This window comes from Platichthys flesus, chromosome 15 (genome assembly GCF_949316205.1).
Source record: "Platichthys flesus chromosome 15, fPlaFle2.1, whole genome shotgun sequence".
In the NCBI taxonomy this organism is placed as follows: domain Eukaryota; kingdom Metazoa; phylum Chordata; class Actinopteri; order Pleuronectiformes; family Pleuronectidae; genus Platichthys; species Platichthys flesus.
Window position 1 is genome coordinate 5,032,045 of NC_084959.1, and position 144,179 is coordinate 5,176,223.

The 144,179-nt window shown below is 43.2% G+C and overlaps 4 protein-coding genes and 1 non-coding gene across 6 annotated transcripts; 1 reads left to right on the forward strand and 4 right to left on the reverse strand.

Moving 5' to 3' along the window:
• Positions 1 to 1,509: 1,509 nt before the first annotated feature.
• On the reverse strand, positions 1,510 to 1,581 carry trnaw-cca (transfer RNA tryptophan (anticodon CCA)). The gene has a single exon. It is a non-coding gene; the product is annotated as a tRNA-Trp (tRNA).
• A 3,079-nt stretch (positions 1,582 to 4,660) lies between these two features.
• trim3b (tripartite motif containing 3b) lies at positions 4,661 to 32,769 on the forward strand. Of its 2 annotated transcripts, XM_062405692.1 has the most exons (17): positions 4,661 to 4,803; positions 18,360 to 18,535; positions 22,016 to 22,145; positions 22,593 to 22,703; positions 22,815 to 22,966; positions 23,596 to 23,776; positions 23,905 to 24,006; positions 24,165 to 24,263; positions 25,373 to 25,525; positions 25,686 to 26,064; positions 26,763 to 26,866; positions 26,970 to 27,137; positions 27,256 to 27,424; positions 28,339 to 28,380; positions 29,497 to 29,567; positions 29,677 to 29,817; positions 30,158 to 32,769. In XM_062405692.1, the coding sequence occupies exons 2-17, from the start codon at positions 18,390 to 18,392 to the stop codon at positions 30,308 to 30,310; spliced, it is 2,301 nt and encodes a 766-aa protein (XP_062261676.1). In that variant the 5' UTR covers positions 4,661 to 4,803; positions 18,360 to 18,389; the 3' UTR covers positions 30,311 to 32,769. The 2 variants fall into 2 exon arrangements, with proteins under 2 accessions (XP_062261676.1, XP_062261677.1); XM_062405693.1 differs by lacking the exon at positions 28,339 to 28,380 and having other exon boundaries at positions 4,662 to 4,803.
• A 557-nt stretch (positions 32,770 to 33,326) lies between these two features.
• Positions 33,327 to 39,468, reverse strand: trim47 (tripartite motif containing 47). Its single transcript, XM_062405694.1, has 8 exons — positions 39,258 to 39,468; positions 38,387 to 38,598; positions 36,401 to 36,446; positions 36,191 to 36,286; positions 35,740 to 35,964; positions 35,371 to 35,393; positions 35,162 to 35,283; positions 33,327 to 35,044 (listed from the first exon to the last, which is right to left on the reverse strand). The coding sequence occupies exons 1-8, from the start codon at positions 39,435 to 39,437 to the stop codon at positions 34,515 to 34,517; spliced, it is 1,434 nt and encodes a 477-aa protein (XP_062261678.1). The 5' UTR covers positions 39,438 to 39,468; the 3' UTR covers positions 33,327 to 34,514.
• Positions 39,469 to 39,977: 509 nt separating this feature from the next.
• LOC133969173 (FRAS1-related extracellular matrix protein 2-like) lies at positions 39,978 to 96,253 on the reverse strand. Its single transcript, XM_062405464.1, has 24 exons — positions 91,261 to 96,253; positions 88,790 to 88,879; positions 76,499 to 76,645; positions 67,135 to 67,365; positions 62,493 to 62,618; positions 60,967 to 61,218; positions 54,399 to 54,548; positions 54,077 to 54,286; positions 53,235 to 53,432; positions 52,717 to 52,881; positions 52,447 to 52,629; positions 51,173 to 51,303; positions 50,588 to 50,746; positions 49,160 to 49,463; positions 48,133 to 48,264; positions 47,456 to 47,787; positions 44,268 to 44,460; positions 44,055 to 44,180; positions 43,824 to 43,951; positions 43,599 to 43,733; positions 43,362 to 43,488; positions 42,790 to 42,977; positions 42,550 to 42,696; positions 39,978 to 42,449 (listed from the first exon to the last, which is right to left on the reverse strand). The coding sequence occupies exons 1-24, from the start codon at positions 96,236 to 96,238 to the stop codon at positions 41,910 to 41,912; spliced, it is 9,372 nt and encodes a 3,123-aa protein (XP_062261448.1). The 5' UTR covers positions 96,239 to 96,253; the 3' UTR covers positions 39,978 to 41,909.
• A 13,314-nt stretch (positions 96,254 to 109,567) lies between these two features.
• Positions 109,568 to 118,869, reverse strand: ufm1 (ubiquitin-fold modifier 1). Its single transcript, XM_062406247.1, has 6 exons — positions 118,794 to 118,869; positions 118,637 to 118,693; positions 116,065 to 116,122; positions 113,788 to 113,827; positions 111,926 to 111,958; positions 109,568 to 110,041 (listed from the first exon to the last, which is right to left on the reverse strand). Coding segments are annotated over exons 1-6 (264 nt in total). The 5' UTR covers positions 118,796 to 118,869; the 3' UTR covers positions 109,568 to 109,967.
• Between the last annotated feature and the right edge of the window lie 25,310 nt (positions 118,870 to 144,179).

Consider the following 144,179-nt stretch of genomic DNA (forward strand, 5'->3'; position numbering starts at 1 on the left):
ATGCCGGCTCCTGTCCGTCTCGTCTCTTGTCCTCCCACATCCCTCCCTCCTTCCCTCCCTCCCACTGCTTTCTGCTCAATGGGGACATTTGCAGCCGCCTGGCATTTCGGATCAGAGGGCATAATGAGAAGAGAGAATCCAGGAAAATATACGGGCACCTTTTTAAGAACTTGTCTGTGTGACAAGGACAATTAAACATTTTCTCTTGGCTTTAAACATTGCAGGCTCTGCTCCATGGCTGCTCAGAGCGAGGCCTTGTCCACAGCCAGAGATAACAGTGTGCTGCTCTGACTGCGTCTGACCCGTGGGATGTAAAACGAGTGCTGTGGAGCACAATCGGGTCATTGTTGTGTTCTGTTCCATGCCGCTGAGGATCATCCCATGTGAGTCAGGTCCTGAGGAGTTGGAGGTGACCTGCTGTCCTCGCCAAGCTGCACTATCACCAGTGCCATCAACTGTGTGTCTGTGTGTGTGTCTGTCTGTGTGTGTGTGTGTGTCCCAGTGAAAGATGAGAAGCAGGCTAGAATAGAGGACAGAAAGGAGGTGGGAGAGAAACTTGGACCGAGTGAGAGAGGGAGGGAGACTTGCTAATTGTGTTGTGAGGGAGCAGAGAGGAGGAAACCAGTGTCTTCAAATTATACAGAGGAAACAAGGGAACATGGTGAAAACCTGCACAGTGACAACCATGGACATGTTTTAATGTGGGGAACTGGAAGCTGGACCAAAAAGGTAGATTTATATTGAGCGTGAGTGGGGATTGCATGCATGGATACAGATTAGCCACAAGTAGAAGCATTGCTTAGAGGAGTAATCAGCAGTATTTACATGTTTTAATCTGTGCTTTTAATTTCCAAGATTAAAAGCATGAACTGCAGCAAACTCAGTGCTGCTGAAGTGAGAAGATCACACTTTCTGGCAGCTGTGCCGGTTTGGTCTGTAACAGAAATCCACTGTAGCAGCGATGGGTAGGAGAATGTTTACAAGTGCTGTAATCAGATCGGAGCTTGGAGAGGAAAACCGTGAAGAATTCCGTCATAATCACTGAGCTGTTTCCAGAAATGCCTCTTGAATCAGATTTGAGGTTTTCAGCCAACATAACAACTTGAGTCATGTGTACACTTTTGTCATTAAAATAAGAAACCTCAAAATAACAATTCAGTATCTTAAAATAACTTGAATGATGTAATTACCTCAAAATAGTTGTGATTCAAAATCTCAAGAATAATTTATAACTGTTCAAAGTGATGCATTCAAATAATAATAATAACCATCATCATAGTGACTCACAGGATATTTTCTGTCAGTGTCTTTACATCTGTGTTGAAGGAAATTGATGCTCATGGAAAGAACTAATAAATATTATATTACATAAATGATTGCATGGGACAGTTTAAGGAGATCTGTTTTCTTTATTAATGTTTTATAGAAACAGTTCTATGCCTGAAATATTAACAAATCGTTGATAGTTGTTTCCTCATTGTTGATATTTAGTCCCCGTGACCAAAGAATTGACCTCGACGTGATTTGAACACGCAACCTTCTGATCTGGAGTCAGACGCGCTACCGTTGCGCCACGAGGTCCTGTAAATATTGGTAGAATGAGACAGTCCATTATTCAAATACAAAAAACTGTAATTTCCGTCACTCTGTGGTTTGTGTCATAATTGTCTGTCGTGTCCATCGTCAGTTTTGACGCACGACACTAACCCAGAGTGTTTCTCACGGCTGTTACCTAATTTTGGCTTTTACGCACGGCTCAACGTGCATGCGTAGAGCGTAGGACGCGTCTCTGAATCTCCAGATAAAAGAAGAGTAGAAGCTGAAACCACAGCGCCCGGGTTTTAAAGTCTATGTTCCTCCAGCCAAATGCAGCGGGTGTTCCATACCTCTTCACCCACTAGATGAAGCAGTTCCACAGAGACTCGTTGCCAAATTGCTGCTTTTTCACTCAGAGTAAATGAACCGAGAGAATCCTCAACAATAGAAGAGCTGATCCTCTAAAAGTTTTAAGCAATGAGTCATTCACTTTGCAATAAAACAAGGTAACTTTGGGGTGAATGCATGTTGCAGTGGATCTCTGAAATGATGTAAGAACAGATTGTAAATGAATCTGTGGTTATGTGAAACAAGGTCTGGAGTCTGTTTCCTGCTCATGCTATGAATGAACGTGTTGAATTAGTTTGTCATTCGGCTGATTTAACTTTGACGGATGTGTCTTGTTGTTTCCAGCTGTTTCTGTTTAGGAAAGAAGTGGAACATCTGGATAATCACATCTTCCATGAGGGACCAACCTGTTCGCAGCAACATGGATGGGTAGGTGCACACCACACAGTCTGTTGTTTCTTTCCTCTCATTTCGTTTTTTGATCTTGTATAAAACGGTGATGGCACGAAGATGAAACTGAATTCCTGATAAAACAGAAACAGTTTCTTCAAATTCCAATTCCCTCTTGACCTTGTGGTAGAAACGCAGAGTTTCTCCAGGTTCCTGATTTCCAAACGCAGCTTATTGTTTATTACTCTCACAATCACAGTCACTCTGTTGCCATCAATATAAAACGCAAACATTATAATCGTCAGTCACCCGGATATGAAGTTGTTTGCTCAGTGCTGATGATGTGGTCCCTCCTGCTCTGGCTGCAGCTGATCTGATTAGGATGCATGCTGTTCTCTGTCTGCACTGATGAGCTGGTTGCTGCACATTGATCGGTCTGATAGGTGAACATGATGGGAATGATATATGTATACATCCAGTTTTATAAATATATATATATATATATATATATTCTTCCTGATGTGTCACTGAGGATCACAGCAGGATTTCTGTCTCTCTTAGAAAGAAAGTCACAGATTTCAGGGGTCAGACTTCTTGTTGTTGTTTTCTTCTTTGTGATTGATTTGCTTAAGTCAGTGGTTTGAGATTGTAAAGGCTTGTGTGTCCGTCAGTGTGTGTTTGTTTAGTTACTGGACAACTTGAGAAAGACATCACAATAATAATAGAATGAGGACAACCTCCCCTACACACTCCAGTGTTGCAGCAGCCAAAGCTTCAACCCGGTGGGATTCTCAGACTGCTTCTCTCCCACAGCTAACACTCATCTGACCACAGTCACAAAGGTTAAGCCCAATTTTAACATCCAATTACAATCCACCATCATAAGTATGCAGCTAATAACATATTTTTACATATAGGGACATAACAGTTTATATATATTTTGTTCAGTTGTGGTATTTTTTAGGGTTCTATTAAAGAACAGAAGTAATGTTATGGTTTATGATCTTTAAGATCCCCCAGTATGAGCTGTGATTGGCCCAGGAGGAGAAACGGTATAGATAATGGAAGGCTGGATGGCAGTTCTCTGCAGATTGATATTTAAACCATTCTGGCATAAACTGAAAATGTGTCTGCCTGAATGTTCGGGGGCCAATTTGACAAAGAGCCGTGTGCTTCGTGAAAATGCTGCTCAGCAGGATCACCTGGAACCAGCCGTGTGTTTACACCACCTTTTCTTCTCCATCTGCTATGATCTATGGGCTGCAACCTCATTAGGTATGAAAGAAAATGTCTAATAGGGAAACATCCACTCAGTATATTGGATATATAGAGGCAGAATTAAACAGTTTGTCTGCAGAGTCAAACATCCTGTCTACACCTGCAGGCTCCTCTAGACCACCACGGAGACGAGCTGTTATGATTTGCAGGTCAGGGAACAGAAGCCAAATGGACTCAGAGAGAGAGAGAGAGCGAGAGGGGGGGGGGGGAGAGGGGGAGAGAGAGAGAGAGAGAGAGAGAGAGAGAGAGAGAGAGAGAGAGAGAGCAGCCATCTGCTTGTTCTGCTGCACTGGATGCAGTCTCCATGGCAACATGGTGCGCCCGCAGCTAAAGCCTGGGAGGACTGCCCCCCCCCCCCACACACACACACACGCGCATGGCCACAAGTGCTATGTAGCTGCTTGAGAGGAGGACACGCAACTCGGATGTCCTCGCTCGTACCGACACACACACACACACGCACACACACGCACAGAAACACAGAAACACACGCACACCCACATCCTATAAACTCCACAGCTCCACAGACAACATTTATCCTTGGGAAGAACTTGAACCCAGAATCCCTGAACACCCTCTTACTTTATCAAACCCATCCTCTGTCCCTTCACTTTTCACTTTCTTTCTTCACCTCTCCATCAACAACCCCCCCCCCCCCCCATTAAAAGCTGAGCTCCTAATCTTGTCACTCTCTCCATCCATCACTTCCCTGTGGTTGTGAGGAGGCAGATTCTCTGTTTACCACCTCCCTCTCTCTCTCTCTCTCTCTCTCGCTCTCTGTCTCTGTCAGATGAAGCATCATCAGTTTTCTGTTTTGACAGTTTGAGGGACAAGATAAGTAGGGGGCGAGTGAGGGTGTAGAAGAAATTCTGTGTGTCTTTGTTGCCATATCCCCCCCGCTCTGCTCATCTCTCACACTATTGGACCATCCAGCCCCCTCCCATATTCACAGCAGCCAGTCAGCTCGTACAATCTCTGTATCTCTCGCCTCCTAAGAGTCTCTCACTCTCTCTTTCTCTCTATCTCCCTCACTCACTCTTCCTCCTGCTTGCACACACATACATGAATTAAAGCCAGATCCACACACACACACACACACACACACACACACCGTGTCCCGCCTGCCTCCCCTGACTCCCTGCTGCATGAGGGGCTTCTTGCTGTGGCGATGTTGGGTTCTGTGGACTCATATCTCTCCCACTGGGGGAGAGCTTTCTGAAAACTTCTCCTCTCACCTGTCAGGAACCTGCTGTAAGTACATCTTCCTCGCTTTTTAACGCCATCCCCTCTACGGCACTCATTCCTTCATCCTTGTCCATCCCACACCTCTCTCCCCTTGACAGGGAGGGTTCAAACCTGTCCTCTCTTTCATGCCTCCTCTCTCCACTCACCTTCCTCTAACTGCTGCATACACCCTATGTTGCCTGTTTCCAAAACAACGCGGCAGGCCATTCGCTGGCCTGTGCCGTGCAGCATAACCTGTGCATATCCCCTGATTATGTGTTTGACAGCTTCTCTGGGGCTGAGCTCAGTGTCATCAGAGGTGAGTGGAGTGATGAGCTGCTGCTCTATGTGCTGGAGAGGTGGTGGAAATATTGAACTTCACTTGAAATACAAATGTGTGGCTTGGTGCAATTTTGTTTTCCCCAAATATGGGAGATTTAATAACTTAGCTTTGACATGAAAGAATTCCAAATAGAAAACAGACATGTCAGTGGGCATCCGTATCTACTAGAGTTTATAAAAATATCGATACAGCCATATATCATTTCCTGTCTCAAGATACAGGATTATAAATAAGCTGACGTCAAATATCAATATTGTAGTGTAATATATATTTTGGACTTTTGCCAGTTTATGTCTATTTTAGATTTGAATGATAGTACATCTGGACATTGACAAGTGGCAGTTTGCTTGTTAAAGACTAAACTGGGAATAAGATAAAAGTTAATGCTCTTTTTGGTAAATTTTTTCATCTCATTTTGTGTCCAACTCTGTGAAACTGACATCAGCGAATTAATACAAATCCTGCCCTGTATCTCTTTCGGGGGATTTAGTATATCGTGATGTGACGTTATATCATTGTCTTATAATATATCTACAATGAATGATCAGGCACCACTGGCCACGGTGGGGGAGGTGGGGGATTGGAATGTCCAGCTGGCATGGGAGGAATGTCACCAGAGCGGCCTTGGGGGGGGGGGGGGGGGGGGGTGTAAACTTAACGGTGAAAATATTCTGAGCGGCTGCCAACCACTGAAACTACTGGATCTTCTGCCCCACTTGTGTCCCGACTGTCAGAGACTGTCAGAGATTACCAGCTCACTTGATGCGGAGCCAATTTTCTATTTCTATTTATACATTATAGTCGTTAAAGTGTTTGCTGGTGCCTCTAATTGGCTTCTCTTGTTATAAGGTAGAGCCTGATTGATATTTCTGTGTTTATGTTTGCTGATATGAAGAGTTCCTGTATTTATATGTAATATTTGATGAAATATCTCATGGTTAACTGTAAAATATCCTGTGTCAATTACATTTTTATTTTATCATGGAAGCATTTGTCTTTTACTCTTTAATATCAGTATGAGCACTGGCCACAAAAATCCATATCCAGGCTCTAACAAGCAGATACTGTATTTGCACCTCTCTGTAAATGGCTGAGGAGAAACATTTGGTTCCTGGTACCTCAGGGTGGCATCTAGCACCGGGACAAAAGACTTTGATAAACACTGGAGGCACTGGCAGTTGTGTTTCAGGTGGGAGGGTCTTGATGGGAAATGTGTGTGTTACAAGTTATTAAACTCTGTCTTTGATGAGAACATTAATTAACTCTGTCTTTGATGAGAACATTTATTAACTCTGTCTTTGATGAGAACATTTATTAACTCTGTCTTTGATGAGAACATTTTTTAACTCTGTCTTTGACGAGAACATTTTTTAACTCTGTCTTTGATGAGAACATGTTTTAACTCTGTCTTTGATGAGAACATGTATTAACTCTGTCTTTGATGATAACATTTATTAACTCTGTCTTTGATGAGAACATTTATTAACTCTGTCTTTGATGAGAACATTTTTTAACTCTGTCTTTGACGAGAACATTTTTTAACTCTGTCTTTGATGAGAACATTTTTTAACTCTGTCTTTGACGAGAACATTTTTTAACTCTGTCTTTGATGAGAACATGTTTTAACTCTGTCTTTGATGAGAACATGTATTAACTCTGTCTTTGATGAGAACATTTATTAACTCTGTCATTGATGAGAACATTTATTAACTCTGTCTTTGATGAGAACATTTTTTAACTCTGTCTTTGACGAGAACATTTTTTAACTCTGTCTTTGATGAGAACATGTTTTAACTCTGTCTTTGATGAGAACATGTATTAACTCTGTCATTGATGATAACATTTATTAACTCTGTCTTTGATGAGAACATTTATTAACTCTGTCTTTGATGAGAAATTTTTTTAACTCTGTCTTTGATGAGAACATGTTTTAACTCTGTCTTTGATGAGAACATTTATTAACTCTGTCTTTGACGAGAACATTTTTTAACTCTGTCTTTGATGAGAACATGTTTTAACTCTGTCTTTGATGAGAACATGTATTAACTCTGTCATTGATGATAACATTTATTAACTCTGTCTTTGATGAGAACATGTTTTAACTCTGTCTTTGATGAGAACATGTTTTAACTCTGTCTTTGATGAGAACATTTATTAACTCTGTCTTTGATGAGAACATGTATTAACTCTGTCTTTGATGAGAACATCGTTTTAAAGATGCAGGTTTCTCCTCTGAGAGATGATGGGGATTCTCTAAATGTCTGGTCGGCCGAGTTGTTATCAACCTTTTACTTCTGCTGTAAAAGCCAAGTTGACTAATTTATCCTTACTTATTAATATATATTTTTCTTATTTTAGCTTTGATACATTTTTCCAAACAAAGATTGACTTTGGTTCTTTGTTGTGGTTTCAGTTGTTTTGTGCATTTGATATTTCGCTTTGAAGTACAAACAACTTTAATTTCTCCTCTGGTCCAAAAGATACGATGTTGAGGCTGAGAACATCATTGGCTGCATCATATTCGAGCTACAGGCTCTGCTGTCTGACGGAAAGGTCACATGGGATTTGAAAAGAAAACCAGTCTGCGTGTGAGTGTTTGCACTAAGATGTGAACACGTGTGTGGAAAAGGAGTGAGTGTGTGCTTGCAGAGCACATTCAGCCGTGTCCACGTTGTATTGTGTGGAGGGAGCCATGTGGTGAAAGCTCAGCAGCTGAGCTGAGAGATGCACTCATGTCATGCTGGGTATTTTTAGACACGTTGCTCAGGGGGGCTCAGTAATGGCACTGACCATATTATTCCATTTTGTTCTGCATTTCATATACATCAGATTATACAACCACAACAAAACACTGTTGTTTTATTTCAGTTTGGAAGAGATGTTGTTTTTTTCATTTATAAAGATAATGTATTTCTGCCAAATCATAAATATACGTCAGATTTCTCGTTCTTATTTTGACAATATCTTTGCTCGTCACACAACCTTTACTCAGGCAGATATCTGATATAGAGAGTGTTTTGATATCAGAAGTATTTTATTGAATTTTACAGTCGCTCCAGCTGAGACTAGAAGTATACAGAGACCATGACAATATCAATAAATAGAAATACAAAATATAGGAAGTGTATGAAATATATGCATTATATTAAGATATATATATATATATATATGTATATAAAAAAGAAGGCCAAATAGCATTATGTTAAAATTCCATACATCCAAAACTGCTTCAATTCATCATAAACTACAATCTAAGGGTGAAAAGAAGAAGAGATTCACTGTTGTATATAAATCCAACTGAAGAACGGATTAGTTAACGTTCAGTCGAGTGTTAAAACGCTGCACTGCTGACGTTCCTGTGGTCAGTGTCTTGATATTAATCCTCCAACCAGTCATGTGTTGGTTCAGTACTTTTTGAAGCGTGAACGCACTGGACACCACACAGGCCTGTTGAGATGTAACTGTGATGAAATAGTAAGAATAAGAACCATAAAACTGAATTATCATCGCTCACTCTTTCCTATAGAGATAGAAATCAGAGAAGATTAACACGATGGTGACTCTCTGTCGTCTGAATTCTCTTTTACCCATTTACTACATGCTTCTTTGGTGATGATGCGCTGCTGTAGTTGTGTGCACCTGTGTGTCTGTGTGTGTTCCGGTGTGCTGAGGAGAACATGTTGATTCAGACGGTTCCTCTCACACGTTCCTGTCCAGCTCAGCTCGGATCGGGCGAGCTGATCATTTCAGGCCCCTCCCTGCGTGCAGGACGATGAGGAGCGAGGAAGGTTAACCACCGACCGAGACTCGTCACCCGCTGCATCACACGCACACTCGCAGGCTTCCCTGTTCTCTTCCCCCCCGGCCGTCAGTTTACTGTGGGATTCCTTTAGATAGGATGAGCACTTGTGATGCTTTTATTCTTCAGTTTCAAGGCCTTGGATTGAATTATCTTTTATTTTGTTTTGTCCACCAGGCGTGCTGTTTAGGCCTCACCCCCCCCTCCTTCATGTGCAGAGGTTGACAGACATGCAGATCATAAATCTGTCGACCTATTGGCATGACGAACAAATGATGGAATTTCTAATCCCCTTAAGTAAATGAATTTCTGCCCTGTTGAACCCACTGAGTTGAGTTTTTTCATTATGTTTAAAATGAGCAGCAAGGGCGGAAAAAACAAAAAACAAACACAACAGAGCTTCACCCTGAGGCGCGGCTCCTCTGCTCCGTACAACCAGAGAGTGAGAAAAACACAACTCCAGGTCCCAGGAAAAATGTGTTTTATCTCCTCCTGCAGAACCCCCCCCCCCCTCTCTTTGAGTCTGTGTGTTCCTGTGATGTGACTGCCCACAGCAAGGAGATCTTCTCTCTTTTGATTGCAGAGGTTTATGGATGTTCGGCTCTTTTGTAAACAAAATTTTGACCTTTTTACGAGACAAAGACCTAAACTTCCCAAACAGATAAACTCTCCTGAAGACACAGGGTCTGGAGCTGTTGTGTCAATGAACTGTTCGTGTTAATGTATGTTTAGCTTGGAGGCTTCTATTCCCTCAGTTATTTAAAGAAACAAAATATTTCAGGATCAGCTCCTCTACCCTGTGGCACATGCCCCGCTCTCACTCAGACTATCAAAGCAGAGCGAGAGCGTCGAGGATGAAGAGTCTGTACCTTGTATAGGATGAATCTATTTGTTTGAACGTTATATTTTGATATTTTTCAAACACTTTTTATTTCTTATACTCCATCTGTTCATGTCTAAACTAGCGTTACAAGCTGTGTTTATGTAATATTAACCAGTTTTATTTATATATCAAGTTACTTGTATAGTTGGTAATGACATTAGTGAAAATGTACTGTATTAAAATAAGATTTCATATAAATGTAGAATCTTCACTTTAAAACTGATGCCAAAGTCAATTGAGTTGGTTTGATATTAATAATTCAATTCAAAGGTTTTCTTTTCTTCCAAATCTGATTTAAGTCGAGGTTTTGATCTGATAAGCACACTGACTCTGCAGCTATCAGCTCTCTCTCTCTCTCTCTCTCTCTCTCTGGAAACTATTTTAAAGACCCCCTGTGCTAAAGGACCCTCACCTCTGCTTGTCTCTGTGTGTCAGCGCTGTGATTGGCTGGCGACCTCTCCTGAGTGAATCCCCTCTCCCTGCTTCAGCTGCCGTGACCCTCTGAGGATAAACAGTGCAGATGATGAAATGGCCTATTTCTTAATCGCAGGTTTTCTAAAATATCACGTTGACCTTCAAACTCTTGTCAGGGCTGTCCTAACAAAACATGTGATTAATCTTTACTCGTGTACAAGGTGCAGGTGAGTCGAACAAAAGATAAGTTATAAACCGTTAGTGCACATTCAGCAGCAAACATGTCTGAGAGATTTTGAAACCTGCCTGAGTGCATTCTGCCTCCACTGCTCTGTTTAGAAAAACAAATTATATTTATGTGTAACATAATTTACGCTCCCACACCTGGTTTCCCCCGAGGCGGATGGCGTCGGGACGACAGCCGGGTGGCGTCTGCTGCTGCAGCGTTTGAAAGGGAAGCGTCAGTGTTTTCGTTCCAACCCGTCAATCAGTGGGTAATTTGTGTTTACTGGGAGCTGCCAAAAACACGTCTCCTGTCCACAATAGTTTGTGATGATTCCCTAATGATGTTAAGTGGCAGCATCAGACAAATGCTGACAAATTCCTCATTTAACACACAAACCTTCATAATAGTTACGTCAGAACTTTCTTATCTTTCATTCCTAACTCTGCACACATGATAAAAAACCAGTGAGGAAGTGTCAGTGCTGTGGTAACATGTAGATGGATGAGGGCGAGCGTGCACAAGTCAAACCCGGATGTGCGTCACATGAATTGCAGAGTTATGCAGCCAAGGACAGGTTTCTGTAAATGTTTGGCATCCTGGTCCTTCTCCAGTGGCTCTGAGTCATTACTATGCTGGTCATCCAAGGATCCCTCCTCTTCTCCACAATGCATGTGTGTCTGTGTGTGTGTGTGTGTGCCACTCGGAGCACGTGCCTGTGGTGTGAAGGGGATGAGAACTGATAGCTCTATATATAGAAGTATATGTATGTGGAGGCTTGGGGCCGGACTGTGCAGGAGAATGGAGGCTTGCAGAGCCTGCTAACGAGGGAACCTACAGGCCCATGCACGCCATCTATTAGGTTTATTTCTATATCTTTATGAGGACCAAATGTAGGTTTAAACACTGAGAGGGAAGTGTGTGTGTGTGTGTGTGTGTGTGTGTGTGTGTGTGTGTGTGTGTGTGTGTGTGTGTGTGTGTGTCTGTGTGTGTAAGGCGTCATTTGAGCAGCAGAGGAGCAGAGGGGGAGGTGGGTTATAGACTGACTCAGATTGAAACAGCTGACTGTAGGTGTGTGTATATATATTTGTGTGAGTGAGTGTGTGTGTGTCTGAGTGTGTGTTTCACATTACAGAGTGAGGACGTAGGGTTAGGGTACGTGGACATGAGCTTAGGATGTTGAATTCAAATTGAGGAAACAATTTAATGGGTTCATGCAAAGTGAATGGGATGGGTATAGGATAAGGTCTGGATATTAGATATAAGTATTCCTTAGGCTGCATAAATGCTTATTTTGTTTTGTTATGAACCTTTCTTGTCAATTTATTAAGTCTCTCGAATAATCAGAATACATCAGGAGAACTTTGTGGCTCAGTATTGTTCTTATTCTCACTGCTTGAAGTGGATGTGGATTTCCTGGTTGTTTTTCCCTGTTGTTGCTCCGCCTCTTTCTGAGCCTGAGGCAGAACCGTTTCTTCTGGTTGTTGTTGTCATCGCTCTCGGCTCAGACTCAACCGCTGAGGTCGGCTTGTTTTCTCTCTTATCTCAGAATAAAGTTCCTCTCACGGCCTCATACAGAACTTTATAACCCGATTTGAACTTTTCCCAAAAAAGGCAAATTCAGAAAAACAACTCACTTTTTATTTTCTGATCCTCTCTGGTCCTGCGTCATTTACTGATGTGCACTGCTTCAGGAGACTCACTGTGGATGACACCGGCGCTTCATCTTCCTCCTTTTTAATAACTGCAGGAGCTTTATATCCGCATAAAAATGTCGATTCAGCAGAAACCACAGCCATAAACCAGTAATGCTGTGGAGTGCTCACTGCAGCGATGGCACGAGGCGGCCTGCCCACGCTGCGTTCGGTACATTGGTCATGTCAGATACCCAACTCCCTGATTACGCACCGCAGAGCGTGAAAACAAGACACCATCAATCAGTTCTATGCAGCGTGTTTGTGGGAGCTGACTCAATTTGGAAGGAACTAGCATTTAGAGTCCGGTGAGCATTTGACTGGTTTGTTCAAATCAGTGCAAATTCACAAGAGGAGGAAGAAATGGCACAATAATCTGCGGGAGTCACTCGTAAAATTAACTGATGTCATTGGCCGAGTTGTGCTTCCATCCTCTTATCCTCCACTTCCTGGCTGGCCGAGCTGAGGCCGATTGGGATTTTGGAAAGGTGTGTGCCGGGGGGTGGAGGAGAGCGAGGGGCCGGAAGCGAGGGTTGAGAGACGACTGGACTCAATCCGGCCAGATTAACGCTAGATTGATGTGAGAAAAATCATCACCTCCCGCTCCAGATTAAACTCTGACCACATCACAAGGACACAGCGTTTTCGGGATATTTGACTTGATACCCCCCCCCCCCCCCCCCAAACATAAAAAAACCATAATCCCCTCTTTAGCAGTGAGGGTTTTTCTTAATCACTGCAGATGTGTAATTGTATGCCATGCTGCTTGACAGAGAGAGAGAGAGAGAGAGAGAGAGAGAGAGAGAGAGAGAGAGACATATGTTCCACATTCAGATTTTTTCTTTAAAGGTGACATCATGAATTACGTAACGCAGTGTTGTGTTTGGCTGACCTGTTTGTGTGTCTGTGTGTGTGTGTGTGTGTGTGTGTGTGTGTGTGTGTGTGTGTGTGTGTTGGCTGGTTAAGTAATGACACATTTTATGGTAACAGTAACTGAAAGCCAGATAATCGGAATGTTTAGATAAGAGTCGCTGCAAATGTTGTTTCTGAGTAAAGCTACGTTCAAGACTCATTCAGTTCAACAGCGTTACACAAGTTATATAGTTACACGGCATTTATGTCTTTCCAGCTTTAACAGTTGGACTCTTCCTCTCGCTCCTCTTCCTTTTGCTCCTCTTCCACTTGTCTGTTTCAGTCGCATGCGTCCATTCCGCTCCCATGATGCAAAACCTCACTCCATAGTTTAAGTTCCCCCGGCCAATCAGAGTGGTGCAGTAGGAGGGCACATCCAGTCGGCTCATGCTTGTAAACAGCCCTGACAGTAGGAGGGACTTTCAATTTACAGTCCCACCCTCTGTTGTCGTCCCTGTTCAGCCCCTTTTCAGTGTGTGTGTGTGTGTGTGTGTGTGTGTGTGATGTGAGGAAAAGGGAAAAGGGAAAAGGAAGAGTGGTCAGTGGAGCAGGAGGGCGCAGGCGAGAGGAAGTCAGGGTGTGTGTGCTGATTCTTCAGTGTTACACAAACCCAACACATAGCTGCCATGGAGCCTTCTACACTGATCTACTGCAGCCGACTGACAGCAGGTAGTCTGTGTGTATGTGTGTGTGTGTGTGTGTGTGTGTGTGTGTATACTTATACATGTAAACTGTGTGTTTGTACTTATACATGTCAACTGTATGTGTGTGTGTTATTCTACATGTCACATGTGTGTGTGTATGTGTTCTTATACATTTCACATGTGTGCGTGTATGTGTGTTCTTATACATGTCAACTGTGTGTGTGTGCGTGTGTATGTGTGTTCTTATACATGTCAACTGTGTGTATGTGTGTAATTATACAAGTCAACTGTGTGTGTCTGTGTGTGTGTGTGTGTGTGTACTTATACATGTAAACTGTCTGTGTGTGTACTCATACATGTAAACTGTGTGTGTGTGTTTGTTCTTATCCATGTCAAATGTATGTGTGTGAGTGTGTTGTGCGTGCTCTTATGTTCATGCAGTACACGTGTTGACTGAATATTTGTATGCAGTGATTTTCACATTCACTCTGCAGTTCAAACCACATTCATACAACTGCAATCCAAACCCGATGCACTACTTTGTTTACAAAACAAACACAATTCTATCACACACCTGCTCATGTGGAGGAGCCGGGGATTGAACCATCGCCCCTCTCTCTCCCTCCTGAGGCACAGCCGCCCCATCAGCTGTCACCAGAGTGAAGTGTGTCTGTGTGAAGCTGTCGGCACAGATTCACTGGTGCTGTTCAGGTACACGAGAGTCAACAGGCAGCAGATCGACCACGAGGCCAAAACTTAAATGATGACCAAATGTCAATATCGATAATTATCATGATTAATGACACATTTTTATTTATCAGACTTTTTAGATTTACTCCTGAGAGATGTTGAGGTTTAAAACTTTCAAATGAGCAGAGAATGAAACACTTGATAAACAACAAAGTAGTTTACAAATCTGAAGTTGATCCATATGAACTGAAGCTTTGTTGAATTACTTATGATGGAAATTTGATTTTATTTCCCAGCTCTTGTTCACACTCTTCCACTCAAACTGGCTCTGTCCTCCTGTTGAACTATGAAGAGCTGGTTAATTTCCACTTCCTCTCCACGTGTGTGTGCGTGTGTGTGTGTGTGTGTGTGTGTGTGTGTGTGTGTGTGTGTGTTATATATTTTATTCACACGTATATGAGCTGCGAGGATCCCGTTCCTTTAGTTCTGGATGAGACAAAGAGAAAGTGAGAGAAAGAATACTATTACTGTGTATCCTGTTAAGCCAGCACTGAATAGACGCATTGTGTTTTGACTCCACGAGTGTTCGCCTGTTGTCGCACACCGATCTGCTGCAACCGTGCGCTCACACGCAAACACGTACCTAGATTCCCATGCAAATACTGTAATCCTGAGAGTTCAGGGGAGGTGGGGGGGGGATTACTGGAGCCGAGGTCTGTTATTACTGCGTGTTTAATTGCCAGGGGAATTATGACACATTTCATTTTGATGGTGTTGAGTTGACAGCCCCCTGCAGGACGAGTCCTCTCGTACGTCATGTTTTAGAGGCTTCCTGCAGTTCCTGGCTTCATCACACTCTGCTGCTTCAACTGCAGAGACTAAAATCTGAGTCTGCACGTCGTCACCCACTCCTGGAGCTCGGGAGCCTGTCAGTGAACTGGTCACGGCTGCTTTAAAGCTTCAGAACCGAGCACGGCGGCCTACTTAGGCACATGAGTGGAGCTGGGAACGCCGTCTGCTTCCTGCATGTACATAAACACATGATACTGCACAGGAGAATCCACTCATGTGCATGTGTTGTTCTCAAGTGTGTGTGTTAGTGTGTGTGTGTGTGTTCTGCAGCGGCATGTATGCATTTTCCAATCAGCTGGAACAAAGCTTTGTAAAAGTCACATGCCCTTCATGCATGAGGTACACTGAAGGTTCAAAAGAAATGTTAAGTGACATTAAAGGTTTTATTTTTCCATTTACTCCGACTGACACTGAGCAGACGGCTTTGGCAGATTTAAAAAACAAATCCCTATTTAGGATTTATTCAACTTCAGGATCTTATTTTGCTGTGGCCACTGAAAGAAATTACTTTTTAAAGTAAACAAATGGAGCCACTGCTGTCCCAGGACCACGGGTGTTATTTTAGTTTCACTGTCATGGCCTCCCTGCCTCCCCGCTAATACACGTGTCTAAATTTAGACAGACGTCATCTCAGAATGATGCTGTTGTGGTATCAGTGAGTTGTGGTGGAGAAGGAGAAGAAGTGTACGCACTGAACATCCAGTGTTTGTTCTACGTTCTATCGAGCTTCTTTTCACCGGAGTCCAACAGAGACAACCGGATACTCTTGAAATGCCAGTTTTAATCGCAGGATTTAAACAGAACAATGCATATTTGGATTCAGAAAAAAATATAAGCCACTAAACCGCTGATCGTTTCCATCAGACAGGCTGCAAGGTCCTCACCAGAGAGGGCGTGTGACATCTTGTTCTTGAGCTTGGCTTAAGACGTGACCTTTACCCTCCCGGTCCGCAGACTGTGTGTCATTGGATCCTCTCGAAAGATACTGCCTGACCCACTGTAATTGTGTGTGTGTGTGTGTGTGTGTGTGTGTGTGTGTGTGTGTGTGTGTGTGTGTGTGTTTGAGGAGGGGATACAGGGGGCAACAATTTACAATAGGGCCACATGGGCGAGGGGATTGAGTGTCATATTAGATCCAGCAGTGACAGATGCACAGATACGGGGGGGGTCTGGTGGGGGATGATGATTATCAGTGTGTTTGTGCTTTTGTGCATTAGTTTGTGTGTGTCCTCGTCACAAGGGAACGTTCATAACTCCATCTTGAAGCCAGGCAGACGTGTGCTTGTTGAGACTCACACACGTTGCTCTTCACTCATCCCTGCGTCTGTAACATGAATAATACACGTGTTGACCCACTAAGGAAATGTGTCTGGACGACATCACCGGTGTCAGTGGCACAGAGGTAAAAGTGACACGTGCAGTAATCATGAAGGGCCACAATTTAAATCTGAGGGCAGGTGAGGTGAAATATTTTCAAGAAAAACACGATAGTGTCAGCTTTCCTCACAGAAATATCAAATAGTAGATTTTCTTTATTAGACCAGATGTATTAGTGTGGTTTAAAACACTGTCTCTCCATTTCATTTCCCCTCTACATGAGATTGGAGCTCGCTGCAGTAGCACCTCTAACATGCAGCTGTAATTGTTCCACCATATGTGTTGGGACTTGTGCTGGTGAATGTGAAAGTGGGACACGGTGGAGACGGGGCTGCGGTCTGTTGCCAGGCAGAGTCTCCCTACCTTCCAGCTGCTTTCCGGTTTAGCAGATTTTATTAAACATGTAGCCCATGCCAGCTGTTTGGTGTGTTATTTGAGATTCATTTTAAATGTTTAGAGCTTAAATTAGCGAGAGCATTGAAAAATGTGCTGACTTATAACATACATATTTAACATATTTATCAAATTTTATGGCAGCATGAGCTGATAATACAAATTCAAGAGGATTGTAACATGTTATCATTCCCTACACAACTAAAAACAACTAGATCATGCATTTGCAAAGAGGTTAATCACAGTAACATGTATCTGTACATCGAACTCTTGAAACTCCTCCACCAAGGAGGTTGCATTATTGTTTGTTTGTTTGTTTGTTTGTTTGGTTGGTTGTTTGTTTGTGAGCAGGATTATTTAACCCTTCCATGAAATTATGACTGGGGTGACCCCAGGAATAACCCATACAATTCAGGTTCACCCCCTGATCCAGGAATCTTCTTTTCAGCTTGATGTTTTTTTTTAAACTGTCTTTGATTTGTCAGAACACAAAAAACAGATCTTGTTTTCTCTGACATCTTTATTGGACTGATATTTATCAGTGTGTGCAATTTGGTGCAAAACCCAAAGAAAATCTGGATGTAGTGAATGAACATGTGGTTTCATGAGGCGACTGTTTGTACTGTACCCTACCAGGATGTTGTCCAAATCTATGTGTACATGATCAATTACATTTTGTTTATCATGTTAGACCGTATTGTTTAATGTGTTAAATTACAGTATGAAAACTGAACTATTAACTCAATGACACAGTGAGAAATCACAAGTGATGAGTCACGACTATCAAACAGCTACAGAAGCAAACATAGACAGGACTCAGCAGATTCTTTTGTGTGTCTGCGTGACTGTGTGTGTGTGTGAGTGACTGTGTGTGTGTTTCCAGTTCACGAGTGGATTTAACTGTTACAACAGGTCCAGAGTGCATCGGGTGTGTGTCTTGTGTAGAAGTGTGCTTTTTGTTTCACAAGCTTATCATAATACATTATTGTGTTGTCTTTAAGTACAGATTGTGTTAATTTCCTGCTCTGGTTTTTTACTGAAGTGTTGATTAAACACGGTCGTGCTGGTTTGTCTGTGTCTGCTCCCGTCCTCGACCTCAGGGCTGTTGCATGTCTCTGTTTCTCACTGGTCCCTTTCAGCTGGACTTCGTCTGGTATTAACACAGAAATAACACAGCAACAATAGACAGTGGGAATTAAACGGCTTTATGAGCTTGGGTTCCTGGTACCTCCTGTGGGAAGTTCGCTGAGCATTAGCAGTTCCCGAAAGTGATACTCCACAAAAGAAAAGTTTAAATTTAGCCCAGTATTCATCCATTTATCTTTGTCTCTCTCTGCCCCCCCCCCCCCCCCCCCCCAGGGTAACTGCTGCCATTGTCTGTGGCTCTAAATGTCCTCTGCCATGGCGAAGCGCGAGGCTGGGAGCACCAGCCCAGTGGTGCGTCAGATAGACAAGCAGTTCCTGGTCTGCAGCATCTGCCTGGATCACTACTGCAACCCCAAGGTCCTGCCCTGTCTGCACACCTTCTGTGAAAGGTAACCCACGTCTGTCCTCTCGTTTTCAACCCACACAGGCAAAAAGGCCTAATTACACCTCCAGGTCCCTCAAGCTCAACCTGACTCAAGGCTCTGCTCACACCATCATCTCTTTATGCCTCTGCATCAATGAGGTTGTCCATCTTTCATCCATCCGTCAGTTCGTCCAACACGTTCTTGCTCAGTTTGCCTTAAGGATGAACTAATTGGGTTTTGGTGGTCAGAACATAACATCTTTTTTTGCCTTGTGAACGTGATATCTCAGGGACACCTTGACAGAATGTCTTCAAATTTAGTTCAAACATTCAGTCGGACTCAAGGATTAACTGATTAGAATTTTGTAGTCAGAGGTCAAAGTTCAAGGTCATTGTGAACGCAACATCCCAGGCACACCTTTTTCCAATTCGTACAAACTTTAACTTGGACTCAAAGATGAACTGATTAGAGTTTGGTGAGAGAAGGTCAAGGTCACAGTGACATCATGTTCTTCTGATTCTGATAAATCAGGAACACCCACTGGGGATTTCATTACATCACTGGGACCTCACAGTTCACCTGTTCTGTCTTTTGAACAGGTTATCTTAAGAATGCCATGACAGAATCCTTTCAACTTTCACACGTAGGTTTACTTAGATTCACAGAGTAACTGATTCGATTTGAGTGGGCATAGGTCAAAGTTCAAGGTCACTGTGGCCTCTTTTGAACATAATATCTCTAGTCTATCTTACATTGTTGTTCAATTGAAGGATTCATTTAAAGGTCAAAGGTTACAGCGTCCTCATATGAGTCTGGGAAAATAAAGCTGAAACTGCTTTGGTTGGTGGAGGCGTGCAACCACAGGGCAGTAATTATAGTTTCTTTTTTTTACTGTAGCTATTTCCCTGTCAGTATCCTCCCATCCTAGTTCTGAAGAATTCCTTTAATATTTACATGTCCCCTAATAGAAGAAAATCTGTCGAAAATCCCCCCCAACAATTAAACAGCTCGGAGCGCTTCTCCTCACAGACTCCACGGGAATAATTGCATTCCTCAGCATCGGGGGCCGCCAACTGACTGTAGCCCCATTGTTGGGAGATACACTTAAAATACTTAAACTTGCAGTTCCTTAGAAAGACAGCCCCCCCCCCCCCCCCGGGCGATACTTACTGGGGCATTTGGTGCCAAGCAGGGGGGGCTTTTTGGAAAGCTTGTTGTAGGTCAGGGGGAGAGGACGGAGAATGTAGAGAGGGGAGTGTTGTGAGGTGCAGAGGATAACCGGGATTATGTTTCAGACTGGTTTACGTCTAAATCCTGTGATCAAACAAATATTTATGGAATAGTTTTCAATAGCGACACAAAGCATGAAGGATAAGTCTTTTCTCTCCATGCAATGAGAGGGGCATTCACCCACCAGGGGGCAGGTCTAATCCGGGGGGTTTAACTGGATGACATGAGATCTGACGCCCTGCTGAGGTGAACAGATTTTCTGTCTGGAGCTGTGCATGACGTAGCCAGACAGATGTTTTAATGCTGGATGGGCTGATGTAGTTTTAGGGGTTTTAGGGCTGAGCTGGTAACCAACTACCCCCCCGCCCCCCTGCTGGGCCCCATCGGTTCGGGGTGGCGGGTGTCACGTTTATTTCTGCTCCTCTTTTCCTCTTTGTCATTAAGTGCATGTGGGATACAGCGCAGTTAGTCAACAAACACACAAAGACAGACCAATGGTGATTGATCCAGACTGTCATGGTGGTGTTGACAGAGCGGCCACGACTTTGATGATTCACTGATTTAGAATATGGAGAATGTTTCTTCTTTCATTCCCACTCTTCAACCTGTTCTGGTTCTATGTAACTCTGGTGAGTGGGTACGATCTCCTGTGATCCACAGAACTGTGGAACTGACTGATAGTCACAGCTTTAGTCGTGGGAACAGATATTTTAGGAGTTTGTGAAGAACGCAGCAGGAGATTCATCAGGTCAGACATGTTCAACAAGAACATTTCTTAAATGTTCAGGCAAGTGATTATAGTTAGTAGTATAGTGAGAACAAAGGAGGCAGGACATGACGTACATATTCTGACGTCTCATATATTTGTTTCCAGCACATCAACTCCAGCAACGGCCCTTATCAATGGCTATAATCTCTTGAATTCCGTTGAGTTTCTAATCTGCGTTGGCGTCTTCTACGTTCACTGCAACTTGTTTTCATCCTGAGATATTTGTGTCTATCATCAGACTTCAGTGCATTTCTGAGAGCAACTGTAATGTTGCTTCAAATCTTTGGTTGTTCTCAGAAGCTAAAGACCAGTTTAACAAAGCTAAATGAAACAGGAAGGTTTTAGACTTATCCTCCACACTGACCTCAGGTTTCTTCACTGTATAACGATCAGTTATCACGAAGCTAAAGTAAACACAGCTGTGCATCATGTGCTGGATGGCAGCCGGGCCGTCGGCCATGTGGAATGTGTTGTTACTGCAGCTGACTGGAGGTTTGGCTCTGGAAGGTGTTTAATGTTAAATCTCCTCAGGAAAACTCAACCTGAACATCCTCAGGCTTTACGGGCCGGTGGGACAGATTTGTGGCTGCTGCACCGGAGGAGGCTCGGCCTGAATCCAGCATCTTGTCACGTGCACACACACAAATATGCAGAGACATAAACGTGCAGTGCTACACACACACACACACACACACACACACACAAACACACACACACACACACATGTTCTGTCCTTCAGTATTAAGTCAGTGAGGAAAGTTGGTTTGCCAAAAAATTCACTCACTTAAAGACAAAGTCTGGATGTTTTCTCTCAGGCTGTGGTTTTGGGGTTTTTGTGTATTGACTCTGATTCACTCTCAACTTCAAGTTGTGTTGAGAACCAGACACTGTGTCTCAACACGGTGAAAAGAAGACAGATCTCTCACTCCATCCCTCTCTTTTCCTCTCTGCTGAATATGACTGATAGTTAGAATCCTACTTTATTGGTTGGCCGATTAAAAGCAGCTGATCTGCCAATATGAACACTTTTATTTTATTTTTTTCTGCAGAAATCTTGTGAATTTATGTCAAATAAATTTGTAATCTTTAAAGAAATTGCATATTAACGCAATGCAACTGAACAGCTGTTTCATTGTGTTTTATTGGTGGACGTTTGTCACTGCGTGTCTGTATCTTGATTTTGTCTTCTTTACAAATGTTCTTGGGATTAGTAAAGTTGTATTGAATGTGTGTGGTATTTGTGCTTATGGTTATTTATAGTAAAGTTTATGGTTAAACTGTAAAATATCAAACATTTCTTTGGTTTGATTACAGCATCTTAGAAATATATTTTTAATCGACTGATATATGGGTATCTTATTACTTTTGTTACCAATATTGGCATTGGCCCCAAAAATCCATATCAGTCAGGCTCTACTAATAACAATACAGAAAACAATGCAATAGACTTGCTTGTGTATATTTTATATTATGTAACTCATGCATTTCTTTATCTGCCTCCCCAGCTGTCTCCAGAACTACATTCCCCCAGAGTCTCTGACGCTCTCGTGTCCAGTGTGCCGGCAGACGTCCATCTTGCCAGAGAAAGGAGTTTGTGCTTTACAGAACAACTTCTTCATCACTAATCTCATGGAGGTTTGAATCCTAATCCCTTTTTTTCTCTTTCAACTCAGACACAAATATGTTCGCCCAACAGGACTTTCAAGTATATTACAGAGAAAGAAATGTAGATTCAAACAATCATGAGATAGATGTCAAAGTAAGGGAAATTAACCGAAAGAAGTGGGTCAGAGTGCTTTGTGTGATCCTGGTGCTGTTTTAGTGAGGGCCGCTCCTACTGTTAGACAGAGTGAGCACATACTTTCAGAGTGAGGTCACTCTGGACAGTCCTGACTCCTGCATGAGGCTCTTTTTAGGATTTGTTTGCCTCTGCCCACTTCAGTTCTGGCTTCAGTTGTATTGCATCTCATCTGTCAGCTGTCTACTGCCAAATAAAGGAGAAGAAAGGACACCATAGACCACATTGTGCATAAGAACATAGATCACTATCTTACTATAAAAGTTCTAAATGTTCTTGACCAGGTTCTTCAACGAGACCCGGAGTGCTCGCGACCGGAGGCCTGCAGTGTCCTGGAGTCAGTGAGTGCTGCAGCTGCCGGGAAGCCGCTCTGCTGCCCCAACCACGAGGGGAAGGTGGGAATCTACTAATAACTAATCTATAAAAAACTTTCCTTTCCCCTCCTGCAATAGCCAGCCAGAGTGAGTGAGCTTTTATTTTGAAACTCCACTTGTCTCCCTCTGCAGGTGATGGAGTTCTACTGTGAGTCGTGTGAGACGGCCATGTGTCTGGACTGCACGGAGGCCGAGCACCGGGAGCACGTGACTGTTCCTCTGCCGGATGTGGTGGAGCAGCACAAGGCCGCACTGAAGACACAGCTGGACGAGATACACAGCAGGTGAGGACTCGAGTCCTCCGAGGAGCTTTGAGACTTGATCCTTCACATCAGGTGTCTGGGAGCTGAGGTGTTTGACCCTGATTTAGCATTTACTATCAAACATCACCTGTTCTGTGCTGTGCTTGGCATTTCAAAACTTTGACTCCTACTGTGATAAATATATTATAGGGACATGTTTTGTAGCTTGATCTGGCTTCTTCAACAGGTTATCTTGTAATTGTGTCATTGAGTTCCCTGAAAAACTTCATAAAAATTATCTTATATCTTTTATTTTAGTAGTTCCCTAGATCTGGATTTTAATTTGCATCTGCACCAAATTTCACACACTCGTAAATATCAGTTCCCTAAATTGTTATATATATTTTTTTTTTCCAAATCAAGAACCATGAATTGTTCTCCGAGAAATCAGAGAAAATTTGGAAACATGTCCCATCTCACAATGTTAAAGAAAGTGAAAAGAGATTCCAGGATCCTTCCTCTGAGCCGGATTTGCACCAAAATGAAATTTGTTCTTTGCCACGTTGCATCTTTCCACCAAGTTTCATGGTAATTCAATCTGTTGTTGTTCAGTAATCATGCAAATAAACAGACATGGTTTCTAAGAAAGTTCTCCTCGTGTTCCCCTCCAGGCTCCCTCAGCTGACTGCAGCCATCGAGCTGGTGAGTGAGATTTCTCGGCAGCTGAACGAGAGGAAGACTGAGGCGGTGGCAGAGCTCACCAGTACGTTTGAAGAGCTGGAGCGAGCGCTGCATCAGCGCAAGTCGGCCCTCATCACAGACCTGGAGAACATCTGCACCACCAAGCAGAAGGTGGCAGAAGAAAGACTCCCTCACCTCTTCTTTCCTTCTTTGTAGAAACAGTATTTCACCTGCCTCCTCTCTTCTCATGTTTTACTCTAACCTGTCCTCATCCTCTTTTCTCTCTCTCACCTGTGCAGGTCCTGCAGGCGCAGCTCTCATCTCTGCTCCAGGGGAAGGAACACATCCAGAGCAGCTGCAGCTTCACAGAGCAGGCCCTCAGCCACGGGAGCGCCACTGAGGTGGGCTGGCTCACTGCTGCTAGCATGACAGAGTTCACAAACAGTTTTCAGCTCATCTGGGAATCGACTGTCCTGTAACAGGATGTGAGCAGAAACAATGAAATGTCTTTGATTGAAAAGTGAACTGAGAAACCAGTTTGTGTTTCCTGCCTGTGAAGGTGCTGCTGGTTCAGAAGCAGATGAGCGAGCGGGTGACGGCACTGGCCCGACACGACTTCCCAGAGAGGCCACATCAGAACGCACATCTGGACTGCCAGGTAGCAACAGCTGCTTCTTCAGATTCAAACCATTTTCTCTGACTGATTTGATCTTATTATCTTTTTATATGATTTGGAGCGCTGTCTCTGTCTAATATGTCTGGATAGAAAACTTACAGCAGCAGGTTGTTTTAACCTTTCATGCTCCTGTTGAGGATGTGAGAGTTTTAGCTTGTTGTGACTAATGAGATAGATACAGTGCATGTCCTCCATCTTTAAACACAGTCTGTGATCTCAAGTTGTGGATCACTGTGGAATAAACTTTAGACATTAGAGCTATTCTAAGGCTGTTTTGACTTCAAGCAGACACAGAGCACAATTAGCATCTCATCAGAGTCGTATCTGGTGATCTGATGGATTAAGGTCCAGTCTTTGCTGATTGTAGAGTCAATGGGTTTAATTTTGCACTGTGTCCTGTGTCCTTTGTCCTCTGTCCTGTCTCCTGTCCCCTGTCTCCTGTCCCCTGTCTCCTGTCTCCTGTCTCCTGTCTCCTGTCCCCTGTGTCCTGCGTCCTGTCTCCTGTCTCCTGTGTCCTTTCTCCTGTCCCCTGTGTCCTGTGTCCTGCGTCCTGTCTCCTGTCCCCTGTCTCCTGTCGCCTGTCTCCTGTCCCCTGTCTCCTGTTTCCTGTCTCCTGTCTCCTGTCTCCTGTCTCCTGTCCCCTGTGTCCTGCGTCCTGTCTCCTGTCTCCTGTGTCCTGTGTCCTGTCTCCTGTCCCCTGTGTCCTGTGTCCTGTGTCCTGTCTCCTGTCTCCTGTCCCCTGTCTCCTGTCTCCTGTCCCCTGTCTCCTGTCTCCTGTCTCCTGTCTCCTGTCCCCTGTCTCCTGTTTCCTGTCTCCTGTCTCCTGTTTCCTGTCTCCTGTCTCCTGTGTCCTGTCTCCTGTCCCCTGTCTCCTGTCCCCTGTCCCCTGTCTCCTGTCCCCTGTGTCCTGCGTCCTGTCTCCTGTCCCCTGTCTCCTGTTTCCTGTCTCCTGTCTCCTGTTTCCTGTCTCCTGTCTCCTGTCTCCTGTGTCCTGTGTCCTGTCTCCTGTCTCCTGTTTCCTGTCTCCTGTCTCCTGTGTCCTGTATCCTGTCTCCTGTCTCCTGTCCCATGTGTGTGCCGTGTGGCTCCAGGTGGAGACTGAAGGTCTGCGGCGCTCCATCCAGAACCTGGGAGTTCTCCTCACCACGGCTGCCGTCGCTCACACCTCTGTTGCCACGGGAGAAGGCCTCCGCCACGCGGCAACCGGGCAGCATCACACCGTCACCGTGACAACCAAAGACAAGGTACAGTCTTCAAGTTGTCGAGGCTTCAAGTCAACTTCTTCATTGTTTGTTTTTGAAAGAAGTCAGGTCTTTTATGGAGGCATCATATGAGAATCACATCTGTTGCTGGAACAAGATATCATCTGTGTTCTGAAATTGAATCAGTGACCTCCACTTGCAGGATGGCGAGCTGGTGCGGAGGGGAAACGCTGTTTTAAAGGCGGAGATAACGTCGGCCGACGGGAACCGAGCCGCAGAGACCGAGATAACGGACAATAAGAACGGAACGTACGAGGTGGGCTACACGCTGCGCTCCGAGGGGGAGTACTCCTTCGCCCTGCTGCTGTACGGCCAGCCGGTCCGCGGCAGCCCGTTCCGCCTGCGGGCCGTGAAGCCCTCAGACGTGCCCCAGTCTCCGGATGACGTGAAGAGGAGGGTGAAGTCTCCCAGCGGGACGGGGGGCCACATACGGCAGAAGGCAGTGCGACGGCCCTCCAGCATGTACAGCACCACCAAGAAGAAGGAGAACCCCATCGAGGATGAGCTCATCTACAGAGTGGGTAAGACAGAGGCCTGGAGAGGAAGTTCATTTCAAACATAGGACTGTAAAACAACAATTTACTTTGATTTATTTGTTACTTTCATGGTTTTATCCTATTTATTGGAGAAAGGAAATATATAACATTACTGCAAACTTATTTCTGAAACATAAAACAAGTTTTTAGAAACTACTATTTTCATTTCATGCCAGTAAACTGAATGAAAATCAACTTGCTGAGAACAAAAAGAAGAAGTGACGTTCGATAATTTCACAGTTGTTTACTTGCATAACAAATGCTTAGTGGCAGGTTTTCAAATTATAATATCTACACAATATAAAGATATATTGACCCTAACAAACAAATGAAAGTGTAATTTTTTCTCTGAGTCAATCATGACGTTTCACACATTTATGTTTATGGTTTACGGCATAAAATGACTAATTAAAACCAATATTACCTGAAACATGAGCTCTTCAACTGAGATGAAGGACTTATGACAGAAACCTTTTTTGACTTGTAGTTTTACTTTTTAGTTTGGTCCATGTTCCGTCCACTAACATGGAGGAGGCAGGGGTTATGACCTTTACTGGAGTGGATATGGTTTGGCTTTACTTTAAGAGGCCAACATGTTGTCCATCTTTTTATACTCATATATAAACTGCACTGATGAGAAAACTCTTGAGAGTGTGGAATTATTTGAGTCATTAAATTGTCAGGTTCGCGGGGCAGAGAGAAAGGAGAGTTCACCAACCTGCAGGGAATCTCAGCCTCCAGCAACGGCAGAGTGGTGGTGGCTGACAGCAACAACCAGTGCATCCAGGTGAGACCCCCCCACAGACACACACACACCTACTTGTCTGTGGTCACGTTGGTAAAGGAACATCCTGTCACTCATTCGCTCTCTGACGGAACTGATTTGACAGATTTTCTCCAACGACGGCCAATTCAAGATGCGCTTCGGGGTCAGAGGTCGTTCTCCGGGTCAGCTGCAGAGGCCGACGGGTGTCACCGTGGACCTGAACGGGGACATTGTGGTGGCCGACTATGACAATCGATGGGTCAGCATCTTCTCCTCTGACGGCAAGTTCAAGGTGAGATCACTTAAGATGAAACATATAATAATAAAAAACGTATAGACATAAAGATGGTTTAGAAATGATCTCAAAGTGTTTCATGTCTTTCTTTCCTTATTAAAATCCTCCCTTGCAGAATAAGATCGGTGCCGGCCGGCTCATGGGCCCTAAGGGCGTCGCTGTGGACAAGAACGGACACATCATCACTGTGGACAACAAGGCCTGCTGCGTCTTCATCTTTCAGTCCAACGGGAAACTGGTGACTAAGTTCGGGGGCCGAGGGACGTCGGACAGACAGTTCGCAGGTGAGGAGGCGTCAACATGTAGCAGGAGACGTATTTTTGATTCAGACAGGGAGCTCAGAGGCAAGGGCTTCTTCCTGAAGGCAACACGATGCAACTTTTAGTGAGCAACAGCGCCCTCTGCAGCCACATGGGGGATCCATTCAGTTGGGCTTCGTTTAGAGAAAAACTTCCCGAAACCAGAAAATGAACAAATCCACCAAACTCTGTGTAGAACTTTTCCCATTTTAGAAATTTTCTTGGCTGAATATTGGAGAATGAAGTATTTTTTTCATCAGCTTTACCCTTGAATTTCAATTCTGTCTGTTTAATTTGCTCAGGATAACTCTCCTTATTCACAGTCGCTGAACATTCCAACTAATTCTGAGGCTGATATTTTAAGTAAAAGGGTTAGGGTTAGCATAGTGTCGCTAAAAAGGGAATAAGTCATATTATAAGCCCTGATTGTTATCTCTGACAAACGAGGGGCAGCAGAAAGTATTCAGAACATTTACAGTAAAGTTTGCTCCAACTTCTTTTAGATAAAATAAAAGCAGTGTCAAAGAAAGTAGAAAAACAAGCCGTGCAGCAGAATGTGTCCAGTTCAGAAACATCATCTAAATAACAAATTCTCCACTTGAATCTTTGGTTCCTCTCACATGATGTCTGTGCTGTTATTTCTAAACCTAAACTGATGTGTCACATTATTGTGTATGATTTGTTTCTACCTGTAAAAGCTCCAGGTGGCGCACCGAGCCCCTTCTCTCTCCCCCCCCCCCCCCCCCTCCCCCCGACACAAACTGTGCCTGTTCTGCCCCCCCCCCTTCTCTATTTGACTTCTCTGCTTCCTTTTATTTATTTTTGTTTATCTCTGACGACATATCTTTTTCTTTCTTTCTTTCTTTCTCTCTGTTCTACCTCCTGTTTTTCCGATTCAGAAAAACTTGGCCCAAACTTTAATAAATCTGGCTCAGTTTTCAGTAAGTACTAAGTGTGGCCTGGCTGCGACCTTAATCCCACAGTGCGGTGCCCCTTGTCTAACCCCCCCCCCCCCCCAGTCCTGTGTCTCACTTCCTGAAAACTGTTGGATCCAGCTGTGCCTGAGCAAACCTGATCAAACACAGAGAGCATTGTGTAATAATCACCTGCTATTACAAGAATGGACGTTTGGTCACACGCATTGTGTTTGTTGTGTAGATGGATGTGAGTTGTGTGATTTTTCACTGACCCAGTTTTTGCTACATGACAATCAGTGTTATGAGCAAAGGCCCGGTCACACGTACACAAACAAATCCGAATGAACCTTCACTTCATGTTCACGTCCAATCAGTGTGAGCGATCGTGTATGTGTGACCAGGCCCTTAAACTGTTGATTTCAGATGATATGTTTTCTATTGACATAAATACAACTAACAAAATCGTTTGTAGAGACCGAACGATTTGTTTCTATCGCTTTCTCAATATGAGCCTTTCTCAGCATTTGAAGATATGAAAACTTTTATCATTATTTACAGAATAAACCAAACCGAACAGATGTGAATTTATTTTAACGTTTAACTTAAAAAAATCTGTTATTTTCAAGTTCTATATATTTGGTTGTATTTGAGTTTTCTTTGTTTTTATACTGATATATTACTACGTTCATACTATCGATATAATATATAACCAAAAAATAATATATGTAATGGTTATATGTCTTCAAGCATCAATTACATTTCTTTGTCAAAAACGTTTACTAGCGACATCTTAGAAATCAAATGTATTTTTTGTAAACCTTCAGCGGGAACACTTATATCTGAGACAACTAATAAAAACTTTTCAGCATGATGAATCTAACTTTGATTTCAGTATTGTTAAAGAATATAAGAAGTTTGTAGCTCGTCCTAAATCATCTGATGTGTTATAAACATTCCATCAGACGACTGCAGGACGATCAGAGCAGCTGCAAACCTCTGATGAAACTCATGATTTCAGCTTTAGGCTCAACTAGTTGAAATTTCACAGCAGACTAACATTTAAGAGACTGAAGAAAATCTCATGAATCAGCTCAGAACACAGCAGCTTCAACACTGAGCCCTTTCTCTGTCTTCACCCAGGTCCTCACTTTGTCGCTGTGAACAACAAGAATGAAATTATCGTGACCGACTTTCACAATCACTCTGTGAAGGTGAGACTTTCAACAGAAATCGATGTCTCATCATTTACATGTGTATTATCTGTATTTTTCCCAGTGAGCGTTGAGTTGTAACAGCTCGTTCCCTGACTTCCTGTCGCAGGTGTACAGTGCCGATGGAGAGTTCTTGTTTAAATTCGGTTCTCATGGTGAAGGGAACGGTCAGTTCAACGCTCCCACTGGTGTGGCTGTCGACGCCAATGGGAACATCATCGTCGCTGACTGGGGCAACAGCAGAATACAGGTGAGGACTGGGATCAGCTGCAAACTCAGGAGCTGAAACTTCTCACCGAGGACTTTATGTTTTCATCCCTAGTTCGGGGGTTTCTGTGTTAGCAGAATTATGCAAGAACTATGTTTTATGATTAATAATTTAGGTTATCAGACCGACTCCTCTTTTCTGGTATAAGAACGATCATGTGTTGGGTTGTTGGGCCTTGGGAGGTTTGTACCCTGCTAGTTTGGTGCTTGATCGTTCAGTTTCAGCAACTTCAAACCTTCAGATCTGAGTATTATACAGTTTATTTATTATAGTCTGTTGCAACATGGACACTGAAAAAGTCTTTTGTGTGTTTTTTGTTCAGGTGTTTGACAGCACAGGCTCCTTCTTATCCTACATCAACACATCAGCCGACCCGCTGTACGGGCCCCAGGGCCTCGCCCTCACCTCAGACGGACACGTGGCTGTCGCTGACTCCGGCAACCACTGCTTTAAGGTTTACAGATACCTGCAGTGAGCTGAGGGAGGACACACGCCGCTCAACCTTCAGACAACTTCACGTCACACACACTGCTCGTGGACATAGAGCTGCAGCGTGGCTGCTCTGTGCCGTGACCCTCGGTTCCACTTATTAAATTCTACAATACTTAGATCTAATATTCATAGATGAAAACAAAGAAATCTGAGAAAAAAATACATTTACAGTGATAACACAAATCCCAAAAGTTTGTAAAAGACAAAACCAGATGTTTGAGCTCTATGTCTCACGAGTGTGACCTCACCAGTCGACAGCCGGACAGTTTTTTAAAGTTGGTGATACGCTGCAATTTTTCGGGGCAAAGCCAACGCTCAACTCTCCCAGCGACCAGCAGGTGAAGCGGGTCTGTGTCCTGGTCAGGAGACGATGCTCAGGCCTACTTGCCCGTCAGTTCGCTCTTAGAAATTCCCCGTGGTCACTGCCTTACAGTTTCCAATCCTCACAACAGAACACACACAGTACGACGGAGCACTGGGGCCACTTGAAGAGAAGAAATATCTGAGATATCGAGAATAAAGATTTATAAATATAATAAGGTAAAAGGAGTTAGTTAGTCATTTAACGAGAAAATAAATGTTACAACGGTTAAGTTGTAATTTGACAAGAAAATACTGCACCTTTATTCTTGTAAATGTAACTATTTGATCTCATTAAACTTGATTCTGGAACTCTCTGATATTTCTTTCCCTTCGAGTTGCCCTCACACTCCGGGGGTACACCCAGACAGGAATGTGCTGATTTAAAGAAATCGTTTCCGGTTCTCATTCTGCACCTTATCAATATTAATTCTTTTTTTTTTGTTACCAACATGTATATGCAAGTTTTTGTTGTTGTTGTTGTTTGTGTATCCAAAGAGAAGCATCAAAAAGCACAACAGGTAAAAGAACGGTAAAAGGAAAATCTGGTTCCTTCACGGCTCCTGTTTCTCGTCTATCAACCAAAACAAACTTTGTATATCTGACCCCACTACTTCTTGCACTTTTTGCGTATTCATATCTACAACCTGACATTGTTGTACATATGCATATTTCGATGTATATCTGGATTTGATGTCCATGTTATTTCACTATATAGAATACTTATTCCAGCACTTAATGCATCAAGGATTTTAACACTGGAGAATTTACTAATACGCTAGAACGTCACGTCGAGTAGTAGCCAACTAAATTACCTGCAAACTTCAATGGAACAATGTTGTATACACATTATTTTGCTGTGTTTTCGCTTCTTATTTTTGTTCCAAGGGACTTAATTTATTTTAATTTTCTTTTCTACATTATTTGTCTAAATCGGTTCATTTCGAGCTTTCTCCTCTTTGCCAAAACGTTGTTGTACATAGGCCTCGTGACCCGAAGCACTGGTTCTCTGTTTCTGACTCTTTCTCAAAATGAGCTCACAGCCAGGTCAAAGATAGGCTGTCAAAAGAAAGATGGACGACGGGTCTCCACTTCCTTCTGGTATTCAAAAGTGAGGCCAAAATATCCTGGACATGTGTTACGGCTCTGTCGATAAATGCAATCAACCAAACATCACTGTGATAAGAGCTACTTAAAAATGACAGAAACCATCTTTGAGGAAAATGTATTTGACTTACTGCAGCCAGCCACCAGGGGGCAGTCAACACTTTGGCTTCACTTTTCGGGAGCTGACATGTCGTCCATCTTTATTCAGTCTATATCAATTTAACTGTAAGGTTTCCTACTGCCGAAAAAAACACGTTTGTCACACGTTGTTGTTGAACATTGCACAAAAATACAAATATAAGAGTTATAGTTTGCAAGAGTAATATATTCCTCTGTGTATAGTTATAATTTAACATCAGAGTTTACTGTATATTACAAACATATTCTTCAGTAGCTGACAGGCACCTTCATCATGAACTGTTCCAGTAGCTGCTTTTAGTTCAAGGTTTTTTCTGTGACTCCCAGAGGAACACGACACCAGCTGACACAGTGACGTTTTTTTAAACTTGTTTTATGATTAAACTGTTCGTGCCTGAACCTTGATCTGTGATCATTTCTGTATTTCCATCTGTTTTTCATACTTACTGGCAAATTGGGTTTTATTTTCACTGGCACGAGTGTTTCACCTGGAACCGTCACTGACCAGCTCACATCTGTGTGAAGTGACGGGAGCACATTCTTTTAAAATCAAATCAATACCAACTTATAAGACACTGATTTACTGATTACTGCAAAGTGATTAAGTTTGAATATAACTTAACTTGAATAAACTGTTAATTTGTTTGTGATCAATATCGTCAATTTCATTCATTTTTTTTTAGTCGGTCCAACAACTTATACTTTTCCAATGTAATTTCAACACTTCAACCATTTTGTGTTGTCCCACTGTGAACTACAAGAGGCCAGGCTTACAAAGAATTAATCACTATGTAATCATGGCAAGGATTGATTGTAAATATTAAAAGAATACAACCAGCTGTTGTTGCTCAGTTAATTCAAGCAGTTTGAGGAAGGGTTAGAATTTCTTTGAAAATGACAATTGCCATTTTCAGAATGTTTTAAAACACTAAAACTTAAGAGATGAATAGAAATGTCAGTTTATATCTTAAACAGCATTTTAAGGGTTTTGAAGCATTATTGTGAATTTCTGCATTGTCAAATGGGAACAGCTCTCTGTAAACCGAGCAATAAAAGGCAGACATTCAGTTTAGTATTCATGTTGAGGATATTGTTCAACTATTTGTTTCCTCCTTGAAGGTTAGATGCTGAACAGGAATAGCAAAAGACAAGATGAGAAAACAGGAAACCACAACCCGACAGCTGTCTGGCCACTGCAGTCACTCAGCATTTCTTGCAGATTTATGATGTAATCACAGGAGCCTTCCCCAGGAACTTCAAGTGTAAAGCACAAGAACACAATTTGAGAGGGAAACGGTCGAGCAGATAAAAAAAATTAACTGCTTTTGTCTTTTAAAACCATCGTTAATGATAAATGAAGCCTATTAAAAGCAAGAAACGTCCCAAAACAGGAATAACAATATCATTTTTATGTCGCTTATCGAACATCTCAAACTGCTTCCTGTACACATGGATGAGAAAAGCAACCAAAAGTATGCACAGGTATGAAATGAAATACACCATCATAGGCAAAACATACAAAAAATAAAAGCGTCTTGAGATTGATTGTACGTCTTCTCAAATATTATCACTGACCCTCGTAAATGTTTCTACTTTGCCTCGCAATAAAAACATTGGCAAACTGCACAAGAAAATAAATAAGTAAAATCGTACATTTCAGAAGAAATGACAAATATTTGTACAACTGTCAAGTTACAGGTATTTTACATTCAATTTGAATAAAATGGCCAAATCGTCAAAACAAGTGAAGCAGGATTATATAACAGAATCTAAAATAAACACTGTTTTGGCTCTTGGAGGTGATGGAATGTCTTTATACAGTAAAACACATCTACGGGTTCAACCACAGAAACATGATCGGGCGTATGGAGCTGAACTACATTAATAACTGGTCACTACAATATTTGAACATTTTTGCTTTGCACTTGCTCACTATTGAACTGACCCAGTTTTAAATCTCAAACAAAGCCACTTGTCTCGTTTGTATAACTGCTCACAAAAATGTGACCCAGAACAATAAACAGAGGAAATCGCAACAGTCCCAAGAAGTACAGAATGTACAGAGCATTAAAAAAAAAAAAAAATCATGACAAGTAAAGTTTTAAAAGATAAAATCTGCACTGGTGTTAAAATCCACAAAACAACCTGAGCCAATAGTTCCTGGAGGTCAAACGAGGTCAGAGAACGTGACTGAATCCAGACACTGAGACGTGAAGGCAGTCAGCACCGACTTCAGGCTGGAACTAACGAGGGAGTCGCAACTGTCGACAAGTATCAATGTGATAACGCGGCCATGTTTCCTTATAGGACTAACCAACACGGCTGGGGCACTGACCCGGTCCAACCAAAAGGTTTATGTACAGTGGTGGAGCATCGCGGTTGTGAACAGGATCAGAGCCGTCGGTTATCTGGTTCCCAGCAGACACAGTAGGTCTGGTGACACCCGGCCACAGTAGTCAGGCTATGAGCCTACAGTGTGTGTGTGTCTAAACCTTCACTCCTAGCCAACAGCACATCTGGAATCACAGGCGTACACAAGTTGACGCTTACACAATTCATTTAACAGCCTCACTGCAGCTCGTTCAGTAATAGTGGCATATCTGCAGCCGGCTGCCTGGATCGTTTTTCCCTGGGCTGAAGAACGGGCTGACCGCTTCATCAAAGCAGGTGTCAAACATGTAGAGTTTCTTCATGGTGACGCCGTCGTAGAAGCTGAGGCGTCCTTTGTCGTAGTCTAGAAAGACGCCGACCCGGGGGGAGTCCCAGTGGTCGGCCACCGGGATGCGTCCGTCCTCGTCGTTGGCGTACAGCCGGTCCTGCAGACACAGGCTCCAGTATCCTGCGGAGGGCGTGAGGTTGACGAAGCCCTTCCTGTTGCTGCTCTGAGTGGTGACTCCCAGGTACCACACGCCTTTGTCCCTCACATCCACCTCCCAGTAGTGCTGGCCACTGGAGTACTGGGCTATGGCCAGCACGCCACAGAATCGGCTGAAGCGGCTGGGCATCTCCGGGTCCTGGTTACGCACGTGGCCCTCCTCCACCTTGGTGTCGAAGTCTGAGATGAACAGGTAGGGGTGGGCGGTGTCGGGGTCCAGGGTCAGGTTCTGAGGCACTACAGAGACACAGAAGAGTTCAGGAGTTAACTACACATAACTTGCGTATAAATTTCCGTCTAATGGAGCATCTTCACTGTGCCCAGTATCTGCTCCAGTGTGCAGAGGAGACTCACTGGTGTGCAGCACGTGCATCATCTTCTTCCACAAGATAAGCTGGATGGGTCCCGAGTATTTTGGATATCCAGTATTCAAACCCAGAACCTCGGGGGTGGGGAAGGGCTCGCGGTGGACGACTCTGGGAAGGGAGGCGGTGACAAAACAAATGTGTTACCAAACAAACAGGAGAGATTTCATAGGTTCAAGTACTTGTTTAGTCACTTACTCTTTCCATGTCTCAGCAAGACTCTGTTGGAAGAAAGAGACATTTTGATTAGGACAGAACCTACAGCTAAAGAAACCAAACAAGGGCGGGGCTATTCCATTCCTCATCACTACAACTGGCTTTCTATTGGTTGGTGAATTTTGACAGAGAAATCGATAGCAGACGTTTCATGTGCAGACAAAAGTGGTGTGAGCGGGGGGAGTCAGTCAGAACTGAAGAAGCCTCTTGGATGAAAGGTGAAATGTCTCAAGCAAGTCCAGTTGCTTACATACACTCATAACTTCTGAAGAAACCCTGACCTTGACGACTGACAATCTTCAGTAACTTAAGGAGTTAAAGGAAGAGAGAGTGGGTGTAAGTCGCACTGACCTCAAAGCTCGTCTTCCCACCGATGTGACTGTGGATATCAGCTATGACTTTGTCCAAAGCTGCACCTTCCTTCTCCAGCATCTCCAGGTTTTCATCCAACAGTGACACGGTGTCCTCTGCCTGGATCTCCAGGCCCTCGAGCAGGGAGTCTCGCTCACTCAGCAAGAACTGGACCATGGCACCGATGTCCGCCTCTATCTTCTCCTTGATTCTCCGTTTGTTGACCTTTCGAACAGAGGTTCAACAGATCAGCATAAAGGATTTGATGACAAGTGGTGTGCATGTACATATACACAACAACTATTTGTGAAGAACACTTCATGATGACAAATAAATCAAGCCTCGATGATTGATTGGTCTTTGAATTTAAGTCTACTTGAATTAAACTGGTCAAACTGAAGACTTCCAGAGGGTAAAAGTTAAGTTCCAAAAAAAAAGGTCCATCCCTTACCACTGCTTCATCTTTGTTTAGCGTTTCAGCCGTTGTAATGTCCAAACACGCAGACTTCTCCCAGTTCAGCTCAATTAGCTTCTGCTTCAAGTCCATCTGCAATAAAACATTACATCAACACACATGTACCTTATGTAAGAAAATTATGAATCAGTTTTTGAATAGATGTTAGATGGACTGAAGAACAGTCTGATCTCTTTGCCAACTCACCCTCATATCATTGGCAACTTCTGGCACCGGTGCCACCTCATGGTGTCTGAAACCAAACAGGAGAACTAGTTAGTTTCCAGAGCAGCGTGTCACACTCACAATGCTTCAGCTTGAGTGAGGTCATGTTTACATTCAGCATCTGTGCTCGAGGTGCAAAAAAAACCCCAGTCCAAACAGCATTTCAGTCTTTATAAAAAAAATGTGTGTTTAGTCTTCTTCTTCACTGCCTCTGCATTCCTACATTCCTGGTGTAGGCTGAAGGTCATGGTCCTTTGCGTATTTACACCCATACAAAATGTACCAGTCCAAATAGGGAGATTGTCTGTTTGAGTAGGAAAACAAAACCCAAACATAAACGAGTGAAGATTCTGTTGTTTATCAAATCCTTAACATGAAAACACACAATAATAGCCATTTATATAGCACTTCTTTAAACATAGATACAGAGTGCCTAAAATATAAAATTTATAAAAAAATAAAAACACTTCATGTGTCGGAGCAGTTTTTAGCATGACCTAATACAGTAATAACTACAATAAGGTAAAATCAGGGACTGTTATATAATAAAAGTATGTTTAAGCTTTGATTTAAAAAAGGAAGATACTGACTCAGCCTGTCATTTTTCCTAAGGCAGAGTTCCAGAGCCTCAGACCTCTTATTTCAAAAGCTCTCAGAAACTCATTCTTAAACCGAGAACCCAGAACAGATAAAAACGCCCTTGCCAGGAGCTTTGATTTGAGATCAGCTCGTTTCACTGTTAAAAATCCAGATGTCTGATTTCCACAATCCTAACACAGTTAAAACATATTATTGAGAACAACCGGGGTTTAGAAAGGTGCATGTTAAAGTAGATTAAAGATTTGTTTGGGGAGAACTTAGAGAAAAGAATAAAAAAGACGACCTCGTCTCCTGTGACCCTGACAGGCACCAGTTTTCTGTTTACACACTCGGAGGCTGTTTATCAAATCTTTTACGATTAAAGTCTGTGCTACGGCCTTGATTGCCATGGCAACTGCGAATAGGGACTGCCAGCTGGACTCAGATTTCACAAAGACATTCCTCAAACTCCTGCCTTCGGGAAATTCTTAGTGATAAGGTTTATACAGTCTTACAACTTCACACTGGAACATTAGAAAGGATAACAAACTGAGGGCACAATGTGAATAACGGTTGAGGTTTAGGGGCCAGCAGAGACATTGTGATATTGTGCCACAAGTATTTGGCATCAATGGCAAAAAATATGAAACAGAAAACACTGGGCTATCTTTGACCAGATTAGACAGAGACAAGTTTTAGGCCAGCTAAGCAAAGTTTAATATTTGACTACAAATTCAAAACGGAGACAGAACAACAATAGGCACATTTTAGGAACTACACCCGAGAGGGTGAGGGAGAGATTTTAACTGAATAAACAAGAGGAGTAACAATGACAGCTGCTGCAAAAATGTATAAACAAAGATTAAATATTAAGTCAAGAAAGTCTGAATAGTACCAATTCAGGGACTATATTATGTCTTGGTCAATTAAAAATGTCCATGTCCCCATAATCCTTTTGTACACCGATGTGGGAACTTAACTGTAATGTTCTATTACAGTTCTGGAATTTGAACAATTTGTAGATGAATCATTCAGTTGATTCAATAACTATTTTGATAAAGAAAGACTTGTTTCATTAACAAACAAATGAGGATTTGTCGTCTTTTTAATGGAACAAATTAAACTCTGATTTGGGGATTTGGATTACGAGGGAGTTTCTTTCAGGTTTGCAAAGATGTAATGAATGTTTGCCACTACTTTTTGCAAGTTATTGGTTAAGGCGTCGGTGCAGACTCATGTCGATGACAACTTGAGCAGTCAGTCACTAGTGATTGTTCACAACAATGAATCTTGTCCTACATGCACGTGCAAGCGAGAAATAAGTATTTTCAGAGTAAACCAACATGTCAGTCGTATCCCTATATAAAAAACGTGAATACACGAACCAACCTGTGTGCTCTGGATTCCCGGCACACAACACAGATCAGCCTTTTGTCAGTCTGGCAGTAGAGTTTCAGCTCTTCTCCGTGTTGCTCACACTTCCCGTCTACTTTGACAGGCTGGGGGGGCGAAGAGCTGGAGCCCAAACACTCCAGATCGTCCAGTTTGGCCACCAGGTTCTGCACCAGGTAGTTCTTGGTGAACGTCCTCTTGTTGAACACCTGACAGGAAAAAGAGAAACGTCTTTGTAGTTTTTTTCAGCGTGTGTTTATTGTACAATACAACAACTCTCTTGTATCAGACAAAACACACAGCTACTGTTGTATATGGTGCAGCATTGTAGCTAGCTAACGGGAGCTAGCAGCAGTAGCTACAAACAATCCCATTCAGATGGGTTACACCCGTGTCACTTGTCCCTAGCCCGGAAAATAGCTGTACTTCCATATATTACTACTCTCGCTGTTACACGTCCACAAAATAAACGATTTTTAACTGATGTTACATTCTAGCTAGCTAACGTCAGCTAGCAGCAGCGGCTACAAACAATCCAGATACGCTACACACGTTTTTGTACAACTCACGTGTCTTGTCCCCTTCGCATGGAAATGTCTCCCTGTCCTGTACTTTACCTTTATTGTTTTTAATTGTTGTCAATTGACCACCTGCCAAGCAATGGAGTTTTTTTTTTACCTGCTGCTAACATTTTAGCTAGCTAACGTCAGCTAGCAGCAGTGGCTACACAATCAACTTGTTGGCTAATATCATCACACAAGACTCAGCTACTTCAAATCAGTTGATATATGAATAATATCAATAATGTCTATTAACGGCAGCAACACACTGAGTGACGCAAACCAGCAGCGGACGTGCACCAACGCACCGTTCGGCACTGGGGGCACTGGTAGCCGTAGTCCGAGCCATTCTCGTCCCAGTGCATGCAGATGCAGAAGCGACAGAAGCTGTGGCCGCACTTCAGGATGACGGGGTCCTTGAAATAATCCAGACAGATAGCACATGTGAGCTCCTTCTTCCAGTCGTCTGCGGCTCCAGCGGACGCCATGTTCACGGACCTGCAGCAGCGACACAGCGTGCAGGAAGTGAGGGCGGAAGAAGGGCAGCGGCCACATTTGTGCTACGTCATCTCCCCTCTCAAGCCAATCAGAGTCGGCACGTTCTCCCTCCTGCTCTGCGGGCGATACCATCACATTTTGGGGGTTCGAGCCCATAACAAATAACTTCTATATCGATGTTTATTTATCAGTAAAGACATCGGGACAGTTTTCAAAGATAAATAACTTAATATAACTATAACTTTTTCAGGTATTGCTCTTGTACTTTCAGTTCCTGTCTTCCTCTCTCTCCTCAATCTACAGGACTAATTGCTTCTTAATTAGCTTTTTATTTCCCCCTGTTTTTCTCCTTAATATGCACCAAACAACAAAGCAAAATCCTTGTGTGTTAAAAATCTACTCAACAATAAACACAATCCTGATTCTGATCTCCAGCCTCAAAGAAGGACAATCGTACAAATTAATTTTCATATTCCAGGTCTTCACTCAATGAAATCAACAAATCCCTACCAGTAAGCATCACTGTTTATTCTTAAATACATGTACATAAAAACCCATTCATAAAAAGACACAAAGTGATTATCAAGTTTGACTGTTTGTGCTAAGGTTGTCATATACATGGGGATAACTGGCTGTGGGTTATACATTACATTGCATAGCTTGGATTGGCATGTGTGAGGGATGTGGCTCATAAAAAGTGCATTTGATGTCAGATATGGTTTCATTTCTAAAATTCATCAGGGTGAAAATAATAAGGATTCACATGAAGTTTTCCACACAGTACACACGCTGTATACACACCCGTACACCCCTCACACTGATTCACACCACAGATGAGGCTCATCACATCACACAACCCTGATGAACATTGGAAACAAGTACACGGTCATGACTCACAACACCAAGACAGATATTTAGGAACACTGATCTCAGCTTGTCGTATATCCGAAGCAGAGTAAGACACAGGTTTTTCAACAAGACGGAAATTTCACCAGTGACGTTGATGAAAATAAGGAGAGAGCAGATTATATGAAATGCCCTAAATGTAACATTTCTCATGGCGACCCACTGATCTGTAAAGAAGCTGTTTTTTGTTTGCATCCTTTGTTCGAACAAACGTGAGTCAGAACGGTGATCACCCACACAGCACGAGTGACAGAAATAAAGCACAGGAACATAGTTTCAGGGTCAAATCGTTGCAAGTGAATTCAGTAGTTGCTTGTTCACAGCATCACACTTAAGAGCAGCTCCACAGAGAACACACAGTCCATTCTCTGAAAAGTACTGAACTCCTGAGATGAGTGTCTTACATGTGTGTGTCTTAACCAGTGTTTGATAAGATTATCTTACAAAAGACACACAACATGAGGAAAAACAAAGTGTAAAGAACCCAACTCAGCAGCTACAGAGCTGGTTGACACATCTCAAGAAGAAATTTCCTCATTTTATGGGAACACAAATGAACAGTACACATGGTGGATGAATCAAATATTCAGCTGGTTAAATTCTGACAGCAGTGGTTTTCGTCTCCAGTCGACTGATATGAGAGTCATGCAGGTTTCCTTCACAGATTGTGTTTATTTTTTTTTGTAACACATTGTGTAATCCAGCGTGAACGTCTATAACGAATATGAGGCCTAAAGGCACAGTTCAGCCCGGGATGAAGATTAATCTACTTATGCAGAATGGTTTTAAATAAATCTGGAGCCAAATATATAGGTTGAATAATTCTTATCAGTCCGATCTTTGTCTTTCAACTAATACAATCCTTGCATGGATGAATTTGAATTAATTAAGAGGACAGTGATGGGAGATAATTGTGTAAATACTGGACGTTTGCATCCACAATGCAATTTTAAAATGCTACACAAATATGTGAAGAAATCCAGTTTATTGTTTGCACTGTTTTAACAAGGCCCTGGTTTTGCACTGATGTTTTAAAGAGTTGCACAGAAGGTTTCAGGTCGATAGCGTCTGAATGCTCTTCTTACAGTTCTCCTCTCAGTGTGAGCGTTCACATCCCTCTGTGACATTCACCCAGGAATCACCTGCCACGTCACATCTGTGGCTGTGTGACACGAGCTGCTCTCTGTGACTCACACCGTCCTGAAGGGACTTGGCTGCTTCAGGCACTTTGACACCTCAAAGCCGGTTGGAGAGGGAATGGAAACCCCACGCTTCCACTACAAGTACGAGTTGGAATGTGAAGTAAAGTGTGTGGGACTGGTTTCTGTGCTGGAATCAAGGTGCATAAGGGAACCAATATACTGTAGAAACCCCCCCCCCCACTAGCAGGCACGCGCACACTCACACCAAATAACGCATATGATCACTCTCAGATTTTTGGTGTTATGAAAGAAATTGTATATCAATTAAAAAAATGAAAAGAAAAGAAAATCCCAAAGTTTTTATAAAAGCTCCCTCGTCCCTTTTGTCCATCTGTCCATCCTCATATCAGGCGCTCAGACCTCTGAGCTGTTGTGGCAGTCCTGCATCCTCACCACCAACATGGGCTCCGTGCTCACCGACCCCTTCACCACCTCCTGCACCCCCTCCCTCCATCCCTCCTTCACGTCCTTCTGTCTGGATCGCAGCACGAGTACGACGCTGACCACGACGAGTGCCGTCAGCAGCACGCCCACCAGCGCCCCCACCACCGTCACCAGACCCTCCTCTTCCTCCTCTGAGTTCAGCTCACTGGGTTCCAGCCCGTTGGCGAACATCTCGCTCAGCCCCGCCGCCCGCCGCTTGGTGCGGTCCAAAGCCATGTGCATGATGTTGGTGCCGCGGTTGTCATCAGCTCCGATATCCTCGGCGACCTCCGGGACCTCATCGCCGGCTGACCTCCTGGAGCGGTGACCTTTGACCCTCGAGGTCAGGTCGCTGCTGGAGGAAACCATGGAGTGGTACTCGAGGCTGCGCTTCCCGATCCCTCTGTTGGCGCTCTCTTTGGATCGCACTGTGTAGATGGTGTGGATGTACCACTCGCGGCCTGCGGCGACCTGAGGAGCACACAAAATCATCAGGCTTCAGTTCACCAAACTAGAGCAGTCCCTGCTATCTGAAGTACTTGTTTATGAGGAATAAAAAGATATAGGATACCTGAAACATGGCTGTGGAGTCCAGTCTGAAGCCGTCAGACCCCGGCTGCCTGACGAGGGACAAGGCCGACGGATCGTCCACTGCCAGCGCAGCGTTAAAACTCACGTCACCAAACACTCGGGCCTGAGTCTCCGGCTGAGCCTTGTCCTGGTGACGGGTGTTAGATTCAGGATAGAAATTATTTATGGTTTGAAATGTTTAATTTCTCTCGGTACTCTGATACTTTTCTAAAATACTCACAAGAATCTTGAATCTATAAAGCAGTGACGGAGAGTCAGCCAGGCAGCCAAATTCAAACTTGGTGGGATTGTACTTTGGGACGTATCCATCAGCACCGGTGCAGAGGAAAACCTTCTCTATGCTGCAGAAGAAAGAGTCTCCCAGGTTCTGCACGGGGTCCACCATCACACGGCCGTAGACCGTATCACCTGACACAAAGCATCAGTCACATTTAACTGCCAACTCATGTCCATATCATTAAAATGTAGATTTTTTGATTCATTTTCCTCCTGTTCTTTTATCATCTAATATGTTGGGATGAAGCTAAAATGGCCAAATTAATTTAATCCTTTCAAAGATGACGATTTAAATGTATATGTGGTCTTCCAGTAAAATGTGATGCTTTCAGACCTGATTTCAGTTGTGTAATGTCAGCTGATATAATGGTCACTGTAAACATAAACTTATCAGCTTCAGAAAGTGATGTAAGGTAGATAATGGGACAAAAACATCTAGATTAGTTCTTTGTTAATCTCCCTGAAATGATCACAGTACAGGTGATTAGGTTTTTAAACTTGTCAGAGGACACTTACCCTCGGAAAAGGCCACGTCACTCTCCTGACCGAAACCTGTGGAGCCATCGGAGAGCCACAGACTCCTCTTGGACAACAGGAACAACTGAGTGTTCAAACTGAATTCTACTGCAACCGGGTCGCTCACCTGGGGGTGGGGGGGCAGACACGGTTAGAGAGGGATAGCATTGTGACTAAAGAGAGACACAACTGGTGACGCAGGGAGAGCGAAAAAAAAAAACAAACACTCTGTCTTACTTGCTGGAACCTGATGTCGAGGTCAAAGGTGACGGGTTCTCTGGGACTGCAAACCGGTGGAACAGTGTACTCCATGTTCTGTGCTGTGGTACAGGGGATCAGCTTCACCGTGAAGGTCCCGGAGTAATCTCTCACCTGTGGGAGGCAGAGAAGACACACAATCATGAGACTGTCTCTGTCCAGGTGTTTACACAGCGCACAGATAAATAGTTAATGCAGCCTTACAGCAAAGTCTGATGTGAAGGTCCACTGCTGGACGGGCTGGTTGTAGGTGGGCTCACTCCTCACTAATGTGAGGTTGAAGGTCAGGCCGGGGTGGTCCATACTCATCACCATGGAGGACGTGGAGGTTCCTTTGGTAACAGACATCGAGAGGATGAGAAGTTCATAACGACTGATTCTTTAAAAATGTGAAAATCAATGAAACTGATCATTTGTCTGCGTGTTCAGTCTCACCAGCTCTTTTGATCCGGCCTCCAGAGTGAGACTCCACAAACAGACCCCTGAAACGAGCCTTGGTGCGGAAGTTTACCACCAAACGCCCCTGCTCATTGATCCGCATGCTGGTCGGGTACAACGCACCTGGACACATGCAAACACACAGGTTTCTACAGAAGCTGTTTTCCAGAGATAGTTACTAAAGTTTCCCCACAATCCTGAGATACTTACCCTGCAGATCGGCCTGCGGGGGGCTGCCGATGCCGTCCTTCCACAGAATGGCTGTGTCGTACACAAACGTGAGACGCAGCTCGGACTGCAGGTCGAAGTGCTGCCAGCCGCCGGTTCCCACGGGCGAGTGGAACACGTAGGACACGTAGAGAGGCACACGCAGGGTCACGTAGGACTGGACCAGGTTCAGCACCTGCACAGATGTTTCCAGCAGAGACGAGTGAAGAACAAGTCTATTGGATGCCCATAACGTTTTAGGGGGTAACAACACACTTTTTCTTTACTAGATATTGTAGTAGAAGCAATAAACCAGATATATTTAGTAGTGATGTATCACAACAGTTGCATTATCCACCTAATGTAGGTCGATCAGCTATAAACAGCAGTGAGAAGATGTAAGAGGTGATCCCACTGTTCTCCTCCACAAGGTGCTTGAACTCTTTCACTCCTACTCAACGAAGTCTTTCAGCGCTGCACACGAAGAACCACCGTCACATGGGCTTGTGTTATTCTTTTTCTATATTAGTTTAAAGTTTGACATTTAAAAACTTCTGGTGGGGGCGGTGTTTGCCATCAAGGCTCTGGAACAAACTGCCTGAGGAAATAAGTCTGTCTGAGAAGGTGTCTTCTTTTAGGTCTCAAAACATCCTTCCTTCAGAGTCCCAGCTAGTGTTGTTCTTTTATCTCTGTTGTTATTATCACCATAATTATTTGTGTACCTATTCCTGTATTTTAACATTTTTCTGTTTTGCAGTTAGGTATAATATATAATAAATAGCGAGACCTTTAAAACGGTTTAAAGTTTTAATTAATAAAAAAGTTGTAAATTCAGGTTCTCCAATATTTAAGCACAATCTATTAAATATAATTGTGAGTACACACACTTTGAGATCTCAATCATCTCGGGTGGGGGGGGGGCATCATGACATTGTAGATGTATTTACACAAGTCAGCCTCAAGGTGTCTCTGTTCACTAATGGTATTGTGTCCACAGAAGTTTGACAAAGACAAAAGAAGGTCAGAGATTAAATATATTTTAAGTGATTTAAATTCTTATTTTGAGTCTGAAGACAAGTAAGTCTCAATTTTCAGATGATTTCAGTAAAAGAAAGTGCAAACAGGATTTCCCCCCCCCTTTCTCCATCCATTCCCCATCATTTCTCTACATTCCAGAATTATCCAACCATCAAAAAGTTTCCCTGCATCGAGAGTCTGATATAATATCTTTGAGAACAGAGGGAATCTGCACAAAAGACCTGTAATATATTACCCAATCCACCCAAAGCACCGGAGAATTGTAAATTGTGGAATCGCTGACTCAGGAGCCAAATTATAATTTAAGTGACTGTAACCCATCCGAGACAAATTACTTCAGTGCTCAGGTCTGAAAAAGCCATCATTCCATTTTGAAAACGATTTTAAGAATAACTTTATACTGACTGGAAGAGAAGGGATGCATATTGCAGCAGTTCATCTTGCCAGGAAATATCGTCATCTTTACTTGACAATTTTATAAAAATGCAACCCAGGACGATGAGAAACAACTCCCCACTTCCAAAGCTCTCATATAAATAAAGGAGTAACTCACAGATCCAGCTTATTATAGTAAAAAAGAAAAAAAAGATTTGCTTTTTGATCGTAGAAAAAAGATTATTCAAAAACCACAGGTGGGATTACCACAGAACTTGATGGAAGGGTGTGGGCAGGAAATAACACAATCAATTTTGGTTCAAATTCTCATCCAGGTTTCTATTTTCACGTTCTTTAACATTGTGGGATGGGCACTTTTACCAAATTATCTTTGATTTCGCTAAAAATTACTTATTGATCTTGATGAGGGGGGACTGATAAGTTCCATGAGTGTGTGTAAGGGATTCCAATGTGGTTTGATAAGGGGGGAGGCTTGTGTCAGCCACATATGGGCCCAGAAACCTGTAACTGTCATCAATGTGTGGCTTTAAATCCGTGTCCTAATGAACACAACGGGTGGTTTGCTCTCTGCTGAGCTTCATTCCAGTTTGAACATTAGCTTCTTCTTTAGGTTCTTCAGAGGGAAACTCATTATCCAACTCCTCCTGCACTCTCTGATTTGTGCACCCTGGTGGAGCTGCAAGGTTGTGACTGCCACCCCCCCCCTTCTGACACTTGTTAAAAAAAAGACAACGTAACCCAAGTGACAGTGTGACAGTGATCTCCCTTAACGAAGGGGACTCGGGGTCTCGTGGATGACTGGCATCTTGTGTGCAAGCTGTTCTGTCGCTGTGACTGGGGACAAGTAAATTAATTTCTTATTTGTTCCCTATTGCTGTCTCTCTCTCTGACACACACAACTACACACGCACACACGTGCACACACTCAGCAGTCTGATCAGTGCCATGAAGCTCGCAGATCAAAGACCGAGAGAACACAAAAGAGCAGCAGGACATGAGCCAGTGAGCAGGGGTCTGTTTCCTATTGCACAACAACAACAACAAGAAGCAGGAGAAGAACACTGCAGCTCGGAAAACTGAGTACACCAAAAAAACAACAACACAACAATTGCACCATCTGCTGCAATGATGCAACAACGGCAGAGTGCAACAACGGAAAAAGCTACTGGAAGTTTGTTAGCGTCAAACTGACAGCTGACAATAACACCGACACGTAACAGCGATGTCTGACTTCTCCGGGAAAGAGCTCCACTGTCAAACCAGTGAGCTGCCGGATGGTAACAGTCGACAGGATGTTGGTGCGCTTAGGATATAATTCTCCTAATAAGTAGTTCCTTTCATGATTTCATAGATTTCCTGTGAGGGTGAACTTTAATGCCTCATGTTGGGAGCAGTGGTGTGAGGATCATGGAACAGACTGGCAGGCTGGCAACGCTTTGTCTGAGCGTGCATATCTAAGCTAAGAGTTGCCAATCCCATGATGGACTGCAGAGCTGGAACACATTCACTGAGCAAGACACAGGCAAACAGACGTGGTGCCGTTCTGTCTGTGCGCCCCTCTCACTCAGAGAGGCTGCAAATAAACTGAGCATACAGAGCGTCACATGCACAGGTGGACGCACGCACACACACACACACACACACACACACACACACAAAGACTAACAGTCTAGCAGATGCACATACAAACCCCTGATTGGAATTCATGCATTGTGGACCTATGGGCACAGAAACCTCCCCCCCACACACACACACACCTGTCCATCAGTCCCTATGGTGCCTCCGCAGTCGGTGAGCAGCTCGGACATGTGGTAGTAGCTGGTGAACTCCCACAGACAGGCCTCCAGGTTGAGGTTCCTGTAGAAGCGCAGCGTGCCGTTCCCCCGCAGGGCGCCGCTGAACTGGTAGGGCGCCATGTCTCCCATGCTCTCGGGGCTGCCCGTGGAGGCGGTGATGAAGCCGTGGCCGGTGGTGACCTCGCCGTGGTCGAGCAGGTTGGAGCAGCGGTGGTTGCCGACCCGAGTTCCGTCGGGGCTGAGGGTCAGGTCAAAGTTCATGAGCGGCCGGGTGGAGATGACCGGAAGCATGCCTGCGAGACAGAGAGAGGGGAGGTGATACCGAGCACCCCGAATACCTTTGATGCAAAATGGTCATTTCAGAAACTTGGAGATTGGAATGAAAAACAAGAAGCAGGGGAGCAAGGAGGAAGGAAACCTGGTGGAGACAAGGCCGATGCAAACTGATTAAAAATCAAGAAGGGAATGTTAAGTAGCTGGGAGGTGCTGGAGGCTTTCCAAGCCGAGGGTTCGACAAAACCAGGGAGATCTATATTCTGGCTGTCGCGCTCCTGAGGATCCCCAGACGTGAACATTACACACACACACTGCATCACACCTCATCCGTGGTACCCGTCCTGCCTCCAGCTACCACCTACCATCGATGTGAGGCATGGTGACAGTCACTTTGATGAGGTTGGGGTGCTGCGGGTCGTCCGTGCCCGTGTAGCGCAGCTTGGCGGAGAAGGGCTCGGCGCCAACGGTCCCCATCTTACGTGGTTGACACATTCCTTTAGTTTGACAGGGGAGACGAGGAGACAAGGTCAAACTGAGCGGCCATGATTAGAGCTGATAGATCCAATGTGTAGTTATTTGACTAAACAGTAGATCATACTAGAAAAAAAACATTTCTCATAACCTGCGTGATACAATACTGAGTCAGGTAGCAATTTCCATATTTCTAAGAATACCTTGCTACCACCCAGAGAGAGAGAGAGAGAGAGAGAGAGAGAGAGAGAGAGAGAGAGAGAGAGTTGCTTTCAGGTTTTGTGGGTAGAGGGAGCGGAGCATAAGTAATAGCATAGCAACGGCCGCATTTGAGAAGTCTGAGAGCTATGACCCCCCCACATACACACATACCTCTTAGCTTGTAGCAGCATTATGGTTTACTACAGGCAAAGCAAATGGTGTCTGCCTCTTCTACCGTGTATTCATCCCCCTATAGTTTCATAAACGGTCACTTTTACTCGAGTACAGTACTGAAATATTGTTCTTTCTAGTGAAGCTGAACTGGAGCTCAGTTAAAAAGACTAAGAAGTTATTAAAAACCAGAGTAATGACGATAGATACTCAAGTTTTTCTAATACTTACTGTATGTACTTAAGTCAAGTCCATTTGGATTGCTATTTAGCTTTTCATGGGGTATTTTTTCAGTGAGGATATGAACTTGTCTCCACCTAAATTCAGACGTACCACCTTTAAAATCTTCATTTAAAATATATATATTTCTTTTATATCTTGTATGTTTTCAGGAGTCTTTCTTCACATGTGTTATTCCTGAACATTCACAATGCTACGACAACAAAAGCTCTGTTGATTGATTCCATATCCCTGTTGAATTCCCTCTCTCGAAAGATGGAAACACAACTGGAAACACAGAGCAAATGCTTATTGCACCGTCCTCACCTTCCTCCTGGCTGACAGCGACGATGGGGCTGCTGAGCTCCAAACCTTCGTCCCCATTCGAATTCACAGCCCTGGCAGCGCACTGGACCCGGGAGCCTGCCTGGAAGTAGACCGAGTCCAGCGTGATCATCTTGGAGGAGGTGAAGAAGGTGTCGAAGTCCACCTCCCTCATGGGGCTGGTGACGCCGTCCGGGCCGGCCGGGGCGCTGATGAGCCAGCGGTAGCGGGTCAAGGTGTTGTTGATGTGCTCGCTGACGCAGATCGAGCCCGTCTTGTCGTAGTCTGGGTACTTGGTGTTGCACGCCTGGACAGCGGATAAGGAACATGGAAGCAGGTAGCGGGGGGGGGGGGGGGTGGAGAGATGGGGAAGATACAGCAGATGCCGGAGGAGAAAGAGGAAAGAGAGGAGGCAAATACAAATGAGTGACTGTTTCCATGGAGAGCGAAATGTTTCAGTGAGTTGTGTTTGCGTGTTTGTGTGTTTGACTTCCTGTTGACACGGCGCCTAATCGTGCAGCACTCAACACTCTGATTTTGATAAGAGTACTTCGCTTTGTCTTTGTGGGGGAACCTCCTACACATCTGGCCCCAACACACACACACACACACACACACTCACACACACACACACACACACACACACACACACACACACACACACACACACACACTCACACAGCATTCACCCGAGAAGCAAATTACTTAACACATCAGGAAAAGTGTCTCCCTGAGCCTGTGTTCAAGAGTGGAAGTGATCTCCTGTGAGTAAAAGCCCTGACGCCCTGGCCTACTAAACTGTGTAATGTGCCTTTCAAGGCCTGACTGGCAAACAGTGGAAGGACACTTTAACTTTGAGCCCCCCGCCCCCAAATCTCAGAGGATGAGGGTCCTGATGAGGTCCTGCAGGTTGGAGCCAATTCCAGCTGACATTGAGTGTGTGTGTGTGTGTGTGGGGGGGGGGGGCTCTCACATTCAGATCTATAGGTAATTTAGAGTCTCCAGGTAACCTAACCCCAGTATGCATGTCTTTGTGCTTTGGGAGGAGAACTAAGGAGAACATGCAAACCCTCACACAGACAGACCCTGGTCCAACCAGAGGTCAAATCTCCATCTTTTTATAGACTGTATAAAGATGGACAACACAACACTTTTCCAAAAGTCAAGTTAAATCATCTCAACCGGCCTCTGGTGGAAAGTTGTATGAATATAATATATAAAAATAATAATGGTTCCTGTCATGTTGGGATGATGTTATCACACACGGGTAAAACAGCAGGAAGAAGACATGTGTCATCCATCTTTACATACAGTCTATGTTTCAAATCAAGAAGCATGGTGCTGTGAGACTGTGCTCCGCCATCCGCCCTAATTCAAGATGTCATAAGAGCGGCTTGTGTTCCTGAACATTGTTCTGTCAGCTTGACTCACTGTCACACAGATGACAGGGTAGCCGGCTGGTGGGCGGAGGTTGTCTGGTGTCCTGGCGACGTGGTCGTAATGGAGGAGAGACACCACATGAGGCAAGGAGGGGAAGGTGACGTCAGCCATGCTGTTGGTCTCCTCGATGTACACGATGACTTTAGTAACCTGAGCGAGAGAAAAAAGGAGATTTAATGAGAACTAACCGATACAGACATCGGGAATAACATTCAAGATTTACAATCCTTCAGTCGTGGTTGATTCATGGTTTCTCTCTTTCCTCTTTGCCTCTTCTCTCCTGCTTTCTGTTCTTCTTTCCTTGTGCGATCTATTATTCATTGTGCAATGTTTTCATGACTCTTTCAGCTACAACTACAATAAGTGCTGTTGTTGTCTGGGCTGGGATAACCTTGTAAAAAGAGATCCGTGATTTCGGTGGGAACGACCCGGATAAATGTGAGTCAGATCAAAAGAAGAAAAAGTGACGGTTTTCTCTTTTATCTCTTTCATTTTTCATCAAGCTGAAATTCCATCACTGTCTGTTTGGATTTGGTGTGACTGCCGTGTGATGGTTATTTATGAACACATCCTGACCTGAGTTTCAGCCACCATGTTCTCATCAGGCTTCAGGTGGAGAGTGAAGGCTTCCCTCATCTCTCTGATGCCGTCGAACAGCACCTCCACCTCCACCACATGCTCCTTGTCTCCCTGTCGGAACTCAATGTCTGGACACACAAAGACACACAGGGATAGAGGGGAAATTATTAGATGTATATACAACACATTATAAGGCAAAGAAATATACTTTTTGAGATGATAATAAAGTCAGATTAAACCAAAAGTTTTGCTTTCTAGAAAAAGTATTCACAGATTAGACTAATTTATATTTTATTGCCTCAGAGTAATATATCTCTTTGCAGGTTTCTATGGGGCCAAAGGTGATCCGTCTCCTTACGACATAAGTAATAGAGCTTTGCATCTGAAATGTGCTGCACCGGAGAAATATTGTGCAAAAATTAGATATTCAAAGCTGAATGATTCAAAACTGCAGGGAGATTTGCAGTGTTTGAGCAGCGGGTAGTCAGGTATGATTTGAATAGACTGAATGTATTCACATAAATATTTCAGGCCTTGATTAAGCCAAGAAAGGTTCAGTGCACTAAAAGCCGAGCGGAGAGAGGAAGATTTCAGTCTGCTGACAGAGCAGGAAGACTGAGGAATAAATCAATCAAAAAATTAGATGAACCTCCACTGGACATTTGGGGAAATAGTCCCCCCCCCCATAAGGATGAAATTACAAATCAGTGACCCCTGCCCAAATAAAATGCCATGACCAATTTCATTAGTTCAATATTCCTGTGGGGAGTCTTGTTTCACACAAGTCAAAATGTCTCATATGAGCTATAGGAGGAAGAAGGAAGAATGAAGGGAAGAAGAAGGAGGAGGAGGAGGAAGAAGAAGAGGAAGAAGATAAGGAAGAGAAAGATGAGGAAGAAGAAGATTAGGGAGGAGGAGGAAGAAGAAAACTAAGAATATGACAAAGAGGAGGAAAAATACCAAGTTGATGAAGGAGGAGGATAAGGAGAAGGAAAGGAAGACATAGAAGAAGGAGAAGTAATGGAAGAGGAGAAGATGAGGAGAAGATAAAGAGGAGGAAGAAGATGAAGGAGGAGGAAGAGGCAGAAGATGAAGGAGGAGGATGAGGACAAGACAAAGAAGACAAAGGATGAGGAAAAATGAAGATGGAGATGGATAAGGAGGAGAAGAAGAAGAGGAAGAAGAGGGAGGGGAGATCATGACCATATTTCCTGCTGGCGGAGGAATACATTCACAAGTCCATAAAGTCCGTGGATGTGTGTCAGTCTTACATTGAGACACAGGGAAGTAGTCCTCTCCGGAGACGGCCGACCCGTCCTTGGTGTGAACCCGCACCACTGACACCTTGGACGTGTCCCCCACTCGCACCACAGGGATCCTCACAGTCGCCACGGCCCCGGCCTCTTTTGGTTCACTGACACTGAACTTGGTTTCCGAGAAGCGGATGATGGGTTCTACGGCACAAAGAGAAGGACACAGATTTAACAGAAAGACAACAAATTGTATGATTATGGATGTCAACTTTTCTCCATCTCACTTACTGTCGGCTGTGTCCTTGATTTTCACCAGAGTCTCTTTCAGGACTCCCACTGACGCACCAAACTGGGAGTTGCTCTTCGGGTTTCCTAAGACCAGCCGCAGCTCCTCTCCTTCTTCATACATGTTGTCATCAACCAGTGACAGAACGCAGAGCTTCTCCACTTCACCTGCAGAGCACAGCAAGAGCGTGATGACGGAACACGTCAGGACATTTGAGGTGTAAGAAACGATAACATGAATTCTACATTGATTTCTTTTCTTTCTTCAGCATCTCATGTCTTATTTAAATAATTAGTTCCTGTTTTGCTTCCCTTTGGAAGCTGTTTAATATATTTTGCCACAAAACACAAAACACAAAGTGACAGCACAGCAGGAAAGGTGTTGCACATTGGAACTGGAAAGTTGTGTGATAAAAAACCTGTAGTTCCTGGATGAGCTGTTTATTTAATTAAAAAGGTGCCAACATTAAGGAGAAGACACTTGTGAGCTGTTTGGTGGAATTGTGAGATCAATGATGTACCTGGTAGGAAAGTGATGATGGATGTGTCCGTGTTGGGCCGTTCATCAAAGTCGGAGGCGACCTGCGCCGAGCCCTGACGGGTGTAGCAGCGGACGGTGGATCTGTGTGTGATGTCTCCGCTGCGGTACACCGTCACCGAGATCTGGCCGTCGCTCTCCTCTCCAGTGTACACCGGCTCGCGGAACTGGACCTTTGGCACTGTCAGTCAACAGGATGGTTCAATCATCACATGTGCGCAGATATAGTGATCATGATCAAAAAGCAAATCTAGTAACAAAGCTTCAACAAGCTTTTTTATATATTTAAATCGGTACTGAATGTTGTGAAACCATTAAAAAAGTACAGAGTTATTGTTAAGTTGCGTTCAGTAAAGTAAATTGTGTAAATAAGTGTTAAAAAAGTTCCCATGATGAACATAAAAACAAAGTTTCTAAGACATAAATACTCTTTGAGACTTTCGTTTTTTCCTACACTTGGAGAAGTTCATTATGCAAAAATGAAAATGCATTTTATACATATGGTAGTTTGTTCATGTAAAATATGATAGAATATTGGAAAACAAGAATCTACATTCATGTCAGGGGCTCTGTGAGGATTTACTTTAGGCAAAATGTTAACATCAGTATTTTAAAATGCTCAGCATCTTAATTTACTATGTTAAAATGCTAATATTTGCTAATAAGCACTGACTAAAAAGTAAAGCCATAGCTCAGGGGGACCATAAATCCTTGAAATGGAAATTCTTAATTGAACTAGGTAAAAAGTCAAAGATCACCACAGTTACTACAATCCATCCTGAGGGAAAACATATATCTGGACTTGTTATGAAAATATAAACTCACAGTCAGACACCGAGTCGTTGATGAAGACCGTAGCCTTCCCGGGTTCTCCCAGGACGCCGTGCCCTGGCATCCGTAATACCAGCTCGAAGCTCTCGGTGCCCTCCAGCTCCGGCTGTCCCAGGTCATCCAGGATGGAGACCCTGAAAGTCTGCATGCTGACACCAGGGGCATAGTCCAGGTTACGGCTGATGCCCACGTAGTCGATGCCGGCTAGAGGAAGGCCAGGGGGGCGAGGGGGAAAGGTCAGATGAAATTACAACGATGACAAGCTGACTTGATGCGGAAAGATGGTTGTTATTTGTGAATGTGTATATGAGCTTACCCTCCGCAGACACAGGCTCTGCCTTGCGAGAGCGGACCGTGACTGTGCCGGACTTGGACAGGTCGGTTCCCGTCCTCCACACTTTGACCTCCACGTACCCGTCACTCTCATCCACATGATACTTTGACTCTCCAAAGTAAAACACTGGCGCTGGGGTGCAAAGAAAAAGCAATAAGGAAATTATAACAGCAGGAGTGTTTGTTACTGCCCACCTTAGTGCATTGGTTGGTTGGTTTGATTGTAATTAAGATAATGCAGACACTGCAGGATGCATTCCCACAAAGGTTGGTGTAAGGATGTGCTATGGGTCAGGGAAGAGCCTATGACATACTGGTGTGGATCAAGATCAGGGGGGGGGGGGGCATCAGGGAGTGTTTTAACATCCTATAACACTGTAAATTATGTTTTTCAATTCATTAAGGGAATTATTATCTATAACCGTGTGTTATTTGGTGTAGCTTATTTCAATTTGCTCCTCTGACTGCTGACTTCTAGTTTGCTTATGATATAGTTTAATTTACACTTTTTATTCATATTTTGCCGTTTGTTATCATGTCCCTGTTGCTCGTTGCTATCATTTCACTGTGGTTCAAATTCTGCCTTGAATCTTTCAGGCTGTTTTATATGCAAAACACTCTAATACATATTTGAATAGAGGACAAATGTGGTTCTGTTAGTTCTCCCGTTGCCTTGAAACTGAATGTGGATGCCCTTCAGCGTTAATACGATCCAACCGTATGTGTGGCTCAGTTCCCTGCTGCTGTGCTATTAGACTCCTTGTTCAGTCGTAGCGTTACTTGTCTTATCTTCTTCTTCTTCATGCACCTGCTGCATCATGAGACCTGTCGGCAGCCACCCGCACGCTGACATCATGCATTTGTAAAACCAGCATCCGACACCGGGGTCAACCAGCGACAGCCCATTAGTCTGAATTAAACTGTACGGGTGGGGTGACCTTTGACCTTGCCTGGCCCCCTCCTCTGACCTCAGTCTTATCGTTCCTCTGACAGAAACCACTAAGTATTTAAATGGCGACAGCTCTGAAAAACAAGGCTCACATGCGTGTGTGTGTGTGTGTGTGTCTCATTTCCCTGAGTGTGGCATTGTGAGATAGTGAGTCGGAGAGAACCTCTCGACTGCTCAAAGGCTCGTTTGAACTGGCATTGTTTCCTGAGGCAGCAAAGGAGAGGCAGTCCAATGAGTTTTTGACAGCTTCATCTCTTGCAACCCCCCCCCCCTCGGTCACGTCTAAAAAAATGACAGGATAAAAGTTCTTCTGTCTCCATTTTAAGATGCCGCTCTCCCTCTCTCTCTCCCTCGCTCTCTCTCTCTCTCTCTCTCTCTCTCTCTCTCTCTCTCTCCCTCTCTCTCTCTCGCGCTCTTGCTCGGCTCCTCTCGTATATTCTGGCATATAATCCAAAAATAGCGAGAGCGCATTATAATTTTTTTGTGTCATGATCAAACACTCGGAGTCCGGATTGAGTTTTTACTTTTACTTTACTGATGTATGAACTTCCATATTTTATTTAACTGGGCCAGATGACACAAAAGCTAAGCCTAGAGTACATAATGAGGGTAGTGAGGGGAAATTACAGCAGTTACATTGTGACTCTGACGTCTGATTCTATCCAGTGAGGATCACACATCGAGTGCGGTCGTTTCATCTCCTCCGTGCACCTGTGTTTCTCTCGTAGCGCTTCCTCCTACACAGGCGGCCTCACCTCACAGATGAAGCGCCACTCGTCATGCAAATAGATGTTTGTTTTTAATGTATTTACACAGCTGCAGAGTAAAATGGTGAAATTACCGATTGTGTAGGCAGGTTGAAAACATCTGACCAAATACAAGGGTAAATACTGTGGGGGCTAGTGAAGGGGGGTTTGTTTGGATGATTATCACAGCAGGGCTCAGCGATGATACAGGACACATGTGGTTTTCCAGTAAAACGTTTTGATTTGATTTAATCTGCTGCACAGGAAACTTCTGCTCGGGCGCTGATACACGTCTGTGTTCACACGTGTCCCAACCGGGAGCACGATGAAAACACTCTTGACACCATGAGAGGGGAGATGAGCGATGACTGATGAGCGAGAGCTGCATCCTCTGAGCCGCCTCCCGGGGCCACGCTTTGCTTTCTCACTCTGAAGTGTGTGTGAGGGCTGGGGGGGGGGGGGTGCAATGCCAAATTGTGATAATTACCACATGTGCATGTTTGTAGACATCCGTGTGTCACTGCACCTTTAAACACAGTTTATGGAGCATTCTCAGCTGCGCTCTGGAGAAGGGCCCTTGCTTTTTGAAGGAGCTGACAAATGAGATCTTACAAGTTTGCACGTAAATACCCCCCTGCTTTTATTTCAGGTAAATACTCCTCACTGGTGCTTGTGGATTACATGTGAGGGATCATGCAATGATTAGGAGGAAAGTTTTGCGACATGCATCACATTTTAATTCACGTTTTCGGACTGTTTTCTAGTATTTGCTTATAATTGTTCACATTTTTCAGGCCCATGCATGATTTTTCCTTCTGCTTTTAAAGTTAAAATTCAGTTTTATGTTGCAAATATAAGAGAAAATCAAAGGAATTGTCACAATTAGCTCCTTGTATGGTTACAGACGGAACTTGTGCCCATCCATCAATCCCTCCTTGTGGTGGAATGCTTTTAACATTGGGAAAGAGATGAGGTCCCACGCTGGGCAGGTCAGCAGCCAATCACAGGGCCGACATGCAGAGATGAAGCCCTCCATACTCACATCTACAAACATTTTCTGCGTCTCTAGCTAACCTAACCTCAATCTGCATGTCTTTGGACTGTGGGAGGAAGCGGGAGAAAAAAACCCACGCAGACAAGAACCTTCTCGCTGTGAGGTGACGGTGCTAACCACCACTTGTATGTAAAGTAGAAACATTTGTAATTCAAATTATAAATATTTTTTTTTAATGAATGGAATGTGTTGCCTTGCAAAGGGGGCGGCTGCGGCTCGGGAGGCATAGCGGGTCATCCGCAAATTGGAAGGTTGTGGGATCGATCCCCCGCTTCTCTAGTCCACGTCAAAGTCTCCCTCTGCAAGAAGCTGAACCACGTATTGCCCCCTGATGATGGATGTATCATCAACGTGTGTCTGTGTGTGTTAGAGAAGTGCTATTTAAAGAAGTGCTGTGAACTGTAGTGTAAAGCACTTAGAGTGATCGTTATGTCTAGAGAAGCGTGGATAAACCGAGTCAATTCCTCTTATGATGACAACAAGTGAAACGCAATCTCTCCATTTCTAAGTCCGCTGCCATTTACCTCCGAACAGTGGAAAATAATTATTTACAGCGAGGGCAGGACGTGAAGAATAGTTTCTTTAAGGGTGTGGACAACAGCAAGGCCGCCCTAGAATTGATATGGAGGACAGGGTCGCTGAGAAATACTCCGAGCTAATCCACAATTCCACAAACTCAGCTGTGGCCGTATGCACCCGGGCGAGCGAGCCCCAGTGTCCTCTCTCCCTGGCAGGGTACAAGGAGATGACAACACTCACTTTGAGTCAAGGAGTGCAGCCATGCGGAGCGCGGCACGCAGGGAGACAGGTACTGTAGAGTTTAATCTGATAAAGTACTAAATCTAGCAGACACCCCTGGGCCCTTTTTACTTTTTTTTATTTTTTTTCTCCGCTTAAGTGAGAGAAGGACTGTATATTTGAGAAGGGGGAGAGAGAGAGCGGTGGTGGCGGAGGAATAGATGGAAGCAGAGCAGCAGACTGAACTTGACTTTGACCTGGGGGAAGGAAAAATAGGGCTCGAGCAAGTTCTGGCATGTCACACTTAGAGTTGCTCAAGTGCTTTTCTCCCCTGTTGCCTTTGATGCCCGGATTTGAGGTGCAGCGTTCACACAGGCTGCCCAGACAGAAGCAAATGAGCACAGACATGCACAACAGACGCATGCGGACACGTAAACAAGTAAACAAGTAAACACAGAGCGTTGTGCCCCCCCCCCCTTGGGGAGCTGGGGATGAACTGAAGTGAGGGAGGCTGCAGCGTGAGTGGCTGGGTGCAGGTATTAGAGCACTGGCAGACGGTGCTTCATCCTTTGGGAGGCTAAAAATGACACATCATCTCTCACTGGAGTTTGGCTTTCACAAACACATTTCCATGTCTTTGAACTCAGCACCGTGAGTCTTCTGACAATTTACTAACAATCAGAGAGTGTGTCACGCTTTCTTGTTAACTAGTCCCAAGATGCCTCCACAAACACACACACAGACACACACACACACATATTCAATTTGGCACAGTTGTTTGTTTCCTTAAATAAGTATTCCATTGTAAGTCCATTGTTTCATTTATCAACCTGACAGTAAATTGACAGCCCTGCACTGACACGTTTCTTTATGTTACAAACAGATTCCGGCGAAATGAAAAGAGAGGAGGAGGAGTAAGTGTGAGAGTCTACAAAGGAAATATCTGTCATCAACAAAAACATGTTTAGGGTGAGGAGATATGCAATATTCTGGTGGACTGTATATTTAGAGCCCTATTTCCACCCAGAAGAAGAACCTGTGAGGTCAAAACATAGACTGTACCTAAAGATGGACGATTCATCTCCACTTCCTCCCACTATAGAAAAACAAAGCCAAAATATCCCAGACACGAAGTTTGCCATCTTCAACAGATGATGACATTTAGAGAACGTCTCTGCTGTCAATCCTGACGTCTCATCTTGTTTGCAGAGCATCGAATAACTAATTAAAACCAAACTCATCAGAAAAATCTCTTGCACATACGTCAGTGTGATGAGAACAACCTGAAATACAGAAAGCATCTTTGAAAATGCATTTTCACATTTATTTGGACTTTTAAGGCCCATGTCCCGTCCACTAACGTGGAGAAGATGTTTTTTTTTTGGCTGATATACACTTTATTTTATTTCCTCTGTAGTTATTCAAAGCTAAATGTAGACACTCATCTGCAGCTGTAATTCATGCCAATTAGGTCAGAGTCGAGAGAACACTCGAATAGAAAGAATTAAAAAATATAATTCAATTTGTATCTGAAAAGCTTCTCTGCTGATGCATCATCCTCAGAACTCAAGTTAAACCACTGGTCTGCACTGTGGGGCTTCACGTGTTGCTTGGTTTTTACCAACAGAAAAACAAGGGCGGTGTTTGCAGTCGTCATTTGTCTTGATAGAAGATCAATAGAGGCGCTCGCAGACCTTTACAAAGACAGCCACAGTCCACAAGGACAGGGACAAACTTTTCTTCACTCTCTCCGTATGGCGCTTTGTTAAATTGCTGGTATTTGACCTAAATTTATTGCACTGCAGCTCCGCTCATCCTTCATCTCCAGGAAGAAAGTATGAATTTTAGTGCAACAATCTATAGCATGGCATTTAACAAAAAACCTTGAGCCGGGGACATTCAATCTCTCCAAGTCTATAAAGTAAATCAATGCAGAGTAGTGAGATGGTGGAGAGTGCCTTTAGATTGGAACAGGTATTTCCCAGCAGGCTTGTCTGTCCCGAGATAAATCTCCTCCACGTGTCTCCGCCTTTCGGAAGATGTGATATACTTTGTCCGTACGAGGTAACGTGATGAAACCAGACCTGGGACATGTGTGTGATGATACAGTCCCTCCGGAGCCCTGTGTGGGTCTCTGTAATTAAAGACTGTCTGAACGACGGCGCGTGTTATTCCATCGGTCTCCAGTGTGCACAGCTAGGGTTCCTGTCAGGGTGTTCTCAGCACTCTTATCCTCCGTGGCTCAACACCCGGTAGGTTTGTAAACAGTCTTAATTAAGAGATGTCAGGTGATATCAAGGCTCTGGTGATAATTCAAAACACCAGAACCTCGAGCCCTGAGAAATTCACACCCACAAACTGTTTTCACACGCGACTCTCAGCCTGCATATATGCATGTTTTCTTTAACCTTACAGCAACACGGACACATGCACCCATTAGGCAGATTTGAAATTAAATCTTCTCAACCTCTCTTTGGAGATGAAATGTGTTTTTTTGCAAAGTTCACTACGCCCTCTCATCCATGTGATTTGGGAACAGCACGTTCAGGGGGAGAAAAAAGAGTTTAAACAGAGTTTGATTGGAAAGTTTTCTCTATAAAGTTATTCTGGCTTTCTCAAAAAGATCAGTGGAGACAGAAACTGGTGGGAAGTAAGAAACTGAGACATCACAGAGGCAAAGGCTGGATCTCACATCATGTCACCTCTGCCAAGGTGGTTATGCTTTTTATCTGTGTTTGTTTGGTTTATTGGTCTGATAGTTAGCAGCATTCCACAGAAACCTAAAGGGCACATTACCACCAAACTTAGAGGGAGGAAAGGACATGAGCCAAGAGAGAAACCAGTATATTTAGGTGTGGATCCATTAAGGGGATTGATCCAGGATTTTTAAATCTTTAAATTAATTGATCTTGAAAAAAATCTGGAATATTAAGGAGACAGATATCTATGAGTGGGTCCACCTACTTTATAATGTGGAGAACTAGTGGCTGAGAAATGGGGGTAACAAAGATGTCAGCAGATGTTTTGCACGTTAATTCACACCAGTGAGATAAAAAAGACCTACCGTCGTCCATGTCCTCTAAGATGTTGACCCTGGCGGTGGGGTAGTGCTTTCCCAGACGTCCCCCGACGGGCAGTGACAGCGTGACATTGAAGCTCTCGTCTCCCTCGTACAGAGAGTCGTCGATGATCATCACGCGACACTGCTTCTCCCGCTCGCCCTTGTCGAAGCGGAGGATGCTGCCGTGCTCCTCCGGACGGGAGATGTAGTCTGAGTAGGACAGGACGGTGGTGGGGATCGTTCCAGAGGCAGATCCTTCAGAGAGGTGAGGACAGGGGGGAGTGAGAGGACATTTCAGTTGTTGAAGAGGCATCATTAGAACATAATGTAGTTATAAATGGTGTCGGAAAACTGGAGCCCTCAGCACATTTAATGTTTTTTTAAACAGTATCTCTTATTTTGGGAATATTGAGTGATCAGCTTCAGGCACATATTTATCTATTATGGATTCACCGCATTTGAAGTAGTCATTTTTAGAAACATATTCAGACTCAGCTGACTGTGATGTAAAGAAAAAAGCGATGTGACGAAGTTAAAAAACTTCAAAACACATCAAGTAACAAACGTCTTCATCTTTAACACATGCTGCAGGTAGCCTGTCAGGCAACCAGCAATAACCTGCACGGCTCCCTTTCGCTTTATTGAAATTCAGACTGTTAAAGTAGCCATTATGGCTGGTGAAGGTTGGACCTTTTAATTACAGTAAGTGAACCAGGTCAGTTTTAATATGAGAACACAAAGGGAACAGACCAACCCCGCATTTAAACCTTTTTTTGTCATTTAACAAAAGCACCTTAATTATTCTAATCAGTGAATTAATTATCTCTGCACTTTTAGCTCCGTTTATTTCATGCATGAGGGGATGCGAGATAAAATCTGTCACTTTTCACACATTGTCACCTGCTGCAAGTAAACAATTAAAAATAATTTGTATTGTTCCAAAGTGAGTGGAGCTGTGGAGGAGTTTAATGGAAGCTGATCGGAATAAACCACAAAGAGGATTTTACAGCCGATTGTGACGCTGCCGAGGTCCTGCTGTTTCGTTTTAGTTGTGAAATGTAAATGTGAGTTGAACTGCCTCTCTCCCGCTGCACTGCTGTGTTTCAAAGACACTGCATCATACACGCTGGTTTATTTACATTAAACCAAATAAATATGTACGCCAGCATTAAATTGTCTTAGATAGACTCTGGAGCAGAAAGTGAAAAGGAGAATTCGAGCATTTTTCAAGCATGGTAGACGTTGTGTGTGAATTTGTTAGATTTGTACACGCAGCAATAGAAATGGGTGAAAGTACGATCATGTATTATATTATTATATCATTTATTTAATATTATAAGATGCTAATTTTCCATCTGTACCTGAGACTCATAAATTATGCACATAAGTACCTGTGGTCCAAAAACGTGTGCATCAAGACTTTCAATAATAACCACCAACTCCATTTCACATGTTCAAAGCCGGCAGACAGCGGTGGGGTGGGACTGAGGATAAACGGGTTATACGAGGTGAGAGTGGCTCGTCCGTACCCTGCTGTGTGTAGCAGACCACCATGAGCTCCTGGCTGATGTCTCCGCTGCGGTGCACCGGGATGAAAAGCTCCCCGACGTCCTCCTGCACCGAGTGGGTCTGCTCGGGGAAGAACACAGTCGACTCTGCGGAGGAGAAGCGAGAATAAGTGGGGGGGAGTCAAGGGGGGGAGGGAAATAAAAGGGTAATGACATGTATAACAATCTGCAGAAAAAATCCACAGTGCATTAGGCCACCATGGACCGGTACCCGCTTTTGTTCTGGCTCCGCATTAGCGAGCCTCAGTTGCCATATTTTTTTATTCAGATCCATTGAAGTGGTGAACCTGCAGCGTACTTATTCATATTCAAAAATAACTCTCCATCAGTTTTCAGTTCGTTGCAACCAGAGGTGCTCTTCACAGAGACCCCTGCGGAAAGTTTCTCTTACTGCCTCGTGTGTCGCAGGCTGTTCAACATGCGAGGCCCTCAGCTCATCCCACAGAGCGACCCAGCCGGGAGTTCCACGTATCGACAGCTCTATACACGGAGGGGTCAGCCAAGCCATCGCTCTTATTCTCTTTCTCACTCTCCCCCACGCCTCTCTGCATCTCTGAGAGGAGTCTGTGATTGAGAGAGAGACTTAGAGCCAGTGAAAGCATCATCTATCAAAGCTGAGAGCTTACAGGCATTATAGAAACAATAAATGCTGGAGCTACTTCCCACAGACGCGCAGGGACCAATAAAAAACACAGCTCGGACTGACCCTCAGCTCATCACAGATCTTCTTGTGAGTGCACTCCGCTCCTGCTCTCCCTTAAAGTGAGAGAATTAATGAATGAATGAGTGACGGGAACTGCGAGACACTTGTGGCCTGGTTTGCGAAACCAAAAAGTGCATTACAAAGGCGAGCCTGTGAGCATGAGAGGAGAAAACAGACAGGGACATTTGACTCAACGCCCAGCGTAAAAGCAGATCAACACCTGAGATGATTCTTTGAGATGAAGTCATCAACAAACACAATCTTGCACACCGCGGGGGGTCCAACATCGCTCTTTTCTCTTGGTAACTCCCCAAATCGTCCTCTCTCAGCCTTCTCCCCTTGCTTCCATTTCTTCCTTCTGTCCATGCCCACAATTTGTCCCTCCCCGGGGGGCCTAGGGGGCTCGTAGCAGGGGATCAGGGTCCTCTGCTTACCTATTCCACACACACACACTACATATGTGCGTGCACTCACAAGTCTGTGCAGCTGTCGGGGCGTTGCATTGAATATTATACGCTGTGGACGGCCATACCTGAATTCTAACCTTAACCAGGACCTCAGAAATGATGTTTCAAGGCTTCAGTCTCCCTGAGGACGACTGGTCCCGACAAGGTGGGTGTTTATGCCACAAGTCCCAGAGTGAGGGAACATGCACACACACACACACACACACACAAACACACACACACACACACACCCCTGATTTTTTCCTCTCACCAACCTCCTCTCCTAGCAGCTCTTTCTACAGTTCATCTCACACTGCGTTCTTCTAGTGCCTCTGAGTCCACCCAAGATTTAAAAAGGCAAATTTCCAGCCAAGTGGGTCAAGTTCCCCTCTTGGATACAGTCACTTTAAAAACATTAATGTGGAAAAAAAAAAAGACATATGTTTTTGCAGAGGGTGTTAAAACATTGGATGGCTTCACCTGATCCCGATCCTCTCTTGGCAAGAAGAAGGAAAAAGAACCAGACAACAATCCAACAAAAAGACTCTGTTTGGCTTTTATTTCTATACGCCGTCTCCATTATTGATCTTTTCATGAATAATCTAACGATGCTCGGATAGTTTGTTTCCTGCTGTTGCCACGCTGGTTATTCCCATCAGCCAAATACCTCCAATGTAACCGTGAAGGTAAACAAACGAACCGATCTCACCACGTAACACAGGTCAATGCCACAGCTCCACAAGATGCACTCGCCGGTTTTAAGTGCACCGCATTAGTCAACAGATTTCCCGTCCTAACTGAGACAAAGCTCCCATAATTAGAGAAGAAGCGGCTGCAGCTGGCCTTCTGGTTTCACACTAAAACATTACCACAGAGGGAGCAGTTGTTCATCATTTAGTGCGGTGACCTTGACGCAAAATGTGGTCGAGCAACAGCTCCACTGATATATGGTGTCCTTGCTGTGGAGAGAGCAAGAAAGATACCAGCGATTATGGCGAGAGGCTGCAGCAAACAGTCTAACAGCAGCAGGCTACCACCTTCATCTTTACTCAGCATTGTGCATGAATTATATATGAAAGAAAGTCATAAAGTTTTTGGAGGAGGAAAGCCAGACTCTCACACCCTGTAATTACACAAAGTTTGTTATTGCCGCAGCACTTAGAGTGGGTGTACCACAGGCCGGTGCAGATGGGCGGTGGAGAGCATGCATTCTAAGAAAGAGAAAACAATGTAGAAGAGCTGCAGGGGGGTTCATGCAGATAAACAGAGAGCGTCCACGCAGCGAGAAACAAATCCAGCTTGTTATGCTCCCTTTAATTTTGGTTAAAGCTTAGCGATCCGCTGTAGAGCTGATATTAGCCCAGCTGATATGTCCCCTAGGGAGGGAATCTGCCGGCTAACCAGGAGACCAGACAAAGCTCGGTGTCATCATTAGCGAACGAAAGCCGGGGTACAGCTAACGCCACAGGCACTGCCAGGGCCTCGCTGGCCCATTAGTGTACAGAGTGGCACATCTCTGTCACATTAAAAAAAATCTCTGGAGATGATAGAAAACAAACCACATAACCCCCCCACCACCCCCACCCTCCGCACACAACATAATTAGCCCACAGGGGAGGACAGATTGAAAAGGACGTGTGTGAGGGGGAGAAGAGGCGAGAGAGATCAAGACACAGCAGAAAGAGAGAGAGAGAGAGAGAAGACAAATGAGTGTGATGAAAGCAGCTGTTGTGTGTCTCCGTAATGGAACCAGTTGCTCCTTAGTAATATTGGGAAAAGTAACTGAATGTAAAATCTCTCAGAAGAGAAAATGTTGCCCTGATGGTGAAGAGGAGTGAGTTTGTCGCACGACTCGATATTCTATTAATTTCACAATTTTCAGGCAAAGACGAAACCACAGAGGATGAAAGAGAGTGGGAAAGAAAAGACTTCCAATGCATGTGACTGTTTCTTTGAGATAGTTTATAACCATCAGCGCCAAGGCGAGTTACTTTGAAAGGCTTAACTTGAGCTATTGATAACCATTAATTTGTCCTCTCAATAAAATTCAAATTATGCTGCTTTTTATTGGGTTTTCAGAAGCAAATCTTCGACTGAGTCAAAAAGCAAAACACAACAAATCTCTGCCGGCTGTCATGTCAGAAGGATATTCCTTGTGATTGCCTGCAGGGCAGATTTGACATGAAAGCAGATCTACAGAAGTCAATGTTGATATTGACAATTCTTCATTCTGTGTCTGCCGAGTTGACTGATGCCTCACACAGCAAAAAAAGTGATATATGGTAAAAGTGCTGTGTGTTTTTCATGACTGTGTAGCAGGAGATCTTGAGTGGCAGCTGGGATCCTGTGCTGTGTTCATTATAGATGTCAGTCAGTGTTCTCACAGACACTCCTGTTTGTTCAGGTGAACAAAGCAGAAAAACAATTTGTTTATATTGTATTATCTTGTGTTTTTCAATCCTCCGTATTGTGTCTCCATGGATCTTTCATTTGATTTTTTTCATTTTTTGAATAATGGAAGCGGAACAGGGACAAAATCTGAATATAAACACATTTATGAATAAACCAATTTCGGCATGCAACCGCCAATCAACCGTCATATACAGAAAAGGTTGGGCATCCCAGTGATAGATTAATACTTCCAACACCTAATATTGTGCATTTGTATCTATTTCACTCAGTTCCAGTCCATTATCTGTAACGCTCATCCTTTCAGGGTCCCAGGGGGGATGGAGTCAATCCCCCATTGGGCGAGAGGAGGGTCAGGATATTGCAGGGCCAGCGTACAAAGACGACAACTGTACAACCATACACGGGGAGAACATGAGAACTGACTCCCTCCTGTTCCATCTCAGACACCAGTGGAGCCATCACTCCCTTTTGAAACATTTAATGTCTTTGTTTGGTCCATGTCCCACTTACTAGCAGCGAAGAGTGGTTAATGATCTATACTGTAACCAGCCACCAGGAGGCAATTAGGGAGATTTGGCTTCACTTTTCCGAGATCCGACATGTTGTCCATCTTTATTTACAGTGAGTGATCCAATCCCAACACTTTGTGTTAAACACTATTGCAGTATCTAGAAATGCTTTATTCCAGGAGGGGAAATCATCTGAGACCAAATCAGCACAAATAATTCACAACAAGTAATTTACTTAGATAAAAGAGGCAACACCACAGTGTAGAAATATTCTCTCACAAGCTAAAGTCTTGTATTCATAATTTATCAGCTGATTATATTTTGCATTAATAATTTGAAACTGCAACTAAAGCTGTCAGATAAATGCGGCGGACTAAAAAAGGGCAATAATTGTCTCGGAAATGTGCCGGAGGTATTAAGGAGCGTAAAATAACCCTTAAACCTGTGAGCACAGTACTTGAGTAAATGTTTTCAGTTACAATATGGTCAAGTATCTAAAAGAGGGCTATGATATTCGTGGGAGATGTACTGACCGTCGCTGGGGTCCAGGATCTCCACTGTCGCTGTGGTGGGGAACTCCATCACTGCCATCACCGGCTCGGAAAGCAAAATCTGGAAGGTCTCCGCCTGCTCGTACTTCCCGTCGGTGAGGATCTGTACCCGCCACGTGGCTCTGGTCTGCCCCGGGTTGAACTGGACCTGCCTCTGGGACTTACCCTTGAAATCCTCGTCCTTCTTTGCGCTGCCGTCCTGGGTGCCGATGCCTGGGGGACGGACGTGGAGGGGAAAAGAGAGAGTCACAAAGAGATTAATAAAGTTTGAGAAAAAAGAAAAGGGTGAAGTGGAGACAAAGCAAAGAAAACGACCATGAAAACGTGTCAGGCAGGAGAGAGAGAAACAGATGAAAAGCAGATAACATATTCACACCCTTTAATGTTGCTCAGAGAGACGTGTGAAAGGAACGCTGCATCTGTTTTTCCTCACTGATCACTTACACAGCCTCCGAAATGTGTGAAATGAATTTGCGACTGAGGCGTTTAAATAAACATATTCACCTCCCTGAGATAGATTAGCTTCCCCGGCTGTTTGGTATATACGTGTGTGTGTGTGTCTGTGTGTGTTTGTGTGTGTGTGTCTCTTCTCTACCCTCTTCAAATGTCTCTTATTTCATTTATAATGAGTCTTTTTCATGTGAATCCACTTTACAGAGATCTGTCTAACACTCAGGCTCATCGACACACCTTCTTCAAAGCAGGAGAGCGACTGGGTTTCAGATTAAAACACACATCAAGGAAGCCCAGGTGGGATAAGCCACACAATGACGTGTTACATCCGGAAACGTGCTGTTCATCTCCCTCTGTCTGCATTCATAGAAACAGCGTGAGCCGATACAGGCCTGTCTGCTTGATGCATGTTCCTGTAAATTAAAAGGATTTGTTTCCCAGTCGAAAGAGAGAAGTGACAAACACACGGAGTCGGGACTCGATGCACTAAGTCTCACACACGGCGAGAGCTGAGAGGTGAGTGTTGTATGCAAATAATAAGCTGACGATAATCACACGTGCTGAAATACAAACTTTTACTCCTCTTCTTTTACTGTGCTTGTGAGGATCTTGTGTGATTTAAATTATTTACAATAAAGTGAGGGAAGCTGTGATGACAAACTCAAGGATTGTTATAACAGGCTTTTTATCTTAATTGTTGAATTGTCTGGGTTTATTTCTTTTGTAGTTTTTCTGTTTTCACAAGTGGCACAAATGTGCTGCAGATGGAGTTTTGAGGTTTGACCCCAATACATTTTTTATAGGTTGTCAACAACTCAATGTTCCGGACAAGTTTCTACAACCACAATAACGACAGAGCTCACAGAAGTCCAGAGAAACTGCTGGTCTCCACGGCTCATATCTCACATTTGACCCAAGCATCATATTAAATCCATCACCCTCTGTTTCCTCTGCGTTAGCTCAACGTGAAAAACTAATGATGCTGCTGGAAGCTGCACCGCGCTGCTAAGAGTCTTTTCAGGAACCGGGTGTAAGGTTCACGAGCTGAGCCTGGCTCGAGCTGCGCCGACAGCAGCGTGACAGAAACACACAGTAGGATAAGAGGGTTTCCGGCTCAGTTGATTGGGCACTTCTGTGGTCATTTGTGCTAATGGTGTGGTCAATTTACAGAATTTTTTTATTTAATGTGAAATACCATTGACGTTGATCAGTTGTAGAATGTGGATTCAGATTTTAAAAAGATTCAGGGCTCAGGCCGAGCTCGGCTTCTCTCTGGCTTGGTCAAGTTGAGACATACAATTGGAGTCTGAGCAGAACTCTGATCAGTTCATCTGTAAGGAATGCTACATATCTGTGACCTCAATATTTAAATTGCCTTTTTAACTTCTAAAATCTATTCAACACACCCTGAAAATGCATCATATGCCTCCTTTAATACCGAAGTATATGCCTTTCTCTTTTTTTTATTAGAAATGTGTGCATGTATTTGTATTAGGACATTATTTATGAGAATGATGTACAGCTCATGCATCCTTTCCTGTAGATCCCTTGTTCATGATTTGAATCCTGTATAAGACTTTGCATCTAAAAGCAAAGACTACATTTACATTTATAAATAAAGAGGTAGTTTACCAAATGCAAATTCATCCAATAGCAATTAATAGGGTTGACTCGGTGAAGGATTATAACTTCAAAAAAAATTTGAAAATGAGAACAGGTGTCATCACACAGATGGCTTCTATATGATCCGGCTTTCTGTCCTGAAAAAAATCAATTTCGATCCACATCAAATAAAACACACAAGAGCAAATCCCGGGCGAAAGGAGAGATGAAGGGTGCAGCCTCACTGTGCCACCTCCACCGGGCCCCCTGCAGGGCAGAGACGTGCATCGCCCGGGGTCGCACCCAGGCTCTTTCTCAGCAGGAGACATATATACCCACAAGGGACCTTTTGATCGCAACGTTGCTGCTGCTCAGCGCTATAGTCTGTTGTGTCTGTGTCTCCAGAACACAAACACAAACACACACACACACACATAATACAAACTCACAAACAAGCTCTGTACAGCTGCTAACATTTTCCTCCTTTTGTTCTCTGTTGTTCATTTTTCACAGCTGAGAGCAAACACTGCAATAAGCTGTGTTTGGCTGAATGTAAAAAAAAACAACAACCACAAAGTTCATCATAAAATGAATGAATGCAGGAACCTTCATGCTCATTATACCAGAGAGGTAATTTCACATGGAGACAACTGAGGTGGAGATGTGTGGAAATAAAATTATCTCTACATCCACCTGGCTTGGTATCAATAATGAGGCTGGAATACATCCCACAGAAAGGCTGGGTGATATATACTGAAACTTAACCTGGCAGAGATTCACCTCGTTAACAAGCCACCACTTATCTCTCGGAGCAAGGACAGACGGAGAAGAGGACGGAGCAGGAAGTCTTCAAGGAGTGAGCTCTGACTTGTGCGAGGAGCAGGAAAAGACGAATGAGAGTTCAGTCCTGTCATGCCATGGGGCGTCTCTTATTACTCACACAGAAGAAAGACGAAAGAAAGGAAAGAAAAAGGAAAGAGACAGTGTACCGAAAAAACACAAGCAGAAGAGGTGCACTACAATCAATAGTTGGATTCAGACTTGTACCTAAACATTTTATGTGAAGACCAAAATGTCTCAGTCAGTTGCTCCAGACTATTCATTAAAAATATCCAGAGAATTCACACAGAGCAAGTGGGCGCGTTGACGATGTCCCGAATACACAACATACGCAAAACTGAAAAGATCAAAAAGAGTAAATATGTCTCAGAATGGAAAAGAAGACGCAAACAGAGCTGCCAACTTGAAAGACAACGCGAGTCATGAGCATTCGATGACGCTGAGGGCAGAAGCCGCTGTCGATGTGCTACAAACAAAACATGTCGAAATTATACTTTATCTCTTTAAACAGATTCTATGAAAGTATCACTGTTTGTGTGGAGAAACATCCGACGAATTTGTCTTCATGCGTGCTCTACCACGCCTCACCCGAATGTTCCTGACATGTTACTATTGTCGTGAACACGTGTGTCCTGCACAATCTCCCGCCGTGTTCTTCATGAACCCATTCGTTCTGCCGTTCATGTTTGTAAATGGCCAATTTGCTCCAACCAAATACAGGATGCACACAATGAGTATACTAGAGCATCTACAGACAGAGGAGAACCAAACTGCACACAAGCTCCTCACTGGAGCAAGACAGACGGGGGGTAGATCTAAGACGCATGACAAATGGATAGTGGGAGGAAGAATATAAGACGGAACTCGTGGCCCAGACCCGGGACTTGAAAAGGCTGCGAGGGAGCAGGAGGAAGAGAGAGGTGGTGTCTTTGATGAGAAAAAGCAGGTCAGGTGCAAAAGGACCAAAATGCTCTCTACGGTGAAATGAGGTGAGAGGAGATTACGGATGAAAGGACTAGAAAGTGAGAGGGGTTAAGTGGGTTGACGAGTCAGTGGGACAGGAGTAACGGGGGGAGGGGAGAAAGTGAAAGAACTCAATTAGAAGAGTGGAGCAGGTGAGGAAGGGCAACACGCCCGGGAAGGGTTAAGCTGAAGGTTGATACCTTAGTCATGATCGGACTATATTTTTTCCTTCCGCAAGAAGAAAGAAAGCAGAGTGAGACTTGTGAGCTGGAAGACAAGAGGCAGAAGGATCTAGCGTGATCCCCCGGCTCCTGTCCGGCCCCGGTGTGGCTGAGCTCTGCTTCGCGGGGGCATCTTTGAACCTTGATCTCGTCTCCGCATTCCTCCTCCGCTGATCCTCTCTACCTATACACGCCCTGTTGAGATGGAGCGAGCGGAACCAGCTTCCCTCCACCTCCGCCTGGCACCACACCAGCTTCCCTCAGCAAAGCCTCTGTCAACATCGCTGGGTGTCTTTCTCCCCGCGCCGCCAACCCCCGACACTCTGCATCTAATCTATCTAATCCATCTGCACACACACTATCTACTTTAATCACTAAATCCTATGATGCTTCTTTTACTTTCCTCCCTTTCCTTTGCTTTTTATTCGCCCTTTATACAACGTACAGCTATTTTCCTCGAAATGAAACAATAAATTGGAGGTTTTGACCCTGAGCTTTGAGGGGGTTTGAAATGATTTGGCTCGACAGGGCAGGACTTTATCCCTTTTTATAGCTCAAACAATTCATGGAGTAATTAATTAACGAACAGGAAATTAATTGGCAACATCTCTGATAATCTTTTTCAAGCATAAATGCCAACAGCTGCTGGTTCCTGCTCTGCGAAGGTGAAGGTTTGTTCTTCCTTCCTCAGCTTCCTATCATCGTAAATTCGATATATTTTTTTATTTTAAACTGTGGTCCAGGAAAAAAACAATCAATTATGTCACATCGGGCTCTGCGGAATAGTGCTGGCATTTTACAAAATGTCAGTTAACTGCGTTCGGTCCAAACTGATGATGTGTTTCAAAGTGCAGCGCCGGTCCTGCGGGACATTAGGGAGCAGGACGTGTCCACCGATCTGTCTGATGCTCACGACCAACAGCAGATTTGCAACTGAATTTAAAATGTGATTAAAGGTGACTGCTGTTGATGTTTGTCATTGTTCAATTATTTTCTACCCTGAAAAGTGGATTTCATAGTTTGTGCAAACACTGCTGTAGTTCCTGCACTGGTTATCGGATGTGTATATAAAGTAGAAATCCTTTGAAGGTGAGAAGACCATTGACACTTTAACCTCATACTTGTTGTTTCATTTCAAATCTAGTGGAACTGTCATTCCACTCTCTGACGGCACTGTGTCAATAGCATCAGATTTAACATGAAGGCAATCTAAAGAGGCCGTTTTTGGTTTGTCCTATCAGAGCCACTGTAGAAATAAAGTAATTAATTGGGACACTCTCCCAATTAAGAAATAACAGGTTAATTCTAAGGTAACACAAACTGGATGATTTGCATATCATCAGCAGTACGTGTCAGCTTGAGCAGCAAACTGACAACCGCCAATATCAAGACAAAATGAGGGAACTCTAGAGGAAGCCAGCTGAACAGATTCATCAAACTCACTGGAAAATTGTCTCCTGTGGCACGAGAACGCTCTCAAAAACCATTAAGGCTGGAGCCAAACACCTGTAACACATATTCGCTTGACAACAACACAAACTACAGCCTTAAAACTGAGTTCAGTCGACAGCGGGGATCGATCACAGGTCCTGTTACTGTGTCAGTCTGGCATTGGATTGAATTACAGCGAATGGTGTTCCTGCTATTTTGTCCATTTCGAGCGTTGCCACTCTATTATTGTTTCATTGGCTCCATTCTTCTGTTCACCGGCCCAGCAAATTGAAATCTATGAAAGTTATTAGGGCTTTGATCAGTCGCAGTTTTTTACTCTGGGTCGTCATAAGCTGGACCATATTTCATCATCTGTGCCGGCACTGGACCATTCTGGGTTAATGACAAATACCAAAATGCATAGAAATAGAGTATAAGCAGGCGTATGTGTGTGCAAATCTGTCGCTCTTAATTGTACAGTAGCCTATAAGTAACAAGCCGCATCTACTATCAAATACTAGAAATGACATGTTCTTTATTAAAACAGCAAACAAACACATTCATACACTAATTATACAGCAGGGGAGTGATATATATATATATATATATATATCTTGAAAGTGGTTTTGTTATAATATAATATAATACATTAAAAAAATTCCATTATTTTGTCTGATAAAAACATAGAATTTCTACTTATTTGTCATATTTAATACAAAATATTGTCTTTAGTGAGCTGTTAAATAAAGTGTGGCCAAAAATAGTTGCTGGATGCTATGTTATGAGTCAAAATATTCTTTATATGACCTTTATTATTAATATTAGAAGTTAATATTTATTCTCAGAATCTTCCTCCGAACCAACTTATGAATAAAAAACACCTCTGCTCAACAAACAGCAGCTACACCGGCCCCGGATGGAGGACACTGTCACATTGACACTTCCTAGCACCATGTTTTAAAAAGCAGGACGTGTCTGTGTGTGTGTGTCTGCGTGTGTGTGTGTGTAGGTGTGTGTGTGTGTGTGTGTTACATCAGAGATAACCAGATGCTCGCTCACCAACAGTGCAAAGAGACGCAGGTTACACCGCAAGCTCTCATGTGTGCCCAAGAGATCCACTCACAACCTTTTCCAGAGAAGCATCACAAACACACATACACACAAACACACGCACACAAACACCACATTCATACGCACAGGTACACAAGTCTTAAAGTGCACATAAACTGCTGCTGTGATGCTGCGACCAGACGAAAGCTATGAACAGGGGATCAGGATGACGTTGAGAGGTGGGAGACGGTAAAAGCCGCTTACAGCCGGTGAATCTCACAGAGAGAAGTCGCTGAAGCGTGATAAAGTCTGGGAGCGTTCAGGGACAAGTTCATCATGAGCCTTCTAACCTTCGATCCTGAACAAACACTCCGACATAAGCACAGAACCACGTCGGACTGTTGTTTCCAACCCCAAATAACCTCCATCTGCCGGTCGGAGGGCTTATAAACAAACTCTGATGTTTGTGTCGTCAGCTGGATTTAAGATTTGAGAGTCAGCAGTGTGTTCTCTGCATTTTATTCTTAAGCTTGCTGAAGACTCACTTATCCAAAGACCTTCAGACAGGGCCGACATGTTCCCAGTGTCAGTGTTGTCTGCTGCGACAAGACATTTTAAAGCCTAATATGGATAAAAGAAGACCTGAGGCTAAATGCTACCTAAGGCCAGTGAGCAGAACTACTTTAGATTGATGTCTAACTTAATGTTAAGGTCTAATTTGGAACAAAATGTAACAGCAGCTCTTTCCATCTCAGCACCCGAAAAACAATTTCCAAGAAGAAAAGCACTTTTCACAAAGCAAAAAGTACATCATGTCACTTTACATGCAATTGTCTGCACATATAATTTTGTATTTAGTCAGATCTTAATGTCATTTCAATCTCTCTCTTTCTGTGATGCTGACGTTTAGGGCACTGACGCATCAAACCCACGCACATAAAACCACTTGTCAAAGAGCGACTCACACTCACTTTGCCTCCTGTCTACTGTGGAGAGCCGCATTATACACCGCGCAACAATACAAGGACCATAATTCTACTTCTTATTATTCAAAGACAAACTAAGACACCTTTTTAAACCATTTCGATTCTGATTAAATTGTCATATGGAACAAATACAAACGGAGAGCATGTATCAACATTCATTTATACCGACAAGGAGATTATGACAATTCTTTTGTGATGGTAACATGATGGGTTTTTGTAATCATTGACTTCTACCCTGTCCACAATAATGCAGCTAGAAACAGCAGTGGTTCATATACTGTATATCGGTTGACATGAAACTAAGCTAACAATGGACTGATCGTCGATGTAGACTTTATCGCCACCTGCTGGCCCAGTGTACCTGTTTGTGCGTTTGTACTCATTTTCGTGTTGTTGTCTAGTCAGAGATGTTTTGTAAATCGAAGGTTTTGTGAATGGAGATTTTCTTTTAAAGCAGAGGGGAAAATATCAAGTGTGTAAACAAGGTCCTTAACCTCGGAAATGTCGTCTGTCAGTTTGTTTTCTCAGTTTTTGTGTCATAGCCTCAGCTCAATGTGATGCATTTTTATTGCCTTTTTACATGTATTTATTCAGATGCCTATTTCAGGTCCTCGTGGAGACATGCTGGGAAATCACTTGCCCGTCTGGGATAAATTAAGTAGAACTTTGAATATCAAGAAAAACAGCATGTTGCTTTCACTTGTAGCAGAAGTAAAACTCTTTTAATGACCTTGTTTTCCTCTATGTGTTGGGAAATAAAAAGTGGCATTGTGCTCCGGGCACTGCACTATCCTTACGGCTCTATATTTAGTTTCCTAGAGTTCTTGACAAAAAGTACTTTGGAAACTCTGGGATGACTTAAAGCCAAACTAAATGACCCAGGCAGAGGGGATGGAACTGGTGAAACCCTGAGGAGGAAAATGAAATTGGGCTTCAACTTCAGTAAAAGTTTTGGGATGAAAATGATGTTCACAGCTCTGCAGCAAGAAAATTACAAACTGTTGATTACATGTCAAGCTTCAAGAAAAATCGTGAAAAATGAGGCTGAGGATTTGTATTATTTCCTGAAATCCACAGCATTTGGACATACAGTAGGCTACAGGTTTCTTTCTTTGCTTGTTACGCACAGAAACATTAATGAGAATAACAAGTAATGGATCTTTAAATGAAAAGGAGGTGTATTCTGACCACCAGCCAATTAAATCAAGTAAATACGAAAGAGGAGGCCAAGGTGGCTGTTAAACCTAGCATGGTATATTGGCACAAAGCCAGGTATGGTGTGTGTCTCAAGAATGTGATTGTGTGTTATTACGATCATGGCTAAACCAAGTGTAGGACACGCCCACAATCAAGCACTAACGCAATGCGTACGGGTTTCCAGCAGGGCCACGGCCACGCTACCAGCTTTGTGAGGCTGAACCCAGGCAGTTAATTGCTAATACCTCACAACATGCTGCCAATGTCCTTTGCTAACGTGATATTAAGCAGGTATGTTTACCATGTTCACCGTTTTTTTAGCCTGTCAACATGCTAACATACTCACAAAAACAATTCTTATGCTTTGCTAGCCTTGTGGTGTTTAGCCGGTGTAATTTTTGAATTGTTCATCCTTTGGTTTAGCTTGTTAGCTAACTTTTGCCAATGTGTTAGTTGTTGTGGTGATATTTCAGTTCGGGATGAAGTGGTGAACTTACAGTGACCCACCATCAGGCCGACATTGTTAGACATAGAACCAACAACTGAAATGTGGCTAAAACACAAAGTATGTCCTCAGAAAGGAGGAGAGACAAACCCACTCACCGATGAACGACGTCTCTCCCAGGTAGCCTCTCCGTCTCAGCACCACCTCCAGATACTTGTCCTCCTCGTCCACCACGTAGTATTCTCTCTCCAGGGAGATCCAGGACCAGTCCAGACGGAACTTCTGTCCCTTCAGCTTGTTACCACCTGGACCAAACACACAAGAACTTTGTGTTAACTCCGGCACTTTAACTTTCAGTTCATTTAGAGTGAGAGCGTACAGTTTATTATCTAGAATCTCTGTGGAAATACCTCATGAGCCATTGTGGGTCTGTGCCTATTTACTTCTAATGATAACTACTGAATACTTGGCATTGGGTTTTATGCAAAAATTGGAAAGGCAACTAAAAGGCGAGATTCTGTGACTGGAGGGAGAAATTATTGAAAAAACCATAATGGTGAAAAAGTGCATTCATTATTTTCAAAGTGCTGCAAAACTTCTGCTGCAGAACACTTTCTGCTTAAAAACAAACAAACAACCCAATCTTGTGCTCAATCTCTTCATGATTTAAACGCACAACCACCTTCGATGAACTGCGTTCTTTCCTTTTTTTTCCTCCTCGCTTCGGCAAAAATAGCATATCGTCCCGAGTGTTTCAGCGTGCCAGCCAATCAGTGCTATAAAGCGAGGGGTTGGCAGAGTAAATGCTCGTGTTAGTGCGAAGGCTTACAGAACTTAATAGCTGCCACTTCAACAGGCGGGCAGACAGGAGAGATGTTTTGTGCGGCTAATTTGCCCACCTACTGCCGGGGGAGGAGGACGGAGTTCTGCAATAATGAATGGAAATAATGAGAAAACGTTGTAAAACTACAAGGAAATAGGTGGAGGTGGGGTCTTTTCTTTCTCTGATGAAGAGTGTTTGACTAAGGGAGCAAAGCTGAATGCCTTCATGAGGGTGTGTGTGTGTGTGTGTGTGTTATCCTGGCAGAGAAATGCAGAGGAGTAGGACTGACTGTGCAAATGCTGTGTGTAGGCTGTCGGAATGGAAATCTCATTTAGTTCCATTGAGGACAATTTCAAAGCTATTTGCTTCAAAGCTAACCCTAACGCTTATGCCTCTTAGAGACTGGAGCAGTATGGCTGTCAGAAGAACACACAGCATCGCACTCTACCGCCGCCATCATCGAGGTGGTAAATGGCAGCGGGGAATTATCAAACCAGTAAAAGTGCTATTCTGTGGCTAATCCAGCGTTGTGATGCTCTAAAAAACAGATAAAATAAGATCCGTAGGAAACTCATAAGTGTTACCATAAAGCTCTGACTCTACATCTAAACACACATAGAGATCTGTGTATGGATAAAGCTGCGTCGTGATACCGGCGTGGTGCTCAAAAGCTGCCGAGGTGAAAAGTTCAGCTCTTTCCGGTTTGGGACACATAACAACAACAGGCCGGGGGGGGGGGGTTGAAATCACAACTTGTGTATCCTCCAAGAAGCCTGTGGGCCAGGTTTAGGCTTCGCGTAGCGCGCAAATATGAAGATGCACACAAACACACACACTCATCCCTTCTTCTTTCCAACTTCACTGCACCGTTGACTTTCATCCCGACTACCTGACGGTAAATATGGCATCAAGCTGCCTGAAGTCCTAAGTGTGTGTGCATGTGTGTGTGTGTGTGTGTGTGTGTGTGTGTGTCCTTCTGTGTGATCTCCCACTGAAAGTGAGGAGCATGTGCGCGGACAATAGGGATCTGAGTCAGAAGGGTTCAGACGGTCTCGTTCTTTCAGCCTTTCAAGAAGATAAAAGACCGCTCACATGTGCTGACCATGCAAAAAGAAGCCTCTTTGAAATCATCCTCAATAGAGATAAACTCACTTTACAGCGTCTTTCAAAGGCTTCCCTAACAAAAACTGACCACAAGAGGTTTTTTTTACCAATTAGGGATCATAGTTTTTGAACAGCAAATTTCAAGAATCAGGGCACTCCGAGAACTCAGCCGAGAGAAACTTTGATGATACAGTTTTCCTGCCGGCTTGTGATCTAGGATCCACTTCATGGAATGATCACAGACAGCTGTCCAGTCAGATAAGACTACTTCTTTTTTTATTTATCCACAAAAGGGTTAAACAAAAAAAGAAAGTATTAAACCTAAATCCCCAGTAAGAGTGTCTCTATTGTACGTCTACAGTTTGGAATGCTCTTATCGAATGTGTTGCAGCTGCTGCTTTTCACCATTCCCTCCTCGAGCTGGAGAAAGGTTCAGTCGGCGAGCAGAGTGAGGAACCTGTAATTAAGGTAGAATCATTCAAGAGCACATCAAAAACAAGAGCTGCTGACCTTCAGCGAGGTCTTAGCATCTGCTCTGGTTCAGAATACGCTGCTGAGAGATTCTCACACTGTAGTGCTGGCTGAGTGGATTGAGTCTTTCATGTCACAAAACATGAGGCGATGTAAGAAAACCACACACGTTAGTCTTAGTCCAAGGAAGATGGGTTTTTTTAAATGTTTTTCAGAAACTACACGAGGTAGAGCAGTGGTTAGTTATTTCGCTACACAGCAAGAAGGATCCCCCGTTCGAACCCTGTGGCCCTATACGCTGGTGACCTGTCCGGGGATAAGTGGTATAGATATAAATCAATAAAAAAAGCAGAATCTGCCATTTAAAAATCGTGAATGTAACTTCAGCTGCAGATAAGACGTAATTTAAAGGCGATAAATTACATGTCTCTTTAGTTGGAATACAATTCTGGATTTCTCTGGGTTTGAAGGTTGCTGGAAACATTTTGCACAATGTCTGTAAAGAAATAAACAATATAAGATATAACATATCATAGGTTTAGTTGTTTTTACACACTTGAATTCATAATTTGTATATATATCATCTTTAAGACCACCGAGCTTCCATTCATGTTCAGTCTAAATAAGCTAGTGAGAGAAAAATAAAACATTGAACAAGGAGATAAAGTTAATATCAGCTGGATGCTGAAAATGCACTTGCATATATATATATCAAGTATATAGAATATATAGACGAAAGTACTGTATAAAAGCCAGGTGAGTGCATTCAAGTCTTTCTTACCACAGGGCCTTAACCACTGGCATTACTCCAACCAACCATTACAACCACTATACTGGCATGTGTAGCTCTGCATTGATTGTGGTCGACTGAGTGTTCACTCTATTTCGTGCTGCACGTTACATGTCACCGTTTCACACAATTGCCGTATGTTCCTTCATGGGACAATAATAAATTCACACTGATGTTGTCGGAGAATATGAAACAGAGCACTTCTCCTGCAGACCTGTCGCAGAGCCTGATCTCAGAACTGTCACATTAAATATTCAGATCAGATTGTGTGAAGACACCTCTCTTACTCCACCACCGACTCGTGTTTGCGCAATAAACATAACTCACGTTTGTGTGGAAATTACACACATAAAAAGTGGAATTATCATTTACTGGTTGGGGGGGGGGGGGGGGGGTGTGAGGTGTGTGTGGGGGTGTGTGTGTGGAGGTAGGTATTCCTTATGTTGTGGGGACCTAAATCTGTTCTCACAGCCACCTTATGGGGACGGAAAAGAAAGTGCACATAATTTGAATCGTTATATTTTTAAGGTGGAGATGTGTTTTAATGTTAGTGTGAGGTTAGGCGAGGTTTATGTTAAAGTTACGGTTAATGAATGTAAGTCAATGTTATGTCCTCTGGTTGTGTGTGCAGAGGGAGGGGGAGCCTATCATGAATTAAACTGTAACTGCCGGTACTGCATATTAAAGAGGAGGCTCTCCCCCCCACCATGTTTGGTCTGTACCAATATGGACTTTTTCAGTTTAGTCAGAACCACATTAACAACATCGGAAGGGAGCTCAGACCACAGTGGTTCGGTTTGTTCAGTGTGAAAACAGAATTCAGACCATCGGACCGATTCCAGGAAGTTTAAAAAGACAAAGAAGCAGCTCACAGGATTATACTTGCTCTCTTCGTCTCTGATGATACAACGTTTGACAGACGAGGATGTTCATTATGTGCATAGTGTATATTCCTCCTAATGAGGTTGGTGATGCTGGCAGAAACACAAAAACGATGCCACACTGGCAACAATTAACAAAACGGTGAACAAAATTAACCAGTTTACTCAATTTCTCCGTCCAAATGGAAAGACAAATACCCATTAAATTGACATCTGACATCTGACGCACACCCGACTACAAACTAATGTCAAGTATAAGTCCATGCAGCTCACAAAGGTAACAGTACACTCCCTAAATTACAACGTGAAACCAAAATCAACCAGATCAGATGTAACAAAGACACAAAGCTAGGTTTTACATGATTTTCTTTAACTATAATTCTTAAATTAATCTTGAGGAGCTTCAATCCGAAAAACTCTGTATTGAATATCAGCTCAGTGTTTTGTAAACCTCTCTTAGACTTCACCTCCAGAATCCAATGATATTCTCTCCGCGGCTTCCCCTCACTGCTACATCTGTGTACTCATTTATATACAAGTCCCCAACTCCCAGTGCAATTGGCAACCGAACAGCTGTATGCAGGCAACAGACCAAATGGTTTTTGCTCATCATTTGAGAAACATTGGACCAGGATGTAATCACTGAATCTGCTATTTACTCAGCTGGCATGTGAGGCAGCTCGACTCTCTTTCTCTCAGAATACACTGGCATTGATATATCTGTAGTAGATAGGAGCCCACGCACCAGTCTCCTGACAGGAGTGGCACTCTGCACGGACTTTGATGGTTGACAAAACACAAGCATCTCACTCCCCCTCAGGATGTTTCTTTGAATGCTCCCTGTCAGGTGTGTGTCAGTCACCGCGGGCCTCGACACTCGTGCAACTGGTGCAACTGGTGGGAGAGACGATCGCAGGAAGCTGTGATGGGTTCTGAACTCAGCTGCTTCTTTGTTCTTCAAGAGTTTGTGCGTGGTTCTGAGTTTATCTCATGATGTGGGGACCTGAATCTGCCTACACGTCACTCTATGGAGATTTTTCAACCTGATGTGGAGAAGGTGCAAGTCCAAATAACTACAATGATTATGTTTTAAGGGTAAGACATGTTTTAAGGTGAGGTTTGGGTTAAGGTTTAGGTTTAAGGTAAGGGCCTGGCAAGAAGTTACTGTGGTTAAGGTTAGAGTAAGTCATCAGGAGGTCATGGAGACGCAACTGTGTGTGTGTGTTTGTGTGGCCGCACAAGCAGGTCATTTTACAGGCCTTCTATTAGCACCATAGCCTGGTGTCTAAGTGTGTGTGCTGTGTATTTGTGTTTCCCACTACATTCACACTTTGCCCAGGGCGAGCAGCACGACAGTGGATATCTCCTGAGGTGTATTGAGATGTAAGTCGACTGACCAAGGTTTCCTGGCCCCGGGCAAACACGTGTATTTCAAATGCTGCTCAGCTTGAGGGTAAATGATGCTAATAAGCACCAGGTTTCTTTGTTGTTAATTTGCCGACATCAATTTTATCTCGGTGCTGTACAGACCTCCTGCTTTGCTCCTGCTGGATTGTGCATGTAGCTCCTGCCTGGTGGCAACAAGGGGAAGTGAGGTGCACCTACAATTAAATCCCCCCATCACCCGTCCACCCTGAAGAAATGAAAGTTGCATGTGACGGAATAATGCATTGTTTCCTTCCCTACAGTCAACAGCCACCAGCCACGAGTGGGGGGGTGCAGAAACACCTGAAGCAACCTTGCACATGAAGCCATAAAAAAAAAACTGACATCTAGGGCAGAGAAACCTCACTGCTTTGAAGTCCTTGTGCTGCACTTAACACTGTGAGCTTTTTCACTGATGTCTACAGAGAGAGCCGCATAGGACCCCGGGCAGGGCTTCAGGGAAAAGGCTCGGGGACGAAGAAACTAGGGGGCTCTCTTAAGGTGTGTGTGAGTGTGTGTCTGCTTTTGCGCAGTTGCTCATGTGTGTGTGTGTGTGTGTGTGTGTACAGAAAAGTCAGCGCCTTGCATGTCTTGAGTGTCAGATGAATCATAGAAACTAAAAGCATTTGTCGTCCTGCTGGATTATTGTGTGCGCCGCCGCCTGTCAACTTCCACATCAGCACAAGTCTCCCCACGCCGCCGATATAATATTTAACAGAGGGACGGGTTTAATGTGTCTCAGGACGGCTGCCGCTGCTCCTGAGAGCAAACTGCGTCTGAGTGTGGAGATGATAAACTAGGTGCTTAAATCGCTGCTCTTTCCCTTTGCCACTCCTCTGCTCTCATTTCCCTCCATTATCTCATCCAACTCCTTAGAACAACATTTTTTTATTCAGCCACAAATGTTCATTTTTTTTACTTCAGCGGCTCACTGTACTTTCAGATGTATGGTTTTTATTATTTTCACAGAGCAGCCGAGCTCGGAACGGCTCCCCGGTGCCGTGCATCGTGGCAATGTGGAGGGAAAACGTGTAATTGTTTGTAATATATTGTAATAATTAAAGTCCCATTAAGATGACACATGCAAAGACGGTAAAAGAGAGAGTGTGAGCTGGAATCGTCGCTTCCCAAGCTTCATTTTGTGTGGAGCAGTAAACATTGAACATCATGGTGAGTGAATGTGGCAAAAAGTGAGACAGAAAAAGCAATAATAAGCCAATAATCTGGAGGAATCTAACCATATATTCAAAAACTGCAAATGACCACATTCCAGTGTTTGTTCTTGAGATTAGAGTGTGTTGGTTCCTGTTGATGTAGCTGATGGGTTGTCAAGCTTAGAGAAGCCGAGAATCAAAGATGATTAACGCGATGAAAAATTCCCCTTCACATCCCTCAACAGGTCTCTCGCTCTCGTCCCGGCGCTCTAATGAGATGCAGATCAACGCCGTGCCACATTCACGACTGTGGAACGCGCTGTAATCCTCCAACAAAGACATCCATCAGCACCAGCGCTGACAGACAAACACGTCAGGCTGCAGGAGAGAAACGCCACAGCGAGGGTGTGACAGTAAAACCCGACGCCTGAGACTAGAGTTGACAATAAACCAGCGACAGACTTTGAGATTAAGCTCGACAAGGTGAAATATCCAGGCCTCTTACCGGAAAGGAAAAGGAGATGTAGGAATGAGACTGAAGAAAGAAGGTGTAATGGAAAAGATGTTGAGCAGGGAGGAAAAGAATGGAGGATTCATTTAGAAGAATCCAATAAGATCTAAGAGTGTCATGATGACAGGGTGAAGAGGATAAGAGATGGAAGAGTTGAGATGTGGGAGAAGTGGATGACAGTAAACTCCTGAATGGAGGCTGATAAAGAGAATCCTCTTTTAAAGCTGTGTTACTGTGTGTGTGATTGTGTGCGTGTGTGTGTGTGTGTGCTGGTGTGTGTGTGTGTGTGTGTACTCAACATTTGCAAAATTAAAGACAAAAGGTCAGTAGATTTGTGGCCATGGTGTCAGACAGTTTAAAGCTGTAATGTTTATTTTTTATTTTTTAGGCACTTTAATATGAAAACTTAACTTCCGATGAAGGTGAGAAAGATTAAAAAAGGATTAAAGCCCTGTTCAGCAAATTCAGGAAATAAATTTAAAACCAGATTGTAACATTATCACTGACCCTGTGTTCACTGGACTTAAATAGAACGAAGGACTTTTATGGAAGTGAAATGTTTGAGTGTGTGAAATTAGGGGCAGCTTGATTGAATCTAAGTGGACAGAAGCAGTTTAAACTCTACCGAGCAGCATCCTGGTTTTTTACTGATTCAGGTGATAAAGTTTCCTTTATTCACATTATTTTCCTATTTCTTTATCAACCACTGTTAAAATCGTTAGAGCCGGACTAGATATTTGGGATCCAATGCAGATACCAGTATTAGTCAGAAAGAAATGTCTGATACCGATATATTTGTCGATTGGTATGATTTGTAAGAACCTTATTACCAATTAATTCGATTTCCTGGAGAATAACTCGTGGATCAAGATGAAAAGAAAGTTTAGGGCACTGATATGTATCTATTATATTTAAGTGTCTGTCATTAGGAGTAGATACAAATAAAAATCTGGCTGTGGTGAATTTAAATGTGATTTCATACGAGCTCTATTCAGTTCCCTTCTCGTTCTACTGTAGAGTTGAAGTGGAGTTTAAAAGTTAACGACTCACGACTCAGAAGCGGTTTCAAAGAAAAGGGGCAAACCTCGGCGAGGTAATTTGAACAAGTTGTCATTAGTGCTGAGAAAAAAGGTCTTTTGAAGAGCGCCGGACGTGTCACAATGGCACCACGGATTCACACGCGTCTCACCAAACCATTACAAACCATTAAAGAAGCGATGCCCTCCCACTACTCTGCGGTGAGTAATCTTCATAGCCAATGATAAGAATCATGTTTTATTCAAGTCAACTCTGTGAGGACGGAGAAACACATGTCAAGTGTTCTGTGTGCAGTGAATCCACAGGGTCACAGAGGGGTAGGGACGGGGGGGGGGGGGGGGAGGAGGAGTCTGTGTATAGTGCGATCAATCCCATTCGCAGGGGGAGAAGAAACAAACAGGAAACAGACGGAATGACAGGAAAGATGTTTGTTTTTGTGATTTTGGCAAATTAATCTTTTAAGTAGAACGGAAATAATTAGTTAATTGGTCAATTATAATTATCAACTCTTGTGATAATTCATGGGCACAAAACATGGTCTAGGTTCAGCTTCTCAAATATGAGGGTTTGCTGATTTTCTTTAGTTTGTTACCGAGCACGTTATGTTTTCATCAGGGCCCACTGTTTGTTTGTTTGTTTGTTTGTTTGTTTGGGAATGATGTGTGTGCAATTTGTGTTGATCGCAATTAAACTTGTCTTTTTTAAATTTTGTAAAGACACAAGAAGACATTTAAAGACACGTTGACTCATCGCAGAGACCAAATGTTCTTCTCAGTTTAACGAAGCAAATAACTTTCAGAAGAATCAATAGTGAGGATCGCTGCTCGTTGCAGCTCTACTCCAGTCTTTTGTTTTCACTGTCATCGGTGTTTGTTACGTGCGTCTTCATTCAAACTCCCTGAGCATCCCCTGGTCAGAGAGGAGCCTGGGAAACGAGTGGTGCTCCAGCCCACTGCAGTGAACCATAGTGATCGCAGCTGCTCTTAACCTGTGACAGAAGGCGCTTCCTGCCGCTCTTTCCCCGTAGAGGAGCCTGTAATAGAGCTGTGTAATTACCAGTGGTTGCCTGGCGGCTCTGCCCGGCTCACACGCTGCAGGGCTCTCATTAGCCACAATGATGCCGGTGCTCTTAAATATCAAACACTTCTTTCTTTGTGCTGGAGGCTTGACCGCCCCTCAGCCCTCGGCTACCCCTCCGTCCTCTGCTGTGCATGCATATGTGGGAATGCGTGAAAGTGTGCCTGTCCCAAGTGAATTATATATATACACATGTACCAATAAATACATATCTGTACCTGTTTATATGTACACTCATGTTTTACAAGAAAAAAACAGGTGCTTCATGTAAAACCGAGTGGAAGTAGAGGAGTTGCTTCGGGGGGGGTTTGGGGAGGCTGAGAATGATGCTTCAGACACTGATGCACCACACACTGTAATTCACTGTACTGCTGCTGTTTCACATTTCCTTCCTCTGCAAATTCTTTATCTGGAACCGGTTTGCAGTAACACCAAGTCTCCAAAAAAAAGGAAGCTTAAGTATATCCAGTAAGTTATGGATTGACAATAGCCTAAACTTGTGTAGAGCACAATTCCCTTAAAAGCCCCAGGCCTTCTTTTTTTTTTAAATCTAAACCAGACTATTGCCAGGAGCAGGGAAAAGAGAAAGAAAAAATCTAAGAACTTTACAGGAGCGTGGACAATCAATTAGTCAATGTTTCTCCTTTCATGTGAATAAAGAAACTGTTAGTCTTCGGAAAATTAGCATTTCCCTCTAAGTGCATTAGCACTACAAAATGAAAGACACTTCTGAAAAGTGGGTCCAGGGCTAATTCACCAAACCATTAGTTCATGTTTTTAGACAGAAAGTGTGGAACAGCCTACACGGTTTTTACTTGTTGTGTTCTTTTTGCAAAACACTTTTAATCTATTGGCGTCGCTGGTTAAGACTTAAGAGTAGTTTTGAAACTGAAGGTCAGAGTCACTATCTCAACTGCTGTGTCCTTTTGTGACTGCAGAACAAAGGCAGCAGCCGTGGTGATGAAGACAACGACCTTGAGAAGTGAATCGTGACGTCGCCGTAATCCGACACTCAGCGATGTGAGTCACTGAGAAGAATTGTGCGACTGAAAGTGAATCTGGGAATTAAGTCCACGTAGTGAAGTTAGATCTGATGGTACAGAAGACAAACGAACAGACTGAGAGAAATAAGAGTGTAAACGGGTCATGTGACTTCTGCTGTTAACGGTGGACAAAGCTCTCTCTCCTCTCGACCAGTCAAAGAGCTTCACAGTTCAAGTCACATTCATCCATTCATACAACGCATCTATAGGCAGCTCTCTTACAACAACACGCCATTCACACACTGCAGGAACAGCAGTCATGGGTTCTGTATGTTGCCCAAGGACAGCCACTAACCAGGAGGTCGGGCATCGAACCACCGACCGTCTGGTTGGTGGATGAACCTCTCTGCCTCCTGAGCACCTTTGATTTTCCCTGTGCATTTTCAAGAAGGATCAAGTGCCACACATGTCTGCGTAGTTGGTGTGACTCCATATCTTACAGGATTAAAAAATCTCCCGCACATCTGTACATGTAAAGAAAGATTGTGGCAGAGAAAATGTAATTTATTTGGGTCATTTTGGAAGATGAAATCTGAATATTAGTACAGATGTTTATGTCATTTCTTGTCACATTTGTACATTTCATAACTTACAAACCCTTCTTTAAGTAATGACTGTAAACACATAAAAAGCATTCTTCTGGTCTTTGCATGTTACGTCCGACACCCCATGTTATTCATTTGTGCTTCTCCGCTCGTTTCATTCGGCCGCCCACTGATTTAAATACTCAAGTCATTTTCACAGTTTGAATTTGATTGCAGCTTTGATAAACGCCTCGAAATGTAACTATGTCATTAACGATCATTTCGCTTCAGAATTTGAACATTCCGGTTTTTCTTCTTCAGCTACTCGATCTTGAACAAACCCAGCGATGCTCTTGAGCCTTCCTCTGAGATGGAATCAATCTGCATTCGATCCCCGGGTTAAAATCCTCTGTGGCAGACGCAGGTTCTAAACGGCTCCACGTGGCGGCCGAGGTGTTTGTCTCACGAGCCGATTAAGGGACAACACAACGGCAAAAGAACAAATAATAATTAAATAGACAAGCATCCAATTTACTAACCGGGTTTTCACAAACGATTGGGTCATTTAGCCACGGTTAATTAACTCTGCTCGTTTCAGTGAACACTCGTTGTCACTCACTTCCACTGTGGTTGTGTTTTTGTTGTCGTTTTCTTTTTGTGGCTTTTGCATTTGTGTGTTTTTCCGGTTAATGCTTGTGTGGAAGAAGATGAATGTGATGCTGATGAAGGCATGTTGTCATATTGTCCATTCTGTGTTCGATGCCCTTTACACAGAGGTGGACCTGACCCTCTGTAGCCCAACAAGTAAAACCCTGACACTTTAAACTAGGTCTCATATATCTTGTATATTTAATGCATGTTGTTGGCATTCTAATAACTGCACTGACTAATAAATCACGACAGGACCAGATCCACAGTAGCTCTGTTTTGACATATCCTGCAGCCATATTCACAAATTAGCCAGAACGTCTCATTAAATCAACGGACTGTGAAAAGGACACAAGTCAATTCCAGCGCCTCAGAAAGAGTTTCCCGTCTTTAACGAAAGTGGAAGCCTCAGTTCACCGCTGAGCTAATAACACGGAGCATCATTTGTAGTTTACAGTTGCAGACGCTGGGCCTCTGTTGGCCTATGCGGATTTTATTTTCTTGAATCGAATGAAGTCAGGGCAAATATCAGCCTCCTTGCGCAACTGAAGCCGACGGGGGGGGGGGGGGGGGCGTTTAGCACAATGAATATGAATGAACGCAGCAGAAATATAAAAATAAATCCCTGATCTGTTGGTTCAGTCTGCGGGGAGCGGTTTTCAGAATCAAACGCACTCGGAGCTGGAACACGATGCCTGACAGTTGACTCGCGGGTCCATCACAATCGTGAGCGTGAGTGTGATGAGTGATTCTGTGAACCCCCGACAGCAGCAGAGGAGAAGCAGACTCACAAACTCACCCGGAGAGACGAGAAACCAGCGAGTCTGGAGGTTCGGACCACAAAACAAAAACACAACTACACCTCGGCCGGTTCGAATCCACCAACACTTTTCCATTGGAGCATAATTTGAAGAAACCTCTTTCTGCTCAATCTGTGTAAACACTTTTAAACAATCTTACCGTTGTCTTCAACTGAGAAGTGGAAGAGATCGGATGTGGCGTTCTCTTCGTTCCGCAACACGTAGCAGATGTTCAGGTCGTCGACATCGGCTGCAACACACAAGCGTCTTGAGTTCAGTTTGTGCAAATTATACAAACTGTGTCACGAGGGAAACAGAGCAGACGAGTAAACAACAACAAATATTTTGATGTAATTAGTGAGCGAATGCAAATGAGAATCGGTGCATTTCACTCTCACGTCAATGTCACATGATGAAATTAAAAATCCCCTTCTCGGGAAGTTAAATCCTAATTTATGCATCAAAGACATTTGTCCTTACAAAGGTTTTTTGTAAATATGTGAGATATTCTTTTTAGATTAAGTAAAATGTGATGTTTGATGCCGGCCGCAGCCTCGAGCCCACTTTGAAGTCCCTGTGACCATTGGATTGTTGAAAACACTCTCTGTCAAATCCGTGTTCAAAGATGGAGGCTGTCCTGCTCCGGCGCCGTATCAGCGGCGGGAACAGCAGGTCTCGAGTATCACACTGATTCTCTTCCTTATCTGCACTCAGCATGAGCGGGTCTTGTACCAGAGAAAGCGTTCTGAAAGTCAAGCATCTGTAATCCAGGACGATAGAGAGCCACCACCTCGTATCTGAGACAGGAGGCTCAAAGCTCGGACCTGCAGGAGTGCGTTTGAGTCACCGACCCGGCCGGGCAGCCAGTGGCCCTTTAATGACAGACGCGGGGCAGGAATGTTAAGAAGAGGAATGTTAAGAACAGGATTGCACGCGGGCACCGACACTTTCCACAGCTGTTGTCCCAGCGAATTCAGAATTACAGGGCTCGGTCTGCACCCCCCCCCCCATTCTCCACAAACGTCTATTACAGTGCAGAAAGATCATCAAGAGCGTGAAAGGATTTGGCCTCTGCGAAACACCTCCGTCAATAATAGATGTGACAGGACGGAGGTTCATAAAAGTGTAAAGCCCCGACTCCTGACTGACTGGGAAGCTCTTCGCTGGCTTCCTGTCATTAACCGACTCTCCTGCTTCCCCCCTGAATAAAAAAATGCATATACAGAAAACATTTAAGTTGCATTGTAGGGTGTGAACAGCAGGAGTTGTGTTGCAGCCTTGAACCCGAGGACCTTGCAAAGATAAAGTGGAGGCTGCGAACCAGGGCCACGCTGTTCATCAAATATTTAGAGAGGGCGCCTCACGGGATGTGCCCTGGAAATAGGACGAGTAAATAAAGAGCGAGGGATTGTCTCTTTCACCTGACTGGGTCTTCTGACGAGCCTGCTCTCTCTCTCCCTCTCTCTCTCGCTCGCTCTCTCTCTCTCTCTCTCTCTCTCTCTCTCTCTCTCTCTCATGACCCTTCTCTCATTCTTTATTTCTCTCATGCCACCTGCACCCCCCCCCTCTCCTCTCCACTTGATCTTCTACTTTAGTTGCTCTCTCTGCCCCCTCTCCGTCGCCTCTGCCTCCTGTTCTCTCTGCACTCTAGTCTCATCCGTGTGTGTGTGTGTGTGTGTGTGTGTGTGTGTCCCCCGTCCCTTTTCCTTTATCCTTATTTTTCAAAGGTGCCGTCTTTGCCCGTGCCGAGCTTGTGGCGCGAGCAGATGAATTTCCTAACCTGTTTGCATAATTGCCTCAGCGTGATATGAAATACTGCATTGATTGCGTCGCTTTAAACCTCAATCAGTGGCATTGTTGTCTTGATTCCGTCTCCAGTATCAATAAACAGACATGCACAGATGCACGTGGAGGTTTGCACATTCACAGCTCCGGGAGGGCGAGTTTGCTCCGTGTGATGTTTTTTTTTTTTTCAAACTGCAATTAATCGCTTTGAAATGCTCGGACCTGAAGAAACCGTCAAAATCTGCAAATCTGCACCTCGACCGCCACTGGAACGACTGCTGTGACCTTTTCACACGATCCTCTGCTCCCGTCCTGCTTCATTTAACACACCGCGGTGGAGAACAGCCGATGTGAACATTTCCCTCCGAGACGGAGAAGTGATAAATTATTCATCTCAAACCATCTACAAGACATTTGCACGGAAAACACCAGCCCCTAACTTTGGTCTGCTAATTATGATTGCATGAGCGAGGCACGTCCTAATCAGGCCCACAAATTGACTATTGAAATTCCCAAGCCGGCACTTGCCACACATATACATAATTATTACCCCATAAATTCAAATCTTGGTGTGAAGAAAATAATCAAACTTTACAGATTTTTTTCACTCTGAAGAGCCTGACATCACATATTAAGGTATCAGATATATTTGATTGCATTATTCACACTTTTCTAAAGTTTAGATTTCTGAAAAGATGTATAATTTTGTATTATTTTGTTTCCCAAATAGGGCAGATTACATATTTCAAATCAGTTTTTAAACATTGTCATTTTTTACTTTTTGTCATTTGATTATTGTGTATTATTTATGCAATGGTCAATATGCTGCATTGCTGATGACCTCACCTTGAGTAAACGTGTGGATGGAGTTGTTTCCATGTCCCAGGTTGATGATGTACCCGTGTTTGGGCGCGGTGGTGACGTGGAACACCAGGGACACCGGGCTGCTGTCTCTGTCCTCTGCTCTCAGCACTTTGGAGCTGATGGGGAACCCCAGGTGACCCGTGGTCAAGATCTTCAAAGTGGTGGCGCCTTTATTCTCCACGATCTGAGGGACGCCGTTGTCCAGCGACACAATGGTGATCTTCATGGTTTGAGGGTGCCGGGTCTCGAAGACAGTGTTGGGGAAAACATAAAAGTCAGTGTGCGTGCCGTCGGTGACAGTGAAGGAGAAGGAGTCCTCTGATGATTCCGTGCCGTCGTGTTTGTAGCTGATGAGGTTTTCGTTCAGGTTTTGTTTTGTGAAGCTGGTGACGGGCGTGGACTGGTTGTAGAGGAGTTGACCGTGAACAGGAAGCTGGGTGACGGTGAATCTCAGCATCTTCTCAGATGTGTCCTGGTCCTCGGCCGTGAGCTCAAATGGTGTAATCAGCTTAACCTGCCCCTCGGTGACAAACAGACTATTTACAGTCACGACGGGTTTCTTATTGTCAACATCCACGATGGAGATTCTGAATGTTCTGAAGATGGGATTGTAGCCGTCAGTGACTTCAAACTCGAAGCTGTCCATCTTCACCTCGTCGTCCGAGGTGTGGAGGTAGTAGACCTTACTGCCGGCCAGTTGCAGTTGAGTGAAAGACACGATGGGCATCCCGGGAGTGTCCGTGCACTCCAAGTGGCCCCTCACAGGGGCCCTCGTCACCGTGAAGACCAAGTGCTCATCGGGGCTGTTGAGGTCGGTGGTGCTGAGAAGATCTGTGGTCAAGGTCACTCTGCCCCCCTCCCTCAGGGACACACCTTTACTGACAACATCAGGGAACACCATGTCAATGCTGCCCACAGTGATGTAGAAGTAACGGTCGATTAGAGGGTTCATTCCGTCTGTGACGTCAAACTTCACCAGGTCTCGGATGCCCTCCTGTCCGTTGTGTGTGTAAATCAAGAGCCCGGCATCGAGATCAGCTTGAGTGAAGTTCATCCCCAGTGTGATGTTCTCTAAAGCCCCGGAGGGAGTTTTCCTCTGCAGGAGACCCTGACCCGGCCCGAAGCGGATGATGTATGCAAGTGAACTGTCGTCTGAGTCCAAGTCTGTCGCTTTCAGCGCTTTGTTGTTGATCTCTTTGGTTTCACCGATCTCCACCTCCAGGCCGTCGTTAATGAGCATTCTGGGCGTCTCGTCATCGACTGCAATAATCATGACCACGGCAGTTTTCTGCACAGAGTACTTTCCGTCAGTCAGAGTCACATCAAAGCTGTCCTCTGTTGTCTCTGAGTCATCGTGCTCATAAATAATGCTCGACGCCTCCCTAATCTGCTCCAAAGTGAAATTAGTCACCAGGACCGAGCCCGTGGGCAGCTGGTTCAAGATGACGCCGTGTTTGGGCGGTTTGGAGATGATGAACATCAGCTCCTCAGGTGGAACATCAGCATCCGCGCCGTTCAGAACGGGGGTGTCGATGACGATGTTCATTCCCTCCATGACGACTATTTCTCTCAGATAAATCTCTGGCTTCTCATCATTTGCAGGGATGATAATTATAGGGAAGAAGTGATTCTCTGAGAAATTGATGCCGTCCGAGCACCTGAACGTGAACCTGTCCTCCACCGGCTCCACTCCTTTGTGGATACTCTGCACGTAGTAGACGTTCCTCTCTCTGATATCTCTGATGGTGAAAGCACTGATAGCAGTCCCTGATCTGGATTTCTCTGAGCCCGGGGCCGGTGATATATTTTCCACATAGCCAGTGGTCGGCTGGACGATGATGGTGCAGAGGATATCATCTGTCGGAGTGTCATTATCGTCTGCATCCAAGTGCTGGGGGCCGATGGCGAATTTCTCCCCTTCGAGGACACTAAATTGAATCCCAACTCCGACCTCAGGGGCCTGGCTGTCAACGGGAAGAATAGTAACCCGAACGTGGACCCCGTTGACCTTATTCCCACCGACCGTCCAATCATCAGACATGTCTGTGAGAGTCAGATTGAAGCCGTCCTGCTGGGAGGCGAGGCCTACCTCCCCGCTGGTGTGTGCGTACACCACCACACCATTAATGATGTCAGCCTGTGTGAACCTGGTGGCAGGCACTCCTTTAACCAGTATATCGCCCATCAGCGGAGCATCCTCCACGATAAACGTCAGCTCCAGGTCGTCAGTGTCGTCATCGTGGCCTTGAATGACGTTAGTGGTGATTTCTGTCGCTCCGTTTTCCAGCACGTCCATGTGAGACCCGATGGTTCCCGCGGGCAGACTGATGGTGGGAGTTTCATCATCGACAGGCCTCACGTTCACTTTGACCGTCACGGTCACAACATGGAACCCGTCGCTCACGTCCAGCTGGAAGTCATCGCTCACCGTCTCCTCCCCGCCGTGAATGTACGATATCTTCTCCTCTGAGATGTCCTCAAGTCTGAAAAGTCCTTTTTTCTCCAAGCCGCTGAATTCAACCTGGACCTGGCCATGTTTGGGCAGCTGGCTGAGAGTGAAGGTAATCTGTTGGCTCTCTGTGTCCGGGTCTGTGGCGTCCAGCTCGGCGAGGGAGATGATGTGCATGCCACGTTCAAACACAGTGAAGCCGGTGTTTGTGATCTCAGGGGGTTTGTTGTTGACGGGCTGCAGGTAGATAGTGAACGCCCCCTCCACGCTGTTCCCCGCTGTGTCTTCCACGGTGTAACGGAACTGCACCACGTGAGCTGTGATCCCCAGCTCCACATCCGGCGGGTCGTAGGACAGCTTGTGATGATTGAGTTGAGCCTGCGTGAACTCTGTGACCTCGGTGTCTGGGCTGTCCGTCAGAACCAGAGATCCGAACACAACGGGGTTATTCTCGTCTGTGTCTGTCGGCGGCTGGATCACTGTGTACTTCAGGTCCCGGTCCTCAGAGTCTAAATCGGTGTAGCGCAAAACGTCCCTGCTGAAGTGAGTGAGCTTGTACTCCTGAACCGTCATCTGCAGGGTGGTGCCGGGGAACAGCACCGGGGGAACGTCATCGATGGGCAGCACTCGGATCATAAAGGCATTTTCCCCTGACTCATTAGGGGGGTCGTTGTCATCCTGCACTGTGAACACGAACTGATCCATGATGGTGTCTGTGTTGTGGGGGCCCGTGTGCTTGTAGAACAACTTCCCGTCGGTTATGTCTTTCTGGAGCCACTCTGTCACCTCCTTTTCGTAAACCTCATCTTCGCCGTTGAACTTCCAGGACGAGGGATCCTCGGGGGCGTCGGACTGCCTGAGGAACACTGTGCCGATTGTGGAGAAGGGAGCGACGATGGTGAACTTAATAGTGGAGTCCTCAGAGTCAATATCAGCAGCACTGAGCATGAGGGGAGATATCAGCATCATCTGGTTCTTGAAGAGCACCAGGCCCGTGTTGGCATTTATAATCGGTGGCTCGTCATCAGTGGGAACGACTGTGATGGGGAAAAGGAACTCAACCTCGTTTTTCCCGTCCGACATCTTGAAGACAATGTTGTCGCTGTACGTGTCGCTCCCGTCGTGCTGGTACACCACGACTCCCGAGGTGAGATCAGCGGGGGTGAAGAACTTGCTGCGAGAGCCCAGCACCGTGAGGTCTCCGTGCCGCAGCCCGTCCACCACGGTCATGGTGACCGCGTCCAGGTCGTCCTCGTCGGCGATCTCCAAGTTGTGGCTGGTGAAGAGGGCCCGGGACTGGCCCTCGTACAGCAGCTGGCCCGTGTTGCGTGTCACGACGGGGGCCAAGGAATTCATGGGCTTCACCACGATCATGAAGGCGAAGGGGTCCGACACGGCCCCGTCGGTGTCCACCACCTCAAACTCAAGCTGGAAAATCCTTTCCGTCTCCGAGTCCAGGGACGGGGGCTTGTAGGCAATCTTCAGATCGCGCAGGTCCCTCTGGTAGAAGGAGGTGATGGGCAGGTTCCTGTCGTCGGTGCTGACTATGTAGCCCTCCTCATACGATAACGGGGAGGTGATGTTGAAGATAAGCTCATCCGGGTCTGACTCTGCATCGTCGGCGGCGAGCATATCCGGGGTGAGGGCGGTCATGACAAACTGACTCACCTCCATCATCATCATGGACACGAAGCTGGGCTTGGGGGGGGTGTTCTCCTCCCCTTGTTTGATGCGTATCATGAGATGGAAATACTCCTGCTTCTCCAGGTTGCCCTCTCTATCGTGCAGCTCCACCACCATGGGCACGTAGTCCCTGTTGGGGGACTGGCGCTCAAACGTGTGCTCATAGCGGATGTCCGCCTGGGTGAATTCGTCACAGTCCATCATTTTGGAAAGTTTCCCCCCGTCGATGAGTCGTCCATACCTGGGCAGAGCGCTGCCGCTGGACAGGGAGGCCACCTCACATCTATGAGATTCTCTGTCATAGGTAAACTCGAGAGTCTTTTTATCAATGGGGTGGCTGATGCCTCTGAGGTTGTCCACAGTGAGAGGCATGTTTTTGGTGAGTAACTCCAGCTGCGTAAAAACTACTTCCACCTCCATCATGAAGGGGATGATAACGGTCTCCGTGGGCGCGTCGTACCTGAGCTGCAGCCGCACTCGGTCTTTCGCAGGACTCCTGGAGCCGTAGTGGGAGTACGTCACGTCGTTGGGACCGAAATCACACAGAAACTTTTTGGGGGAGAGATGCCCGGGTCTCTGCGAGAGCGGGTCGTTGTCCAGGACCGTGATGCTGCATCGATCCCCCGGCTGCGTCTGGATCACCAGATCGTTGATGGGGTCGATGAACACGGATCTCCCGAAAGCCACGCGCACTCCGTTGTTGGCCACCAGGATCGCGTCCTCGGACAGGTCGGACCTCAGCGCGTAAAACAACCCGGAGCTGTCCGGCTGCGCGGAGGCGAAACCTACGAGCGAGACGCACAGGAGGAGAAGTGTGTGGAGCGGCATCGCGGCGGCGGATCCCATCCAAAGCATCCGAAAACAGTCCCTGTGCCAAGGCGGTGTGCGGAGAGGAGAACAAACACGCTCCGGTGTCTTTGTTTTACGCGTAAAGGTTAGAACAAAATCCCCAAGTGCTGAACGGGAGTGGGCTGGATGTCGACACGGTGCGTGCGCCCGGACCCTCCACACTCTCCGCGAGAAGAGCGCGCAGGAGTTTTAAGTTGTGACACTTGAGAGGCTGCGTAAAAGCGCCACCGCCCATCTCTGCGCATATTGGAGGATCCTCCGGGCTGCTCTCCTCAGCCTCGTCCGCGATAGGCAGCTCAGCTGACATTCACACAGGAGGCAGGCACCGAGCCGAGCCCCACAGATATGATTCATTCATCACTGAGCGGGGACGAGTCCTGAGGGTTGTGATAATGTAATGTGGCCCTGGAGAGAAACATAATCATATTATCATTATCATAAAACTGTAACCCCATGGTTTAGAGGATTATCAACACTTTCTATATTAGAGGGAGATGTGAAATTATAGTAAAGTCAGATTAGTAACTATAGCATTTGATAAATGTTTGAAGAATTGGATCAATGCAAAATATAGAAATAACTGTTAGAACAGCAAATACCAACACATTTGTGTTTCTTGCACAGAATTTCTGATCATTTCTGCATTAGCAATGTGTAAGTGCTCATTCATGATTCAGTATGTTGAAAATTAAATGCATTAACAACAGAGGATTTTGCACATTTTGGTATTTCTTGTGTATATTGTTAAAAAAAACCACCTTGATCACGTTATAAATAGCTTAACAAACATTGAGTACTTGATCATACTGGAGGTGAATCTAAGTGAAACAGGGCACTGCCACGATATGTGATTGGCTCCTGATGAAATAAACGTTTACAATCCTTTTGGCATCATCCTCTAAAAAGACACTCTGCTCATTGTTGGATTAACTTCCCCCGAAACACCCCTGACAAAATAATCACATATATTGATAAAAGTGAGATAGTATACAGATATATTCTAATCTTTGTGTTGACCTTTACTTTGTGGTGAATAAAGCAGGTGGAGGTGTGGCTGAGTAAACTGCACTTGATGCAGAGAGACAATCCACAAATATTGCTCTGAGCAGCAGTACAGGGATATGAAATACACATTCAGATGTCATGGACTCCCTCCCCCCTACCCCCTGGAAAAAAAAAGATATCGACGCAAATAGTTTCTTAAGACTGGAGAAAATCCATCCAGCCAGATCTCTCAGGTCCTGGGGGGGAATTTGTTCAGCAAGTTGAAACATCTGTCAAAGCGAAGTCATGAGAGAATAAACTCCCCCCCTCCTCCTCCCACACCACACACAATTTTACATATTTTTGCTGATAACTTATTATTTGATGTTGAACATCGGGGGTGAGGGCCGTGCGGTGGCATCGGCTTTGGATGATGAATCAAATATAAATCAGAAGTCAGAAATTTGACTATTTTATACTGAATATGAAAGATTTATGACGACCGAGTAACGTGTCACACTTTTCAGGAATTTACACATGTTGGTATGTTACTGCTGCATGTGCTGACTGCCTGACTGCTGCACGTCCAAAACCTAAAAGAGCAAATGACTCTGATTTGAGCTTTTCTCCATCGGCTCACGCTAGATTTTAGATTTGATTTTTGATGCTGACTCTCTTATGGACACATTTTTATAGGCATGCTTTAGTTCTGATCTCACCATAATAGTTTGACCGGGTTTTATTTGATCTTGTTTTTACTGTTTTCTCATCTGTAACATCTTTTATTTCTGTATCTGGGCTCTATGCCGTGTGATCCTCCAATCAAAACAAATTAATTAGTTTCCTATTGTTTTCCTTCAGTTTCTCATGATAACTTGAACAGCACCTTGTACTTGTGTTTCGAAAGGTGCTCTATAAATAAAGTTTATCATTATTATTACAATAAAGTGGGAAAATGTGAACGTGTGATAGAAGTTATACCACATCCTGCTGCCGGTGTGAGTCAAATTCATTTAAACGCTTTGTATAAATCTCTATGAAACTGGATACAAGCAGAGGAATTATCGGGACCAGGTTTCCAACATGAATATTTGAAAAACTGTTCTCAGGAGCCCGACAGCCTTGAATTTAAAAAAAGGCAGAGCGTTAGAAGTGCTGCTCATGACTGCATTTTGTTCTCGACTCCTCACCACCCACGTTTAAAATGCCAGGTGATTAGAGGGCTTCTGGTGCCTTGTTATTTCAAAGTACATGGCAGCCCCAGCTTTTCCAGCTGTCGCACTCTTTACCCGAGCCGGAGGATTCTGCCTGTGCCTTCACATGAGAGACGCCACTCGGATACGTGAGCAGGCTGGGTGTGCTCTGTGAGGAGCCAGCACATCCACACAGATTGGACTGAATACTGAAAGTCTGATGAGACACAGAGGGAGAGAGAAGGAAGGAAAGACGGATGTATGAATTATTATTAACAGGCCCAAGATTAGAGACTTTGTTCACCTGGAGCTTGAATCTGCGGTGTTTGTTTCCCATGGAAATGCTTCCTATAGATAAACACATAAGGGAATTCCATATGATGAACAGCTGGTTGGAACTCGTGTCTATTATTTTGGCTCCCTGGACGTCTGGTTGCTTCACAAACATTTGCTCACGTCCCATTTGACTAATTTGCACCCAAACTGCAGCAGCACTTTGAAGAACTTCTTTTCTGGGAAAGTCCGGCCTCAGATTTATGACATATTCATGGAGAACGGTGCAGCGCTGGGTTCCTTCTCCACAGCAGCTGCTGGGCTGTGATAAGGCCGCACGTGGTGAAATCTGGTGTTTGAGCCAACGAGAGAGATTCAAAGCTGACAAGTAATGAGATGGTACGAGGGCAAGGAACCCATCAGATTTGGAGAATTTGCACAAAAAGAAAACAATCTGTCGTTCCCTGCTTACCACAAGACAAATTAATTTGAATAGACATTGTGTGACGAGCCGTCAGTCGCCATTTAAAGTCAAAGGAATATTCACCAATGCAACACACTTGATTATTGCAAAGCAGGGGCTCATTCACTCAACACATTTTTCTCTCAGTGTTAATTGCCAAAGATTAGTGTTGCCTTTAAATACATATAGAAAATGACTTTATCTTGTTTGCAGGAGATGGAGGTTGTTGTTCTCTGGTGCTGAGACAAAGCCGTAACAGGATTTTTTGTACTTTTATTCCTTGTTGCATTTTAATAAACATAAAATAAATGACCCAGAAACAATAATGTTCATTGTGTTACATTTATTCATACAGAGAATCTATAGGCACAGGAAATATATGCATACATGAGTGGGGGGAATAAAACAACTGCATTTGGATTAACACTTACTTCTTCACTGTGTTTCACGTAGAAGTACGGGAATTTTTTATTCTACTTTATTCAAATCGGGTCACGGAGGGAGCAGGACATTGGGTGAGAGGGACGGTTCGACCTGGACAAGTCGCCGGCGTATCACAAAGTGTAGAGAGCAGCAGCCGTTCACTCTCACATTCACTCCTACGGTCAATTCAGAGTCTCCAGTTAACTTCACACTAACCCTGCATGTCTTTGACTGTGGCAGGAAGCTGCAGAAAACCCACAGAGACCCGAGGAGAACATGCAAACTGCAGAGAGAGAGACCCCCGGGCCAAACCAGTGTTCGCACTGTGGCTTCCCAATGCACCACCATGCCGCCCAACACTAAAACATAGATGGATATTCAAGGCCAAGGTCCAACAGCCCCCTTGTGAAGCCACGCTTAAATTCACTAGACCATAATGTCCTAACATAGATCTAAAACCATAGAAGATACAAATTGTTGATTACCCTGAATCCACATTATCTCAGCTACACACCGGGGGTAGTTACAGGTTTCTATAGCTCTATCTGTTACAGTGCAGCAGCTAAACAGGTCCTCCCCCTTCATGAAACCAAATTTAAATCCACTAGTTCCTCGAGGAATAATAATCGAGGAAAACGAACGCTCTCTCTCACAATGTTTAAAGAAATGAATCAAAACTTCCTGGATCCGGACACATAAAGGAAGAGACTTAATTTGATGTGTTTTTTACTTTAAACTACACAGCAGGATATCAAATAGCTACAAATCATTAAATGTTCCGAACATATAACTGCAACGTGAACAATAAACCATTAAAGTCATCGTGGTCCGTTGAAGGGGCCGCTCAGCGCAATAAGCACCTTGTGTTTCTGATCACACAGCTGTTACTCTCATGCTTTCAACACAGCACAGGAATGAAAGGCTCGGGCCTCCTGTCACTCACTGTCACTCCTCACCGCCTCCCTGCCTGTGACCTGGGACCTGCTTTGCCTTGAGGAGTCCACCGCATAAAACCTACAGCTCCGTGGGTAAAACCAATGATTTTTTTTTGCAGATCCAGTCTGCAATTACTTGATGTTTTGTGTCTGGGTCAGCTGAAACTGTAAAGGGGAAGTTCTACCCCCCACCCTGCACACAAACACACACGTTCACACGAGCCCTGACAAAAGCATACACACACACATCTGGTCCATCTTTTGTTCCCATGTTACAGTCGTGAAAACGTCGGCATTCAGAGCTCACACCAGGAACTCTTCCCTGCAAACAGGCCTCTCAGTGCGGCTGCTGCTCTGTAATCACCGATACAATGAGCATGTGAGTTTACGCAAAGTGCCATCCTGCCCAACGTTTACCGTCTGGTGAAACCGCCGGTCTGTTCCTGCGTCTCCACACACTCATTTACAGCACAGATGACTCTGCTCCAGCAGGCCCTCCGACTTTCAGTGAGAGGATCAAGGTCCATTATCGGGAATTGGGTAAATATCTGTTGTGGCTAAGAGGGAATCTTCTCATGGATTCCATTTCTGACAAAACTGTGAGAAAAAGACACTTTTCCAAACACTCAGCGTCCATTTCACTCAGGACGAGCAGCTCCTGCAGTTCTGTGTCCCACGCTGATCATCACTGGTGTTCTGCAGAACAGCCCCTGGACCGATCTGTCAGCTTTTAATGACTTGTTTACTGCTCACGTGTGATGTATCTGTTTCCAGCTGGTTGGCAACGTGACATTTCCCCCCCTGCAGAGCATATTCTCTCCATTTCACGTGATTCCACTGAGGTGACGAGTCTAATAAGGTACGAGGCTGCCACACTCCATCAGGCGTGAGACAGAGCCCTCAGCCCTCAGCCCTCAGCCCGGCAGGCAGAGACAGTTCACCGGGAGCAGTCGGCTGTTCGGCTCTCGTAGCACATCGGAGGTGAATGTTTGTTACAGTACTGTTAGAGTAGGAGAGGAAGAGGAGAGGAGGACAAGAGAGGAAGAAGAGAGGAGAGAAAGAGGAAGAGCAGAGGAAGAGGAGAAGAAGAGCAGACGAAGAGGGGTGGAAGAGGAAGATGGGAGGAAAGCAGAGGAAGAGGAGAGGAAGAGGGGCAGAAGAGGTAGATGGAAGGAAGAGCAGAGGAAGAGGGGAGGAAGAGCAGAGGAAGAGGAGCGGTAGATGAAGATGGAGGAAGAGCAGAGGAAAAGGGGAGGAAGAGGGAGATGGGAGGAGGAGGAGAGGAAGAGGGGAGGAAGAGATAGATAGGACAAAGAGGACAGGACGATGGAAGGAAGAGGAGAGAAAAAGGGGAGGATGAGGGGAGGAAGAGGAAGAGCAGAGGAAGAGCAGAGGAAGAGGAGCGGAAGATGAAGAGGGAGGAAGAGCAGAGGAAAAGGAGAAGAGGGAGATGGGAGGAGGAGCAGAAGACGATGGGAGGAAGAGGATAGGAAAAGGGGAGGAAGAGGGGAGGGAGAGGAAGATGGGAGGAAGAGCAGAGGAAGTTGAGGCGTTTTTAAAACAATAAGACTTCCTGTTGTGCTTCCACTTTAAGTGTTGTCTATTTTTACCCAACCTCTTGGAGCTTTAGTAAAGATGAGACAATCAGGCAACAAGAACAAATTAAACTGCTCATATTCCTCCTGAGACTAAACATTATCTACTTACAACAATTATTTACTTTGGATGAAACTGAGGCTGGATAAATGTCATCTTGCAAATTAACTTCCATATTATTAAATAAATTATATGAATCATTTGAACAAGGCAAATAAATCAATACATTGAGTGATGATTTAAATCTGGATAATCCGGGAAATAAATGGTGATATTTCTTTATTGGACTACTGCCCTCTGGTGGCAAAGAGCAGCAGCAGCAGCTCAGGAGTAAAGAGCTGCAGCTTATCAAACCATCAACGTTCAGTAGAAGAGCTTAAAGCTCTGCTACGCCCCGACAGGCCACTTCAATTCAATCATGCTGCACCAAAGATATCAGTCCCCTAAACGCTCCTGATGATTATCGTCAAGATCCGTGAATTGTTCCCTGGGAAATTGGTGAAAAAGAGAAAATAAAATCACACCTATCTCACCATGTTAAAGAAATGGAAAAAATAAATCCTCTATCTGTCCCCTGATCTGGATCCGTGTCAAAAGAAGAAGTCCTTCCTTCAGCTGTTGAATAACCCTGCTAACAAACAAACAAACTACTGTCAGTAAAGCACCTATCTCTGCCAGGGCCCCACAGTCCCCTCATCAAACCATGTTTAAATTCACTAGATCCAGATTTTTCATTTGGATCTGCACCACATTATTCACACCGTAAGGCCCCAAAGAGATTTTTATTTCATCAAGAACCATTAAATAATCTGTGGAAAATAAAAAATATTCCCTGCCTGGCAATTAAATTAAAATGTGTACATCTGCCCCCCTAATCTAAAACTCAATAGAACAGAACTCCTTCATTGTCATTGTCAAATGAGGCCAATGCAACAATAGGTTAAGAATCAGAGCTTAAAATCGTCTTTGCTAATTTTCACATGCATCCCAGAGTTGTTACACCGAATTATTTCCACAGATCTCGACACAGATATTAAAATTTTGCCGGCTCAAGGCTTCAAAGCCTCTGTAAGTTTATCCTTGTTTCATTTACAACCGTATCCCAGTGAGACGTTGGTCTCAGGCATCATCATCTGGGTTTATCGTCCACCTCCCAGATCAACGTGCTCAGGAACTGTGTGAAAGCAGCAGCGCTTAGAAGGCGGCTGTAAAAGAAAAGAGAGAGAGAGTCCGAGTCACTAATGACAAAGTTTAAAGTCTCACTTACTTTAAACTTTAACACTCGAGAGTCGGAGCAGACGCTGCAGCTGGTTTCAAAGTTAACAGCATTTTCTATGACTCCTTCTCCCTCTACTCCAGATCTGCTTTGTTCCAGTCAGCTGTTCTCACACTCACACACTAAGATACACAGGCACACAAACACACACAAAGAAGTACACATTCACTATTCTCTTTCTCTCTCCTCCTGCTTCGTCCAATCCAATTTTGACATAATCTCAATCGGCCAATGGTGTTGTCGCTGTGGAATTTAAAGGTTCGTGGTGTAAGATTCAGATCTATTTGCAGAAATTAAATATAAAATAATTCTAGCCATGTTTTCACTTGTGTGTTTCATCTTAATTGTACGAATTGTTGTTTTCTTTCCCATCGAATATTTATATTTAAATATTTCATATTCACATCGGGAGCTGGTCCTCTCTACGAAGGCCACCATGTTTTTTTACAGTAGCTCAAACTGGACAAACTAAACCTTTTGAGTTTTTATGACTACTGAATGCTACCACAGGTTCTATTACATGTTTGGAAGGGGAGGGTGAGGTGAGGGGTGTTCAGGTGCAACATGCAACGTCACCACTAGATGTCACTAAATTCTACACACTGAACCTTTAAACACTGTTCTCTCTTCTTCAGCCTTCTCTTCATCCCATTAGCACCCGTTTCTATAGCACATTAGTAAAATACCATAAGCCTGTTTTAGCATTAAACACAGGGTTTGACTGCAGCTGATGGGAATGTATTTAGTTCTGCAGATATTTGGTCATAAACAAAGCTGCCCTGGTGATTTGGTTCATCCTCAGGGGAACATGAACGTGCACCGAATCTCATGGTGCAATGCGTCCAAGTTGTTATAACAGGAAACAACGAGGGAAAGTCAGGGGATCGTCAAACTCATATAGGAATAATAATCACAATAACTCAAAACAAAAAAAGTTAATCTAAAGTTTACACTACAGGAGATGTCAGGAGCCCGATTCACAGTTTGGGACCTTGAATGTGGAATACGATCTCTGTCGAGACATTTCAGACCCGACAGTGACGTCCACCGAGCTGCCGGCGTGTCTGAAAAGATCAGAACAACACAGAGATACAGGAAAGTGTAGTTGTGCAGTTCTTAAGCGGCCTACGTCTCTGCACCCTCAGCAGCATCATGCACAGTGCACCGTCACTCTCACTGGATAAGCTGCTGCTGGAGAAGCAGACGGGCTCAGAACTCCCTCTCTCCGTCCGGACCAAAGCTCCACGGCTAAACCGCAAACAAGCTAAACACGCCTGTGGCTGCTGTGTCCTTAAAAACACACTCTCCGAGCGCTTTATTAACACTCCCACAAGCCTGCTACACACACGTCGGTGCAGAGAGAGGAGAGAACACAAAGAGAGAGAGGGGGATTATAAAAGATTAGCTGTGGGACTGCCTCCACAGATTTAAGAGACCATTCACTGTGACTTAAAGAAGTGAGTCGACTTTTTGGAAAATGTTTTTAAAGACAGAAACAGTAGAGATGGTGTCAAATCACAGCCTGTTGTTTCCACTGAATAGAAACCACAATACAGCATTGAGTGTTTTATGTGACTCCATTACTATGAAGAATGCAGTTATACAATAATAAAAGTGAACTCAGGCAAATTGAGGTAATATCAATTAAACTGTTTTGTAGATACGTTTAGTTCCACAAGTTTCGTAGTTCACTTCTGTACTTGTGTTTTATTTAATGTTTATTCGGAGTAACTCTATTTGTGGCACACATGTATAATTAAATATTTGTATTCTACATTACAATAAGTTGTCAGGGTCATGCGACTAAAGGAAGGGCCCCGGGAAGCATTGGTCCTAAATACAGAAAGGCTCTCATCGTGTCTGAACTCATTTGATTGGAATATTTTGGCTTTTTCATCAGATTTAAGTTTGTTCGATACTTTTTGCTTTGATTAATGTGAAGTTTGTTTCAACTCATAGACTAATCGATGGTCCTGCTTTGTTTCTTTACTTGGTTGTCGTGTTTAGTATTTACAACACCCTCTCTGTGTGTAGATGGTCTGAGTGTGTGTCCTCTTTTCTTTGTGATTGTCAGGTCGGTTCACTTTTCTTCACATCGGTGAGGATGTTGAATTACTTTATTTTCAGACCTTGGATTTACTTTATTTGACTTCAGGCCCTGAACTGTATCTATGCTCTGTTTATTTTCTATTCATTTCTCAGTAAATAAATCCCTGATGTTCAAAATATAAACTCCTCGTGCCTCCAAGCTCCGTCCTTCACCGGCCCTTCCGACGCAAAGAGGATTAATTCATTTCATATTGAAGAAGTGACATTGTGTTAAATAACTGTGGAAATGAAGGACAAACATTTCTCAGTTTTATCCGATATGTTGTTCTAGAGTTTTTAACGGGAAAGCAAACAGAAGAGGAGCAGAGGGAAGAGGCAGACACTATTTTCACATAACTCAACAACCGACCATTTGATGAGTCAGTTTTTGGAGATGGAAGAAACGGATCATTTTGCATTTGAGGATCGGTGTGTTTGTGTGTGTGTGTGTGTGTGGGGGGGGGGTCTTTCTATACAAGATGTCTTAGAAATACTGGCAGGTTTATTTATCTTTACAACATATTGGTTTAATATCAACATCAGTGACAAATCATTTTGTCTGCGTGAAGAGAAATACAAAAGCAGAGTTAAATATCAAAGAAGAGAAAAACATGATTTTAAAAATAAACACCAAAACATGCAGCCTTGCTTTGCCTCCACACTAATCATCCACTTTTCAGGATTTCAGATTCTTAGATCTGTGATAAACACAAATCTTCCTTGTGTCTCGTCTCATTTTCTGAATCACAGACAATAGCAGCACGTTTAAAAAGTATCTGAATATCTGAACTCCATCAAGACTAATCAGGCGTCGTGCTGCAGAGGAAGATCTAAACAGAGCCTGTGCTCCTCTGTGGGATTCCCCCTCCGGCTGCTGTACTTATTTTAAGACAGAAGGGGGCAGAATTAGGTCATTAATATAAATAAATAATCTTGACATGGAGCCTTCCAGGGCTTTTTATCAATATCGCTGCAGAGATACACCACCTGGCTGTGTCTGTGTGGTGATGGAAGACACACACCTGCACCGTGCCACGTGTGTGTGTGTGTGTGTGTCTGTGTGTGAGCGAAAGATGTGCGAGAATGGGCGGGATGGGTTGTCAGGTGGGGAGATAGTTCCCACTCCCTGGTTCGTTCATTTCCCCACACGGCTCACTGACCTGTGGCCACAGTGCTGCTGGTCTTATCTCCACTGGAGTCTGCGGAGGACCATCAGATCTCATTTTAGATTGGCTGCCTTTAATGGGAGGCCCGGGGAACACACTCGACTTGTCATCTATAAACCAGCGGGGGGGCACAAGGGGCCGGGGGGAGGAGAACATGGAGGAGTCAGTGGGAGAGATTCATGTGATCAGCTCATATCAACGTGTCGTCCCTGTGTCAGCATCGTGTTCCTCTGCCTGTCAACCGTCCTCGGACTGAGACACTCAAAAACACCGTGGGACACTTTGGACCTGTCTCCGGCTCAGAGCATGAATCACAACACAGACGGTTTGATGAATATAACGACCTCGGTCTCTGTGACATTTGAGAATTCTCATTAAAGTCCTGACAAAGGCTCATTTGTTATTTCACTGTTACTTAAGACACAACTTGATAAAACAAAATATTTGACACATACCTGCACCGAGATGCACTCAGGCATTTGTCTCAACAACAGACGAGTCTCCACTTCCTCTCATTGTCCAGAAATGAAGCCAAAATATCCCAGATACAACTGCCGCCATCTTGTGCCAAGGAGGGAATTTGGAGGGAGAGGCTGTGTCAGAAATCCACTGATTCACTAACCTCTACTTGTTATATAGGGTTTTCTATTTAGACGACTAAATATTGAGAAAACGCAGCTTTACGATCTCTACGATGAATCACAGTTGTCCACCTGTAAAACAGGAAGTAAGGACCATAATGCACTACTGCGGAGTGATGACATTACTCAATGTTGCCACCTTGTGACCGAAGTCTGCAATGGCAAGTAAAACTGTGGCGGTCCAGTTAAAAATCAATAACAACATTTACAGTCAACATGAAACAATAAAGAACAAATTTAAACTGAATATGTTCAACCCCCCGGTTATAAAATCAAAAACAAATTAACTATATTTTTACTTATTTAATTATTTAATGTGAGCTTTTTAATTTGGTCAATGTCCCATTTGCTAACATGGAGAGGGTGGGGTTTATCTATATAATCTATAATCTATGGTTTCAACAGATTTGTACTGTGGTTTATTTAGGAAGAAACAGATAAATATATACAAATATATGTTGCTTAACAACTTTAGTGTAATTTCCATAGTTCTTCTTTTTTCTATGTTAGTCTAAACTCAGACAGGTGCAAGAGGCAGAGGAGGAAACAGACTCTAAAAGAGGAGAAACTGGAGTGGGGAGCTACAACCCAGTCAACTGAGCTGGACAGGTCAAAGGTCAGAGGCCTGAGGAGGTGTGATCCACAGACGATGGACACCGTCAGCCACATGATAACAGTCATTACAGAAGGTAAGGAGACCACATCCCCTCCTCCATGATTCCTCTTTGCTTCTCCTCTCAGCCTCTAACCTGACACCTGCCCCGAGCATCCCCCCCCCATAGAGCCGACAGTCTATGTGTTTGCTGCATCATTTGACTCATGTGGAGTTTCCCCGCTTGATCTGACCCCCCCCCCAGAGCCGTGACGAATCCTGGAAAAGTGCCGGTGCCGATACGGGTGGCACAGGGATCCACGGTGCAGCAGCTCATCCTGAAATCTGATCATAAAGCATCTTTCTAAATGGTTGCTTATAAAGATTAAATGAAGGCACCATCTTTGTTTAACAGTGACATTTTTAATTTAATGCCTGAATGGGCATAAAATCCGAGGTTGATGGAGAGAGAGGATTCCTCCTTGATTTTGTATTAAATGGAACCTTGTTATCCTTTTTCTGCATCTGAAAGAAATCTAATATTTGTGCTGCCATGGGAACAAACAATCAGATTTTAAAGATTTAAACTGATTTTTTTTTTAAAATTCATTTTACTTCACCAAACAGACGCAGGAATTAAGCCTTTCTCCGAGCAGCGAGGCCAAATCACTTCCAGGGCTCTCTGTGGTCTTTAGTCATTTCAGACTTCAGGTGAATGAGTCTCCCGGTCACTTGATTAAAATAAATATGACAAAATCTATTCATGACGGGACACCTGCCCCCCCCCACCCGTATCTGAGTCTGCATCCTAACGGAGGCTGAGACACAAAGGTGTGTTTTCTCTGGAGTATTCAAGCTCGCAGGCTCCATTGTTCTCTCTTGCCGACGTGTGAAATGTGTTTTTTACCAAGTTCACAAATGACTCAGACCTTCTCAGATGATAGTGATGAATGTGGAGGGAGATAATAATCTGCCTTGCTTCGTTAATCAGTCAGAGGAACAATAAATCCACCAGCTGATCCAACTATTACTCAGTCAACTGTTTGAACGGAGAAACGTAACGTGAAATTATATTTTTCTGCTCAATTCAATGATTTGAATCGAGCCAAAAGAACAAACACGCGACTAAAAGACAGAATCAAACACTTTGTTTATTTCCCCAGAAGAATCCAGAGCCAGAACTTCTCAGACATATTCAGTGGATTTTGATCGAAGCGTTTTTCAATTCACTGCCTTGTTTACTCGGCCACCTGCTCCTCGGCTCCTAATGAATCTAGCAGAGCATATTAAAAGGTTTGATTTACTGTGTGACGATGGGACACGACACAGGGTTTTAGAAGCAGAGGCAGCTCATGTGGGAGCAGGACAAGCTGATGTTAGAATGTAACCTGGCAGAGGGCAGCAAAGATCCACGCGTCAGAAACAGAGCTCAATACACACGTCTTTACATTAGCTGGTATATTTTCTTCTCATCTGTAGATACACTCCTCTAGTTATGGATGATGAAATTAAATCATATTTGTCAACAAGTGCCTGACACCAAACATAATAACGTGAACAGATATTTTTACAAACATCCAGTAAAATGGTTATTAAAAGCAGGTTAAACTTGCTTTTACATTGTTACATTAACATATTCACAATACTATCAAAAAGAAAAATAGACATTGCAAAATAGTGATGTGCTGTTAGTCATGTTTATTGACATTTACAAAGGTAGAAAAACTACTGTTGACGCAGTCGTTTCTTGATCTTTGCTAAAATGTTCCCAGGATGCATCTGATGTGTTAGTCTACTAATGATTACATGCCATCTCTGGGAATTCTGGGTAATGATTCCAATCTGCTGATGGTTAAACACTTACGGATGGAGATAAAATGACTGAAGAAGCAGGGACCATGCACTTTGTGAGTTCAAGTCATCGTCAAGCTTAAATATATATATATGTTCTCATGTGAGTCACTGTCAGTTGTTGGCCAGAGAAATAATTACGACACACGCTGAGGAGTTTCCCGGGTTTCAAGTGTCAGATGATTCTGCCAGATGAGTCATTTCGCCGTCAACGAGGAAACGCAGCATCAGTCTACTTGTCCTCCCACTCTGTCTCTGGGAATGATGCGCAGCTCCGAGCCGTGTTTTAGAAACACATTTCCTGAAACACAGGACAGAGCCGCACGTAAAGATCTCAGTTGGTGGAACACACTTTTCATCAAAAATGTTGATTGATTTAAAACATTGGAAACATTCGGAAAGCTATTAATCAGATTACTTGAAAGCAACACAACATAACTTTAACTAATGGCACGAGTACACCTGTATTTCTTCCTCCATTGTTTATTAATTTTAAATATTTCTGTAAAGATTTCATCTTTTAGATGACTAAAATTGAATCTAGTTGTGCTAAAATATGAAAATGTTAATGATTCTTTTCTTTAATCTGTGTTAAATCTAGCAAAAATAAAGTCAGTAGACCAGTACTCTCATATTGAAGCTGTTGTTTTAAGGCAAAAACTTGCATAGTGTTGCTTTGAAAGTTAAAACAAGGATTAATAGATTTGTTTACATAGTTGGTTACACATCCATTTTGTTTAATTTACCATTTCAGAAATGAGGTCAGACAGATTTCCAAATGGAAAAGAAAAACTATTTTCTCGGGCCCATTTTCCCGGGCCCATTTTCAAGCCTATTTGTCCATCTACAGAATCTATGGGCTCTAGCATCAGTTTATTAAGAAGTGTATAAATGATGTATAATGGATCCACAGCAATCTAATTCATTTACTCCCTCGTCCTGTCAGGAATCACGCTCACTTTTCATACACAACTCATTCCAGGGACCATCAGTGTAAGTGCACCTCTGTTATTCCAATGGACACGTGCAATGTCAACCTTTAATAACGACGTGTGTGGAGCAAATGGTTGTAAAATTACAACAGAATGTCCTCAGCCTTATGAACATGAGGTGTCTGGGTGAAAAAAGGCCACGAGACAGATGTGTCTCAGCTCAGGCTATTCTTGGCAGCACAACGTGGATGTTGCACAGATTTAAAAAAGCTGCTGTGAATGCCCACCACTCATTTCCCCAATCTTGCCTTTGGTCAAACCAGACATTAGCTCATCCTGCTGCGTGCAGAGAACCCAGTCATGTGGTAACTGGTGTTGTTTCAATTGAGGACTTGCATAAGGAGAGGTGGGCTACAACCTCAGGGAAACACACCGGAGGCTGACACAGAGAAAAAGTGATTCACTGAGGCTCAGCAATATTATGAGAATCTCAAGTCAAAGTTATTTCTGACTTAACAGCCGGATGCGTCTAGTTCGCCTCCAGTCAGAGGTCACTTTCTAATTACATTTAACATTTAAATACAACCTCTCGGGGCTCAGCATCTAAATCCATGACTCAGTTAACACCAGTTTCATAAACAACTCTGAGGCTCAAACACAGAGGCAGTTTAAAGCTCATGTTTAGAGAATTCAGTTCTTCAAAGTCGATTCCATTAAACTCCAGTTAGATCAGAACAGAAACCTAATCTAACAATCATGTCTATACTCTGTCTTATTGTGGTTTGCTTCAGTTTCAGCAAATGGATATATTCTTAACTCTTTTGCACTTCATCCTCCATCTTTATGTAAGTTTATGTTTCAAACCCGACTTAAATAACCTTGATCCACTTCCCAGGCTGATTTGTGGCGTTTTCTGAGTGAGGATTTCTGTGTAAATCCTTCAGTTTCTGAGCCTTCCTTCACGGAACCACCCACATGAGTCACTGCCTCTCCCAGCCTTATCCAAGTGATCTTATTAATTATATTCCAGATGCATTTCCACCAGCATTACCAAAAGGTTCTGTGAAAGAAGCTTTATTATTAGTTCTGTATTGACTAAGGTTACTTCAAAGAACCTTAAATAAACAACTGAACAGAAGAATTAAAACCTCTTACAGCATCTCACAAGGCTTTTATGTGACAGAACAAATAAAATGTAGAGAAACAGCAGCTTTTTCTTGAAGATTATCTGAGGCTCCAAACCAACAACTCACCTGCTGTCTGGGCCGGGTTGATTCCTATTCCGTCTGCGAGGCAACAGAGAAACAGAGAAAACAACAGCAGTGTAAAAGAGATTGTGATACAAATGAGAAGCGCAGCAATGAAGACTATTTACAATATCATCAGTTTATCCATAATGATGTAGGCAACGGAAAAAGGCGCGTGCCTCAACAGCAGGCAATTCCATTTGGAAAAATAACAGACCACTTATTAATTCTGCAACTGGAAAACTAAAAATCCATTTAAATAGAAATCAAATGTCCAATATGGTTCCCCACTTTACGACTCACCTCTATACACGGGGAGGAAATATATTGGACAAGTTAACACAGGACGTAAACAGACATCATCTTGTTTCACAGTTTAATGAATTAAACATGTTTCCATCTAACAGCCACAATTTACTTTTATTTGTTCTTGTTATAATTTACTTGTGGCTACAGGAGTTCTGTACCTGAACATTTTAAAGGCTCAGGTTATTTTAGAGATGCGTCTGCTTGGTACTTGATAGAAACGCATTCTTAAATTTGCAGGCCAGATTTCAAACAGCTTGAATTTAGTTTTTATTTTAGCTTCAGTACTTGTTGCAAATGAGATCGAGTGAGATCCTCACATTTCAACTGGATTAAAAATAAAAACCAGTAGCAGTAAATCAAGTTAATAAGAGTTCTTTGAACATCAGCATCGTAAATCTTTAATTTAGGTTTGCGAAAAGTTCCGAGCTGACTCGTCTCTAATGAGCAAACAAAGTGAGATTCAGGGGGTTGAGATAAGTAGCATCAGCACTTTCAGAGTTCCAGCTGGTAGCTGATACAGATCAATAGAGGTGGAGCGGAATTAAAAAAAGTAATGAGTAATACTCTGAGAGGCTGAGGGTGAAAACTGCCTCTAGAAGTAAAGAGACAAGGAAACGCAGAAATTATCCTTTACAACCTCAGGAAATTAATATATATATATATATATATATATATATATATATATACTACACCATTAAATGTTCCATTCATTAACTACGCCATATATTTTCACCCCTGTATGGTTTAATAGTAAGAAAGATTAGGCAAAAGCTACTGGACAGATTTCCATGAAACTTGCTGGATATGGGTCAAGATAGAACTGAATGGTGCAGATCTAGACCAGGGGACGGATCCAGGGAATAATTCATGCATAAAAAATCTGGCAAATTAAGAGAACAGATGCCTGAATGAAGTTTGGTGCAGCTTGATTCAATTTAATGGGATTGTTGGGCATTGGTAGTGGCACACGCTTTACTGAGTCATTCTAAATCCATATTTCTTTTATATATGATCTGTAACTCATATCCCCTCTTGGGGAGTCTGTTCATGTAAAATAGCAGGAAAGACTTCAATAAGCTATTGAAACTGGACAATTAGTGGGAATATGTGCAAATCTAATTTGAGAAAACAGCAAGTCTAACAATACATTTTATCCCATAAATAAACAAATATATTCTTTCAATAAATCCTTTAAGCTTTGGGTTGTAATAAAAACATGTACAATAAAAACAGATGACTATGTTGAAGTGACAATTAGCAGGTTTGCTGGAGGATCTTCCACTGAACATTAAGATGTATCATCTGAGTCCACAGTCTTTACTTCATCGCCTTACTTCAGCATCACTGTGCAGTTCAAAGACTTGGCGTAAGCTCCCCATGATTTTGTTCGAGCGCCGTCCAATCCTTCCAGCTCGGCGCTGAGGTTTTAAATCTTATCTGGGTATAAACATCCCTGTCTGGAGAATGAGGGTCTGTCTCTGGTGTAAGACACGTCTAGCAAATGTCTCACCTTTGCAGTTAGTTTGCCAAAGACACCTTTAAAAAAAGCATTGACTCACCATTTGTTATTATTGCACTGGTTGCTGATGGCACTTTGAACTGTGAAGGGGAAAAAAAGAATCAAATGATGATCAATGATCAAACTCGACTTAAGAAACAGAAGCTACTCTTTGACAATTTCGTGAATTTCAGGAGCACTCAAAACACTTTGCAACACTTTGCAACCCAACTTCTCTTGAGCTGAACCAAGGTGTGAATAAATCATCAAGGCGAGAAGCTTCATCCACTGAGTCAGAGAAGAGAGACACACAGACTTTGTTTGGTGACAGCTTCAAAAAAACAGGAGCTGCTGTTATGAAGACTTCAGGAAAAAAAATCTCTGAAGAAAGGGAAAAGAAACTACTGTGTAGTGTGTTTTGTTTTGAATCTTTTGTCTGCCAACTTTAACGCTTGTCAGACACACACACACACATATATGTGTATATATATATATATATATATATGGAGGAAGAAGGGAGACAGCCTGAGGGAAAGATAGCCACGCTTGAAATTCTGGAAGAAAATCACTCAGCCTGGTCACAATACATCCTACTTCAGTGACCATGTGAGGGGAATGTGGGCTGCTGGGATTTGTTGACAAAAAAAGGAAAGATGGAGGGATCAGTCTGTCGCCAGGGAGAAGGGTTAGCAGACTGCTGCCAGGTAGCAGAGCAGCACACAGGAGAAACACACTGGATCAAACAGGAACACGTGTGGAAACAGCTTCGTTTGATGTCACATAAAACCAGTGGATTAAAGATGGTTTGGAAATGGTTTAGGTAAAAAAGAATCAGTATAGTGTTCAGAATCCTGAGCTGCTGATTTCTGAATATAAATCATTTACATTTTTTTGTTACGTCATTCAGGTGATAAAGTTTCTGTTATTTGTAAATCTATAAGTTTTCTCTGTTTCTGTTATAATGACTAGTGCCAGACAGATATTGATGCATTACTAATATAATTATGTTGTATATATATGACTAATGAATACTAATGTTAATGCTTCTTAAGATGTCGTTACCAAAACCTTATGACAATTTTTTTACAGTTTAATCATAGGATTTATTTAACAAATACACAGAACTTAAAATAAAAAAATAAATATATATATTTTTAATAACATAAATGTACATCTTTTCTGCATGGTTTAATCTGATACCGTTTTGTCTGTGAAAGGCTCATATCTGACTTTCTCATTGGTTAAGCTCTAAATCAATCAGGCTCTTATATCGATCAACTTGGGATTAAGATAAACACCTGTTGAATAAAAGGCTAAATCACATTTAACATTACAAACCTCTCTGTGGAGTGAGGTTCTGACAGAGAAAAGCTTCAAACCAGTGCGTTGATTAGAAAGATACAGATGATCTATTGGGTTAATGGAGCCTCCATCATTAGACCACACAAGGCCAGATACATAATGTGAAAGTGATGCCTCATCAGTGTCCTGCTTTTCAACAGCAGCTCGTCAGCACCCTGTCTGCACATTATAACAGCAGCACATCAGCGTCAGCAGCATCAGCCACAGTGATGCTGATGTGTTCATGTTGGTAAAATGGAAGCAAACAGATCCTAAAAAGGGTCTGTGGGTTAAAGTATGATACATTTGGGACATTACTCGACCTGCACAGACAACTGCATTGATTGAAATACATGCCAGTTGAGAAAGAAGAGTGAAAACCTGTCTGGAAGACTTCCTGTGTCTGAACCACTCACAGCTCTAGGACTGAATTTCAGTTTAGAAAAGGTTGTGTGTAATTGCTGACAACCAAATCTACACAATTATCAAGCTGTGTAGGTCAGACTGAGATTAGAACCTGATAAATACTGGGTATCATCATTTAACAGTTGACACCAAAACAAAAGAGAAAATGATTTATTGGTTTATATTTATGTGTCATCATAAAATATATAAAACATCCTTGATGAAAAATCCCTTAAATTGGCTTAGTAACAACTTATTTGCTTGCTTATCTTACTGTGAAGATATTATTCTGATGTTAATTATTAATATTTGTATATGCAGGGAATCATAAATAAATAAATAAAATAAGTGTGACCAACATATGTATTGAGCAGATGGCTACAACAAAAAACGCACTCTGAGGAACAAAGCTGTGCGACGGTGACACTACAGATGAACTCAAACATGTTTACACACAGCCTCGACCATATGTACATCCATATTCATCTGCGATATGTTGAGCCTAAATTCCCATGAGATCTCAGTATTAAAGAGCTGGAAGAGTTATACTTGGTTATTACATTATATATGAAGAACAAAAAATAAAACATACCTCCTCAGCTGCAAACTTCAAAACTGCAGTGAATGGCGTGCTGTCTGGAACACTCAGTCTGTAATAAAAACAAAAATCAGAATTTTTACAACACCATTAAAATTCAGCCTGTTTTGATTTTTCACTTTTTTTAAAGAAGGACATCTTTATTTAAATATCATATCTTTGATCGACAAACAGCTGCTTTGCTTTCCGTTCGAGAGATTCACAACTACAACTTATCTCTTTCAGTCGGTTGCTTCTCCAGTGACTTGTGCAGGACAGTTTTCAGCTGGGAGCAAAGAACCCAGAGGGCAACAATAACAACAGCAAAAAACAAAAACCAAGACAAGAGATATATCTTGCTGAGATGTGCGATAAAAAAAAACAAGCCAAGTGATATGAAATCCCTAAATAAGGCAACGTGGAGGGAGCCGAGGTGGTGGAGGGCAGAAAAATCAATGGACACAGTCAGAACAGCAAGAAGCTGAGAGAGGAGCCGAAGATGAGCTGCAGCTTTATCTGTGTGAGTGTTAACAGAAACCATCCCACTGTTTCACCTGAGAGCGGGGGGGGGGGGGGGGGACTTCTTTATCTGAACAGACAGACAGGGAGCTAGAGTTCATTTCTATGGCAGATTTAAAACGTTGCCTCATTTACTCTCATCATCATCCCTTTATTTGTGCTGAGACATTAGCAGCAGCACAGACTCATTTGACCTCCACTGATCCCTTTCAGCTGCTTTATTTTGCAGTTGCACGGATCAAAATTCAAACTGAAGCTACGTTGGGAAATTGGATTTGAATGGTCTGACGTGTATATTACTGTGAAAATCTACCTCTTCTATGGTTTTGTTGGTTTGGGACACGCTGCTCTGGTGACAGCTGATCATACAATACGACTACTCACTCATCCTCGACCATTACTGACAACAACTCCTCATTTCATGGGTCATTGCTGCTCCCTTCATCTCTATCAGACAATTTATTATATTCAAAAACTTTAAACATTGACACACAAACTGTTTCTTTTAATCAATGTTATAAATACAGTTTTTCTGATGATGTTCTCAGTTACACGTGATATCTACTGCACATCTGTCTGTCCTGGGAGAGGGATCCTCACATGTGTCTTTCTCTTTGGTTTCTATGTGTTCTCTCCAGTTAATAGGTTGGATTTGGTAGTTTTTCCTCACTCTTGTTGAGGATTAACGACAGAGGATGTGGCACCTTGTGTGAGATAAATTACAATTTGTGAATTTGGGCAATACAAACAGAATTTTATTGAATGATTGATTGATTGATTGCAAATCTGCCTAATAATGTCATTTAAAAAAGCTTAAAGACACTCAATGGAAAACAGTAGCAGACGAATCAAAGCTTCTTCAACAACAGTATATATAGTGAATTGTATTACTTAAAGGGATAGTTCACAGAAAAAAGAATATTCACTCTTTATTTATTTACCACTATGCTGATGGAGGAGTGGGTTTATGTGGGTAAATATTTTTGCATCCAATATAATTGAAGTAACTGGGGATCTATTGTCCAGTGTCCGTACGCCCAGACATTCAAATTTGACCCACACAATTGTGTTTTTAGCATGAATGTCTCTGGTAGGGAAGCATTTAGTTTATTCTGTAGTTTTCTTTTACGTTTGAAGAGGTTGTCGCCCAGTGACTTTAAGTGTATTGGATTTGGCTGCAACACTGTTCAGCCCTAAAAGTGTTTAGCGGACTCAAACATTACATTACACTATTACATTACATGTCATTTAGCTGACGCTTTTGTCCAAAGCGACTTACATTTTTAGTACACTCAACATTAATGAGGGGCCATTTAGGGGTTCAGTATCTTGCCAAGGACACTTAGGTATGCAGATGGATAGAGTGGGATTCGAACTGGCAACCTTCTTGTTGCACCCGCTCCATCCCCTAGGCCACACTTCAACCTCCACCTCTAGTGGCGAGTAGAGAATGATCGAAGTTTCATTTTCAGGTGAACTATCCCTTCAATGTGGGCGACAGGGATAGAATCAGGGGATTAAAAATGTATTTTATTTGACAGTTAATGGTCCAAATGAAAAAATGGGTTGTTTGACCAGAATTTTTAAGGAAACACCTGAAGAATGACAGATGGCAACTGACTGGTTTGATGAGTTTGAATATGAATTTACATTATTATTCCATTCTGCCACATTAGGAGTATATTTATTGTTGCTCAGCTTCTTTCTGCTGATTCCAAATCCAATTCAGCACCACACACATGCATGAGTTGAAGATCCATTACACACACATCTATGACAACCTGTGAACACCACGTGTAGGGTCACACGTCCATTCATTCCATTAGTGACACCATTATGAGCACGTGTCATCTTAATAGAAAACATCTAAACAAGAGGGGAAGTAAACAATCAATGGAAACAGCTGTTCTCCCATTGACCACCACAGTGCACGTACTTCTCGTTGATTAGCACGTTAGCTTCCACATTAGCAACAAGCAGACATGTTGTTTAGCAGTAACATGGAACTGGAGGATTTAAAGAGGTAACAGACAGAAGGTGGTTCTCGAGCTGTCAGTGATTCACTCACACTTTGTACGGCAGCCGCGGGTCCGACGTCAGGGTGATTTTAAACGTGACTTTAGACCTGAGGATGGAAGAGGAACCACTGTTAGCACCAGCGCCATGTTGGGTAAATTAGTGTGAAACATATTTGGAGACATTTTCACTCAGAGAGGAAAACTCACATTTTTGTTTCAGAGGCGACTCAGTCCGCTGCCTGTTTACACACACCCGGAAGTCCGAAGGACCCACAACACACACGTCATCCCGTTAGTGGTTTTTAAACACATATTTAACATGTATGTGATGGTTGTATGTGCATTGAAATATTTTTGACATTGTCATTAATCTTCAATCTTTCAAATTTGCGTGTTATAATAAAAACAGAAGCCATAGTTTGTGCTAATAATTGACAGGCATGATACTAGACGACTAATATTTACCGTAAGTATCAGCGGTAAAGCGCACTCACATTGAGCACCTATTCAAATGAATGGAGATAGATCTCAAAGATCAAATTGCACATTTATAACTTCAAACTTTTTTCCCAATTAAATACTATTATAAATGTTAATTGTTCCTTTCTACCGGCTTCGTGTGTTATTAGACTCTTAGAGTAAATACATTTGATCCTGTTTGTTTGTTTGTTTTGGACACAACAAATTGCCACTCGGTCATTTGACCTCAATGTCATGTAGAAGTTAATACATTTCCCTCTGAAGCATCACATCAGTCTATTTAATAAAGTCACTGGTGAACTTTTCATTTTCTCCACAGTTTAATGTTGTTTATCAAGTTTGTTTTTCAAGATTCAGTCAGATGTAAGCCATTTTAGATTTTGCATTAAAAACGATTATATATCAGATTTTTTTGAGGGAATTTGTGGCTTTGATTAACATAATAAGTCCAAATAATCAATTGAAAGAGATAAACGTATAAAATCACAATTTCTGTCCATATTTCTGTGTTTCCAGGTGTATAACAGCAAAGGGTCATGTCTCTGTTTGCAGGAAATATGTCTGCCATGTTTTTTAAAGTCAAATTTTTTGTTCTGCCTCCAATAAACTATAAATTAACATGTAGAGACACACTGACTCCTCATGTAACAACAGTGGGACAAGTTACAACTGTGAAAATACGACAAATAACAAGTGAATATTAAGATGTGAGTTGAAGCTCATGTTCTTTCCATGCCAGTTCCCCCCCTGCTGCTGCTGCTGCACCACTTGTAGTGAGACACAGAGAGAGAGGGTGATGTGCAGTGTTGACAGTGGAAAGACACACAGCAAACAGAATGGGAGCAGACGTATTATGATGACTGAGAGTTACAATCCAGACGCTCAGGCACACAGCTCGGGGGACTTTAGTGATGGGTCCTCTCCAGAACGGAGTAGAGACGCAGAGGAGGCTATGGTGATGCTGGGGAAAGAACAAAAGAAGGAGACGTATATAGAGGCATATGCAACAAAAGCAGCTTGGAGAAAATATACTGTGCAGGATATCTCTTCCTATTGAAGTATTTTAAAGATATTTTGTTTGAGTCTAGACATGAAAGAAAAACTGACAAGGCATTTTTTTTTTAAACATTATACAATTGGCACAAAGCTAGTGACTTCCTTCGGTGTATTCAGGACACAGCAGATTGTTTAATAATTTAAGTATCTTGCCTGATCTCATTCTCCAAAAGAAAAATTAGATAATTGCGGTAATAAAGGGACTGGCTGAAGCTGAAATTTGAGTTGAAAATACGACATTGCCTTTATTTTTAGTCTCAGACCTGGAATGTGTTCAAAATGCAAAACACAGGCGCTGCGTTCACTGTGCAGCCTCCACTGACAGAGTTTATTAACATACCAACACTAGGTCTCGTGGGTAGAGGGAGAAAAATGGCAATTACCTGCAGAGATATAAGAGTAATCAATGCTAATACTGCTGCTTATGCAGGCGGCAACACTCAAACACACACTCACACACATGCACAAATACAGTAGGTGTGCAATACATGCATAATACATGTGCTTGTGTGCATACAACAGCCTTCATGGTCAAAAAGGCCAATTTGGAACATTCTGTATTATGTTTTCACCGGATTATCATCAATATTAACACAACTACAGACACTCACCTTCAGGAACAGACATAAACGTCACTGTGACCCACTGAAAACAAACAAAGCCACATGAGTATTAAAGTGAACAGTGTGTAAATCAAATTCATTGTCTACAGCTGCTGTTGAAAAACACTTACAAACGCACATCCTTCTTTGTTCATATGTAAGACATGCTGTTAATCTTTGCTTCTAGGGGTTTGATATCAGGGTGGGATTCATCCAGCTGCTGTTAGCAACAAGTCAGGCTACAAACCTGCAACTGCCACTAATGTGTAGCTGAGATAATGTAGATTCATAAAAATATCAACAGTTTATAACCATGTCCAATTGCATTGACAGATTTAGTAGATATATCCTCTAGTCAGCCCAATTCTTGTTGACAGAAAGTATCGGCAGCACATTAAGAAAATATTAAACTTGAGATTGTCGGTTTGTAATAATTGAATCTGTAAATAAACGTTTTTGTAGCAAAGAGTCAAATCCCTAAAGTGTCACCCCTGATAATTGCTTAGACGAAAAAGATTCCTCTGATTGGCCTTAATCTTTTACAAACCATGATGATGAATAACAATCTGTGAAAACTATTGCAAAGAGACCTCAGGAGCCGACCCCCGTGTGTCACTGTTACCCGGTTTACTTTGCATAATCCCCAGCACACTGAGTTGTAATTAAATTGAAGCGGGGGAGTAAGTTGCCCTCGCTGTGTTGACACGGAGAGAGGGCACGATAAGTTAAAATGCTACTCAGGGGAATGTTGGGCAACATTATGACACTGTTAAGAACTCTGCTCCGTCGCCTCGTAGCGGCATGAATATTGTTGATGGATCTATCTTAATGCATTCCCAAGATGCTCCTCAGGAGACGAGTCATTATCCTGGTGGTACGGTGAGCCCAAACGGAATAAATCACACACGTAAAGTCAAACACACACACAACAGTTACCACCACCTGATGATGCATGACAGAATAATTGAGTTGGTTGCCTGCTCGGTGGGTTTAGGAAATAAATAAAGCAAATGGAGCAAAAAAAAATCATGTTTGTGTTTTAATATTTGTCTTCATACATCATTTCACTTAAGGAATCCTCCTTATTCTCCTTGATGGATAATTCTTCAAAGTAAATAATGTATTTCTGTAGTCAAACTCCTCATGATAGCAGCAGCGTGTGCTCAGACCGTTGTCAGGTTCAGGTGAGTGAAGAGGCGTCAAGATCATGTAAAGATAGAAACATGTTTTAAGGGCGACAGCGGAGAGGAGAGAAGAGCAGGCTTGGATTTTAATTACATGCTTCATTCAGGCTGGAGCGGAGGTGACGAATAGGAGCTGCTGAATGTGGAACAAAAGGATGCATGAATACATGGAAGTAAGGAGACGACTGAGGGAGAACAATGTGTGAGGAGAGAAGATAGGCAAGATGTGTGAAGTGTGTGTGTGTGTGTTTGTGTGTCATGTCACCACTTTAAGATTTTTTCCCGCATATATACTGATCTTGTCAGGACCTCATTGGGAACAAAGTCTTGTCTTAATGAGGCACAACTTCATTTCTAATCTCCTGGTTAAGGTTAAAGATGAGATGTGAATTGTGGTTGTAAAGGTTAGAGTTAGGCAAGAATTGGTCATGGTCATGATAACGTTGGTTTTGGTTGGTAATGGAAAGGACGCAAGAGGTTAACATATAAAAACACGTTTAATTGATTCATTAAACAGTTCATTAAAAGTGTCATTTAAAGTTAAAATGACTGCTTTGTACAAATGCATCAAAACACCCTCATTGTCAGATTCAGGATGCTGAGTTATAGCTAACGTTAAGATGTTAGTCTAATAATACAAATCTTAAAGTTAACCATAATAGAGTATGTGTCTGTGTGTGTGTCTGTGTGTGTTTGTGTGTGTTGTCCTGGTGACCAACACGTCTGACAGATAATTAGCAGCAGCCTCCATTTCAGCCTGATCGCAGTATGTTTTTACACAATATGTAAAAGGTGTTGAAATCACAAAAGTGTAAAATGTTTATTAACACTTTCATGCAGATCATAGCTCTTTGTTTTTGTCGTGAGTTTAATTTGATCGTATAGTAACACAAAGACTATGTTTGCAGAAATGTTGGAACATTCTCACTTTTCCGTGTCTTTTTAACACATCTTCCATTTCCAGCTCTTCCTCTTCTCCCCTCCTTCTGTAATGAGTCTTTTAAAAATATCTCTTCATTCACGGCTTCCTCCATTCAGCACCACAATCCCCCCCCACACACACACTCGTCCTCAGAACTCTGCATCCAATTTGTCATGTTCCGTCTTGCTGTCACCGTGTTGCCCCTCGAATGTGGGAGTTGAACAGTTGAGCAGCCTTAACAGGATTAAGGTGGCTCAATGCTGATGTCTCCCTCCTCTTCAAACTCTCCAAAGGTCGAACCTGAAGCACAGCAGCACCTGCAGGATCAATACCAGTAAGACCATTATGTGTGGCAGGTTGCTCAGAGGTTTCCCCACAAGCAGCGTTGTCATTAACAACCTTATTAAGTATCACTCCTCCAGCAGGTTGGTGCAGCTGACTACGCCTCATGGTTATTCCAACAAATAGAATGAACAGATAATACATGCATGTGTGTGTGTGTGTGTGTGTGTGTGTGTGTGTTTGTGTGTGTGTGGAAGCATGAGCAGAGCATCTATTTGTGTCTCAGCTGCGTACGCCAGTGAAGACGAGGCCTAAAGCACCAATTAGAGCGTCTATGATTACAGCTCTGTCCCCTTCTTCTCATCACACTCACCCTTCCAGGCTCAACCAACTGCAGTGTGTCGAGTGGAGAAAAAAATCTGTTTCTGGAAAAAAAACGCCACAACACAAATAGTCTGGAAGGGACATGAATGGCATCTCAAACAAGGGTTAGTAGTGATTTAGAAGCCTGAGCTGTAAATGTGGATGTTTTACATGATGTGTTTTTAAAAAGGCGTCCACACAGGAGGAGGAGATTTGCACCAGCGATGGTTTTGTCCTCACTTGAAGCATCGGAGCAGATCATTCGAGTTTTTCTTTAAGTCGATACTTACCTGCTTAGCATTCGTTATCAGGCTGCACAGACCTTTTCAGGTTGTGTGCTTGATACGGTCTAATGAGTGAAAACTAAGTTGTGCACGGTTTACTGGCAACAGACCTCGATGTTACTGAACCTGCCAAATACGCTCTGCGGAATAAATAAATGACTGACTTTTAAAAGAGCAGTGGAAACAGATTGATTAACACACTCTGTAATAAATCTTCTTCTTCCAACTTGCCAGAACAGTTTTATTCATCTACTCAGTAACTTTATTTGAATCCTTTGATGAATAGAACATTTAAAATGAAAAACAGCTAAAACTCAGCTATTTCCAAAGATACACTAAATGTCATTGAGGATTATCATTATACTTAGATAAGAATCGATAGGATTTACACTGTGGTCGTTTAAACTCTTCTGTGTCGTGCACATTGAGTTTGTTCATGTCAAAGTTAATGAAACTGGAGCCTGTGTGTATAGTGTGTGTATCATTTTGCAAGCTCAACCATCCATGCAGGGCTGAGAACTGATTGCTCTTTGTGGGGACCACTGTGTGTTGTGAAGGAAAACCCACACTACCAAACATAATACGACAAGTAAACACTGCAGTGTTATTTACAGTGAAAATCCTATGGGTTCAGAGATGCCTTCCAAATTTATATGAAAACATGCAACTAGCAGTGAAGAGAGCTGCACATTCAGAGAAAACGTGAATGCAGATAATTCTCTTAGAGGAACAAGCAGAAAGTTGTTCAGACATTAACTGTGACACTCACAAGATTCCTCTGATTAACCGTCATCCTGGATTAGCGCGGCCCGAAAATAAAAAATTCGAGTAAAAAAGAATAAAATAAAAAAGACCAAAATAGATTGAAGAATTTCCGTCACAACTGGGAATGAAATGCTTGTGAGTCGTGTCTCAAATGTGAAAAATGATGTGAAGCTGCTCACGGTCTGTTTGTCAGACAGATTGATGATGACTGGCTGAGGACTGGCTTATGGCTGAGAAGCTGTGTTCAACTCTAATGTGTCTGGCAGGGAATGTCTCTCCATCTACTGTTTTTAACACTAGCTGGTCATTGCAGATGGCCTGTGTCTCGCACACACACACACACACACACACACACACACACACACACACACACACGAGAGAGAGAGAGAGAGAGAGAGAGAGAGAGAGAGAGAGAGAAATCATTGCTATGTTGCTGTCATGCTCACAATCAATTTCATGGATGTCATTTCCCTTCAGTTAACCCTCCTGTTCCTGTTACTGCAGCTGTATCACACTGTATAATGGCTTCATGCACATATTGAATATCGAATGCATATGCAACGTGTGCCGCCACTCATATATTTCATTACTGTGAATAACTTCCTCTCTTTCAGTGCGTGCTGAGATGTGGTTGATTAATATGTTCCTGCCCCAGTGAGGAGGGATCTCGGAGACACAGGATTTGATAGACGGGGGACGGGACTTGTCATCTGATGTAACACTTGACATCAGTTAACACGGGGCAGAGCTTTAAATTGAAGTCCTGTCAGATACACTGTGATGCTCTGGACAGAGGAAGAGAAGAAGACAGTTTTGTGACTTTGCTTTCATTGTGAATCCAGCAATGACACTTCAGGCTATGATGAATTTTAATTTAACCCGCAGCATTATAAACTAATAATAGCTTCTCCAAAATGTCATGTTTTCCAGAGGTTGAAACAGAGATGAAAAGTGCACATCAAAACCTGTTGGTGAACATTGTTACTGAAGTGAGAAAAAGCATCAAGATCATCAAACTGTAAAAAGCTGTAGGTGCCTCACAAAGAAATAAGATGAAATTGTGCTTTAATTCAGACTAAAATGAAAATATTTCCGAGGGGACAGCTCTTATTCCAGGTCAGTAAGTGCAGTTTGAATTCCAGGTTCAGCCTCATCACGCGCTGAGGTAGAAGGGTTGAGAACAAATCAGAATCAGCTGTCGGCTTGTTCACGACTCGGCCATGACAGACGGAGGATTGAGTCATCCTGCAGGTTCGGTTCTGACCCGACACTTTGCTGCATGTCATAGATAAGTTCTAGGTTCCCTCGTTACCTCTGCTGATGTTTGTTTGCCAGAAGTATTATGAATAAACTGCTCCACAGATTTCAACGATAAAGTTTGCACAAAGGGCCACATGCGGGAATTTGATTGTCACTTTCTTTAATATTGTAAGAACGTTTTTTTTTATAATATCTAGGAACAAAGGATGGATCGGGATGAGAAGAAATTGGAGGACTGATATCCATGAGTGCACTTTGGGGAAGTTCGATTGGCTTTAAGGTGACGGTTGGTCCCTGGCGCAGACATGTACTCTGAAGTGCCACTCTACGACAGAGCAGGGATAAGAGCTTTGAGAGGTGTGGACGTGATTCACTGGAGGTTGAGGATGTTGCAGAGGGAAGAGATTTTCTGTGTCGAACAGGAGATAAAGGTCAGCATCAGTGTCCTGGCAGCGGTGCAACAGGACGGCAGCACTGACGTTACTGGTGAGTAACCTTTCAGCTGCTTCTTCCACAACGACACAGTACTTGACAGTTGTTTTCTGCTTTTCTTCCAAGGCAATATATGCATGTATTGCCTCGAAAGTGGCTCTATATCCACAGTCAACTAAATGTACATTGTATTTTCTGGTCATTCATAAAATATGTTACACAAGACATTGTTCCTAATGCATCTTGTACACCTTGTAGTGCTGAGCAGGCAAACAGCCTTAACATTAGTTACTTTACTTTCAAAGCATAGCACTCTCCAGGTGCTTCCCTCAGAGGGGAATGAACCCATTCTTGTGCTAAAACTTAGCCACGTTAGTAAGAGAGAGCACGAGATGTCAAGAGAGTGAAAACCAGTTCAGGCTGTGAGGCTGGTGAAGATCAGCCTGCTGTGTTCGGCACCAGGGGGTCGGCACACAGTGTACCCAGGGCCTCCTTCAGCAATCACAGGCTGATTGGTTGGATGGCTGCGAAATTGCAGGCGCTACACCGAAGTAATAGAGGTCTGACTCTGCATGTGCCTTTTTCTCACACACACACACACACACACACACACACACACACACACACACACACACACTGACACATGCACACAGACGTATGCAGGCTTGCACCACACAGAGAGGTGGTGGGATTTCAAATGGCCTCGGTCGCCAGAGGAAAGTCAGATCTGTTAGGGACAACTGGGTATCAGGTTTTTCACGGCAGCGGGTGCGTTGCCACATATTGCGTTGACAAAATTTGAATTTTGTGTTGGTTGCACACAACGTTTTGTTCATTAGGCCCTGATTCTTGTTTGCGACGCCCACCTACTCATCAAGACTCAAGCAGAGCTCAAAGTCTGTGACTATTCATGGCTTTGGCATGTTACGCATGTACTTGGATCCTCAACCTGGATATCGACATGGCCTTTAAGAAAGAAATTAAAGTCATGTACCCGTCAGGGATGTGTGAATGAAACTCATCAACTCTCACTATGTACCATGTTCCCCTCCCACACTGAATATCAGGATATCAGTGGAGACGGGTGTCTGGATTTTGTTTTTCATTTTCAGTCCTCGGTTATTTGCACTTTGCATTAGAATGTGTGCCTCGTAATTACAATATAATACAACTTTATTTATCCTGAAAGAAATTGGACTGACGGCAATTAAAAGAACCAAAACAAGAACCAAAAATAACTAAAAAATGAATAAAAGTTATTATTGCTACGGTGTCTTGCTGCTTTATTTTTCTATTATCAGTTGGGTATGTTCTGTCAGTTCTAAAGTAAAAATAGTTGATCACCAATAAACCATGGACAATGTTACAGATAGAGATAGTGAAGGTGGAAGCGTCCTTTGGTTTAAACACACTCTGCTCCTGTTTGGCTGTAAGATAAACAAAAACTTCTCTAACTTTGTTCCCTGAGCAGCGGAGAAACAACCCTACCCGATCCTGTAATGGAACATTTAATTACATTTCACAGCAAACAATTATCAATTCTGGTTCATTCAAATCTACCTGGCTGCGGCCAGGGACCAGAGCACCCATGTCAATTTGTCTGACTTGGGGTCAATGGCCCAGAACAATGTAATCACATTTGATTTATACTAAATAAGCCCCTCCTTTCAGAGAGGTAGAATGTTTATCCAATCAGCTCTCTGTGTGTTGTCTTCAGACTTACATTTGGTCACCTCTTGTCTCAACAGAGGCACAGAGGTATCTCCAACGAATACACATCTGAGTCTGCCAAGCTGACCCTCACATGTTTTCAGTCTTAAACACACAGGAACACATCAGAATAATATTTCAATCTTATAACTGTCATTCCTTGCATGAAACTTAACTGAATATAAAATCTCCCATCACAATCCCTAACGCCCTAATTTTTATTTAATTTTAGACGTCGTAATTGAGCCTGTGGTGTTTTTCAGTTCAGTGAACACGAGGATATCAGTTTCCTCTGGTGGTGGGATCTTTAATTTTAAATGCACCCCATTCAGTGAGAAAAGGAAACTTTGATGCAAAACGTCTCAGCATGTTTTCATTCTATATAATGCAGCCTCTGCCATGAAAGCACCAGAAGCCATGTAGTGCTTTTCTCCAACAAGATCCAAAGTAAAGATCCCATAGAGGGAATAGAAAGGCAGTTTTTATGAGGCTATATGAATAATGAATAATGCAACAGGTTACCTGCAGTACATTGAATTAAGTGATAACACGTTTTAAATGGGTCCAATGGGTGAGTTATGGAAAAAAACTGCATTTGAATTTACAACATTTGCACCATAACAGAATTTTCTATCATTACATTAACCTCCAAACACCCTCCCCCTCCAGCTGGCTTATTAACACACTCAAAGCTCCATTCAATTATCACAATAATGCGGCCGTCATTATGACAAATCCCTCCTCTTGTGCGTTAGCGGGGTTGTGGGGCAAGGCTGCGCTAACGTGGTTAAGTCAAATTGGATTTCGTTATTAACTTCATCAGGAGGCGAAGACGAGAGGTGTTTTGTTCTCAATGGGAAAGTGTGGCCGATCTAATTTTAGCCGCCAGGTCTGGGTTGATGAGTCACAACGTTGTGCAGCAGGAGATTCTAGAGCCGTCTGTGCACTTCTTTCACCGCGAGTCACTCACATGATTACTGCAAAAACTACTGGATTACCACAGAATTTGGTGTATGGCTGTGGTAGAACTCAGGGAAGAACTCATTCAATTTTGATGTGGATCCAGATTATTGGGGCGATGCGGGAATTCACTTTCTCGAACACTGATTTCACAGAGAATAATTCATGGATCTAGATGGAAAAAGAATATCAAGTGTGTGTGTAGGAGACTGATAGTTACGAGTGTGTGTAGAGTTCTGTGCAGATCCAAATAACCAATCTGGATCTAGCCTCGGCGGATGTCTGGCTCTAAATGGCCTTCCAGCTGATGTCATTGTCATAGATCAGCACTGAGGCTGTCATTCTTTATAAAAATCAAGTTTGAACAAATTTGTCATGGTGCGTATTTCATTTTTAAATATTATAATACCCCCCCTGCAAAATTCAGATGAAGGTGACCACTTGACATTTCTCTACCTCTTTGTGTTTTTAAATACAAAGTGACAGCACTAATCAGCTCAGTGGATGTTTGAGGCCATGCTTGTATCATGTCTTGTTTGGTTAATATTCAGTTCTGCTGATTGTTTTGTGACGGTGACCGAGTTCAGTGTTTCTCCCTTTTTCAATTCACAAAAAATGTCTGATGTTTGAAACACAATAAGCTCTGGGATTGAATGTGCCTCTATATGTCGTGTGCCCAGTGGGAATACTAATAACCTGAAAATAAGTGTCTGTGTGTGTGTGTGTGTGTGTCTGTGTGTTGCATTGGTTCTAGTCGAGGTTAATGGATATTACGGTAAATATGTAAATACAGCGAGACTCAGGGCAGTATGGATTATGAAAAAAGCTCATTTACCATCTTCAATCACGTATAGACAGACTCTCTTCATCATCGTCTCCATAAAGTAATAATTCATCATGAAGCCGATACGCACGGCTGCGCTGTGGAGAGGTCGGACCTGGTCGATCTTAAACACTGCGATGCTGAGAGCCTGCACCACAGCGCCCCGTGTGGCCGGCATACACACGCATCTCGCCTCAAGCTGTTTTCCCAGACGATATTTTGACGAATCATTGAGGGGATGAACGAGAACAGGGAGCGGGAAGAGAGAGGAGCAAAGGACAAAATGAGGCAGGATAATCTCTTTTGGAAATATCTGAGAGAAAGGATGGATGCACCTGTACAAACAAAATACTGGAACCGCGCACAATAAATAAAGATGGACGACACGTCTGAGTGCCACCATCTTCTGTTTCTTTGCAACATCAGCTGCTTTTATACTGAAAGAAAAGTAGTAAACTAAATGTCAACTAGAGAAAAACATGCTTGTGAGAGAAAATCTAATTTACTCCAAGTTTTCATTATGTTTCCAATTGGTCAACATTTCAGAACAGGAGGGGCTGACATTTAAAACTCACATAGAGGCATTCTTGACTTAAATCTAGTACATGTATTGTACTAGGCTACATGTATATATAACAGAGATGTCATGTTATACAGGCATTAACAACAGCCATGAAATCAAATATGTAAATTACTGACATGACTGACTTTGATCTGATTCACATTCTATAGTAGGTATTAGAACTTTAGGTTATATCAAATTGCTAAAAAATGAAGCACACAAACGTACATTTAATAAAGTTATAGAGGACTTTGAAGTCTTTCGGCCACAGTCATTTTTTAATTCTTATATTTTAGATATTGTGATTGTTCTAATATACACACGACTCTGTATATAGATGATACATAAGGAGACAAATAAAACAGATGAGATGTATGTGATTTTAGTTTGGATTCACCTCATTCGATTCATTTCACACGTTTCCGGAGAATCCTTAATACCCGTGTTCCACTGAAGCTACTTTCCCAGCAGGAGATTGGAGGTGGGAGGCAGAGCAAAGGTCCTGAGCTGTGAAACCAAATCAATCCACTCCATCTACTCCCCCACTGGAACCAGTGACGTGTCCAGTGACTCGGAGAATGTGTCTGAAATCACTCACTCACAACAACAACAACAACTACAACAGAGCGTGATGATTATCAAAGCTCACACCTGTTCACTGCAGGTCCTTCAGAATAAAACGTCAACTGCTTCAGAATAAAGAAAGTAAACAGTGGGAAGCAAATCAAAACCTCTCCCCCTTATATTTCTCTCTTTCACAACAACCAGAGCAGATTTCTCCTCCATCCACCTTTGCATTAACTCACCATTCTACCGAGCAATGATTGATTCGGTGGAATTGTTTTGGAGTCGGCCTCATAATAGAATGTATTTTCGGAGTAACTGGCATCCGCTATGAAATGTCACCAGCTGAATATATTAATGAGCGCAGGACATTTTCAAAAACTCCCTCTCGGGTAAAACACACCATCAGTCTTCCACCGAGCTCAGTTGACGTTTAATAAAAAGACTTTATGAAAGGCCACCGTCTGCAGGGCTACAGCGTGAACCTGTAACATCCAAAGTTACAGTTGAATATTGATCTGAGAGTGGTGCATCAGGGCCGGCAGGGGAAGCAGTGCTTGACGAGTTTTAATTAGACATTAATTAGAATGATACGAGAGTGGAAGCAAAAGTTGAAATAACTCTATGTCTCACAAAGGAAAAGTTTTGATAGAACACTACAGCAGCACAGTGGGGCTCTGCATGAACACACAGGCACTGCTCTGGATGCTGGACTGTCAGATAAGACAAAACCATCTATTTATTAGTAGACAGAGCTTTTTAATACATTTTGTTGAGTCTATAATTTGGAGCATCTAATGTAAGACAGTACCAATCGGTGGTTGTGTTTACATTGACAGCAATATTCCAGCTATTGACCTTGTTCTCTATCTCTGCTTTCTCTGTCGGGCGGCTGGCCTCGACAGAAGAGAGGGTGAGGAGGTCAGACATCTGTAGGGAGCTCGGAGTCAGTGAACCTCTGCTCCTCCACGTAGAAAAAGGACAGTTGAAAGTGGCTCGGGCATCCTTTTAGGTTCTGGGCGCCTTCTGTTGGAGGTTGACCTGGCACACCCAACCGGGAGGAGACCCCAGGGCTAGACCCAGAACCTGCTGAAAGGACTTCATATCGCATCTGGCCTGGGAAAAAAACACAGGATCCCCCAGGTAGAGCTGGAAAGTGTTCCTGGGGAGAGGGACGTGGTACTTGGATCTCTACCTCTGCGACCCGAGACCAAAGAAGCAGAAGATGGTGGATGGATGGATGGACCTTATTATGATATAAAGCAGGCAACTTCTGGACATGTTGATGTCGCAAAATGCGATAAAGAGGTTAATCAGAAAATGTACCTAACAGGATCTTATTCAGACCATAAACCTGAACCTAAACCTGACTATTAATCAGGTTAAATCTGAATATTGCTGTCTATGTAGAAAGTATTTGGAATAAAAAGAACTCCCCTGATTCATAAAGAAAAGTTGAACTTTCTTTACAGGCTTTAGAAAGTTTATCCCTCGACTTTTCTGCAGCAGTGATTCATTTTCACTTGTGCAGAGAGGGTAAACCAATTAAACTCAGTGGCTGCCTGACACTTTCTGACTCATGCTGCGTCCACTGTCAGTAATGCTCAGCTGAATGCATCCTCTGTATTGCAGAGCGTATCTAAAATTATGGGTACTTTCTAAAGGGAAAAGCTTTAAACTATTGTGCAGCTCCGAGGATTTAGAGTGATTTAGTGGGACTGGAACCTCATGAATATAAAACTTACCAAATGTTCTGATTTGACACCTGTTTGAATGGAGCGCGGAGGGTTTCTGCTGCACTCTGTCTATTTATGAGAAATGAAGTATTGATCTGTGCGAATGGAGATATTTGCGTCTCACAACCAAAAACAGAGTAAACACAACGATCTCCAGTAAAAGTTAATGGTGATATTGATTTCCTGACGTTTCGAACAATAGCGCTTCAGTTGTGTTTAGTTAAAAGATGACGCGGCCGGATGCAGAGCCAATCTAATTCATTCCATTATTTCCTTAAGAGGTTTTTCTCAAATGGTTGGACTCAAGTTACACACATTAGTAATGACACAACGATGTTAGACGACACAACAGCAGAGATCAAGTGCGTCCAGCGGTCGGCTCAAACCCTCATTTATCTTTTTTCAAAAACCGCAGCCGTTAACATTGAAACCTTCCTGCTGTTGTATCGCTTCATCTCCTTCTCGACTCACAGACCTTTGATTTGATTTCTCTGAAGGCCTCTCTTTTCTCCACAGGCAGATCTCTTTCACTTTGTTCCCTCACATCTTCAGTCGCTCACGTTGATGAGGCCCAGTCGCTGCTGCTGCAGAGTGCTGCTCGCCTGTTTATTTAAAGTTTATACATGTTTAATGTTCTTAATGTTCAAATCAATTCAAAACTGCACTTTCATCGGCGCTTAACGAAGTGTTAAGCTGATAAGATGAACGGTTCATATGAAATGCAAGTTAAATAAAGACAGAGAGATAAAGAGTTCTGGAGTTATTAGATCATTAGATGTGTTTAGATGTGTTTTTATTTTTCCTTTTATTTAAGTCCAGGCGTGAGATGACCAGAGCTTGGACCAGAACCTGCGCCGCCTTCTGAGTGAGAAGGAGACGTGTTCTCCTGATGTTGTGCAGCACGTACTCAAATAAATAAAAATTTGTCAAAATAAACAATAAACTATAAAATTCATGAATTTACTGAAAATAACTTCAAATATAAAAACATTTTCTAAGATGCTCTGGACAAAGTGATTCGAATACTTCAACGAGATTAAACTTTTCACCCTTGACTGGTTACTGGTTTGTTTGCTTGTTAGTGGGATTACGGAAAAAATTATGGAACCGATTTCCACCTAACTGGTCGAAGGGATTGGGCCTGAGCCTCAATTCTGATTCGTTGTCTGAAAAAAAAGTCATTGAAATTATCAAACCACTAACCCTGTCCCTATCCCTAACCCTTTTTTCTTTTATATTTCTACTAGACAATTGTGTAGAACTGTTTGTCCTTGGTGGAGTGATGCGCTTGACCCCCATTGTAGATGAGTAATTGTAGTGTTTTGATAGTATTATAGAAAACATCTAACTGGAAACCATGACGGCTTTATCCCCTCTGGTTCAGTGATGGAGAAGCCTGACGGTTTGAAGCTTTCATCAACAGGATCAAGTATTGATCAAATGTTGGATAAAAGAAAGTTAATAAATAAATACAGACAATATGATTGAGTACACTTTGGTTTGACTCTTACAACTGTGTGTGTGTGAAGAGTTGTTCATGCTGCTCAGGAGGGTAGACGTTACTGCTAGAGCGAGGCCGAGGTATTAAATCACTCATCCGAGGCTCCGGGTGAATCCGAGACCAGACGGGTCGAGATCTTTGTGGTGCCACATCCTGTTCTCCATCAGCTGACCTATCGATCGTCTGTTCTGAGAGAGAACGCTGCTGCATAGAGCCGTCAATGCTTTGTCTTGTTATTTTCTCCAACTAAAGTTCAGTTTCATTTTTTGCCATGATTCATGAAAGATGGATATTCTTTCATATATTTCTCTATTAGACTTTAATGCCGACAATCACCCGAGGCTGGATATGTGGATGTTTCACACACGGGCTGTGATTCATTGTGCAGTGAGAGTCAACGGACATGACGCGCCGTAGAGTGGCAGTGCGCTGCCTGCCACACAAACCGAGATTGAAGGCACTTCGAAAAACGATGGTGAGCTAATGCCGCTTTGCCATTAGCCACACGCAGAGAGAGACCTGAGTGACGAGAGGAGAAAAATGGCTCGCTGAGTAAAAATGTCAATAACAAGGCATTATTAACCCCGAGCCTCGGCTTCAGTCGCTGGACAAACCCAGCAACCTTTAAGAGCCGAGATATGCAAATCATTCGTGATCATGGAAATACTGTAGGATGTTTAATATTTGTGTTTATATTTGTGTGTGACCCCGTGGCTCTGGGTGATTTATTTTGCCACCCAATTAAAATATAAGGAAGAAGGAAGTAAGTCAAGACAATATTAACATGGAGCAATTGTGAATTTGCAGTACTGAGGTTTAAACCGTTAATATTCAGGGTTTGAATGTGCAGCATCAAATAAACTGAAATTAAAGATTTGAAGCTCTTATGTAAAAGCTGTAAAATGTCACTTGATTCTCAATCATATGAGGTATCACAAGATTTGTTAACTCCAAGTACATTGTGCTACTTAACACCTTTAACCCTGTTGAAATAAAATATTCTGTTTTCACAATCCAGCAGCAAAAGAGGATTTGCACATTTGGAACGTGGTAAAATATTGAATTACAATGTCCAGTCCTTCATCACGTACAGAAACATCAGGAGGATATGATTTTATGACGGCTGATCTACAGGAGGGTGTTTGTGTTGTATTAAAGTCAGGATTCAGTTGAAGCCCCGCAGCCAGTTGTCAGATTCAGTGCTGTAAAACTCAGGAGGTAGAACGAGTCATTCACCATCTGAAAGGTCAGAGGTTCGATCTCCAGCTCCATCTCCAAGTGTCCTTGGGCAAGATAATGAACCTTCACCTGCCCCTTAAGGCTCTGCCATTAATGTGGGAATCTATAGTGTATAGAAAAGCGCTATATACAATATACAGAAGCTCATATTCTAAGATGAAGAGCAGAAATAGCCACAAACACGGTAAATTCATAATTTTCTTTCATTGTGATTCAAACATCTCTACTCGATGTCTGGAGGCACAACCAGGTAATCATGATCATCACTTAACATTCAGAAGAGGCATGAACAGCCCTGCTCTGTTTGTTTTCCCTGTTTGTTTAAATGGAGGAGTAAATTCCTCATGAGGGAATGACAGAAAATTCATTTTCATATTTATGAAGTGGTTGTTGTCTTTGCTAGAGATTCCCTGTGGTGATTTATTTAGTCGGATTTCACAAAGCTGTGAACTGTCTTCTCTCTCTCTCTCTCTCGCTCTCTCTCAATCTCTCTCTCTCTCTCTCTCTCTACATTTTATCCTTCAGTACCAGATTCATACTGTGTCTCAGTTCATGTACCTTCTTTATCAACAGCAACCATTTGCCCTAATATGCTGAAACATTACTGAATCCGTGAAAGTCCATTATGTTGCACACTTAATGTCTCGTGTTCCATTTAACTCGCCCGGGTCCTGTGTGGTTCAGTGAGCTCAGCGGGCGCAGCGCACTGAGGTAACACCTCCCGCTAATGTGGCAGCTGAAGTGAAAGAATGAATATGAAGAAAAATGGAAATAGAAATCAGAGCATATTGGAATAGAACAGCGCTCTGAGAGCCCACACCTCCACCGAGGCAAATGTCCTCTCTACCCACGTCACAGACGAGGTTCCCATTAATTATCTAGACTGAGGCTGTCCAACATATTCTAATAATGTATTTTTACACTTCTCACTATAACATGAGAGGCTGCTAACTTGGTGTTTTGCTCTGTTGTCGCATTGTGTAGCTGTGTGCGCTGTTTGAAGCACTACTTGCTTTCCCTGTCATCCATAAAGTTTTTACTGTCCATGCAGAGCATCAATGCAAGTTCTCTGTCTCTCATACAAGAGCTTGTCTTTCTATCTTTACTTTATCTGTGATAATCCGTCCAGTAGTTTTTGCTTATTCCCTCTAACTCACAGACAAACACAACCTTCTTGGCGGAGGCAGCTATCGTACCATTACAATTAGCATCAGAGCTTTTATTAGCTAATTACTTAATCCTCTCACATTCACCTTTCTGTTTCCTCTTTCTATTTCTACAAACTGACTGAAATTTTACCCTTTCTTTACAAACAGCAAGTAAAAGGATGGGGGGTATTGAACAGTGTGTATGTGTGTGTGTGTGTGTGTGTGTGTGTCTATGTGTGTGTGTGTGTGTGTAGCTAAAAGCTGTGACATTCACTGGCTAAGCTCCCGGGGGATTAAGAGTCCTTTTCCAATCTTAAAGCAGAAGAAATAAGAGCTTTGTAGACATTTAGTGTGACCTCACTCAGCTGGTGTCTTTTCACAGTCACTTTTCCTTTGTCCCCTCTCGTCCCACTCCCGTCGTGTCCTCCAAGCCGGTCCATTAACATGACGCTAATTGCAGAGTGGAGTGAAACTGCTGCTGCATGTTCCAGTTCGGCCTCTGAGACCAATAATCACATCAGTGTCGTGTCCTAATCACCAATTTTATTCCATCAGCATCATTTCCATTACATTTGCGATGACGCATTTATTATTGTAGTCCAACATCCCCTGTTGATGATTGTTATTCTGTCCTGAAACAAAAAAAACAACATGTGTGGCCGACATTTACTTTTAACAAATATATAAAAAAAAAACAACAGAGCTGTAACATCAACCTGTTAAAGCAAAGTCACAAAAAGAACGTGACTCAAGATGTTATGTGTTTCTAGAGGAAATACATCTGGTGCATAAAAGAAAGTTGCTGTTGAGAAATGTTTCCCAGCAGCTGCAGAAGAAATGCAGATCCATAATTACCACTGAAGTTATGCCAACAACAAGTATACAAGGCTTTGTGCTTAATGAGGTCTTCAATGTATAATTAATGTAACACTTTAAGAAGCTATAGAAGATTCAGATGATCTGGTTTTCCTGTTATTCTCTCATGTTTGTGTTCTTCTTGCAAAGCTCTTCTGTGAATATTCAAAAATAAACATCATGTTTTATTTATTTTCCACTGAGCCCGTGCAAAGAGATAAACACAGTGACAAAGAAATTATAGTTTGCATGTTTCTACACCTATAATCACACTGCTCGGGTCATTTCAGCGGCTTCACAAAGCGCCCGCTCTCTGACCGGGGTTCTGAATTACACTTTTTGAACATGAGCATCTGCAGTGATTACACAGTGAGAGCAGAAGACAATCAGACAAGATGAAATGTAAGAATCTCAATTGTGTGTTTTGTTTAGATGGAAACAAAAAGTCTGGCTGAATCAACGGAGCAGCATGAAGTCAGGAGATTGTCTTTGTTATTGCAAAAATGCATGAATTCCACAGCATTGCACTTCATACTTGAAATGTTTGCTATAATGTGATGTTGTTGAATATTGTTATGCTGCGTATCAGCTCTCTAAAAGTGAGATGCAAGATATGAGTCCAATATTGCAGCATTACTGTTTGTGTGTGGAAAGTTGTGTAACTTAATCTCTCTCATGGTGGGTAATCAGATTTGCGAATGTGTGTTTAACCATATGACAAGTGAAGCCAGTATTTTTCATGTGATTTGTTTGCAAAAAAGTTTCCTTGAACAATTCATGGGTATGATACTTGTGTCATTTGAGATACAGTTACACAATTGTCCACACACACACGTACTTGGCCCCCTCGCCACACACCCATAATTTTGAATCGCTTGTACTTGTGGAATAAGCCAGGACTTCCTTCTTGTTCCTCTTTGTGTAATCCTCCTCTCCTCTCCCACACCAATTAATGGCTGTCAAGGTCAGACAGATCTAAACTCTGTGTTGTGTTAAATTTATAAACCCCCAAAAACATTTTACTTCTTCTACATAAATAAATTACCTCGGTGTTCTACTGTATGTCGCCTTGATAATATTTGACATTTCAGTTAAGTCTGTTGATTCAATGATGAACAGGTTAAGTGCAAGTCTAAATCTATACAGTACATTAAATACAATATCTAACTGACAGACAGATTACAGATTGTCAAACGGTTAAAGATGCTTTTCTTCAGGGAGGATCAGTATTTAATGACCTGTTTGCCGTATGCTGTCACCCTCTGAAATGTGTGTTTATTTTTCTGTTCACTCAGCCCAGGACTCCTCTCTCTGCTGCACAATTCATCCTCTTAAGAGGGAAACTCATAACTTTAAACGTTATGTGTGTCACCTTGCTCCATATTCCCACAGTGCCGACCCATGTCTTCTGAACACAGTCGTCTTTTATTGCTCCCGGTGAAGAAAAGCATTATTAACATTTGCAGCAATCGGAGGCAGGCGGCCCTTTTCCAGTACATGGGGGGGGGGGGCACTAATAAAGCAGTAATACACCTGACCTAGATCAACACAGTACACAGGCATATACCACATATGGGCCAGAGACTGACCATAAACCAGGGATTGCTGTATAGGTCGTAAAACCTGCCTCCTTCATGTTAGCCGATGGGATTTGGACGTCAAATAACATTATTTCAATATGTTTTTCTTCATGTTAGGTTCTCATCACACTGACCTTTGTGTCTTACCTTGGTCCCAAAGCAGGTGTCCACCCCCCCGATCACTGCTGCACAGACTCTGGCACCAAACCCGCAAGAAGGCGACGTTCATATTCAGAATATTTGGGGATTATTTCCAACATTTTAGTTACAGTCTGTACGTGGCCTCTTGCTCTTTGTCCACAGTCTCACACAGATGAATACATAGCAGGTGGTCGAACTTATTGATATGAAGCTCGTGTGCAGTTGAACCTTTTCATATCGAATGCATCTGATCCCAACTCGGGTTCTGTGTGTTTGACGTGGGTGGTCGACGCAAGGCTTTTTTATCTTTGCATTAATGAACCACCAGTAAATGTTTGCATGTCACAGAACCGCAGCTAAGACCTGTGTGTGCTTTGTGTTATGTATAAATATAACATAAAAGCGTGTGGTGTGTTGTGCACACCCTCTTCACATGTGGCAGATATAATTGCGCGACAGGTTCAGATGTTGAACGATGATCAAAGCCGTGGATCCAGCGAAGCGTTGGTAAATAGAGGACGTTTGATTGGGGGACAAAGCCTTTGTGCACTTTGTGTTGTTACATACAGGTCCTTCCCTCTGCCTCCTCAGAACACAACGTTATTTGGTGGTTTAGATGCTGCCGGCCTTTTCCCTCGGGTTTTTCTTAACACACAACTGGGAGACACAATCAATGCAGTTTGAGGTAATAATTGGATTTCTCTGTTTCCTTTTTTTTCACCTGAGGAAAGAGGATGAGGGAATAAAACGTGAGACATGACTCCTGCTCAACTTACCTCTATCTGCATGGTGATTGGATTCCTTGTCTGATAACCCCTGACTCCGAGAGGTCGATAAGGGTAATTACCATGAGCCTTCCAGGGTATTAGTACAAGAGATTGAGCTGGCTCTGAGTAAGGGTGTGTGTGTGTGTGTGTGTGTGTGTTTGTGTGTGCGTGTGCGTGTGCGTGCGTGTGCGTGTGCGTGTGCGTGTGCGTGTGCGTGTGTGTGTGTGTGTGTGTGTGTGTGTTTGATAGACAGATCCCAATCACATCCACAATCAAAGTAGAGGCTTAATGTAATGATCAATTCTGAAGGAAGATGTTAGGAATGTTTGATTTTCCTTTATGTATTTATAATGTATATATTTATATATATTTTATCTTATGTGGCCAATGTACTTGAAGTTAGCTGCCTTGTCTAGTTTTTAATTATTTGGTTTGATTTCTTCTTGCTTTGGGTTTCCAACATTATTAGGATAAGTATCAAATAAATTATAATTTGTTATGGTTTATTACTATATTATAAGTGATGAGCATACCACAAATCTAGGACAGGTACAGTCCAACATAAATGTATGATACAGATTTTTCTATTTTATAACAAGATGGAAAAGTAATTAAATAACAAGTAACCAGGCAAAGAAGAAAATGTTTTTAGGACTTCGGTGCCAAACTGTCGGTCGTAATCTGACCTTCACCTCAGTATTTCTTTATTATGCCTTGGAGAAAAGTCCTGGTGTCACGCACACAGCATTAAAACGCGTCTGTCTTGAACCTGCACAAAAAAATCAATAATCAACTCTGGGTTTCACATTTATAAAAATCTGCGACATTCACGGGGATCTGAGTGAGGTTTAAAGGAATCTCACCCAGAGTGAAATGCAAAGATGAGCTTCAAATGAATGTCAGCGAGTGTCAAGTATATTGCATTTTCCCAATTGCCTTTTCCATGCAGGTGGGGCGGGACACCTCTATCTCGTCACAAATGATTTCTCTGTTGAAGCTCTGGCACTTAAATATGCAATATTTTCAAATTGTTGTGAGTTTGACAGTAAGCAGGGTTTTGATGGTGATTGATCCAAAAAGCAGAAAAGAGTCACAGCAGCCGAGATGTGTCAAAAGGATTTTTAGTGACGATGTGAGAAAGTGGAAAAAGATTAACAGGAACCAAAATCACGTCTGATTCATTATCCGCTTCTCCATTGTTTTAATCAACATATGTGGTGGCAGCATTTCAGGGAGCTTCATGGACGACAGAGCTGTGACTGACGTGGGAGACAAATGCATTTGCACACATTGCTCAAGCAGCTCAAGTGCAGGGGAGAACAATTTATGGAAATATTCCTTTCAGTTTTTTTTCCATTTCATGCCATTAAAGCTGAGTCCAGTGTGATGTGTGTAGCAGCCACTGAAACCTCTGTGTGAGTGTGCGATGCATTTACATGGAAGAACGCACCTTTACTGTTTTATATGTCCTAAAGCCTAAAGACTAAAAAGCCTGTGAAGGTGGTTTTAGTGCTGAAATCAAGGGAAATTATTCAACCAGAATTATGCATTAATGAAAATGTCAGACCTAATGTGTCCCTGACGTTTGGAAAAGTTGAGAAAAAAAAAGCATAAAACTAAAACTTTATATCACTCTCTCTCTCCACAAATGTAACCCGAGCACTGTTGTCACTTTCTTGAAAGCAGCTTTCATGAGCCTCCACTTCACCGCGTTTGGCAACAGTTTGGCAGCGACAGCATGAAAGCTGTATTTGCTAAAAAACAACAGAAGTAGAGTCACATTACAGAGGAGCTGTTAGTCCATCATCCTGCTCAACAAGGGATAGTGGAAAGTCTGTATGTAGGGAAATCTCAACAGCAAACTAGAGCCTGAAGAGATATTTGTGTTGTGAACCAGTCACACACACAGTCACACACACAGAGCAGTGGCAACATTTTGTGCCAAACCACTTATTGCATTTCTGCAAAAGGAAATTAAAATGTACTTCTGACAGTCACATGTCATTAGAACAAACTGATTTATATTCTCATTTCCTCCTTTAGCTGAGGGTTGTCATCTGTCTCCGGCATTAGAATGTGTTTTCAAATTAGAAAATGTAAAACTACCGCAAAAGCGATGCAGAGGAAAATGACTAAATGTGTGCAGTTTCAGATTCTCCACCTAAATTACAACAAGTCCGAGTGGATTTATCAAATCTGGATTTAATTCCAGTTTTGAAGGAGTCGGCTCCACTGGATGCTATTCTAGTTGAATTTGTCCTGTATGATAAAATGCTAATGACATTAATACATATTAGTGATTGTAAACATGTTGCGTGTTGACATTAGCATTTAGCCTCAAGCATCACTTTGCCTCAGTGGAACAAGCTTAATTTGCCTCCACTCTATTTCCTGCTCACTACAACAAACCTAGTGGTCCATCTCCTAACACCCAATCAACAGAGTCAAATCAGAGGCAAATACACAAAGACAACACTGTTCGAATCACCTGCTTTCTGATGTGCATGGAATTGATCATCCTGGTGTGGGATTGGAGTGAGTGTCCAGTGACAGTGAGATTTAAAGCAGGGATGGAAGAGTGCAGTGGTAGAAATCAATAATTGTAGTTTGTGCTGGAAGGAGGTGACAAGTTGCACAATAGAGAAATAGAAAGACTCCTGCACTTCCACCTCAGTCTCACTCTCTCTCTTTGTGCTGTCTGTTTGTCAAGTGGCTCCAGGACATTGCTCAGAAGTGTTCTTCAATCTTCCCTCTGCAAAAGGCTTTTCCACTCTACCTCTGGTGTCCCCGTCTCTGATGGAGGAGGTCAGTCACCCCCGGCAGCACCTGGTTCTCCAACAGCTCCCCCCGGGCGAACGCGGGCTTACACGTTGATTCAGTGGAATTGAGAATCAAATGCACACACACACACACACACACACACACACACAAACACACTTACTATGCTTAAACGGCACATATGGACACACTACGCTGCGTCTGGAAGGACGGGCGGTAGCCTTAGCAACAGCACTCACACCAGTTACTCCTCCCCTCGGTTTTACATCCTCTCCCCGTCAGCTGACACAACCGTCGAGAGTAGTGTTGCAGTCAAGTGTTAACAGTTGCAGTAAATTTTTTTACACAGATTTCTACATTTATACTGCTCGAGTTATTTCTTCGGCCTTTTTCTGCTTTGCTGATATTGCTTTAAGAAGATATTTCCCTGCTTTGAAAACGCCAAAGAGATCCCTTTATCCGTTTTGCCCTTGAATCTTCGTCACAGTGGCTGGAAAACTGGGAAGGCATACAGACAATTACAGATGAGAGCTTCTCAAGCTTCCAGCCCTGCTGATTTGCATGTGCTTGAGAGGAGGTGGGGGGACGACAGAGGAACAGCAGAGGGGAATAGGAAGCACACCAGCTTGGTTTGGGAAACAGGAGCTGCTCATCTGGTGCAGTGATTTGAGCTGCAATGAAAAAACAGGATTTTGGCCCCAATATCAATTGCAGTCTGTCAGCTGTCATCGTAATGTGATATTTTCCTCCTCTTTGTGTTTTTTTACCTTTCAGCACTTTGTTCAACCGATTTCTACCTGAACCTTGATTAAAATCTATAAATGCACTGTGGAAAACAACTTTATTGACTCTTGAATTGCAACAGAGCCAACAGGAGTCTTTAATAAAAAAAAAGGAGTTAGAAAGGTGGAATGTTTGACTGATGTGTATCACTGAGTTGGGGTGAGTGCGTCGTCCTTGTGGTCACAGTGCTGGCCATGCTGAGTCGCTTCAATACTGATCCTGCAACACAGATATGAAATCACAGAGAAAACTCAGGGCAGAGGTTTGTGCCACCAGAGCAATAAATCTAATGTCACTTCCTGTTTTGTCCAAACACCGGCAGCATTTGAAGCTTTCACAGGAGTGACTTGTGCCAAAGAAATGCTGACAGGTTGCAAATGGGAAAGACAACGACCCAGACACAACTTCTGAAGTTATAAATAAAGGTGGAGAAAGTGAGTTGGTCACAAACCCGTAAAAATGGAGGCTTGGACATTAACTATCAAGATGCATTATGGGAACTGACATGAATCCTCCTAAGGATTAAATGCCAGAACGTATGTGCCGGTCAGGATGTCAAATGATCATTGGAGTATATAAATAAAGTGTCACAAACTTCTGTGTAAACTTGTGCCACCCTGGCTTTTGGTTTTGGTTTGTGACTTTGTGCATTGTCATGCTGGATGCAGCCACAAGTGGCAATGAATGAATGCACATGGTCGGCAACACGACTCAGGCTGGCTGTGGCATTCAAAGCATGACTGATTGGTGCTTAGGGGCCTGACGTGAGCCAAGAACACATTCCCTTCACCAGGAGACCAGCAGCCGCCTGCACGG

Excerpts from the sequence above, each read along its gene's own strand:
- trim3b (XM_062405692.1), top strand. The coding sequence starts at position 18,390 with ATGTCCTCTGCCATGGCGAAGCGCGAGGCTGGGAGCACCAGCCCAGTG. Across the intron at positions 23,777-23,904 it reads TCTGCACCACCAAGCAGAAG|GTCCTGCAGGCGCAGCTCTC; the intron begins GTGGCAGAAGAA and ends TCACCTGTGCAG. Across the intron at positions 27,138-27,255 it reads CCTCTGACGGCAAGTTCAAG|AATAAGATCGGTGCCGGCCG; the intron begins GTGAGATCACTT and ends CCTCCCTTGCAG.
- trim47 (XM_062405694.1), bottom strand. The coding sequence starts at position 39,437 with ATGGCGTCCGCTGGAGCCGCAGACGACTGGAAGAAGGAGCTCACATGT. Across the intron at positions 35,394-35,739 it reads GTGGGAAGACGAGCTTTGAG|AGTCTTGCTGAGACATGGAA; the intron begins GTCAGTGCGACT and ends TTCTTCCAACAG. Across the intron at positions 35,045-35,161 it reads GATGCACGTGCTGCACACCA|TGCCTCAGAACCTGACCCTG; the intron begins GTGAGTCTCCTC and ends GTGTCTCTGTAG.
- LOC133969173 (XM_062405464.1), bottom strand. The coding sequence starts at position 96,238 with ATGCCGCTCCACACACTTCTCCTCCTGTGCGTCTCGCTCGTAGGTTTC. Across the intron at positions 76,646-88,789 it reads CTTCTCAGTTGAAGACAACG|GTGGTAACAAGCTGAAGGGA; the intron begins GTAAGATTGTTT and ends TGTTTGGTCCAG. Across the intron at positions 48,265-49,159 it reads CGCTGTCAGCCAGGAGGAAG|GAATGTGTCAACCACGTAAG; the intron begins GTGAGGACGGTG and ends GTCAAACTAAAG.
- ufm1 (XM_062406247.1), bottom strand. Across the intron at positions 116,123-118,636 it reads CCGCGGCTGCCGTACAAAGT|ACTGAGTGTTCCAGACAGCA; the intron begins GTGAGTGAATCA and ends TTTTTATTACAG. Across the intron at positions 111,959-113,787 it reads CAGTGCAATAATAACAAATG|ACGGAATAGGAATCAACCCG; the intron begins GTGAGTCAATGC and ends GTTGCCTCGCAG.